This window comes from Salmo salar, chromosome ssa16 (genome assembly GCF_905237065.1).
Source record: "Salmo salar chromosome ssa16, Ssal_v3.1, whole genome shotgun sequence".
Lineage (NCBI taxonomy): Eukaryota > Metazoa > Chordata > Actinopteri > Salmoniformes > Salmonidae > Salmo > Salmo salar.
In genome coordinates, this window is record NC_059457.1 from 37,244,272 (window position 1) to 37,370,505 (window position 126,234).

The following is a 126,234-nucleotide window of genomic DNA, read 5'->3' on the forward strand; positions in this document are numbered from 1 at the left end:
TAAGAATTTGTTCTTAACTGACTTGCCTAGTTAAATAAAGGTAAAATAAATAAATATATTATATTTGAGGTTCTTTAAAGTAGCCACCCTTTGCCTTGATGACAGCTTTGCACACTCTTGGCATTCTTTGAACCGGCTTCATGAGGTGACCTAGAATGCATTTAAATGAACAGATGTGTGATGTGTCTTGTTAAAAGTTAATTTGTGGAATTTCTTTCCTTCTTAATGCATTTGAGCCAATCAGTTGGGTTGTGACAAGGTAGGGCTGGTATACAGAAGATAGCCCTACTTGGTAAAAGACCAAGTCCATATTATGGCAAGAACAGCTCAAATAAGCAAAGAAAAACGACAGTCCATCATTACTTTAAGACATGAAGGTCAGTCAATACTGAACATTTCAAGAACTTTGAAAGTTTCTGCAAGTGCAGTTGCAAAAACCATCAAGCGCTATGATGAAACTGGCTCTCATGAGGACCGCCACAGGAAAGGAAGACCCAGAGTTCATTAGAGTTACCACCCTCAGAAATTGCAGCCCAAATAAATTCTTCACAGAGTTCAAGTAACAGACACATCTCAACATCAACTGTTCAGAGGAGACTGCATGAATCAAGCCTTCATGGTCGAATTGCTGCAAAGAAACCACTACTAAAGGACACCAATAAGAAGAAGAGACTTGCTTGGGCCAAGAAACATAAGTAATGGTAAATCTGGTGAAAATCTGTCCTTTGGTCTGATGAGTCCAAATTTGAGATTTTTGGTTCCAACTGCCGTGTCTTTGTGAGACGCAGAGTAGGTGAACGGATGATCTCCGCGTGTGTGGTTCCCACCGTAAAGCATGGAGGAAGAGGTGTGATGTTGTGGGGGTGCTTTGCTGGTGACACTGTCAGAGAATTATTTTGAATACAAAGCCAGCATGGCTACCACAGCATTCTGCAGTGATTCACTGATAAGTTGTTTTTTAAGTTGTTTTAAAGAAGAAAAAAAAAAGTTTACTTTTATTTAAGTCAGTTAAGAACAAATTCTTATTTACAATGACAGCCTACCCCGGCCAACTCCGGCCAACGCTGGGCCAATTGTGCGTTGGGACTCCTGATCACGGCCGGGTCTGTAGCGATGCAGTGCCTTAGACCGCCATCCCATCTGTTTTGCGCTTAGTTGGACTATCATTTGTTTTTCAACAGGACAATGACCCAACACACCTCAAGGGTGTGTAATGCTATTTGAACAAGAAAGAGAGTAATAGAGTTCTGCATTAGATGACCTGGCCTCCACAATCACCCTACCTCAACCCAATTGAGATGGGGTTTTTTTTTTTTTTGAATATTTTATTTTTGCATTTTCCAATTAAGAACATTCAAAACAAAAGTGAAAATATGTTAGACAACAAAGGACAAAGTGACGGTAACAGACGAGCGTAATAAAAAATAAAAATTATATATACGGGCATACATAATACATAAAAAACATACATGATACATAAATCATAATAAAATAAATATTAATAATAATAATGAGACATTGATTCATATGGTCACCTGCTGTAAGCTACATATTATACATTACGTGTGAAACATTATATAAGAATTATATAGAGATTCAATCAATGTGGTGTGGGGGGAGATTCTCCATATAGTCAATAAAAGGTTGCCAAATTCTGTAAAATGTCTTTAACTTATTCCTCAAGCAGTAAGTGATTTTCTCCAGTGGGATACAACTATTAACTTCCGATAGCCACATTGCCACTGGTAGGGGGGAATCCGATTTCCATTTCAAGGCAATACATTTCTTGGCAATCGCTAGCAATATTTCTGTTAGCTTTATAGTATGACTTTGCCTAAGATTGGTGTTAGTATAGTTACCCAGTAGGCAGACCTCGGGGTCTAAAGGGAATGCAACCCCGTGGATTGAGGATATGGTATCGCATACCCCCTGCCAGAAACCATGTAGTTTTGAACACTGCCAAGTGGAATGGAGGAATGTTCCTTCATCTGAGCCACATCTAAAACATAGGGAGGAGATATCAGGATTGAACTTGTGCAGTCTAGATGGGGTGATATAGAGCTGATGGAGGAAATTAAACTGGATCAATCTGTATCTGGAGTTCAATGTGGATGTAACACCATCCCTGCATAGGTCACTCCATAGGCCCTCATCAAGATCAATACCCAGATCTTTTTCCCATCTAAGTCGGGGTTTATCTAGCTCAGGCAGTGTTAGTACTGACATTAGAGCATCGTAAACACGGGAAATGGTCTTGAGTAGTGGTTGGTCTGCATGGCAGAATTGTTCAATAGGTGACATCTTAGGTAGGTTCCATTGTCCCTTGAGAGTCACCCTAGTAAAGTCTCGTAGTTGTAGGTAGCTAAAGAAGTCCCTGTTAGACAAGTGGTATTTCTGTTTCAGCTGTTCAAAAGACATAAGAACTCCCTCCTCATAACAGTGTTCCAGAAGAGTGATCCCCTTATCAGACCATGGTCTAAAGTTACTATTCTGGAAAAACATAGGGATCAATCTATTGTTCCATAAAGGGGTTTTAGGGGAGAGAAATCCCCCTCGTCCGAACAGCTCATGCAGTTTACACCATGCCAGGACAGAATGTATGATTAAAGGGTTGTCTGTGATGGTTTTTATAGATTTTCTGTCCCATTTGTAAAACAATTCTGCCCCCGTGTCATCATTCATCTCAAGCTTTTCAATGTTCAACCATGAGGGGGAGGGACCATTGTCAAACCTCTGAGCCAGAAACCTAGACTGAGCAGCCCAGTAGTACATTCTAAAATTGGGGAGGTTTAAGCCCCCTTGAACGTAATCCAGGGTCAGTTTGTCCAGGCTAACCCTCGGGGTTTTGCCATGCCAGATAAACCGTCTGGTCAGCTTGTCAAGAGAGGAAAAGAATGCTCCGGGCACAGGGATAGGGAGAGATTGAAACAAATATAGAAATCTGGGCAGGATATTCATTTTAATCACATTGATTCTACCCAGTAGGGTGAGAGGCAAGTCCATCCACCTACACAGGTCACCCTCCACCTTCTGCAACAAGCCGGCCAGATTGAGTTTATAGAGGTTGTTCAGGTTACCATCCACCATTATGCCCAAATATGTGAAGCCCAGAGGCGACCATCGAAAAGGAAACTTGTGCTTGATGGTATGATGGTCAAAGACAGACAGCGGTAAGATTTCGCTTTTATCGAAGTTAACCTTATATCCAGAGAAAGAGCTATAACACTGTAGTAGGATCTGCAAGTGAGAGAGGGAGTGTTCTAGGTTTGTTAGAAATAAGATAAGGTCGTCCGCAAAGAGTGATAGTTTATGGGTATGGGGGCCCACCTCAAAGCCATGTATGTCAGGGCACGATCTAATAGCCTCAGCCAACGGTTCGATGGCGAGGGCAAAGAGGTGGGGGCTAATTGGGCAACCTTGTCTGTTCCCCCTATAGAGAGGGAAAGAGGAGGAAGTAATCCCATTGGTAGCAATCCTAGCTTTAGGAGATTTGTAGAGTGATTTTATCAAATTTACAAAAACGGTACCTAAACCAAACTTTTCCAAGACGCGAAAGAGGTATGGCCATTCAACCCTATCAAAGGCCTTTTCAGCGTCGAGGGAGACTGCGACACTAGGTATTTTGTTTTTGTTAGCAAGGTGAATTATATCAAAGAACCTTCTGAGATTATTGGAGGACAGTCTATTAATTATGAAGCCAGTCTGATCTGGGTTGACCAACAGGGGAAGACATGACTTCAGTCTCTTAGATAGCATCTTGGTGACCAGTTTACAATGTGTGTTAAGGAGAGAGATTGGTCTATAGGAGGCGCACTTTAGCGGGTTTTTCCCTTTCTTGTGGATTACAGTAATCACTGCTTGAGAGAAAGACTCTGGAAAGCAGTTGTCTTCCCCGGCTTTTTTAAGTACCTCCATGAGGTAGGGGACCAACAGCTCCCTAAATTCTTTATAGAACTCTGGAGGGAAGCCATCCTCCCCAGGAGATTTATTAGAAGGTAAGGATTTAATGGCTTCCACCAATTCAGGAACAGAGAAGTTTTCACTCAGGCGCTCTCTGTCTTCCTCTGACAGGCATGGGAGGTTGAGAGAGGAGAGAAAGGAGTCGATCTCCGACAGATCATCGCTTGATTGGGAAGTGTAGAGGTCTTCATAGTATTTCTTAAAGGTATTATTAATTTCGGTAGGGTCGAAAGATATCTCATTAGTAAGGGTTTCTATAGCATTAATTGTCCTCTTACTTGCCTCTGCTTTCAGTTGCCATGCCAGTACTTTGTGAGCTTTCTCTCCAAGCTCGTAATAACGCTGTTTTGATTTAGTGATGGCCCTCTCAGCTTGATATGTGTTCAGAATATTATATTTCAGTTTTTTATTTACCAAAAGCCTATATAGATCTTTAGTCGGGCCTCTTTGGTAGGTTTTCTCCAGCTCAGAGATTTCAGATTCAAGGACATTCAGTTCCGCACCGTATTTTCTCTTCAACCCTTTAGTATAGGAAATGATCTGTCCCCTCAGATAGGCTTTCAATGTGTCCCAAAGAATGAAACTGTCAGGAGCGGAGGGTTTGTTTGTCAAAGTAAAAATATTGATCTGCTCTTTGATAAATGCACAAAATTCTGGTTGCTTTAGGAGTGTAGGATTTAGTCTCCATCTATATGCTCCGTTTACCTTGTTAGGAATGGAGATTGATAATACCAGAGGAGAATGGTCGCTAAGCAATCTGGGGAGATACTCGATATCTAACACTCTATGAAACAGTTGGGTCGATAGTAAAAAGTTATCTATGCGTGTGTGTGTCTTGTGTGGGTGTGAATAAAAAGAGTAGTCCCTATCCTGTGGGTGCAACTGTCTCCAGATGTCTAGTAAATTAAGATCTTTCATGAATGACATGGTGAGCTTGGCGGCTTTGGTAAGAAGGGAGGGTTTATCCGAGGACCTATCAAGGACTGTATCTAATCAAAAATTTAGATCTCCTCCAACCAGTAGCCATCCTGGTGGTGCTTGAGCGACCTGAAGGAAGACATTCTGTATAAACATATGGTCATCGAAGTTAGGAGCATAAATATTCAGCAGGGTCCAAGACTCTGAAAACATATGCCCCTGCACCAAAACAAACCTGCCCGAGGGATCAGAGATAGTGTTGTTGACGCAGAAGGGGATGTGTCTACTTATCAAAATTGCAGTTCCTCTTGCTTTGGAGTTAAAAGAGGACGCAAAAACTTGTCCTACCCATTCCCTCTTCAATTTCTTGTGTTCGCTGGCTGTAAGATGTGTTTCTTGTAGAAACACAATATCGGCCTTTAATTTCTTAAGGTATGTATAGACTCTTTTCCTTTTAATCGGGCTGTTAAGGCCTTTTACGTTGAATGTGACATATTTTAGTGTATTAAGCATAGGTTGGGTTTGAAATATGTAACCGAATGGAAATCTCTCATATGTAAATAGTCAGGAAATGTTTCAACTTTGGTTTGAACACAGAAGTGACCTATGTGCCTCTTTAGGAAGGAAACAACAATAAACATGGAAAAAAGGGGGAAAAAAACCCACCCACCCCGATTGTCAGACTAAAACAACAATCCCAACAATCAAACATGAATACACTTGTAGAGATACGTTGCTGCTCGCTTTCCACCTTACTCTTACTTGCTAAACCTTGGCGTAAACTAAAACCTGCGAGCTCTCTAAATTGAAAACAAACGTTGTGAATAGGCATTTATGGCTGAATAATTACTGCCCACGGTAAGGGCTGCTTGAGTCTCTTTTCGGGAGAGGAGAAACATAAATGGGGAGGAAGCGGTGGGCCTAAACCCACTTATTGCTTCGTCCAGTGGATATTGACTAAACCAAAATATAGTCTCCTGTAAATGTAATAGAACTCACCCCGGGGAAAAACAGTTAGTTGAAAATGTACAAATCAATTATAGCGACCGGATAGCGGGGTAGACGGCTCCGATATCAGCAGATCAGTCCAGATAAGAGAAAACAAACAGATTGGATCTTATCCCCCAGAGAGACCGTTTTTCAGTCGCGGTTCGGTTCTTTGAGAAAAGTGAATACTTCTCCCGGTGTGTTGAAGATATGGCATCGGCCTTTGTACTGAACTTTCATCCGCGCAGGGTGGATGAGGTAGCCGGTGATGTTCTTCTCCTTCAGTGCTTTGGCGGCAGGTCTGAACTGCTTGCGACGTCTGGCGAGATCGGCACTCATATCCGGGAAAAGGCTGACCCTCTTGCCATCGAAGGTGATGTCCCCTTTGGCTCTTGCGAGTTGCAGTATCTTCTCTCTGTCTTGGAAACGGAGGAACCTGACCAGAACGGCACGTGGGGGCTCCTCTGGCCGGGGTTTCGGCGCTGATGTTCTGTGGGCGCGTTCGATTTCCAGCGGCTTGGTGAAGTTGATTATGCCTAGGACATCCGGGATCCATTGAGTGAAGAAGCGGACCGGGTCACGGCCCTCGCTGTCCTCTTTCAATCCCACCACACGGATATTACTGCGTCTGCTCTGGTTCTCCATCTGGTCTACTTTGTTTTTGAGGTAGGCATTATCCTTCTGCAGTTCTATCAGAACCTGGTCATGTCGAGCGACGGTGTCCTCAACTGTGCTAATGCGCATCTCGGCCTCAGTCGTTCTCAGAAGGAGATCATTCATGGAGGATTTCAGGTCGTCGATGGAAGAATGGAGTTCAGCCGATTTCTTGTCAATTTTCATAGAAAGACCTTTGTTACCATCCTGAATTTCCCGGAGGAGAGTAGCCAGGATGTCTTGCGAGGCTGCCGAGAGCAATAGTCTGGAACCGTCGTCTGAGATATGAGGGCTAATGCTAAACTTGCTAGCTGTGGCATTATCGTTGTCTTGGGATTCAACGACGTTTTGGTCGTCCTTCTTGCCTCTCGGTCGGAGGTCCATGGCTCTTTGGGAAGGTAAGTATTTGACAATTTATCAGCCGATGTTAGAATATTGTTTCAACGTTGTTATTTAGGTAATAATAGGATACATTTCAAGAGCTCGGTTTGTCAACGTCTGTTCAGCTCCGCGGCATCACGTGTCTCCCCCAATTGAGATGGTTTGGATGAGTTGGACCGCAGAGTGAAGGAAAAGCAGCTAACAAGTTCTCAGCCTATGTGGGAACTCCTTCAAGACTGTTGGAAAAGCATTCTAGGTGAAGTTGGTTGAGAGAAAGCCAAGCGTGTGCAAAGCTGTCATCAAGGCAAAGGGTGGGTACTTTGAGGAATCTAAAATCTAAAATATATTTTGATTTGATTAACACTTTTTTGTTACTACATGATTGGTTACTACATGATTCCATATGTGTTATTTCATTGTTTTGATGTCTTCACTATTATTCTACAATGTATAAAATAGTACAAATTTAGAAAAACCCTTGAATGAGTAGGTGTTCTAAAACTTTTGACTGGTACTGTATATTCTAATTTTGTATTTTTTTTTTGCTAAACAGGTGGGGCTCAAAACAGATGGGCCTCTGCCCCTCCTTCCCTGAATGATGCATCGCCACTGCATATTCTTGACCTTCAACAGATGCACAGCCTTTGGCAGGGGAAAAAATGCTCTGCTGTGAGAGTAAAAGTCTCCCACTCAATGGTGTTCTGTTTCAAAGATGTATGAACGCCACCACTGGGAAGACGGACAAACAAACTAAAGCCAAAGACAAATATGCTGTTAAAATTAACAAGAATGCAGTAAGTTCAAAGACAGATCACTGTAATTTATACCATACACGTGTACAACAATTTAATTTTAATAATATTGAAGAACTAACTAACAATGGAATGTTCCTCAATAAATTGGAAGATTACGGGACTTTAAACAGGTGTCCCAACTCTGTGGCCACAAAGGATCCCATGGGGTGGTGCTTATATTTGTCCTGTTTTCAACTGCATGTGTATATCATCAAACTATTCCTATCATGTAATACTGTGTATAAAAGTACCATTGTATGTAAAGTGTATGAATAATGCATATGTAACAAAATATATGTAAAAAAAATAATTGTAAGTTACTTTTGTCCTCTGAAGAGGGGGGTGGATGGGCCAATAAAATAAATAAAAATAAAGAGGATGTAAGTGGGTGGTGAGTTTCACACTGTAAAGAACTTTAGGTGTCTAGAAAAGTGCCATGTAAGTCCAATGTATTATTATTAAATGTTTTGCTATCTTCTATAGCTTGAAGACCATGTCTTTGTACAGAGATGGAAACTGGTACAAAATACCAAAAAGGTGGACTGCAAGACTATGTTAAGTTGTTTAAAAAAAATATATATATACTGCTCAAAAAAATAAAGGGAACACTTAAACAACACATCCTAGATCTGAATGAAAGAAATAATCTTATTAAATACTTTTTTCTTTACATAGTTCAAAGTGCTGACAACAAAATCACACAAAAATAATCAGTGGAAATCCAATTTATCAACCCATGCAGGTCTGGATTTGGAGTCACACTCAAAATTAAAGTGGAAAACCACACTACAGGCTGATCCAACTTTGATGTAATGTCATTAAAACAAGTCAAGTGTGTGTGGCCTCCACGTGCCTGTATGACCTCCCTACAACGCCTGGGCATGCTCCTGATGAGGTGGCGGATGGTCTCCTGAGGAATCTCCTCCCAGACCTGCACTAAAGCATCCGCCAACTCCTGGACAGTCTGTGGTGCAACGTGGCGTTGGTGGATGGAGTGAGACATGATGTCCCAGATGTGCTCAATTGGACTCAGGTCTGGGGAACGGACGGGCCAGTCCATAGCATCAATGCCTTCCTCTTGCAGGAACTGCTGACACACTCCAGCCACATGAGGTCTAGCATTGTCTTGCATTAGGAGGAACCCAGGGCCAACCGCACCAGCATATGGTCTCACAAGGGGTCTGAGGATCTCATCTCGGTACCTAATGGCAGTCAGGCTACCTCTGGCGAGCACATGGAGGGCTGTGCGGCCCCCCAAAGAAATGCCACCCCACACCATGACTGACCCACCGCCAAACCGGTCATGCTGGAGGATGTTGCAGGCAGCAGAATGTTCTCCACGGCGTCTCCAGACTCTGTCACGTCTGTCACATGCTCAGTGTGAACCTGCTTTCATCTGTGAAGAGCACAGGGCGCCAGTGGCGAATTTGCCAATCTTGGTGTTCTCTGGCAAATGCCAAACGTCCTGCACGGTGTTGGGCTGTAAGCACAACCCCCACCTGTGGACGTCGGGCCCTCATACCACCCTCATGGAGTCTGTTTCTGACCGTTTGAGCAGACACATGCACATTTGTGGCCTGCTGGAGGTAATTTTGCAGGGCTCTGGCAGTGCTTCTCCTGCTCCTCCTTGCACAAAGGCGGAGGTAGCGGTCCTGCTGCTGGGTTGTTGCCCTCCTACGGCCTCCTCCACGTCTCCTGATGTACTGGCCTGTCTCCTGGTAGCGCCTCCATGCTCTGGACACTACGCTGACAGACACAGCAAACCTTCTTGCCACAGCTCGCATTGATGTGCCATCCTGGATGAGCTGCACTACCTGAGCCTAGAGTTGTAGATTCCGTCTCATACTACCACTAGAGTGAAAGCACCGCCAGCATTCAAAAGTGACCAAAACATCAGCCAGGAAGCATAGGAACTGAGAAGTGGTCTGTGGTCCCCACTTGCAGAACCACTCCTTTATTGGGGGTGTCTTGCTAATTGCCTATAATTTCCACCTGTTGTCTATTCCATTTGCACAACAGCATGTGAAATTTATTGTCAATCAGTGTTGCTTCCTAAGTGGACAGTTTGATTTCACAGAAGTGTGATTGACTTGGAGTTACATTGTGTTGTTTAAGTGTTCCCTTTATTTTTTTGAGCAGTGTATATATATATATATATATAACCTTTATTTGAGTCAGTTAAGAACAAATTGTTATTTACAATGACATCCTACCCCGGCCAAATCCGGACGAAGCTGGGCCAATTGTGCTCTGACCTATGGGACTCCTTATTATGGCCGGATGTAATAAAGCCTGGAATCAAACCAGGGACTGTAGTGATGCCGCTTGCACTGAGATGCAGTGCCTTAGACCGCTGCACCACTCGGGAGCAAATAAATAAATAGACTATACTAAGTGCCTAGGTGCCAAATAAATTCACAAAATTGAAGTTTTCATCTTAAATCAACCAAAAAATCTACCAATATCAAATATTTTAATTTCTTTTAAACTGTGTACGCTTTACTTGTGGATTTTGAAAATAAAATCTACACTTAAGCTGTGTCAATTTGTTTGTCTTACATGCCATTTAAAAACTATGCAGATATTGGAGTAAACCAACAGTATTTTGAGTTAAGACAAGTAACTATGAGTAAGGCCAACATGATAAGCTTGCAAGCTGAGTTTGAATAAGACATCTGATTAACACTTTGCATTTATAATGGTTGGTTTTTCTATATCTAATAAATAATCAAATTATTGACGGATCAATAGATCAAATAAATACGTCTCTCACCTGTCCCTGCAAGCCGGTCGGCATACGCGTCATCACACCTCGTCATCTGATTGGCTGTTTACAACGAACCGTAAACTGGCATACGCGTCATCACACTCCCTCATATGATTGGTCGAGTAGGCGGGCCTTCTGACTTTGTGATTGTGGTAACTAGTGATGACGACCCTTATGTAGTTGTTAGCTTAGCCAGCTAGCTACTTCAGTTAGCTTCACGTGTTGGAAAGTGGGATGTTTTTCTGATGTTGGTTGATATGAGATGACACCTCTTTGGTTTGTCTATAGACTGTCAACTGCTATGGTGTTGTCTAGCTACAAGAACAGAGACATAAGTTGACTGAAGGTGTGTATTGTTAGCCTCCTGCCTGGGTGAGTTGCATTTGGTGTTCAACTAACGTTAGCTATCTATCCAGCTAGGCGGCTAGCTAGTTAGCCGTCTCCCCTACCTAGCTACTACCAAATAATATTGAAGTGGGTATTGACTGTTGAGTGTCATTTGGTGCCAGAGATATTGGCTTATTTCTCTACAGTCTCTGTTTGGTACTACTAACAACTTGCTTGGATATACCTGTGCTGTGGTGGATGTGGTAGTAACTAGCGAAGTGAAAAACTAACTGTTGTCCAATTGGCTAATAAAGTAACTAGCTAACTAACGTTAACAATCTAGTGATGAACCTGCATTGCAACGCAGTGTTGGCTATTAGTTAGCGGCTAGCCAAATTACTGGGCTAGGGAGTGGTAAGTTCAAGTTCCTGTGTTAAAAAATAAAGATATCTATCTCGTGGAGTTGAATAAACTCAGCTAGGGAGAGGTCTGAAGACGGATGCTTGTATGTTTAGGAAAAAGTAATGCAGGTTTAGCTGTATTGACAAGCACCTGCGACGGTATGTGGTTAAAACCTTAGTGCCAAATGAATTCACAGTGGGTTAAACGTGTGTAATAAATAACTAACCAGAAGGCTCTGATGTTTTTCATACACATACTCTGTAAACTGGTCGTTTGTCCAGTTGTGGAGTGAAATGGAGCAAATCCATTGTTGAGCCCATCACATGATCTCCACGTTGGCATACATGTACAGTAGTGAACTGTGACAATTTGCTCAGCCCAATGCTGATTTATATTTAAGGTAGAGCCAACAGGAGTTCTGAAAAAGTGTTCTTGAGTTTGCCTTTTGTAAACTTGAGCATTGTCTACAAACAGTGAGTTTCCAAAAGAATGAACAGGACTCTGGAATTCAAAAATTGCTTTGAGGCCTACTCAGTTGAATATCTGACCTGTATACGTGGGATATTTATTGTATCACAATTATAGTGCCTCAACATAAAACCTGTACCTGAAGGCCAGAATAGTTAACAATAGTTGGTATTGCCCTGTACAATATCATCTTTTGTGCCTGGCTGCAAGCTTAACTTGCTCTCTGGTCTTCAGGCTAGCTAGATCTTAAAACTGTAACCTCATGTATAATTTGTGTAATAGTCCATACAATGATAATATATTGGACATACTACGGAAACCAATTGCGTGAGATTTTAGTTCCTCATTACCCGAGATTAATAAATTACGAAAGTCCCACCTTGCAGTTTCAGTGCAATCCATCTAGATGGTGCTCATGAGTCAAACTTTGACTCTAAACTGCTCAGGTCCCGTTACTCAGGGCACACGCCTACAACAAAACATCGACTACGTTTTATTTTGCTCGACAGAAGTAAAAATGTACAAATTATTTTTATTCAAATGCGTCTTGAATAAACTGGAATTTACATGGTTATAATTCCAACTGCTGCTCTATTGAAAAAATACAATGAAATGCAAGTAAAAAAAAAAAAAAAGTCAAGTAGCCCTATATGAATTTTAAATAAGACTGTGTTCCATATCTGTGTCCTGTAGATGTTAGAGCTGTGATGGTGGTGTGTCCCCTGCCTTCATTGTGACTCCTGTCCACCACCTCCGTCTCCCTGCCCAGTGTGTGTGCCACCATTTCACCATGACCCTGCATCTTCTCCTGGTCCTGGGGCTCTTTTTGCTGCCTTGTCTGTCATCCCATGATATCAGCGTGTCTGGCGTTATAGCCTGCCAGAAAATGACAAATCAAACCCAATGCTTGGAAGCATGTAAGTTTTGAGTCAGTCTATAAATCAGGTGTTACTGCCATATTGCAGTGGGTTGTCACACTGAAAACGCACATAAAACTCAAATGATTTGACTGTGAATGTATAAAATAGCTTGTTGTACAATGTTGCCTACATACACCCTGTTTACAGAAGTTAATTAAGTAATTTTTGATACGTTGTCTTTCTACTTCTTGTGGAAATGGTAGTCGCTCATAAGGTGTCTAAAAGCTCATTTAGAAGATAAGCTAAGCTGTATGCTACCTAGAGTTGCATCCAAATATATTGGCACCCATGCAGTTTTCATAAATTATTCCCCATATATTTTAAAATAGACAATGTTTTTAATACATTGCTCACCATACCCTGTTATTGGATTTTCAGCATTGCGGAACCAATTTTATATTTGTAAACGTAAGTTAATTTAGAAAATAACGACAAATGGCATGAAAAATATTATTGGCACCCCGGAGCTAGTACTTGGTTGCATAGCTTTTGGCTAAGAACTGCCAACAAATTATTTTTGTAGCCATTAATGGTAACGTTTACATGCACACTAATAATTTGATTTTAAACTGATTGTCATTTTTGCAAGGTTACGAAGATGGGGGGGGGGGAGCTGTTCTTGAAATATTCTTGATTTGTTCAAGAGAGAGATCAGGGTCCAGTGTAACGCGGAGTTCCTTCAGTTTTATTTTAGACAACTGTACAAGCATCAAGATTCACTTTCAGATCTGACAGAAGATCACTTTGTTTCTTGGGACCTAGAACTAGCATCTCTGTTTTGTCCAAGTTGAAAAGTAAAACATTTGCTGCCATCCACTTCCTTATGTCTGAAACACAGGCTTCCAAGGTAGGCAATTTTGGGGCTTCACCATGTTTCATCGAAATGTACAGCTTTCTGTCGTCCACATAGCAGTGAAAGTTGTTATTGTGTTTGAATGACATCACCAAGAGGTAGAATATATAGTGAAAACAATAGTCCTAAAACGGAACCTTGAGGAACAGTGAAACTTGTCAGAGGACAAACCATCCGCAGAGACAAACTGATATCTTTCTGATAGATAAGATCCTAACCAGGCAAGAACTTGTCCGTGTAGACCAATTAGGGTTTTTAATCTCTCCAAAAGAATGTGGTGATCGATGGTGTCAAAAGCAGCACTAAGGTCTAGGAGCACGAGGACCAATGCAGAGCCTTGGTCTGACGCCATTAAAAGGTAATTTACCAGCTTCATGAGTGCAGTCTCAGCGCTATAATAAAAAAACATACTGAATCATTTCGTATACATTATTTGTCTTCAGGAATGCAGTGAGTTGCTGCGCAACAGCATACTCAAGACAACTGAGCTTTGGAGAAATACGCAGATTCAAAGTGGAGTCCGTAATTTGCTTTCTAATAATCATGATCTTTTCATCGAAGTTCATGAATTTATCATTGCTATGAAAGCTAACCTCTTGTTGAATGTTTTTTAGTTAGCTTTGTGACAGTATCAAAAATAAATGTTGAATTGTTCTTATTCTCCTCAATTAAGTTGAGAAAATAGGATGATTGAGCAGCAGTCAGGGCTCTTTGATATTGCACAGTACTGTCTTTCCAAGCTAGTCAGAAGACTTCCAGTTTGGTGGAGCACCATTTCTGTTCCAATTTTCTGGAAGCTTGCTTCAGGGCTCGGGTATTTTCTGTATGCCAGGGAGCTAGTTTCTTGTGACAAATGTTTTTTTGTTTGCATCTAGGGTATTACGCAAGGTTAAATTAAGATCCTCAGGTAGGTGGTTAACCGATTTTTGTACTCCGACATCCCTGGGTAGGTGGAGGGGGTCTGGAAGGGCATCTAGGAATCTTTGGGTTGTCCAATTAATTTATAGCACAGCTTTTGATCCTTGGTTGGGGTCAGAGCAGATTATTTCTTGCGATTGCAAATGTGGTGGTCCGATAATCTAGGATTATGAGGAAAAACGTTTAGATCCACAATATTTATTCCACGGGACAAAACTAGATCCAGGGTATGACTCTGGCAATGAGTAAGTCCGGAGACATGTTGGACAAAACCCACTTAGGCGATGGTGACTCCGAAAGCCTTTTGGAGTGGGTCTGTGGACTTTTCCATGTGAATATTAGAGTCACCAAAAATGTGAATACTACCTGACATAACTACAAGGTCTGAAAGGAATTTGGGGAACTCTGCGAGGAATGCTGTCTACTGCCCAGGAGGCCTGTAAACAGTAGCTATAAAAAGTGATTGTCGGCTGCATAGATTTCATGACTAGAAGCTCAAAAGACAAACGCGGTCAATTTTTGTATTTGTTTTTAATTTAAATTTGCTGGCATAAATGTTAGCAACACCTCTGCCTTTGCGGGATGTTTGGGGGATATGGTCACTAGTGTAACCAGGAGGAGAGGCCTCATTTAACACAGTAAATTCATCAGGCTTGAGCCATGTTTCAGTCAGGCCAATCATATCAATATTATGATCAGTGATTAGTTAATTGACTATAACTGCCTTGGAAGTGAGGGATCTAAAATTAAGTAACCCTATTTTGAGATGTGAAATATCACAATCTCTTTCTATAATGACAGGAATGGATGATGTTTTTAGTCCAGTGAGATTGCTAAAGCGAACACCGCCATGTTTTGTTTTGCTCAGACACGGTCTCAATGGGGATAGCTGAGCTGACTACACTGACTGTGCTAGTGGCTGGCTCCACTAACCTGGCAGGCTGACTATCTCATTGGGGAGTTAGAGCCCTGTCTCTAAAGTATGTTCATAGATAAGATGAGAGCACCCCTCCAGAGAGGATGGAGTCCGTCACTCCTCAGCAGGCCAGGCTTGCTCCTGTTTGTAGGTGAGTCCCAGAAAGAGGACCAATTATCTACAAATTCTTATCTTTTGGGAGTGGAAGAAAAAAATGTTTCAACCAGCGATTGAGTTGTGAGACTCTGCTGTAGAGCCCATCACTCCCCCTAACTGGGAGGGGGCCAGAGACAATTACTTGATGCAACACATCTAAAAATGCATGCATTGTCTAACATAATGTCCTAGGAGTGTCATCTGATGGAGATTGTAAAAGGTTAGTGCATCATTTTAGCTGGTTTTATGGTTTTGGTGACCCTGTCTTTGAATTGACAAAACATTACACACAACTCTTGTAAATGTACTGTCCTAACATACTCTAAATTTATGCTTTCGCCGTAAAACCTTTTTGAAATCGTAAAACGTGGTTAGATTAAGGAGATGTTTATCTTTCAAAGGGTGTAAAATAGTTGTATGTTTGAAAAATTTGAATTTTGACATTTATTTGGATTCAAATTTGCCGCTCTTGAAATGCACCTGCTGTTGATGGAGTGCACCACGGGTGGGACGCTTGCGTCCCACCTAGCCCATAGAGGTTAAGCGAGGAAAGGAAAAAAAAGACGTTGATAAATGTATTTAAAAGTAAAAAAACGAAAAGTTCGGAAGATAGCATTTTGGTACATCCAGGTTGTATCACAACCGGCCGTGATTGGGAGTCCCATAGGGTAGCGCACAATTGGCCCAGTTTTGGCCGGTGTAGGCCGTCATTGTAAATAAGAATTTGTACTTAACTGACTTGCCTAGTTAAAAAAAAAATTATAAAACATCAGAAGCACATTCATTTCCAGTGGACTGGTGCGTTTGCCTTGCAGTATTGCGTTCTGTGTGGTGCGTATGTTGGCTTTATGAAACGTATGCATCAAATTCAATGCATGGACAACTTGACAGAAATGGCAGCAGAAGGTAAATGTTCAACTTTTTTGTTGCACACATATCCAGATAATGCTGCGGTCCATTTTGCGCGAAGACACTGCAGGTGTGATCGAGGCATTATGTGCGAGTGAAGTCGGCTACGCATGCCTCTACCTAATGTCAATATGCCTTGTCTGTTGCTGTTTTGGTTAGTGATTATTGCCTTATTTCACTGTAGAGCCTCTAGCCCTGCTCAATACGCCTTAGCTAACCCTTTAGTTCCACCTCCCACACATGCGGTGACCTCACTTGGTTTAAATGATGTTTCTAGAGACTATCTCTCTCATCGTTACTCAATGCGTAGGTTTACCTCCACTGTATTCACATCCTACCATACCTTTTATCTGTACATTATACCTTGAATCTGTTCTACCATGCCCAGAAACCTGCTCCTTTTACTCTGTTCCGAACGTACTAGACGACCAGTTCTTATAGCCTTTAGCCATACTCTTACCCTGCTCCTTCTATGTTCCTTTGGTGATGTAGAGATTAATCCAGGCCCTGCAGTGCCTAGCTCCACTCCCATTCCCCAGGTGCTCTCATTTGTTGACTTCTGTAACCGTAAAAGCCTTGGTTTCATGCATGTTAACATTAGAAGCCTCCTCCCTAAGTTTGTTTTATTCACTGCTTTAGCACAGTCTACCAACCCGGATGTCCAAGCCGTGTCTGAATCCTGGCTTACGAAGACCACCAAAAAAACTGAAATTTCCATCCCTAACTATAACATTTTCAGACAAGATAGAACTCCCAAAGGGGCTGGAATTGCAGTCTACTGCAGAGATGGCCTGCAGAGTTCTCTCTTACTATCCAGGTCTGTGCCCAAACAATTTGAGCTTCTACTTTTAAAAATCCACCTTCCCAGAAACAGGTCTCTCACCTTTGCCGCTTGCTATAGACCACTTTGTGCCCTGGACACCATATGTGAATTGATTGCCGCCCCATCTATCTTCAGAGCTCTGTTAAGTGACCTAAACTGGGACATGCTTAACACCCTGGCCATCCTACAATCTAAGCTTGATGTCTTCAATCTCACACAAATTATCAATTAACCTACCAGGTACAACCCCAAATCCATAATCACAGGCACCCTCAAAGCTTTCAACCTGCCCTCTAAATACCAACCTGCCCTCTAAATACACCTCTGCTGTCTTCAACCAGGATCTCAGCGATCACTGCCTCATTGCCTGTATCCATAATGGGTCTGCGGTCAAACGACCACCCCTCATCACTGTCAAACGCTCCCTAAAACACTTCAGCGAGCAGGCCTTTCTAATTGACCTGGCCCGGGTATCCTGGAAGGAAATTGACCTCATTCCGTCAGTAGAGGATTCCTGGTTATTCTTTAAAAGTGCTTTCCTCACCATCTTAAACAAGCAGGTCCCATTCAAAAAATGTTGAACCAGGAACAGATATAGCCCTTGGTTCACTCCAGACCTGATAGCCCTTGACCAGCACAAAAACGTCCTGTGGCGTATTGCGTTAGCATCGAATAGCCCCCGCGATATGCAACTTTTCAGGGAAGTTAGGAACCAATATACACAGGCAGTTAGGAAAGCAAAGGCTTGCTTTTTCAAACAGAAATTTGGCCTCCTGTAGCACAAACTCCAAAAAGTTCTGGGACACTGTAATGTCCATGGAGTTTAAGAGCACCTCCTCCCAACTGCACTGAGGCTAGGAAACACTGTCACCACCAATAAATCCACGATAATTCAGAATGTTAATAAGCATTTTTCTACGGCTGGCCATGCTTTCCACCTGGCTACCCCTACCCCGGTCAACAGCCCTGCACCCCCTACAGCAACTTGCCCTAGCCTCCCCCATTTCTCCTTCACCCAAATCCAGATAGCTGATGTTCTGAAAGAGCTGCAAAATCTGGACCCCTACAAATCAGCCGGGCTAGACAATCTGGACCCTCTCTTTCTAAAATTATCCGCCTGAAATTGTTGCAGCCCCTAATACTAGCCTGTTCAACCTCTTTCGTATCGTCTGAGATCCCCAAAGATCGGAAAGCTGCCGCGGTCATCCCCCTCTTCAAAGGGGTGACACTCTAGACCCAAACTGCTACAGACCTATATCTATCCTATCCTACCCTGCCTTTCTAAGGTCTTCGAAAGCCAAGTTAACAAACAGATCACCGACCATTTCGAATCCCACCGTACCTTCTCCGCTATGCAATCTGGTTTCCGCGCTGGTCATGGGTGCAACTCAGCCACGCTCAAGGTCCTAAATGATACCATAACCGCCATCGATAAGAGACAATACTGTGCAGCTGTATTCATCGACCTGGCCAAGGCTTTTGACTCTGTCAATCACCACATTCTTATCGGCAGACTCAACATCCTTGGTTTCTCAAATGACTGCCTCGCCTACCTCTGGCAGTCTCTATGGGGGTGCCACAGGGTTCAATTCTCGGGTTGACTCTCTTCTCTGTATACATCAATGATGTCGCTCTTGCTGTTGGTGATTCTCTGATCCACCTCTACGCAGATGACACCGTTCTTTATACCTCTGGCCCTTCTTTGGACACTTAACTAACCTCCAGACGTGCTTCAATGCCATACAACTCTCCTTCCGTGGCCTCCAGCTGCTCTTAAATGCTAGCAAAACGAAATGCATGCTCTTCAACCGATCGCTGCCCACACCTGCCCGCCCTTCCAGCATCACTACTCTGGACGATTCTGACTTAGAATATGTGGACAACTACAAATACCTAGGTGTCTGGTTAGACTGTAAACTCTCCTTCCAGACTCACATTAAGCATCTCCAATCCAAAATAAAATCTAGAATCAGATTCCTATTTCACAACAAGGCAACCTTCACTCATGCTGTCAAACATACCCTCGTAAAACTGACTATCCTACCGATCCTTGACTTCGGCGATGTCATTTAGAATATAGCCTCCAATACTCTACTCAGCAAATTGGATGTAGTCTATCACAGTGCCAACTGTTTTGTCACCAAAGCCTTATATACTACCCACCACTGCGACCTGTATGCTCTCGCTGGCTGGCCCTCGCTTCATATTCGTCGCCAAACACACTGGCTCCAGGTCATCTTTAAGTCTTTGCTAGGTAAAGCCCCACCTTATCTCAGCTCACTGGTCACCATAGCAGCACCCACCCTTAGCATGCGCTCCAGCAGGTATATTTCACTGGTCACACCCAAAGCCAATTCCTTCCAGTTCTCTGCTGCCAATGACTGGAACGAACTGCAAAAATCACTGAAGCTGGAGACTCATATCTCCCTTACTAACATTAAGCGTCAGCTGTTAGAGCAGCTCACAGATCACTGCTCCTGTACATAGCCCATCTGTAAATAGCCCATCCAACTACCTCATCCCTGGACTGTTATTTATTTTGCTCCTTTGCACCCCAGTATCTCTACTTGCACATTAATCTTCTGCACATGTCACTCCAGTGTTTAATTGCTATATTGTAATTATTTCGCCACTATGGCCTATTTATTGCCTTACCTCCCTTATCCTACCTCATTTGCACACACTGTATATATACTTTTTCTACTGTATTATTGACTATGTTTGTTTATGTTCGCAGTTGTAAAAAAAAAATAAAAAATCACAGCGTCATTGCGCAAAATGGTACGCAGCATCATTTGGATAAGTGTACAACTAAAGTTAAACATTCACCTTATACTACCAATTCTGTCAAGCCGTGTGCGTATACAGTTTGATGCATACTTTCGATAAATCCGACGTATGCACAACACAGAACGTACTGCAACTGCCTCTGCAACACAAACGCAGCAGTCCATTGGAAATGAATGTACTTCTGATGTACGAAAATGACACTGTCGGTGTGATCAAGGCATAAATTCAGGAAAAACTGAAAGTATGCATCTTAGAAATAGTTTTCACATTCTAACTTTGTCGGAACTCAGAATAAAATAGTCTTCGCAAAAATAACATGGTCACTGTGGTAGATTGTATTGTGATAGGTGATTTTCTGCATTTATCAAAAGTCCCATCAAGTAGCCTGATTTCAAATGTGACTGTGTAAACAGGATTATTAGGGGTTATAATACATTTGTGCCAGTAATTTTGTCCATGCCATTTGTCTTCATTTTCTCAATTTAAACTTAAGGTTACTAAAATAACATTTGTTATGCAATGTTGAAAATCCTATTTTTATTTTTTTTTAAATTTAAAACTTATTCTAGAAAAAAATAGGGAATTGTTTGTTCAATAAAAGTGCAGGGTGCCAATGTATTTGGCCGCAACTGTACCTACCTACCTCTAAAAGCTTACCTCTTGGATGAAGTAGGAACACGACTGATATGGGAATAGTCTGTGGAATATCGTCTTTGTTAAAAGCAAAGCCATGTTTTTTTTTTTTTTTCAAATCACATCTCTGCTGAAGGACATATAATTTCAAAGAAGCCATGTGTTTCAGATTTAAGATGAAAGGGATGCTTAGGCCTTGCTGTGTTTATGTGCCTGGCCCTGCTTTGGTGAGTCTTTGTCATGACATGTTCTTTAATTAAATCTTACAATACTTTTGCCGCACACGCTGCACCACCTGAGTGGTCGGATGCATGCAGCAAGTACATAGATATACCCCAGGCAGTTTTTATCTTCTTGGGAGGAGTTAGTTGTAAATGGCCCAGCCCTCTTCCAGTTCCACCACATGATCCACTCTAAACAAGCGACAGCTTTTCTGAGAGGCATACGATGCAATGTGGGTTGAGAGTAGTAGGGCATGAAAACAAGGTTGCTATTACCATCTGGAAGCATGTAATGTGTGGTATGACAGAGAGCTATAAATACATAATCATTCAGCATTCCAGCTTAGACCTGTATGTTTGGTACACGTCAAGCCCCTAGCATAGGGTGACCCCTAGTAATTTAAGAGGGAGGGGAGTGAGGGGCCCTCTGCAACTTTGATTTTCAAACCCACTGATCCTGCTTTCCCCCAACTCCCAAACCTCCACTCTTTTCCCGTCCCGTTTGGAACAGCTGCAGAATAATTTAAAACACAGTGTCTGGCCTTCCAATTAGTTTGCCATCACTGACCAGGAATGGCTCTCTAGGCCATTTCACCTGAAGTTTTTAACCACAAAGGACTTATGATACCTCAGTGCCTAGTAGCAGCTCTAAAATAAGGCAGGGAGGAGAGTGACTTGAGGTCACACAACTAGCTCTGCTATCTCTCACACTGACTCCCTAACGGGGCTAGCTCCTCTCCTTCGGTACAGGCCCAAGGCTGCCTCTGGTCTGAAGATTTCCCCCACCTGTTGTCCTCATCAGTAGGTCTGCGCTGCAGTGGGAAAAAAGCCACCAGGTGGGCACTGCCAGATGTTAAGGCTGAGGTGTACTGGAGCTACCTCTTCAGTCACACACAAAGTTTGGCAGGGATCAAAGGAGGCGTAAACAGGCCTGTTTTTCTCCCATCTGTTTCTGTAATGGATCCCAGGTCTCCTGAAAAAGCCCTGACACTGGTTGCTGAGAGGAATTAAATAAAATAAGAGTTGCACAAAAAAATAGAGTAAAAATAACCATAGTCCTGTGGTGAAAATTTAAGCAATTCCTAGGGCTTTTTTTTATGAGGATGGAAGATGTTTGGATAAGTCGTTGACAGCTATATTTTTGTATTAAATTTTTTTTTGAATAATTTAACATTTTATTTAACTAGGCAAGTCAGTTAAGAACAAATTCTTATTTACAATGACGGCCAAACCCGGACGACGCTAGGCCAATTGTGCGCTGCCCTACGGGACTCCCAATCACAGCCGGTTGTGATACAGCCTGGAAAAGAACCAGGGTGTCTGTAGTGACGCCTCAAGCACTGATATGCAGTGCCTTAGACCGCTGCGCCACTCTGGAGCCCAAAGGTGATGAGGTAACATATTGATGTTGCCTGCATAACAAATGCTTTTGGTTCATGCTGTTTTTCAGTCTGAATTGATTTGATATATGCCAGGACAATTTACTGAATTCATTTCAGACATACAGAATGTCATGGTGCCAGGAATCTTGCTCACAATGAAGCATAGAGGGGTACAATTTATTTTGAGCAATTACTTATTTGGCGATGGTTTAATATAAGATTTTGACTGCATGCAAGAGTTTCTTTTCATTTGTTGTGTTCATTCCACAGGCTTACAGTATGCGACCTGTGATCATCCTGTCTTTTGGAAAGAGAACTACACCTGCTTTTTCTTGAAGTGTCCCAATGGCACCAACTGCAATGATATCTCCGTCGATGACCTGATAAGGTTACAAGGTATACAAATGCTGCAATATATAAACACAGTTGGTGAAGAATGTTTAAATATGATGCATGTGTACTCATTGTTAGAAATGTTCAGAATATAACTTCTTATTACCATCAATATAAATATTATTACACTGAACAAAAATATAAATGCAACATGTAAAGTACTGGATTCATGAGCTGAAATAAAAGATCCCAGAAAAGTTCCATATGCACAAAAAGCTTTCTCTCATTTTGTGCACAAATTTGTTTCATCCCTGTTAGTGAGCATTTCTCCTTTACCAAGATAATCCATCAACCTGACAGGTATGGCATATCAAGAAGCTGATTAAACGGCATGATCATTACACAGGTGCACCTTGTGCTGGGGACAATAAAAGGCCACTCTAAAATGTGCAGTTTTGTCACACAACACACTGCCACAGATGTCTCGAGTTTTGAGGGATCGTGCAATTGGCATGCTGACTGTAGGAATGTCCACCAGAGCTGTTGCCAGAGAACTGAATGTTAATTTCTCTACCATAAATCGTTTGAGATTTTGGCAGTATGTCCAACCGGCCTCACAACCACAGACCAAGTGTAACCATGCCAGCCCAGGACCTCCACATCCGGATTCTTCACCTGCGGGATCGCCTGAGACCAGCCACCCAGACAACTGATGAAACTGGGTTTGCACAACCAAAGAATTTCTGCACTAATTGTCAAAAACCATATCGGGTAAGCTCATCTGCGTGCTCGTCGTCCTCACCAGGGTCTTGACCTGATTGCAGTTCGGAATCGTAGCCGACTTTAGTGGGCAAATGCTCACTTTCGATGGCCACTGGCATGCTGGAGAAGTGTGCACTTCACGGATGAATCCCGGCTTCAACTGTACCAGGCAAGTGTTTTTGTTTTTTTTCAGATTTTTTGTTCTTTTTTTTCTGGATTTTAGTGATGGAAATTTGTATGCACAGAGACACTGTGAATGAGATACTGAGGCCCATTGTCGTGCCATTCATCCGCCGCCATAACCTCATGTTTCAGCATGATAATGCACGGCCCCATGTCGCAATGAACTGTACACAATTCCTGGAAGCTGAAAATGTCCCAGTTCTTCCATGGCCTTCATACTCACCAGACATGTAACCCATTGAGCATGTTTGGGATGTTCTAGATCGACGTGTACGACAGTGTTCCAGTTCACGCCAATATCCAGCAACTTAACACAGCCATTGAAGAGGAGTGGGATAACATTCCACAGGCTACAATCAACAGCCTGATCAACTCTGCCCATGAGACAAATGGTGGTCACACCAGATGCTGACTGGTTTTCTGATCCATGCCCCTGCCATTTTTAAGGTCTCTGTGACCAACAGATGCATATCTCTATTCCCAGTCATGTGAAATCCATAGATTATGGCCTAAATTAATTTATTTCAATTGACCGATTTCCTTTTATGAACTTTAACTCTGTAAAATCTTAAATTGTTGCGTGTTATTTTTGTTCAGTGTAATTGATAAATCTAGTAACGTTATCTTTTGGTTTGTAAATTAACAATACATTTTGTGATTGTAATGCGTATCATTTACATTTGTCAGACTTTAAAATCAGTTTTTCCCCCCAGATAAAAACATCAGTGGTCTTAAATGTGACGCTGGACCTACCACTGAGTCTTCAAGTTCCAGTTCCATAACTTCATCAGAAATCTATCTCAACCCCACTGCTCCTGAATTGACAGCCAGCAATAATGCCAATCAAATTACAGACACCTCTACCCTCAATGAAACTGACTCTACCTTGTATTTTCGTAAGGATGATGGGCAGGCCCCCATCTCCACTGCATTTATGACCATGACTGCAGCACCCATGCCAGCCACTAAGAATGACACCTTCATTCTCAGTAAAACTGTTAGCAATGCCTCCAGAGGAACTACAATACCTGACATACCCCATAAGTCAACCGTTCAAACCTCAGAGACAACCACTTCAGTAAAGCAGGAACCTAGAACTACAACGACGCCCTCAGCCCTGACCTCTCCACCAGCCAATCCACAGATGTCGACAACAGCATTATCAACAACAAATACCACTATCACCACTGTAGTACCAATAACAGCAATGCTGTTAACTATCGCCACCACAACACACCCAACTACCACCACAACACACCCAACTACCACCACAACAATACCACCACCAACTATTCCAAACATAACCAGCCCTACCACCATAGACTCATCTACAGTTGAGAAGAATCCATCACCAACCAGTCCGGAGGTCCCCAGCTCTCAAGCTACCTCCAGAAACGCCATAGTCCCTTCGACCTTCACTGTTGAGGTCAGCACCAAAAGGCTTGACGGAGATACCAACAGAGCCATTATAGACGTTGTTGCCGGGGGGCCTCTGACACGCCAGTTGGTGGACACAAGTACCCTATTGGCTGTCCTGTTGTTTGGCCTCGTCTTCTTCCTGGTTACGGTTGTCCTCTTCCTCACACAGGCCTATGAGAGCTACAGGACGAAAGACTACACCCAGGTGGACTATCTCATCAATGGAATGTATTCTGATTCAGGGGTTTGAAAGTGACAGTTGAGTGTTTGTTTTTCTAATTTCTTTATTGGAACAGGATTAATAACTTGTGAGTTAACAGATTGCCAATTTTGCACCAGCCTTTGCTGTAGTATTGTATAACTTTTCTGTCTTAATGGTACTCCAGCCAATTTCATAGATTTTTTTTTCAACTACTGTATGTATAAATTGCTCCAGGCCTGCTGTGGTTTTATTTAGGCCTTAACCTCTTACGAAGGGCCAAGAAATGCACCTCTTGCTCATCAGGCCAAGGGCCAAAGTATCGCAACAGTGGTTTGTTATATCCTATATTTCTATGTCTTACATTTCTACAGAGATGCTTCCAGCCCCAACCCATAGGACTAAAGACCATAGATGGTTAAGTACTGTTTTTTTGTCATTTGGATTGCTGTGGGAAAGCGGGTGAAAAAGTTTATTTGTCCGGTGTTTATTATTTCGTTTGTATCCATTGCTTTGTGTATGTATGTCATTTTCATGCCTTTTTTTTCTTCATGACTAGCTTATTTCCTTTGTTTACCATTCCTCTTCTTGGATTAAGATTGAATGCCAAATTGATCGCTGTAGCACTGAAGCACATTAACATTGAAGCCAAGGGAATTGTCTAGCCATTATGAAGGAGGAGGAACAGTTTGTATGATGACCAAAAGAGACTTTCAAAGGCAGAGGAACTTCTGTCAAGGGTGGAAATGGGTATGAAGGCCTGTTATGTGCCAATTTTTTAAAATCTTACTAATGCATTGTTAAATATGGTATTTGCAATAAAGGGGGAAAAAGTAAGAATAAAATACATTTTCCTTTCATATTTCACAAAATAAAGTTTGAAAAAATGGCAGTAGGGGTAAATCAGCACTTTAGCAAGATGCATTAGTAGTCTGCTAGTCTTTCAACTGTTGTAAGACTTAACATTTCTGCAGGCCTGTGAATAGTATATGCTGTGTTTCCCAGGCAGGGAGAGATATTGATGTTGTTTATTACAAGGGCATAGCAATCAGTCTGGGTGTAATCAAGGTGGTCCACATAAATATCCCACATCTGTAGCCCAGTAATTGCTTCCTGGGAATGTGATGCACATGTCATGTCTGTTGAGAAGGTTTGAAGGTGTGGACTAGGAATTAATTGACAGAAGGAAATAATGAGAGCAGGGAGGTGGTCCGACACCTTAACAATGCACTCACCAGTGAAGCATTTATTTTTTGGGGGGAAACGAAAACTAAAATGGAAAAACATGGATTCCAATAGTAACATTTGGGAGAAAACAACTTTTGGTACCTCGAGGCAGGTTTTAAAGGGTTTTTCTCTGCTGAGTTTCTGCTTTGCTCTCTTCATTCCAGTGCTTTCTAAAAGTCCTTGTTCAGACATCTATTACCTTGGACTTTATCCCTGTTCCACACGCAGTTCTCTTGGGAACTTCCTGGTCCACACAGGCTCTAGTTTCCCATTTCCTGGAATAGTTAGCAATAAAATAACATTTTTTGCCCCTTGCCAAAGAACATTGCATTTAGTAAAAAAATAACTAACAATTGGTTGCTACAGTATTTGTCATTGACAATTTATCACCCCTCTGCAATTCCCCAATATATTGCTGCCAAGACCTGATATTCATTTTTTTTCTACAATGTTACAGAATGTTGTATTTGCTCTGGTTGTGTGTGTGTTTGCTCCCATTATTGAGCTCTAACTGTCAGATCAGAGACAGCAGGAAATCACAGCCTCCAGGACATGTAATTTCAATATTATCTGCAATATGAATATCTGGTGAGAAGCAGATAGCAAGGGGGTTAGTGATAAGCTCACTGACATGATGCCTGTATAAGCCTTTTGTTTTGAGAGGGCCTGTTCCACATGGACTTTGTTACACTGTAGTGTGGATATTACTGAGAAAAACAATATTTATAAGCAACAAAGACCAATGATTTTTATTTTTTTGTGGATAAGGCCCAGTGGATCAAAGGGAATGCCGACGGCTATATGGTGCAGGTGACTATAAAGGCAGGTTTCATTATGGCATATTTATCTGGGCTGGGAATGGTTGCCTGCCTCACTCATACACGGAGGGACATCTGCTTCTACTTTTCCCCGTTTCGAGTTCATGCCAGTTGGAGAACCTTCGCATTCAACCCGAGGAGTGCTTTTTCTGCCAGGACCTATGGCTTAATCCTCAGTGTTTACAATGCCTGGTGTCTTGTGAAAGAATGAAGGGCAAATTGTATATCATAAAAGTACCTTTTCTGTTATTGTTATTGTATATTATAGAGAACATGAGAACATTGTTTAAAATGGCTTTTCTTTTTCCTTTTTTTTATACATCCTGCTGCTTCAGACACATTATCAAATCAGTAAATAGTCCGGGTGGCCATTTGACTAATTGTTCAGCAATCTTATGGCTTGGGGTTAGAAGCTGTTAAGGAGCCTTTTGGTCCTAAACTTGGTGCTCTGGTACCGCTTGTTGTGCAGTAGCATTTTTTGGGGTCTTCCTCTGACACGCCTAGTATATAGGTCCTGGATGTCAGGAAGCTTGGCCCCATTGATGTATTGGGCCATATGCGCTACCCTCTGTAGCGCCTTACGGTCAGATGCCGAGCAGTTGCCATTCCAGGCGGTGATGCAACCAGTCCGGATGCTCTCGATGGTGCAGCTGTATAACTTTTTGTGGATCTGGGGACCCATGCCAAATCTTTTCAGTCTCCTGAGGGGGAAAAGGTGTGGTCGTGCCCTCTTCACGACTGTCTTGGTGTGTTTGGACCATGATAGTTTGTTGGTGATGTGGACACCAAAGAGTTTAACTCTCGACCTGCTCCACTTCAGCCCCGTTGATGTTAATGGGGGCCTGTTTGGCCCTCCTTTTCCTATAGTCCACGATCAGCTCCTTTGTCTTGCTCACATTGAGGGAGAGGTTGTTGTCCTGGCAACACACTGCCAGATCTCTGACCTCCCTATAGTCGGTCTCATTGTTGTCGGTGATCTGGCCTACCACTGTTGTGTCGTCAGCAAACTTAATGATGGTGTTGGAGTTGTGTTTGGCCACGTAGTCGTTGGTGAACAGGGAGTACAGGAGAGGACTAGGCACGCACCCCTTGAGGGGCCCCAGTGTTGAGGATCAGCGTGGCAGATGTGTTGTTGCCTACCCTTACCACTTGGGGGCGGCCCATCAGGAAGTCCAGGATCCAGGTGCAGAGGGAGGTGTTTAGTCCCAGGGTCCTTAGCTTAGTGATGAGCATTGTGGGCACTATGGTGTTGAATGCGGAGCTGTAGTCATTTAACAGCATTCTCACACAGGTGTTCCTTTTGTCCAGGTGGGAATGGGCAATGTGGAGTGCGATTGCGTGATCTGTTGGGGCAGTATGCGAATTGGAGTGGGTCTAGGGTTTCCGGCATGATGGTGTTGTGAGCCATGACCATCCTTTCAAAGCACTTCATGGCTACCGACGTGAATGCTACGGGTCAATAATCAATTAGGCAGGTTACCTTCGATTTCTTGGGCACAGAGACGATGGTGGTCTGTTTGAAACATGTTTATAGACTCGGTCAGGGAGAGATTGAAAATGTCAGTGAAGACATTATGGGCTAAGTGTAGTGTCAGCTAGGCAAATCAAAGTGCAACACTCATTTGGAGACTGATACTGTTAGGTATTATTTTTATTTATTTTATTTCACCTTTATTTAACCAGGTAGCCTAGGTGAGAACAAGCTCTCATTTACAACTGCGACCTGGCCAAGACAAAGCAAAGCAGTACAACACAGAGTTACACATGGAATAAACATACAGTCAATAACACAATAGAAAAAGTCTATATACAGTGTGTGCAAAAGAGGTAAGATAAGGGGGGTAAGGCAATAAATAGGCCATAGTGGTGAAATAATTACAATTTAGCAATTAAACACTGGAGTGATAGATGTGCAGAATAGGTGATGCTAAAAAATAAAGGGTTATGCATGCCAAATATCCTCTGGGTAGATGGAGTAAAGCCTACATGGCCATTTGTTGTAAGGAAGTGTACACCCCTATAGCCTACCCTTATTGAGAAGCGGATGTTAGTCTTCCGATAAATCATCCTGCACTGGACCAAAAAGGACTCAATGTGTCGCTTTGTTTTCACATCCTCTGTAGCCTACACAATAAATGTAAAGTCAAAATGATTCTCACTTTAAGTTTTGTGCTTTTAGGTTAAGAAGAAATCATTTCAATATTTACTACTTTATATAAATCAATATTTGACAGTATATCAATCTAGTTTGTGACAGAAGTATGTGGACACTTGCTCATCTAACATCTCATTCCAAGATCATGGGCATTATTATGGAGTTGGTCCCCCCCTTTGCTGCTATAACAGCCTCCACTCTTCTGGGAAGACTTTCCACTAGATGTTGGAATATTGCTGCTGGGAGTTGCTTCCATTCAGCCACAAGATCATTGGTGAGGTCAGGCATTGATGTTGGGCGATTAGGCCTGGCACGCAGGCGGCATTCTAATTCATCCCAAAGGTGCTCGTTGGAGTTGAGGTCAGGGCTCTGTGCAGTCAAGTTCTTCCACATTGATCTCAACAAATCATGTCTTTATGGACCTCACTTTGAGTACAGTGGAATTGTCATGCTGAAACAGGAAAGGGCCTTCCCACAAAGTTGGAAGCACAGAATCGTATAGAATGTCATTGTATGCTGTAGTGTTTATTTCCCTTCACTGGAACTAAGGGGCCTAGCCCAAACCATGAAAAACAGACCAACCCCAGACCATTATTCCTCCACCAAACTTGACAGTTGACACTATGCATTCGGGCCGGCAGCGTTCTCCTGGTATCCACCAAACCCAGATTTGTCCGTCGGACTACCAGATGAAGCATGATTCATCACTCCAGAGAACATGTTTCCACTGCTCCAGAGTCGGCTGCTCGTCCATGGAAACCCATTTCATGAAGCTCCCGGCGAACAGTTATTGTGCTGACATTGCTTCCACAGGCAGTTTGGAACTTGGAAGTGAGTGTTGCAACCAGACGATTTTTAAGCGCTGTGCGCTTCAGCACTCAGTCGTTTGTGTGGCTTACCACTTTGTGGCTGAGCCGTTGTTGCTCCTAGAGGTTTCCACTTCACAATAACAGCATTTACACTTGATCGGGGCAGCTATTGCAGGGCATACATTTGAAGAACCGACTTGTTCTAAAGGTGGCATTCTATGAAGGTGCTATGTTAAGTCACTGAGCTCTTCAGTAAGGCCATTTTACTGCCAATGTTTGTCTATGGCGATTGCATTGCTGTGTGCTCGATTTTATATACCTGTCAGCAACAGGTGTGGCTGAAATAGTCAAATCCACTAATTTGAAGGGGGGGGCACATACTTTTTTTAATATATATACACTGCTCAAAAAAATAAAGGGAACACTTAAACAACACAATGTAACTCCAAGTCAATCACACTTCTGTGAAATCAAACTGTCCACTTAGGAAGCAACACTGATTGACAATACATTTCACATGCTGTTGTGCAAATGGAATAGACAACAGGTGGAAATTATAGGCAATTAGCAAGACACCCCCAATAAAGGAGTGGTTCTGCAAGTGGGGACCACAGACCACTTCTCAGTTCCTATGCTTCCTGGCTGATGTTTTGGTCACTTTTGAATGCTGGCGGTGCTTTCACTCTAGTGGTAGCATGAGACGGAGTCTACAACCCACACAAGTGGCTCAGGTAGTGCAGCTCATCCAGGATGGCACATCAATGCGAGCTGTGGCAAGAAGGTTTGCTGTGTCTGTCAGCGTAGTGTCCAGAGCATGGAGACACTACCAGGAGACAGGCCAGTACATCAGGAGACGTGGAGGAGGCCGTAGGAGGGCAACAACCCAGCAGCAGGACCGCTACCTCCGCCTTTGTGCGAGGAGGAGCAGGAGAAGCACTGCCAGAGCCCTGCAAAATGACCTCCAGCAGGCCACAAATGTGCATGTGTCTGCTCAAACGGTCAGAAACAGACTCCATGAGGGTGGTATGAGGGCCCGACGTCCACTGGGGGGGTTGTGCTTTACAGCCCAACACCGTGCAGGACGTTTGGCATTTGCCAGAGAACACCAAGATTGGCAAATTCGCCACTGGCGCCCTGTACTCTTCACAGATGAAAGCAGGTTCACACTGAGCACGTGATCGACGTGACAGAGTCTGGAGACGCTGTGGAGAATGTTCTGCTGCCTGCAACATCCTCCAGCATGACCGGTTTGGCGGTGGGTCAGTTATGGTGTGAGGTGGCATTTCTTTGGGGGGCCGCACATGTGCTCGCCAGAGGTAGCGTGACTGCCATTAGGTACCGAGATGAGATCCTCAGACCCCTTGTGAGACCATATGCTGGTGCGGTTGGCCCTGGGTTCCTCCTAATGCAAGACAATGCTAGACCTCATGTGGCTGGAGTGTGTCAGCAGTTCCTGCGAGAGGAAGGCATTGATGCTATGGACTGGCCCGCCCGTTCCCCAGACCTCAATCCAATTGAGCACATCATGTCTCGCTCCATCCACCAATGCCACGTTGCACCACAGACTGTCCAGGAGTTGGCGGATGCTTTAGTCCAGGTCTGGGAGGAGATCCCTCAGGAGACCATCCGCCACCTCATCAGGAGCATGCCCAGGCGTTGTAGGGAGGTCATACAGGCACGTGGAGGCCACACACACTACTGAGCCTCATTTTGACTTGTTTTAATGACATTACATCAAAGTTGGATCAGCCTGTAGTGTGGTTTTCCACTTTCATTTTGAGTGTGACTCCAAATCCAGGCCTCCATGGGTTGATAAATTGGATTTCCATTGATTATTTTTGTGATTTTGTTGTCAGCACATTCAACTATGTAAAGATAAAAGTATTTAATAAGATTATTTCTTTCATTCAGATCTAGGATGTGTTGTTTAAGTGTTCCCTTTATTTTTTGAGCAGTATATATTTTATATTTATTGTACCTGTGAGATTTTTTTAATTTAACCTTTTATTTAACTAGGCAAGTCAGTTAAGAACAAATTCTTATTTACAATGATGGCCTACCCTGGTCCAACCCTAGCCCAGACGACGCCTGGCCAATTGTGAGCCGCCCTACGGGACTCCCAATCACGGCCGGTTTTGATACAGCCCGGAATCGAGCCAGGGTCTGTAGTGACGCTTCTAGCACTCGGGACCCTTATAGCCTTAAGGTATCCATTTTTTCTTAAAAAATATTTAGATGTAGCAATGCTTTGGAATTCAATGATTGTAAATGAATTTGTGACATTAGATATGTGCTTTATTTTAAAAGGTGCAACTATAATTTAAAAACTATAAAGTGAAACACCGCGGGCATGAAATAACCGTATGTCTAGTGACGTCGTCCTTTTTCTGCTGTCATTCCCGTATGTGCCTCCACGATGAGTGCAGGCAAGCGGGAGTAGAGTTCCAACAAAAGTGTCGACCAAGACAGTCGCTCGGATTTTAACTTTATTTTGCACAAATAACCAGAAGAATGGAGTCGGAGTTATGGAATTAAAGCTACGAGCAATTGAAATGGACGTTTTTCTCGTGGAATTACTGTTTTATAGTAGCTTGCTCTCCGTAGGTAATGGTAAGTAGTGACTTTTATTGTTCGGACTTTGCTCCGAGATTAAAGTTTAAATTTTTTTTAGAAAACACTGGGAAGCAATGTGGCTTTAGTTACGTGAATGTGTCTCGCTAGTGGTCTGTAGTTATAATAGCCATAATTCAGTTATCCATTTGTGTTTTACAGTTAAATTGGCATGTATTTTCATATACTTTATTTAAATATACGTTTGAGCCTTTTCTTTACAAGTTGGATACTCACTCCGTGGCAAGGCTATCGCAGGAGTTCACTCAAGTCTAAACTTTCACGCGTTTTCAATTGATCAGAAGAGTGAAACTTTTCAAAATATGAAATTTGACTTTATTTAGCCCAACTTTACTTCATTCTTTCGGGGTACAGCAAAAGTTCATTTTAGAGCCTATACTCCGAGGCCTCAATGCACCGCAATTGATCGCCGGTGTCGGGTGTCATAAGGGCACCCTTTCTGCTTGAAAGTGTGCAAGGTTTGTGGAAAGGAACGACGTTATTTCTCTGATTCTTTCCACACACTTTGTTTTGGAGTAGCAAAATATAGGCCCACAGAATGTCCCAATGAGATAGGTGAGACAGTCTTAATGTGCATGAATAGGCATACAAATGTACATTCTAGTTATTTTGTAAGATGTAAACCACTAACAAAATGCTTAACAAACCTTTCACCAGTTACATTCCATATCTAATACAAGTCTACAAGTGGGACTAGGTCTATAGAGTTCCTGGTTATTTTGGTGCATCTTTTGTCTATTACACTGTTATAGGTCCCATACAAATATTGTATGCGCTAGTAGACAGCTGCTTCCAATAGGTTGACTATGGATGAGTTTACACTAGAGATGAATGGACTGTATGGATACAATTAGTTAATCTTTGATCAAATACCTAGGCTGGCTATGTCTAGGAATAAATAAAAAAAGTATTTCTGTATGCAGTGTACTTGCATGATTAGGCCTGCATATCAAGTGCAGTAGACAACAATTTCCAGAAGTTGAAATAGACAATCTTTTTCGGTTTTATGGCCATTCTTCTTTCAAGTTGAAAATGGCAGATTAGGACATCTCTTTAAAGCCCACAATGAATTTGTTGATCCATTTTCCTGGCATTGATTTGGGTGAATTATCATATCGAATGTGTTATCATGAAATACTCTCTTTCGCCAACTCTGAATGAACTGTTTATTTAGTTTATTTAGTTACACCCATGTGTCACTGCTACGGTATAAGCCGTATGTATCAACCGGAGAGAAAATCTGTGTGTGTGACTTCGACAGAATTTAGGGAGGGGGTGAGCGGATGTAATGCACACTAACAGGCCAAAACACAAAACAAGTGTCATTAAACGCCAGTCAAGCCAAACACCCAGTGCTGTGTGTAGAGAGATGCTCTATATTGCCCTGTATAAATCACTGTTTATAAAAAAATAAGGCCATATATTTTATGTATGATTTAGAAAAGTTTTAAACACTCACATCTCACATTACACATCCCAGGTAAGATTCAGCCCTTAGATCACTTGAGTGTTCAACATTTTAAAAATAAGTTTCACCATGCTATGTACTTGTGTTGCTTTCTTGCGACTGCATATCATCATTAATCAATCCTTTCATACCTACGCTATTTATCCAATAGATCTGAGTTTTGGGTACTTTTAATATAAAGCATTGCACTGTATGGAAAAATGTGCTTGCCTTGAGCTGTTGATGTTATTAAATTCCATGGGTGAAGAATGTATGCCTATGGATTAAATATTTTTCCTGTTTTTTTTTCACTTTTGAAATACAATTATCTTGGGATTTAGCGAGGAAGTTTAGTGGGAGTCTACTCAGTAGTAGGCTGTCTTGATTTCCCCTGGTTCTCCCGCACTCCTTTCCACAACACCTTGGCCTACTCTTCCTCTGTCCTCAACCCCACACACCCAGACACTGCACAGCACTGATAAGGCTTTAGAGTCAGGGAACTGTTGGTCTTCCTTCCAACCAGAACAAAACAATACAAGAAAAGAAGAGTTAGGGAATCACTTCTCAAGCTGTGCACAGTGCTAGAGCAATGGAGGCTTTCTGCCTTTCCTTTCAGGACGCTCCTGAATACATCAATGATGTTGCTCTTGCTGCTGGTGATTCTCTTATCAATCCCAGAACAACAGCAAATGACCCTGTGAAGATGCTGGAGGAAACGGATACAAAAGTATCTATATCCACAGTAAAACGAGTCCTATATCAACATAACCGCTCAGCAAGAAAGAAGCCACTGCTCCAAAACCGCCATAAAAAAGCCAGACTGCGGTTTGCAAATAGGGACAAAGATAGTACTTTTTGGAGAAATGTTCTCTGGTCTGATGAAACAAATATAGAACTATTTGGCCATAAGGACCATCGTTATGTTTGGAGGAAAAATGGGGAGGCTTGCAAGCCCGAAGAACACCATCCCAACCATGAAGCATGGGGTGGCAGCATCATGTTGTGGGGGTGCTTTGCTGCAGGAGGGACTGGTGCGCTTCACAAAATAGATGGCATCATGAGGGAGGGAAATTATGTGGATATATTGAAGCAACATCTCAAGACATCAGTCAGGAAGTTAAAGCTTGGTCGCAAATGGGTCTTCCAAATGGACAATGACTCCAAGCATACATCCAAAGTTGTGGCAAAATGGCTTAAGGACAACAAAGTCAAGGTATTGGAGTGGCCATCACAAAGCCCTGACCTCAATCCCATAGAAAATGTGTGAGCAGAACTGAAAAAGTGTCTGTGAGCAAGGAGGCCTACAAACCTGACTCAGTTACACCAGCTCTGTCTGGAGGAATGGGCTAAAATTCACCCAACTTATTGTGGGAAGCTTGTGGAAGGCTACCTGAAACGTTTGACCCAAGTTAAACAATTTAAAGGCAATCCTACCAAATACTAATTGAGTGTATGTAAATTTATGACCCACTGGGAATGTGATGAAAGAAATAAAAGCTGAAATAAATCATTCTCTCGACTATTATTCTGACTAACTGACCTAAAACAGGGAATTTTTACTCAGATTAAATGTCAGGAATTGTGAAAAACTGAGTTTAAATGTATTTGGCTAAGGTGTATGTAAACTTATGACTTCAACTGTATATGTTTGGGCTTCTTGCAGTCAATTTGCAGTCTACAAATTATTTGTAGTTATGTTCCGGCCCCCCCGACCATCCGCTCAAGGAAAAAAAAAGTCCCTGGCTGAATCTATTTGATGATCCCTGTTCTAGTGTATATAGAGTTGATGATTCCCTCACCGGTTAGACCTAGATGTTAGTGCTGAGTTAAGCTACAGCCTTATTAGCTACAACACCAAATTAAAATGTGGCTCATAGGCTGTTTGTTTCCATGTATATATTAGCTGGATAATCCTGCTGGTGGAGCCACTTGAACATGATGATGGTAAAATAAGGAACCACATTCTTCTGAGTGAATGATCGTGCCCAGAGGCCAGTCATGGATGTTTAGGGAAGAGCTGGCATTGTTTTTTGTAGTGAGACTGGCTTCTCCCTGGCCCTACCTCTTGGGTTGTGGCAGAGACAGAGTGCGACTGCTTTGTAGAATGTGGAGTGGACAGGCCTGGCTGCTGCCTCTGCTCTGTTCTCATAAAAAGATCAGCTGTTGTTGAGAGATTGATTTTTGTAATCCCTGCTGTTATGTATCCACTGGGGGCTGAGGTGTCAAGAATCTTCACTGATGGCTTTCGTTGGTCTCCCTGGGCCTCCACATTCTGCTGTCTTTTTAGGAATGCCTTTGGATTACCAGTGCTGCATATTTATTTTCAACACGCCAATACACACAACCACTTAGGACTTCTTCTACACTACATCCTTGAGATCTCATAAGAAGTATGTAGGCTACTTGTTGTATGCCAAGTGTTGACTATTCCTATTTTCTAAAGGCAGCGTTTCTGTGATTGTGGCATTTCTAGGGCATAGGCCTAGTTCTCCTGTACCTTTTTAGGGAGGGATACTGTGTTCATTGTGTTCTTATGTTCCTCTGTAGCTCTCACTTATCCTCTTTCAGTTTTGACGTATGAACCTGTGATTCAGGGAAGAAAGGAAAGAGGCACACATGGCCTTATGGTTGAATTAGGCTATGACTTGTGGCTTACATCTAACATCAAATTGTATTGGTCACATACACATGGTTAGCAGATGTTATTGCAAGTGTAGCGAAATGCTTGTGCTTCTAGTTCAGACAGTGCAGCAATATTGAACATGTAATCTAACAATTCCACAACTACCTAATACACACAAATCTAAGTAAAGGAATGGAATAAGAATATATACATATGAATATATGGATGAGCAATGACAGAGCGTCATAGGAAAGATGCAATAGATGGTATGAAAATACAGTATATACATGAGATGAGTAATGCAAGATATGTAAACATTATTAAAGTGACTAGTGATCCGTTTGTGAAAGTGGCCAATGATTTCAAATCTGTATTTAGGCAACAGTGTTAGTGATGTGTTAGTGATGTCTGTGTTAGTGATGGCTGTTTAACAGTCAGATGGCCTTGTTATAGAAGCTGTTTTTCAATCTCTCGGTCCCAGCTTTGATGCACCTGTACTGACCTCATCTTCTGGATGTTAGCGGGGTGACCAGGCAGTGGCTCGGGTGGTTGTTGTCCTTGATCTTTTTGGCCTTCCTGTGACATTGGGTGCAGTAGGTGACCTGGAGGGCATGTAGTTTGCCACCGGTGATGCGTTGTGCAGACAGCACCACCCTCTGGAGAGCCTTGCGGTTGTGAGCGGTGCAGTTGCTGTACCAGGCGGTGATACAGCCCGACAGGATGCTCTCGATTGTGCATCTGTAAAAGTTTGAGGGTTTTTAAGGCAAATTTCTTCAGCCTCCTAAGGTTGAAGAGGCACTGTTGTGCCTTCACCACACTGTCTGTGTGAGTGGACCATTTCAGTTTGTCTGTGATGTGTATGCCGAGGAACTTAAAACTTTCCACCTTCTCCACTGCTGTCCTGTCGATGTAGATAGGGGGGTGTTCCCTCTGCTGACCAGACCTCTCGCGCCATTTCGCGCATGTTGATTTTGTCCACCCACACCAGACGCGATCAGGACACGCAGGTTGAAATATCAAAACGAACTCTGAAATAATTATATTAATTTGGGGACAGGTCGAAAAGCATTAAACATGTCAATTTAGCTAGCTAGCTTGCTGTTGCTAGTTAATTTGTCCTGGGATATTAACATTGGGTTGTTATTTTACCTGAAATGCACAAGGTCCTCTACTCCGACAATTAATCCATAGATGAAAAGGTAAAAGTTTGTTTCTAGTAATCTCTCCTCCTCCAGGCTTCTTCTTTGGACTTTATATGGAGGTTGGCAACCAACTTGAAGGTGCACTACCAATTGGACTTGAGTGTGAACCTCAGTTCATCTTTCAATTACCCATGTGGGTATATGCTCCTAAAAAGCAATGTGGAGATGGGAGAAGAGGGACTTGCAGCGATTGTATAACATTTATTTAGCAACACTTGTGCATGTGACACGAGCGGTGTGGTCAGCATGTCAAGCTTCTTCTCCCTCGTTCTTCACAAGTACCTGTATGATAGCAGTCTTCTCAGTCTCTCTCTCACTGTCTAGCAGGTGCACCCCACTACAAAGACATATGGTATGTGTTTGTGGAATCCAGATTTTATGCCGCAATAAAGTCATGGTCTAAACAAGGTTATGTTGGACATTGAAGCCTATGTATGGGGAGGGTAGAAACTAAAGTTTGACGTTTAAAATGTGTAGCTCATTTGTTCATTTGCCTCCCAACCCTTTTGTAGTCAATAATGAGGAGTCGTGTTCTGAGAATGTGTAGATAGACGGGCAGTACATTGTGATTAGTCCGGGTTTTTACCCTGTTCAGAGGAAGTCCTTATAAGCAGCAACAAGCAGCAGACTGTCTGGCTGGCTCCACCATGTTAAAATCTGATGTCTGTGCCAGCTTCACAAATCCAACATGGCCTATGATTAGAAGGTCACAGGTATGGACCTAAGGGGATTGAAGCAAGTGGTTATGCCCCAGAGAAAGTTAGAGCATTTATTTGGGCACCTTTTTATGTAAAACGCAAACATTGCTGACTAGGCTAATTGTTTGCTTATGGGCAATTCCACAGTAACGTAATTATGCTTATACTCAGATTTTTGTATGCCAAGCAAAAAACATTGGTTTCAAAGTTTAACAAACCATACAACTCTATGCACAAGGGCTACTTTGATCAATTTACAAAGACAATTTCACAAAACATTTACTGGAAGAACTGTGCAGATGCAAAGTTTGATAACATAATCACGGTAAAATCTCCCTCAGTTTTTTTTTTATGCGACCACGTCTAAAAACTCTTAAAAATATCTGCTCTGAATTAAGATTCAGTGATGTCTGCAGAAAGAATGGGCTGTCAGCTATGACATGACACCTTGAGTTTTAAAACATCTATTTTGGTTACAGTAGGTGAAGTGTATTTACATCCAGTAACGGAAATACGGTAATGGAATTACATCATGGGTCCCTGATCTGTGCTGTACATAAATGCATAATTTATGAATATCATTCTCTTCATGGTGATGTATCCTGAATAGGTACACAAAGGTTGAAATGTGCAATATCCTACTTTTGTATATTTGGGTATTATTCTACACACTGGCTATTGTAATCCGCTCCGCCCCCAAACAAGATATGTACAGTACATTATACTGTACTCTGACCACCAGATGACAAAATAACTTGTGAGTTGAACATAACTGTATGGCAGTGGAAGGGAGGACAGTAGGAGGTGACTCAACTGGTTTGTGACTACAATGATTTCCCAATTGCATTAATTCCATTACCGATTTTGTTAACAGCATTACGTTTTAATCACTTAATAATTCATAAACAAACTTGATATCATTAACACTAACTAATTGGTAGGTCTACCCTTGTTACTTCTGTGAACTTTTGTAATCCTCCCTCTTCATTAGTAAGAGAAATTAGAAAATATCTTAAGGATATGTGGGTTTTTGGTAACACAATTACAAGGCAATGTTTCTTAAACTTACAGAAGGCAATTTCCAAAACAAAAAATGTGTTATTAGTTGGCAGGGGTCTTTACTTCATTGTGTTTTGATATATTTCTTCTGCATTTTAACACTTTTTTTTTTCTGGTGGATTTATTTACCAGAAATCAGACTTTGCTTATTCCTATTTTTTGGGGGATGGAAATGGTAAAAAAAAAAAGTGTGCCTTTAAAATAAAATTTACTCTCTTAGTTTTCATTTGACACCTACATTGCTACTGTCAGGGTTTCCGCTAGGAAAATGTGGCGCTATGACCAGAAAGATAAAACATTTACCGGCCATTTGAGAAATTTACCGGATCCATATGCATTGCTCAGAATGACAGAAATCCCATTTAGATTGTGGTAATGCTTCTTAACAGAACGTGCAACTCCTGTTCCGAATGTGACCGAGATGAAAATCTCTGTTATACATTTTGAAAGAGGTGGAATCTAAAGATGCAACAACTAGGATGGGTTGCTAATATGACTAGGATTGTGTCTTTGGCTTCTGCACAACAAAAGAAAGTTGATATGAAAACCAACAAAACAGGAGAGAAATTTCATAACGGTGGATCCAATAGGGAAGTAAATGGAAATACATTTTCCCAAATGATATAATTAGTCCTGTCTATATAGAAATAAAGATAAGCATTCAAAATGCATGACTTAGCCACAGAGGAATCAAGGATCATTAGCTTCTTTAAAAAAATTGCTGTGGGTTGTTTCGACTCACAAGCTCGTAGGTCTATGCCTATTTCTTTGGCTGCATGGTATATGAATGTGTCCATATGGCAGAGGCTGGTGATCTCGCATTAGTTGACTTTTAACTTTAAGATTTTTATCATTTTAATTCCGATTTTTATGATTAACCATGTGACAATGATTTTGAGAAACAAAAACACACGCTGATAGCCTTTTGCCTTCACTTCAATGTTGAATGGAATGCGGGCTTCAATTACCAGTTAAAAAAATAAATACAATTGTAGCTATTTTTAATCATGCACCAAAAAGCTTTTTAACACACGATTGCATTTAGAATTGTCGTGCAATGAATTGGCTTATAAAAGCACGTTTTACTACAGCAGGAGAAATCCCACTCAAAATAGGCTCTGTATGCTGTTCGTGTGTGACGGAAACCCTGGCCAACGGAGACCCTGGCTACTATGAACTTCACATGTTGGCGCTCATGGTTCCTTTTAGATGGAAATACTTTTTTTCAACTCTATTAGGCCAAGTACAGATCTTTATGCTCTTTAACAAAAGTCTATTCACGTTGCAGAGAGTTGACACCATAAGTTTTCTATTACTATGCCACTCAGTCTTACTCATATATTAAACTGATGTCGAATAGCATTGGAGTAACTGTCCCAGTGAGGCGCTGTGCTGTGGTGGAAACCAATGATGGCTCTTGTCTGGTGTCTTGGTGCTTAGTTACCTGGCATGCTGGTAAACCACAGCGTGGCACACCAACCCACAGCCCTCTCTCCTCTTTTCTCTGCAGGCATTGTGTCAGCACTGTCTGCATGTGATGACATCAGTCTGTGTGCATGCATCCAATGCCCCCATCCCGCTCAACAGTCACTGAGGCACCACTTACTTACTGGGTGGCACATTATGCAATCCAGCCTTTGGCTATTGGCTTTCACTCTCGTTGCGGAATATCTAACTCGATTCTAAATGTAACTAACGTGAACTGTCATGGAATTCTCTGTGTTAGTTCTCTTAGAATTCTCTTAGTTACTTTTCAACCTTGGTAGGTAGCTGTACTAAATGAGAATAGGGTGTATGGCTGTGTACCTTTTCTTTAATGTAATGTATTTCTTCTCATTTTCCTCAGGATCCCCCTTGCTGCTGTTTGCCAACCGGCGGGATGTGAGACTGGTGGATGTGGAGATGGGAAGGCCAGAATCAGCAGTGGTGGTCAGTGATCTGGAGGATGCTGCTGCTGTGGACTTCCTCTACTCTGAAGGACTCATCTTCTGGACCGATGTCAGCGAGGAGGCCATCAAGCAGACCTACTACAATCAGTCCACCGACTGTAAGCTTCACACTGCTACATCCAAGGACTATTCTTATGTTGTTGTCTTACATTTTGTAAGTGTGTTAAATATTTAGTTGTTTTTAAGTTTGGTGCAAATATAATCGAAAAACAATTTATTCTGCAAAACAGAAAAACTTGAAGAAAGGTCCAACACCTATGGATACATCTAGAAAATAACAGCAGAATGTCACTATCAATGGAGGGATATTGATATTGAAGTTTAGACCTAAGTGTTCCTACTGAAATGTTGGGCTTTTGTTTTCAGCTCTGAAAGAGGCCTTGGGGACAAGGCAAACGGTTGTTGTGTCGGGCCTCGACTCCCCTGACGGACTAGCTTGTGATTGGCTGGGCCGTAAACTATACTGGACCGACTCGGAGACCAATCGCATTGAGGTAGCCAACCTGGATGGCACCTCTCGCAAGGTGCTATTCTGGTTGGACCTGGACCAGCCCAGGGCCATCGCCCTGAACCCAGCCCACCGGTGAGTCTCTGGCCTGGCCTCTCTCTCTCCCCTGACTGGGACATTGGTGATGTATCCACAGCAGCAGCCCCTTCCATCCATGTGTATTTATGGTTCATATATGCATCTGTTGGTTGAGTGAGATGGTGGAAAACCTGCTTTTCAGCTGGGTCTGTTTCCTGTTGTTGTGTTGCGTAGATCCTCTGGAGTTGACTGCTCTTTTCTCATAGGGCACTGTTTGAAATTATATGTTGGAGACTAAGGATGTGTATCCATTGTTAGCATTATTGAGTCAGTCTAATTTCACTCTAGTCAGTGGAAAGTACTGCAGGAATACCTTTTTATTTCATGGATTTGGTGCTATTTTTGAACATGTATGGTTTTGTGAAAGAAACTTCAAACCTCGAGCCTGAGTTTTGCAATTTATTAACATGGGATTATAAAACGAAACAAAGGTTAAAAGGGTGAAGAGTGTAAAACGATGATCCATTCTTCCCCAAATCTACATTTTTGATTTTAATGGAGGTGCAGAAGAGGTAGATTTGGCACATGCGCACTTGGTCAAAAACAATACTTACATTCTTTCCAGACAAGGCATTTTTTTCGGTTGCATGTAACTTCTTATTTAGACCTTTTATGGAAGTACATTCCGGCCTTAATGGCAGTAATGACGATAGTTGCTCTGCGAAACTCCATTATTTGGTAGGTACCGATCATACTTTGACATTATTAAGCTTGAAAGCTGGTGAAAGGCCAGTTGAATGGCTGCTTCCTGGACTTGAAGGAGAATCACCATATTCAACATCTCCTGTAAGACCAGATTCTGGTTCAGTGTACACCTAGATCAGCATGTGTGTGCAACGGTATATTTTAAATCGGAAGAATATTCAAAGCATTAATATTTTAGAAGCATCAGATGATAGGATTAGCTTTAATGTTCCAAGGGAAAACTTGTCTTAGACACACAGCTACACACAAGCTACATAAAGTAAGATAACATGTAATGTAACATCTAATTAGCGTCCACTGGGAAACACTGACCAACACTTTGGTTCCAGCCCTGTCACAATAACTCCTCCCTGGCTTTTTCATTCATTGTCATGTCAAACAGCATTGAATTCAAAGTGCCCACGATATCCCAAGTTTTGGTTGAAGTTTGTTTCGAAGCTTTCGATCAAACACAAAGGAGAAATCCCCAATTAAAACACTTAGAATGTACTGTATATGTTGCCACCCTAGGGTCATGCACAACTCATAAAGCATATTTAGAACTTTTATTATAAAAAACCTAAAATACCTTCAAATATGTCATACTGTCAAAAATGTGAAAAATATTGTGATATTTTGGCCATATCGCCCAGTCCTACCAACACCTTCTCTAGCCATTTTGTGTACCACAGACCAGGGCAATTGGGAAACCAGGAGGCAGCTCATATGTTTTGTGTCTGGTTAGGTTATTTTAGAACCGCTTTTCAGTTCTTAGACCATTTTGATTCTGTCTATTTAACCGAACCTAGGGCCCACACCTAGATCTGTTATATTTGCTGGTGGGCTTCCCCGCCCATCCACCTCCATAGCTGTCTATGAATAGAAATGTAGCATGCCTAATTAAGCCTGCTTTCAATGTAGTGCACATTGAAGCGACTGCAGCTATTCTCGACACAACATGCAGACAGTTTGGAGATCTGCCAAATTTTAAGATGTATATCAGGCGTTGTCAGAGCACCTGTAGGCACGTGAATTTGTGTGTGTTTGTGCATGCGTATGTGCGCGAGCATCTGTAGTTTTAAAATGAGGATAAGTAGAAGAAAAAAAATCATCTTTCAAGCCCTTTGTAGAGCACCACTGATAAGACTCACTCTGTGTTTTGCTGGGTGTTTTGTCTAGTTTGTTTCCAGTAGAGGTCGACCGATTATGATTTTTCAGCGCCGATACCGATTATTGGAGGACCAAAAACCGCCGATAACGATTAATCGGCCGATTTTAAAAATATATTTTTCCCCTTTAATTTTATTTATTTTAATTTTTTTATTGTATTATTACAACAAAAAAAACATTTATTTGTAATAATGACAATTACAACAATACTGAATGAACACTTATTTTAACTTAATATAATACATCAATACTATCAAGTTAGCCTCAAATAAATAATGAAACATGTTCAATTTGGTTTAAATAATGCAAAAACAAAGTGTTGGAGAAGAAAGTATAAGTGCAATATGTGCCATGTAAAAAAAGCTAACGTTTAAGTTCCTTGCTCAGAACATGAGAACATATGAAAGCTGGTGGTTCCTTTTAACATGAGTCTTCAATATTCCCAGGTAAGAAGTTGTAGTTATTATAGGAATTATAGGACTATTTCTCTCTATACGATTTGTATTTCATATACCTTTGACTATTGGATGTTCTTATAGGCACTTTAGTATTGCCAGTGTAACAGTATAGCTTCCGTCCCTCTCCTCGCTCCTACCTGGGCTCGAACCAGGAACACATCGACAACAGCCACCCTCGAAGCAGCGTTACCCATGTAGAGCAAGGGGAACAACCACTCCCAAGTCTCAGAGCGAGTGACGTTTGAAACGCTATTAGCGCGCACCCTGCTAACTAGCTAGCCATTTCACATCGGCTACACCAGCCTAATCTTGGGGGTTGAAGTCATAAACAGCGCAATGCTTGAAGAATTGCGAAGAGCTGCTGGCAAACGCACGAAGGTGCTGTTTGAATGAACGCTTACGAGCCTGCTGCTGCCTACCATCGCTCAGTCAGACTGCTCTATCAAATATCAAATCATAGACTTAATTATAACATAATAACACACAGAAATACGAGCCTTTGGTCATTAATATGGTCGAATCCGGAAACGATCATTTCGAGAAACGAAACGTTTATTATTTCAGTGAAATACGGAACCGTTCCATATTTTATCTAACGGGTGGCATCCCTAAGTCTAAATATTCCTGTTACATTGCACAACCTTCAATGTTATGTCATAATTATGTACAATTCTGGCAAATTAATTACGGCCTTTTGTTAGGAATAAATGGACTTCACACAGTTCGCAATGAGCCAGGCGGCCCAAACTGCTGTATATACCCTGACTGCTTGCACGGAACGCAAGAGAAGTAACACAACGTCACATCCCTAGTTATAAGAAATTCATGTTAGAAGGCAAAATTAACTAAATATGCAGGTTTAAAATATATATTTGTATATTGATTTTAAAGAAAGGCATTGATGTTTATGGTTAGGTACATTGGTGCAACGACAGTGCTTTTTTCGCAAATGCGCTTGTTAAATCATCACTCATTTGTCGAAGTAGGCTGTGATTCGATGAGAAATTAACAGGCACCGCATCGATTATATGCAACGCAGGACACGTTAGATAACTACACATGGTTGATGATATTACTAGTTTAACTGGTGATTATGTTAAGATTGATCGTTTTTTATAAGTTTAATGCTAGCTAGCAACTTGCCTTGGCTTCTTGCTGCCCTCGCGTAACAGGTAGTCAGCCTGCCACGCAGGCTCCTCGTGGAGTGCAATGTAAGGCAGGTTGGAAAAACGAAGGTTGGAAAAACGAATCCCCGAGGTGACAAGGTAAACATCTGTTGTTCTGCCCCTGAACAAGGCAGTTAACCTCTCTGGGCTAGGCGGGACGAATTCGTCCCACCTACGCAACAGCCAGTTGAATCCCGTGGCGCGATTTTCAAATACCTTAGAAATACCATTACTTCAATTTCTCAAACATATGACTATTTTACAGCATTTTAAAGACAAGACTCTCGTTAATCTAACCACACTGTCCGATTTCAAAAAGGCTTTACAACGAAAGAAAAACATTACATTATGTCAGCAGAGTACCCAGCCAGAAATAATCAGACACCCATTTTTCAAGCTAGCATATAATGTCACAAAAACCCAAACCACAGCTAAATGCAGCACTAACCTTTGATGATCTTCATCAGATGACAACCCTAGGACATTATGTTATACAATACATGCATGTTTTGTTCAATCAAGTTCATATTTATATCAAAAACCAGCTTTTTACATTAGCATGTGACGTTCAGAACTAGCAACCCCCGCAAACTTCCGGGGAATTTACTAACAATTTACTAAATTACTCACGATAAACGTTCACAAAAAGCACAACAATTATTTTAAGAATTATAGATACAGAACTCCTCTATGCACTCGATATGTCCGATTTTAAAATAGCTTTTTGGTGAAAGCACATTTTGCAATTTTCTAAGTACATAGCCCAGCCATCACGGGCTAGCTATTTAGACACCCAGCAAGTTTAGCCTTCACCAAAATCAGATTTACTATTACAAAAGTTTGATTACCTTTGTTGTCTTCGTCAGAATGCACTCCCAGGACTGCTACTTCAATAACAAATGTTGGTTTGGTCCAAAATAATCCATCGTTATATCCAAATAGCGGCGTTTTGTTCGTGCGTTCAAGACACTATCCGAAATGGTAAATCAGGGTCGCGAGCATGGCGCAATTAGTGACAAAAAAAATCTAAATATTCCATTACCGTACTTCGAAGCATGTCAACCGCTGTTTAAAATCCATTTTTATGCCATTTTTCTCGTAAAAAAAGCGATAATATCCCGACCGGGAATCTCCGTTTAGGTAAACAGAGGAAAGAAAACAAAGCATTCGGTCGACGCGGGCACGAGCCTGAGTCTCACAGTACTGTAACCAGCCACTACCCAAACACGCTACTTTGTTTCAGCCAGAGCCTGCAAAGCCACGATTCAGCTTTTTGCCGCCTTCTGAGAGCCCATGTGAGCCGTAGGAAGTGTCACGTAACAGCAGAGATCCTTTGTAATGGATAGAGATAATCAAGAAGGGGAAGAAATGGTCAGACAGGGTACTTCCTGTACAGAATCTTCTCAGGTTTTGACCTGCCATTTGAGTTCTGTTATACTCACAGACACCATTCAAACAGTTTTAGAAACTTTGGAGTGTTTTCTATCCAAAGCCAATAATTATATGCATATTCTAGGCACTGGGCAGGAGTAGTAACCAGATTAAATCGGGTACGTTTTTATCCTGCCGTGTCAATACTGCCCCCTAGCCCTAACAGGTTAACCCCCGTTCCTAGGCCGTCATTGAAAATAAGAATGTGTTTTTAATCTGACTTGCCTAGTTAAATAAAGGTCAAAAAAAAAATCGGTGTCCAAAAATACAGATTGTTATAAAAACTTGAAATCGGCCCTAATTAATCGCCCATTCCGATTAATCGGTCGACCTCTAGTTTCCAGCTTCATTTGGCACCAACAACAAGACTCACCTGGTGAAAATAAAAACCTACCATTTGTTAGGACTTTTCTTTCATAGTTATCAGATGTGGTTATGTGGGTGGGTTTGTTGGCCTGATCAGATTGGTTGTGATTTTGACACAATTATTTTCCATCTCAGCTATATGTACTGGACAGACTGGGGGGAGGAGCCTCGCATCGAGAGGGCAGGGATGGACGGAAGCAACAGGAAGATCATCGTGGAGGTGGACATCTATTGGCCCAATGGCCTCACCGTTGACCTGGACGAGCAGAAACTGTACTGGGCAGACGCCAAGCTGAGCTTCATACACAGAGCCAACCTGGACGGCTCCTCACGGTTAGTTGGTCTTCTCTCTCTCTCTCTCTCACATTTTCTCCCTCTCTCCCTGTTCTTCTCATTATTGTTTTTTACACCCTTAGTGGAAAAACAGCCAGGGATCCCAGACTGAACTATGGCACTGGGCTCAACTTAATTTCAGAGGATGGTATGGATGAAACCTCCAATCCAAACACATTTGACTCTGGAGCCCCAATCCAAATATTTGCTCTGCACGTAGGCCCAGTTGTGACCCCTCCCTCCGTGTGGTTCTCTAAACTGGAAATTACCTCTCCGCCATACTGTTGTAACCCTATCTGACTTGGCATTATGGTTGTGATTGGGGCCCTCGGGGCAAGGGTTGACTTTTCTTTGTGTAATTGAGGTTTAACGGCAATATTAATAAAGAGAGGTATGGCATGTTTACCTTTTCTTGTTTAGACAATAGACCACTTTCTACAGGATGTAGAATGAGAGAGCCTGTTTTCTCAAGACCAATGCAGTTGTATTGCCCTTAGAGTTTGTGTATAAGTTGCTCAGGAAAAGTTGTCCCAATTTGAGATTGAGGATACGAATAAGATGCACCATGGTAGAATTTTCCAATTGGAAAGAGACAGTTGAATTGCATAACTGACCTCCAGTAATGGTACTCCATTGTTGAAGTTGGTCGGAATTATAATAAGCACTTTTACGGAGAAATGTAAACTTCATCCCAGAAGTAGTTTCTGTTAGCATTTACCTATTCTCTGTGTTAAAGCGAGAGGTTTTGCTTTTCATGTGAACATTCTTGAGACGTCTGATTAATGGAGCAGTTTGCAGTATGTTTTTAATGGCTTCAAACACGCACATGTCCAACTTCCAAGTACGTCAAATGTGAAATAGCTGTGAAATCTGGATGTAATACATTTCTTCTCTCCCAACCAAGTTCTTCCCACACCAATAACGTTTTGGGGAGAACATGCTGTCACCCTCTATCCCTCTGGAAATGGATCCCTTACCAACCAACCCTCCAAAGATTTGATGAGGTCCTAAACAGAATTCTGCTGTATCAGGATTCTTAACACTTGTGCAGTGACATGCCATGCTTTGATCCTGAATGTATTTACAGTTGAAGTCGGAAGTTTACATACACCTTAGCCAAATACATTTAAAGTCAGTTTTTCACAATTCCTGACATTTAATCCTAGTAAAAATTCCCTGTCTTAGGTCAGTTAGGATCACCACTTCATTTTAAGAATGTGAAATGTCAGAATAATAGTAGAGAGAATGATTTATTTCAGCTCTTATTTCTTACATCACATTCCCAGTGGGTAAGAAGTGTACATACACTCAATTAGTATTTGGTAGCATTGCCTTTAAATTGTTTAACTTGGGTCAAACGTTTTGGGTAGCCTTCCACAAGCTTCCTACAATAAGTTGGTTGAATGTTGGCCCATTCCTCCAGACAGAGCTGGTGTAACTGAGTCAGGTTTTTAGGCCTCCTTGCTCGCACACACTTTTTCAGTTCTGCCCACAAATGTTCTATGGGATTGAGGTCAGGGCTTTGTGATGGCCACTCCAATACCTTGACTTTGTTGTCCTTAAGCCATTTTTCCACAACTTTGGAAGTATGCTTGGGGTCCAAGCTTTAACTTCCTGACTGATGTCTTGAGATGTTGCTTCAATATATCCACGTAATTTTCCTCCCTCGTGATGCCATCTATTTTGTGAAGTGCACCAGTCCCTCCTGCAGCAAAGCACCCCCACAACATGATGCTGCCACCCCCATGCTTCACAGTTCGGATGGTTTTCTTCCGCTTGCAAGCCTCCCCCTTTTTCCTCCAAACATAACAATGGTCATTATGGCCAAATAGTTCTATATTTGTTTCATCAGACCAGAGGACTTTTCTCCAAAAAGTACGATCTTTGTCCCTATGTGCAGTTGCAAACCGTAGTCTGGCTTTTTTATGGCGGTTTTGGAGCAGTGGCTTCTTCCTTCCTGAGCGACCTTTCAGGTTACGTTGATATAGGACTTGTTTTACTGTGGATATAGATACTTTTGTACCTGTTTCCTCCAGCATCTTCACAAGGTCCTTTGCTGCTGTTCTGGGATTGATTTGCACTTTTCGCACCAAAGTACGTTCTTCTCTAGGAGACAGAACGCATCTCCTTCCTGAGTGGTATGATGGCCACATGGTCCCATGGTGTTTATACTTGCATACTATTGTTTGTACAGATGAACGTGGTACCTTCAGGCGTTTGGAAATTGCTCCCAAGGATGGGAGCAATTTTTTTCTGAGGTCTTGGCTGATTTCTTTTGATTTTCCCATGATGTCAAGCATAGAGACACTGAGTTTGAAGGTAGGCCTTGAAATACATCCACAGGTACACCTCCAATTGACTCAAATTATGTCAATTAGCCTATCAGAAGCTTCTAAAGCCATGACATCATTTTCTGGAATTTTCCCAGCTGTTTAAAGGCACAGTCAATTTAGTGTATGTAAACTTCTGACCCACTGCAATTGTGATACAGTGAATTATAAGTGAAATAATCTGTCTGTAAACAATTGTTGGAAAAATTACTTGTGTCATGCACAAAGTAGATGTCTAATCGACTTGCCAAAACTATAGTTTGTTAACAAGACATTTGTTGAGTGGTTGAAAAACGAGTTTTAATGACTCCAACCTAAGTGTATGTAAACTTCCGACTTCAACTGTATGTCGTCACTGGCCTGACTGTGTTGTCTGGTGGAGCAGAAGGGAGCAGAGTGCTGTACTAGTTGATGGGGCCGCACTTTGTGCTGTTCTGCTCTGACTTACTTCCCCACTGAATCAGGACAGCTGTACCATTAGTGCAACCGTTCCCCTTCTAAAGAGTGTACCAGATGCTCCATTAAAGTCTGACAACCTGATTTGTTTTATTACCTCCTGGAAAAGGCTTGAAGCGGCTCCTGAACGCTACGTGTTCTAACAGATCCGCTTTTGGGTCTCACAGAGATCCCAACTAAGGGGCTCTCGGTTGTTTTTGGGTGGTTAGTTTTGAACTGTCATGCATTAATGATAAAAACGTTATTCTGATCTGCAAACATATGTTGAATTCACAGGGAGACTGTGGTGGAGGGCACCCTCACCCACCCGTTTGCCCTCACCCTGTCAGATGAGACTCTCTACTGGACAGACTGGCAGACCCGCTCCATCCACGCCTGCAACAAACACACTGGAGACAAGAGGAGGGAGATACTTAGTGGAATCTACTCCCCCATGGACATCCAAGTGCTGGGTTCAGATAGACAGCCAGATAGTAAGTACTGCTGGGTCCAGATAGACATCCCAGACAGTAACTGCTGCTGGGTCCAGATAGACAGCCCAGACAGTAACTGCTGCTGGGTCCAGATTTACTGTCTGGGCTGTCTCTGCTGATGGGTCCAGATAGACAGCCCAGACAGTAACTATTGCTGGGTCCAGCTAGAGAGTCAGACAGTAACTAATGCTGGGTACAGATAGACAGCCAGTTATTAACTGATGCTGGGTCCAGCTAGACAGCCACACACTAACTACTGCTGGGTCCAGCTAGACAGCCAGACAGTATCTACAGCTGGGTCCAGATTAGAGGTCGGCCGATTATGATTTTTCAATGGATACCGATTATTGGAGGACCAAAAAAAGCCGATACCGATTAATCGGCTGATTTGAAGAAGAAGAAAAAATGTATTTGTAATAATGACAATTACAACAATACTGAATGAACACATTTTAACTTAATATAATACATCAATAAAATAAATGTAGCCTCAAATAAATAATGAAACATGTTCAATTTGGTTTAAATAATGTAAAAACAAAGTGTTGGAGAAGAAAGTAAAAGTGCAATAAGTGCCATGTAAAAAAGCTAGCGTTTAAGTTCCTTGCTCAGAACATGAGAACAAATGAAAGCTGGTGGTTCTTTTTAACATGAGTCTTCAATATTCCCAGGTAAGAAGTTTTAGGTTGTAGTTATTATAGGAATTATAGGACTATTTCTCTCTATACGATTTGTATTTCATATACCTTTGACTTTTGGATGTTCTTATAGGCACTTTAGTATTGTCGGTGTAACAGTATAGCTTCCGTCCCTCTCCTCGCCCCTACCTGGGCTCGAACCAGGAGCACATCGACAACAGCCACCCTCGAAGCATCGTTACCCATCGCTCCACAAAAGCCGTGGCCCTTGCAGAGCAAGGGGAACAACTACTCCAAGTCTCAGAGCGAGTGACGTTTGAAACGCTATTAGCGCACGCACGAAAGTGCTGTTTGAATGAATGCTTACGAGCCTGCTGCTACCATTGCGCAATCAGACTGCTCTATCAAATATCAAATCATAGACTTAATTATAACATAATAACACACAGAAATACGAGCCTTTTGTCATTAATATGGTCGAATCCGGAAACTATCATTTCGAAAACAAAACGTTTATTCTTTCAGTGAAATACGGAACCGTTCTGTATTTTATCTAACGGATGGCATCCCTAAGTCTAAATATTGCTGTTACATTGTACAACCTTCAATGTTATGTCATAATTATGTACAATTCTGGCAAATTAATTACGGTCTTTGTTAGAAATAAATAGACTTCACACAGTTCGCAATGAGCCAGGTGGCCCAGACTGCTTGCACGGAAAGCAAGAGAAGTGACACAATTTCCCTAGTTGTAAGAAATTCATATTAGCAGGCAATATTAACTAAATATGCAGGTTTAAAAATATATACTTGTGTATTGATTTTAAAGAAAGGCATTGATAGTTATGGTTAGGTACACATTGGTGCAACGACAGTGCTTTTTTCGCGAATGCGCTTGTTAAATCATCACCGTTTGGCAAAGTAGGCTGTGATTCGATGAGAAATTAACAGGCACCGCATCGATTATATGCAACGCAGGACACGCTAGATAAACTAGTAATATCATCAACCGTGTGTAGTTAACTAGTGATTGTTAAGATTGATTGTTTTTTTTATAAGATACGTTTAATGCTAGCTAGCAACTTACCTTGGCTTCTTGCTGCCCTCGCGTAACAGGTAGTCAGCCTGCCACGCAGGCTCCTCATGGAGTGCAATGTAAGGCAGGTGGTTAGAGCGTTGGACTAGTAACCGGAAGGTTACAAAAACGAATCCCCGAGCAGACAAGGTAAAAATCTGTCGTTCTGCCCCTGAACATGGCAGTTAACCCAGCGTTCCTAGGCCGTCATTGAAAATAAGAATGTGTTCTTAACTGACTTGCCTAGTTAAATAAAGGTGTAAAAAAAAACAATCGGTGTCCAAAAATACCGATTACCGATTGTTATGAAAACTTGAAATCGGCCCTAATTAATCGGCCATTCCGATTAATCGGTCGACCTCTAGTCCAGATAGTCTGACAGCCAGACAGTAACTAGTGCTGGGTCCAGACAGTAACTAATGTTGGGTCCAGATAGATAGACAGTCACACAGTAACTCATGCTGGGTCCAGATAGATAGACAGCCACACAGTAACTCATGCTGGGTCCAGATAGATAGACAGCCCGACAGTAACTAGTGCTGGGTCCAGATAGACAGGCAGACAATAACTTGTGCTGGGTCCAGACAGCCTGACAGTAACTAATGCTGGGTCCAGATAGATAGACAGCCCGACAGTAACTAATGCTCGGTGCAGATAGATAGACAGCCACACAGTAACTAATGTTGCGTCCAGACAGACAGCCAGACAGTAACTAATGCTCAGTCCAGACAGACAGCATGACAGTAACTAATTCAGGGTCCAGACAGACAGCAACTCATGCTTGGTCCAGACAGCCAGACAGTACCTAATGCTGGGTCCAGATAGACCGACAGCCAGACAATAACTAATGCTGCGTCCAGACAGCCTGACAACTAGTGCTGGGTCCAGACAGACAGCCAGACGGTAACTAATGCTGGGTCCAGATAGTTACTGTGTGACTGTCTAATGCTGGGTCCAGATAGCCAGCAAGACAGTAACTAATGCTGGGTCCAGATAGACAGCCATTTTTTTTACATGTTACTCATTTAGCAGACGCTCTTATCCAGAGCGACTTACAGTAGCGAATGCATACATTTCATACATTTTTTTCTCCGTACTGGTCCCCTGTGGGAATCGAACCCACAACTCTGGCGTTGCAAACACCATGCTCTACCAACTGAGCCAACTGAGCCACACAGACAGTATCTAATGCTGGGTCCAGACAGACAGCAAGACAGTAACTAATGCTTGGTCCAGACAGCTAGCCAGACAATATCTGATGCAGGGTCCAGATTGACTGACAGCCAGATAGTAACTTGTTCTGGGTCCAGATAGACAGCCAGCCAGACAGTCACTAGTGTTGGGACCAGATAGACTGACAGCCAGACAGTAACTAGTGTTGGGACCAGATAGACTGACAGCCAGACAGTAACTAATGCTGGGTCCAGATAGACTGACAGCCAGACAGTAACTAATGCTGGGTCCAGATAGACTGACAGCCAGACAGTAACTAATGCTGGGTCCAGATAGACTGACAGCCAGACAGTAACTAATGCTGGGTCCAGATAGACGGACAGCCACACAGTAACTAATGTTGGGTCCAGACAGACAGCCAGACAGTAACTAATGCTCGGTCCAGACAGACACAGCCAGACAGTAACTAATGCTGGGTCCAGACAGACAGCAAGACAGTAACTCATGCTTGGTCCAGACAGCCAGCAAGACAGTAACTCATGCTTGGTCCAGACAGCCAGACAGTAACTAATGCTGGGTCCAGACAGACAGTAACTAATGCTGGGTCCAGATAGACCGACAGTCAGACAATAACTAGTGCTGGGTCCAGACAGCCAGACAGTAACTAGTGCTGGGTCCAGATAGACAAACAGCCTGACAGTAACTAGTGCTGGGTCCAGACAGACAGCCAGACGGTAACTAATGCTGGGTCCAGATAGTACAGCCTTTTTTTACATGTTACTCATTTAGCAGACGCTCTATCCAGAGCGCAGTACGGCCATTCTACATTTCGCTGGGTCCTAGATAGACAAACAGCCTGACAGTAACTAATGCTGGGTCCTGACCAGACAGCCAGACAGTAACTAATGCTGGGTCCAGACAGACAGCCAGACAGTAACTAATGCTTGGTCCAGACAGCCAGCCAGACAATATCTAATGCTGGGTCCAGATTCAGCCAGCCAGACAGTAACTAATGTCTGGGTCCAGATCAGCCAGCCAGACAGTAACTAATGCTGGGTCCAGACAGACGACAGCCAGACAGTAACTAATGCTGGGTCCTGACAGACGACAGCCAGACAGTAACTAATGCTGGGTCCAGACAGACGAAGCCAGACAGTAACTAATGCTGGGTCCAGACAGACGAGCCAGACAGTAACTAATGCTGGGTCCTGATAGACAAACAGCCAGACAGTAACTAATGCTGGGTCCAGACAGACGGCCAGACAGTAACTAATGCTGGGTCCAGACAGACGGCCAGACAGTAACTAATGCTGGGTCCAGACAGCCAGCCAGACAATAACTAATGCTGGGTCCTGACAGACAGCCAGACAGTAACTAATGCTGGGTCCAGACAGCCAGCCAGACAGTAACTAATGCTGGGTCCAGACAGCCAGCCAGACAATAACTAATGCTGGGTCCAGACAGCCAGCCAGACAGTAACTAATGCTGGGTCCAGACAGCCAGCCAGACAGTAACTAATGCTGGGTCCAGACAGACGGCCAGACAGTAACTAATGCTGGGTCCTGATAGACAGCCAGACAGTAACTAATGCTGGGTCCAGATAGACAGCCAGCCAGACAGTAACTAATGCTGGGTCCAGACAGCCAGCCAGACAGTAACTAATGCTGGGTCCAGACAGACGGCCAGACAGTAACTAATGCTGGGTCCTGATAGACAGCCAGACAGTAACTAATGCTGGGTCCAGACAGACGGCCAGACAGTAACTAATGCTGGGTCCTGATAGACAGCCAGACAGTAACTAATGCTGGGTCCAGATAGACAGCCAGCCAGACAGTAACTAATGCTGGGTCCTGATATACAGCCAGCCAGACAGTAACTAGTGCTGGGACCAGATAGACTGACAGCCAGACAGTAACTAGTGTTGGGACTAGATAGACTGACAGCCAGACAGTAACTAATGCTGGGACCAGATAGACTGACAGCCAGACAGTAACTAATGCTGGGTCCAGATAGAAAGCCAGCAAGACAGTAGCTAATCCTGGGTCCAGACAGACAGCCAGACAGTACTAATGCTGGGTCCAGATAGTTACTGTGTGGCTGTCTAATGCTGGTTCCAGTTTGACAGTCACACAGTAACTAATGCTGGGTCCAGATATAGAGCCAGACTGTAACTAATGTTGGGTCCAGATATAGAGCCAGACTGTAACTAATGCTGGGTCCAGATATAGAGCCAGACTGTAACTAATGCTGGGTCCAGATATAGAGCCAGACTGTAACTAATGCTGGGTCCAGATATAGAGCCAGACTGTAACTAATGCTGGGTCCAGATATAGAGCCAGACTGTAACTAATGCTGGGTCCAGATATAGAGCCAGACTGTAACTAATGCTGGGTCCAGATATAGAGCCAGACTGTAACTAATGCTGGGTCCAGATATAGAGCCAGACTGTAACTAATGCTGGGTCCAGATATAGAGCCAGACTGTAACTAATGCTGGGTCCAGATATAGAGCCAGACTGTAACTAATGCTGGGTCCAGATATAGAGCCAGCGTAACTAATGCTGGGTCCAGACATAGAGCCAGACTGTAACTAATGTTGGGTCCAGATATAGAGCCAGACTGTAACTAATGCTGGGTCCAGACATAGAGCCAGACTGTAACTAATGCTGGGTCCAGATATAGAGCCAGACTGTAACTAATGCTGGGTCCAGATATAGAGCCAGACTGTAACTAATGTTGGGTCCAGATATAGAGCCAGACTGTAACTAATGTTGGGTCCAGATATAGAGCCAGACTGTAACTAATGTTGGGTCCAGATATAGAGCCAGACTGTAACTAATGTTGGGTCCAGATATAGAGCCAGACTGTAACTAATGCTGGGTCCAGATATAGAGCCAGACTGTAACTTGTGCTGGGTCCAGACAGCCAGCAAGACAGTAACCTGTGCTGGGTCTAGACAGTAACAAGTTTTGGGTCCAGAATGACAGCCAGACAGACAGTAACTAGTGCTGGGTCCAGATAGACAGCCAGCCAGACAGTAACTAGTGCTGGGTCCAGATAGACAGCCAGCCAGACAGTAACTAGTGCTGGGTCCAGATAGACAGCCAGCCAGACAGTAACTAGTGCTGGGTCCAGATAGACAGCCAGCCAGACAGTAACTAGTGCTGGGTCCAGATAGACAGCCAGACAGACTTTAACTAATGATGTGTCCTATTAGACTGCCTACATGAATGTATGTGTGTTCATGTATGATCATCTAGTTTGGATAAAGCAAATCATGTTTAATAAGCCCATGTGGGCTGGGCATTGTAAAGATGCATGACACAACAATCAGACAACCAGACGACAGTATGTAGTGCCTTTTCAGTTCAATCTGTGCAACATGTTAATGTTAAGTACACATGAATGTCCCCCCAGTACTCTTAGTGTTCCTATGCACAACATAACAGATTGCCTTTGTTTTGTAAGGATATTTTTTAGACTGACCTGATGGACAGTTAGTGTCCATACACAGTAAAATGCGGTCATGGTGTACAATTCATCTGTCAAGAAATGAACATTTTCAAATGTCTGACATTCCTGGCTGGACAAATAAATGTCTGTGCTGTGCAGAAACAGAGACGTTCCAGCGCGCTATGATTCCCATCTCCGTGGCATGTGTCTATGCGTGCGTGGGTGTGTGTTGAGACTGGGAGTGACAAACTGATTACTTTGGCAGTGTGTAAACATTGGTGCGCCAGTCATTGTGCGTGTTTGTTTGGGGAGTGAGTGATAAAGAGCTCCACTATTATGGTAGTTTGCTTCTCTCCAGGAGTTTGGGGAGGGCAGGGATGTAGAGAAAGGAGGGTTAGATTTTTTGAGTAAATGACATGGACATTGAGGAGGTAGCCTAGTGGTTAGAGTGTTGGGCCAGTAACCAAAAGGTTGCTGGATCGAGTCCCCGAGCTGACAAGGTAAAAATCTGTAGTTCTGCCCCTGAACAAGGCAGTTAACCTGCTATTCCCTGGTAGGTCATCATTGTGAATAAGAATTTGTTCTTAACTGACTTGCCTAGTTAAATAAAGTTTAAATAAAATGATAAACATTGGCCAATAAATAATCACCTTACCTGTATATTAAGCCTCCATAAATCAAATCCAAAAATGTATTGGCTTTTTTTTAGACTGTGTGTGAGAGGAGTTTGAGTAGTTTCTTTTGACTGTGGCCTTGTTGTAATCAGCCTGTAGTGCTGTCTGAAGGGGAGAGGGTTGGTGTTTGCTGCTCTGCTGTGCCAGCCGCTGGGCTCTGTAGCTCTGCAGTGCCATGCTGAGAGTAGACAAGGAAAATCACACCACATGATATCAAACTTTATGGCACAGCTATTGTCCAAGCAGGGATTTTATTGTGGATGGAAATATCAATGTTGGTCTTGTTTGAAAATGTTTTTCTTTGGTTTTATTTTTAGTCTTCCCAAGTTTTCCATCAATTGTTATGTTGTGAAAATGGTTCTCTGAATATACACCAATGCATATGACTAGAAAAGTCCCTCCAGGATTATGCGATTCTGTGATAGAATTGTTTGTGTTGACTCATCAATTTCCTGCATATTATGCGTGAGCTTGCAAATTTGACCAATCACTGCAATATTTCCGCATAAAACATTCTAGCCTTCCCTGTAGCTCAGTTGGTAGAGCATGGTGTTTGCAACGCATGGTGTTTGCAACGCCAGGGTTGTGGGTTTGATTCCCACGGGGGGCCAGCACAGAAAGAAAAAAAAATGTATGAAATGTACGCATTCACTACTGTAAGTCGCTCTGGATAAGAGCGTCTGTTAAATGACTAAAATGTAAATGTAATTCAAATCATTGCAATATTATCGCCTAAAACTGACCCATCATCGCAGTACAAAAAGAGGGCTTGCAATTTTATCCAATCGCATGTTTCAATCAAGCTACACATCATCAAACTTTCCCTAGTCAGTGGATTTTTGTGAGAATTTGGACAAAATCATTTGAAAATGTCAAAATTGATGCAGCAAACTCAATAACTTTTCCTGCAAATATCACAACAAAATTCTGGAGGGACTGATGGGTGTTTGCAGTGTGGATTTCAGTCTTAGTCAGTGAAACTGAAAGGACCCCATCTGTGTTATCTCTTCTGACATTGCTCATTGCGCCCACAGTCCATACCCCATGCAGCGACAGCAATGGAGGCTGCTCCCACCTGTGCCTGCTGTCGCCCATGCAACCCTTTTACAGCTGTGCATGCCCCACTGGAGTCAAGCTCAAGGAGGATGGGAAGACCTGTCGCCCAGGTAAGAGACTAGCCACTGTGACCATCTAGAACATCATCTGGTGTGGGTTACTAGCTACTCAGTCTTTTATAGGGGACACTATGCGTCCCAAATGGCACCCTATTCCCTATACAGTGCACTACTTTTGAACAGAGCTCTATGGGCCCTGAATGGTCAAAAGTAGTGCATTATATAGAGAATAGGGTGCCATTTGCGACTCGGTTAATACAATGCCCCCTCAGTGATAACTCCCTTTGCTTATGCTACTGTACGTGTTGTGGTTTCACAGACATTCCCATCTGGTGTATGGGACATTATTGACATTCCTGAGGTGATTTTAGTTTTGGACTGTCTTGAATTAGGCCTATTGAACTGCAAGAGCTGCTCTTAATAATTTCATGTCATTGTGTCAAATGTCATTTTGTCCCATTTTCTTTAACTAGATTAGGAAATAAGACAAAGCTCTACTTTTAATTTCATAACTATGTAATTAAGCATAACATTTTGTGGGGGGAAAAAATGTATACAGTCGTTTAATTGAGATATTTGTCTTGGGTGCATTGGCATCCTGTTCCTCGTCAAAACATTAGCATGCCTAACCAGAGAGCCATGACAGAGACCTAATCTCTGACAGATGGCAAGCTTCTGAATGCACAATTTACCCTGCCGTTTGCTCTTAATTTCTATTTCCCCCACATACAGAGGGCTACATTTAGGCTAGAAGCATACCACTCCACCCGTCCTCTTCTGCACATTCCCTACTTTCCAGAGTTTACCAAAGACCACATATGAGACTGACTGAGATTCAGGAAGGTTGAACCTCTTCTTTTTATGCATTGTTGTGTTTCTACTGCTGTCATTCCCCTTGCTCTGCTACTCCAATCTCATTGCCTTGATTCTGGGCAGAGAGACATTACATAGGTAGCCAGGCCTAATCAGGTCACTGCTCCGTTTGTGTGTGTAGTAGTTACGGCCCAGGCTCATGAAACCTGTTTATTTGACTTGCGCCAGGGTGTGTTTAACATTCCCTCTGCTATGGTCTCGCTCTCTCTCTGGAAGGTCTGATCTCTTAACCCCTCCTGCCCATGACTAAAGGCGTCCGCATGCTTCCCATCCGAACAGTTCGTTCATACACTATATATACAAAAGTATGTGGACACCCCTTCAAAATTTGTGGATTCTGCTATATCAGCCAACCCGTTGCTGCCGGTGTATAAAATCGTGCACAGCCATGCAATCTCCATAGACAAACATTGGCAGTAGAATGGCCTCACTGAAAGAGCTCAGTGCCTTTCAACGTGGCACCGTTATAGGATGCCAGCTTTTCAACAAGTCAGTTGGTCAAATTTCTGCCCTGCTAGATCTGCCCCGGTAAAGTAAGTTCTGTTATTGTGAAGTGGAAACGTCTAGGAGCAGGAATGGCTCAGCCGCGAAATGGTAGGTCACACAAGCTCACAGAATGGGACCGCCGAGTGCTGAAGCCCGTAGCGTCTGTCCTCGGTTGCAACACTCACTACCGAGTTACAAACTGCCTCTGGAAGCAACGTCAGCACAATAACTGTTCGTCGGGAGCTTCATGAAATGGGTTTCCATGGCCGAGCAATACCAAGCGTCGGTTGGAGTGGTGTAAAGCCATTGGACTCTGGATCAGTGGAAACGCGTTCTCTGGAATGATGAATCACGCTTCACCATCTGGCAGTCTAATGGACAAGTCTGGGTTTGGCGGATGCCAGGAGGACGCTACCTGCCCGAATGCATAGTGCCAACTTTAAAGTTTGGTGGAGGAGGAATAATGCTCTGGTTTTTCTTTCATGGTTCGGGCTAGACCCCTTAGTTCCAGTGAAGGGAAATCTTAAATGCAACAGCATACAATTACATTCTAGAAAATTCTGTGCTTCCAACTTTGTAGCAACAGTTTGGGGAAGGCCCTTTCCTGTTTCAGCATGATATTGCCCTCGTGCACAAAGCAAGGTCCATACAGAAAATATTAGTTGAGATCGGTGTGGAAGAACTTGATTGGCCTGCACAGAGCCCTGACCTCAATCCCATCAAACACCTTTAGGATGAAATGGAACGCCGACAACAAGCCAGGCCTCATCGCTCAACATCAGTGCCCGACCTCACTAATGCTTTTGTGGCTCAATGAAAGTAAGTCCCCGCAGCAATGTTCCAACATATAGTGGAAAGCCTTCCCAGAAGAGTGGAGCAAAATGGGAAACCAACTCCATATTAATGCCCATGATTTTAGAATGAGATGTTCGACAAGCAGGTGTCTGCTTACTTTTGGTCTTGTAGTGTATATTATGACTCTATTTTGTGAGGCAAGCCCAAGTCTACACCCCTTTACAGTAGTGTTTTTTTTGTCATTCAACAATGGATTAAATCAAATTTTATTAGTCACATGCGCCGAATGCAGCAGGTGTAGACCTTACAGTGAAATGCTTACTTACGAGCCCCTAACCAACAATGCTGTTTAAAAAAAAGGATAATAATAAGAAATAAAAGTAACAAGTAATTAAAGAGCAGCAGTAAAATAACAATAGCGAGACTATATACAGGGGGGTACCGGTACAGAGTCAATGTGCGGGGGCACTGGTTAGTTGAGGTAATATGTACAGTTGAAGTCGGAAGTTTACATACACCTTAGCCAAATACATTTAAACTCAGTTTTTCACAATTACTGACATTTAATCCTAGTAAAAATGCAATGTCTTAGGTCAGTTAGGATCACCACTTTATTTTAAGAATGTGAAATGTCAGAATAATAGTAGAGAATGATTTATTTCAGCTTTTATTTCTTTCATCACATTCCCAGTGGATCAGAAGTTTACATTCACTCAATTAGTATTTGGTAGCATTTCCTTTAAATTGTTTAACTTGGGTCAAACATTTCGGGTAACCTTCCACAAGCTTCCCACAATAAGTTGGGTGAATTTTGGCCCATTCCTCCAGACAGAACGAGTGGTGTTTAAACTTGCATACTATTGTATGTACAGGTGAACGTGGTACCTTCAGGCGTTTGGAAATTGCTCCCAAGGATTAACCAGACTTGTGGAGGTCAACAATTTTTTTCTGAGATCTTGGCATGTTTCTTTTGATTTTTCCATGATGTCAAGCAAAGAGGTACAGAGTTTGAAGGTAGGCCTTGAAATACATCTAATTGTGATACAGTAAATTATAAGTGAAATAATCTGTCTGTAAAAAATTGTTGGAAAAATGACTTGTGTCAAGCACAAAGTAGATGTCCTAACTGACTTGCCAAAACTATAGTTTGTTAACAACAAATTTGTGGAGTGGTTGAAAAACGAGTTTTAATGACTCCAACCTAAATGTATGTAAACTTCCGACTTCAACTGTACGTACGGTCACTGTGGGGACGACTACATTGATGCACTTATTGATGAAGCCAATGACTGATGTGGTGTACTCCTCAATGCCATCGGAGGAATCCTGGAACATATTCCAGTCTGTGCTAGGAAACAGTCCTGTAGCTTAGCATCTGCTTCATCAGACCACTTTTTTATTGATCTAGTCCCTGGTGCTTCCTGCTTTAATTTTTTTCTTGTCAGCAGGAATCAGGAAGATAGAATTATGGTCAGATTTGCCAAATGGTAGGGAGAGCTTTGTGTGCGTCTCTGTTAGAGGTCGACCGATTATGATTTTTCACCGCCGGTACCGATTATTGGAGGACCAAAAAAAGCCGATACCGATCAATCGGCCGATTTGTTTTATTAATTTATAATAATTTATAATAATGACAATTACAACAATACTGAATGAACACTTATTTTATCTTAATATAATACATTAATAAAATCAATTTAGCCTCAAATAAATAATGAAACATGTTCAATTTTGTTTAAATAATGCAAAAACAAAGTGTTGGAGAAGAAAGTAAAAGTGCAATATGTGCCATGTAAGAAAGCTAACGTTTAAGTTCCTTGCTCAGAACATGAGAACATATGAAAGCTGGTGGTTCCTTTTAACATGAGTCTTCAATATTCCCAGGTAAGCAGTTTTAGGTTGTAGTTATTATAGGAATTATAGGACTATTTCTCTCTATACGATTTGTATTTCATATACCTTTGACTATTGGATGTTCTTATTGGCACTTTAGTATTTAGTATTCCTCTCCTCGCTCCTACCTGGGCTCGAACCAGGAACACATCGACAACAGCCACCCTCGAAGCAGCATTACCCATGTAGAGCAAGGGGAAAAACTACTCCAAGTCTCAGAGCGAGTGACGTTTGAAACGCTATTAGCGCGCACCCAGCTAACTAGCTAGCCATTTCACATCGGTTACACCAGCCTAATCTTGGGAGTTGACAGGCTTGAAGTCATAAACAGCGTAATGCATTTGCGAAGGGCTGCTGGCAAACGCACGAAATTGCTGTTTCAATGAACGCTTACGAGCCTGCTGCTGCTTACCATCGCTCAGTCAGACTGCTCTATCAAATCATAGACTTAATTATAACATAATAACACGCAGAAATACGAGCCTTAGGTCATTAATATGGTCGAATCCGGAAACTATCATCTCGAAAACAAAACGTTTTTCCTGTCAGTGAAATACGGAACCGCACCCTATCTTATCTAACGGTGGCATCCCTAAGTCTAAATACTCCTGTTACATTGCACAACCTTCAATGTTATGTCATAATTACGTAAAATTCTGGCAAATTAGTTTGCAACGAGCCAGGCTGCCCAAACTGTTGCATATACCCTGACTGCGTGCAATGAATGCAAAATGACACAATTTCACCTGGTTAATTTTGCCTGCTAACCTGGATTTCTTTTAGCTAAATATGCAGGTTTAAAAATATATACTACTGTGTATTGATTTTAAGAAAGGCATTGATGTTTATGGTTAGGTACAGTCGTGCAACGATTGTGCTTTTTTCTGAAATGCACTTTTGTTAAAGCTGTCTTTGTTAGGAAGAAATAGTCTTCACAGTTCGCAACGAGCCAGGCGGCCCAAACTGCTGCATATACCCTGACTCTGTTTGCAAGAGAAGTGACACATTTTCCCTAGTTAAAAGAACTTCATGTTAGCAGGCAATATTAACTAAATATGCATGTTCAAAAATATATACTTGTGTATTGATTTTAAGAAAGGCATTGATGTTTATGGTTGGAGCAACGTGTACCTAAGCGATTATATGCAACGCAGGACAGGCTAGATAAACTAGTAATATCATCAACCATGTGTAGTTAACTAGTGATTATGATTGATTGATTGATTGATTGATTGTTTTTCATAAGATAAGTTAAATGCTAGCTAGCAACTTAACTTGGCTTCTTACTGCATTCGTATAACAGGCAGGCTCCTCGTGGAGTGCAATGTAAAGCAGGTGGTTAGAGCGTTGGACTAGTTAACCGTAAGGTTGCAAGATTGAATCCCCGAGCTGACAAGGTAAAAATCTGTCGTTCTGCCCCTGAACAAGGCAGTTAACCCACCGTTCCTAGGCCGTCATTGAAAATAAGAATGTGTTCTTAACTGACTTGCCTAGTTAAATAAAGGTCTAAAAAAATATTATTATAATAAATCGGTTTCCAAAAATACAGATTTCCGATTGTTATGAAAACTTCAAATCGGCCCTAATTAATCGGCCATTCCGATTAATCGGTCGACCTCTAGTCTCTGTGTGTGGAGTAAAGGTGGTCCAGAGTTTTCTTCCCCTCTGGTTGCACATCTAACATGCTGATAGAAATTTTGTAAACGGATTTAAGTTTCCCTGCATTAAAGTCACCGGCTACTAGGAGCGCCACCTCTGGGTGAGCATTTTCTTGTTGGCTTATGGCAAAATAGCTCAAAAAGCTCATTCAATGCTGTCTTAGTGCCAGCCTCAGTCTGTTGTTGTGAGATGACTCGTTTTAATGTGCATTTTTCACTTGAGAAATACTGTACCAAACATCTTAGTTAGATGTAAAAGATGTCCTCGGCAAAAGAGATTAGTTCTGACAATTGTGAGGAAGTGTATACTGGCTACGGCGTCTCAAGATGGACAAACACTACTTTTTCCGCTTATTTCTCGTTTTTCAAGCAATGGGTGTATGCGAGCACACTAGTTCGGATCGAACCGAACCAGCTGAACCGAAGCATGCAGATAGATGCCTTAAGGAGAGACCCCACCCACAACCCTCCTCGTGTGTGTATAAAGGTGACAGAAAAAAACGGAGTTGTTGCGGATTTCTTGGTCAACCCTTGTTTAAGGAGTGACAGCCCTGATTGGAGGCTGTTTTACCTGGGATACTGCCCTGTTTTTTTTTTTAGCTTATCTTTAACTCTGCATTTTTTTTTTAAGGATCCGTAAGTAAGCATTTTACTGTTTGTCTACACCTGTTGTTTACGACGCATGTGACCAAATAAAATGTTATTTTATTTGTTGGGACGAACCAGTTAAACGTCAAGCCAAGGTTGTCCTAATTCTGAAACCCAGGTTCAGGCTGTCATAGTCCTGGTTCCCATCCCTCTCTGCAGGGGACAGAAAACACTATTGTCTATGTGCACCAGTCCTGTTAACGACAGCCCATTCATTACCCCAAAAGGACTCTCCTCTCCCAGGCCAGGGATGCAGCCGAGCCTCTCTATTTGAATTTATAACTCTTCCAAATTGAGGCGGTGTATTCCCAGGCCAGAAAACAATGAGTCTTATTCTTCTAGTCTTCATTCCAGAGGTGCAAGTAAAACATAGAGAGCGCCTGTGTGTGTGTGTGTGTGTGTGTGTGTGTGTGTGTGTGTGTGTGTGTGTGTGTGTGTGTGTGTGTGTGTGTGTGTGTGTGTGTGTGTTAGGGTAGCGGAGGGTTAGTTATCCCAGCCTGATAGAACATATATGTATTCAGTGACTACAGGATTAAACAGACCTCCAGCAGTGTTGACAGCTAAACAGAATGTAAGACAATACTACATTGTATCAGCTCTGATTAGGTGGAAAGCAGTGGGATTGTGTGTGTGTGGGGGGGCTGGCTGTGTGAAGTTTAAAAAGAGCAAGCATACACGCTCCTCATTTGTTTAACTTGGGTGGCTAAATGGAGGGCATTTGTTGTGGATTTAGGGGACTTCTTGTCACTTTGTCAAATGTGAAACAGACCGAGGAGCGAATTTAAATCAAAGACGTGGCGTTGTTCTCTTCTTGGTGGAAAACGAAGGGCTGTTTTTTCACTGTCATTACTGATTGGTGTCACCCCTGATGGATGACCCTTCTGATTGGGTGTCAGTAGTCTGCAGCTGGTTTTAAGGGTACTGGAGCGTAAATGGCTAAAACAGGAGATTGGGCAAGGAAAAGTTGGACCTAATTGCCTCTGCAGAGTGTGGCCCCAGTGACCAAATGCAGCTGCTATTTCAGCCATTCTACGATTCCCCTAACGAAAACATCTTTATACGCTTTTAGATAAAGGCTAAACTTAAAGACATTTGAAATGGATATTTAGATCTGGTCTTTTGACTTTGTTTCAAAATCTTGTCAAAAGCCTCTTCTCACTTTTTTTTATTGAAAAAGTGCTAACATTTCTTATTTTCATAAGCTAAACAAATAAAATCAAGATTTTAAAGTTACACTATAAATTGCCCTCTGAAATGTTATCTTTACTAAAACATATTAATTTATGCTTGTCAGGTAGGACCTCAGATAAATCCCCAATAAGCTGTTATTTCACATGCCAGTTGAATGTCATGCTCTCTCCCCACTCATTCCCAATTATGTCCACTTCTCTACCCTAGGTGCGGAGCAGGTTCTACTGCTAGCCAGGCGGACTGACTTGAGGAGGATTTCTCTGGACCTCCCAGACTTCACCGACATCGTTCTGCAGGTGGACGACATCCGCCATGCCATCGCCATCGACTATGACCCTGTGGATGGATATGTGTACTGGACAGACGACGAGGTTAAAGCCATCCGCCGCTCCCGCATTGACGGCACCGAGGCCCAGACCCTGGTCACCACGGAGATCAACCACCCAGATGGCATTGCGGTGGATTGGGTGGCCCGGAACCTTTACTGGACGGATACGGGCACTGACCGTATTGAGGTTACAAGGCTGAACGGAACCTCGCGCCGCATTCTGATCTCAGAGAACCTGGATGAACCAAGGGCCATTGTGCTGGACCCTGTCAATGGGTACGTGTGTCCATTTTAGAACTGTGGCTTTTTTCTTACTTCATCACAGTAATCAATTTAACTAATTTCAGCAAAACATTTGAATTCAGTAACTTTTTTACAGCATTCCTTTTGATTTCAACAAAACCTTCCATACATTTTTGCCCATTGAAGAAGTGATCAGAAAAGTGACTTTGGACCTGAATGCCAAAACATTCAGGAGATAAAGATGCTCAAAGATGCTCACCATACCATGAGACAACCATGTCTGCTTTACTGGAAAAGATTAACAGTTGAGTTTGATATCATTTAAAAGCTTACAAACGGTGTCAAACTATTTTATTATTTCTCCCACTCAAGGACATTCAGAGTCTTGTCCCGAAGCCACTCCTGCGTTGTCTTGGCTGTGTGCTTAGGGTCGTTTTCCTGTTCGAAGGTGAACCTTCGCCCCAGTCTGAGGTCCTGAGTGCTCTGGAGCAGGTTTTCATCAATGATCTCTCTGTACTTTGCTCCATTCATCTTTGCCTCGATCCTGACTAGTCTCTCATTCCCTGCCACTGAAAAACATCCCCACAGCTTGATGCTGCAACCACCATACTTCAACGTAGGGATGGTGCCAGGTTTCCTCCAGACGTGACGCTTGGCATTCAGACCAAAGAGTTTAATATTGGTTTCAACAGACCAGAGAATCTAATTTCTCATGGTTTAAGATTATTTTTGGCAAACTCCAAGCGGGGGTGTCGTGCCTTTTACTGAGGAATGGCTTCTGTCTGGCCACTCTACCATAAAGGCCTGATTTGGTGGAGTGCTGCAAAGATGGTTGTCCTTCTGGAAGGTTCTCCCATCTCCAAAGAGGAACTCTGGAGCTCTGTTTGAGTGACCACCAGGTTCTTGGTTACCTCCCTGACCAAGGACCCAGACTGCTCAGTTTGGATGGGCGGCCAGCTCTAGGAAGAGTCTTGATGGTTCCAAACGTATTCAATTTAAGAATGATAGAGGCCACAGTGTTCTTAGGGACTTTCAATGCTGCAGAATGGTTTTGGTACCCTTCCCCAGATCTGTGCCTCGAAACAATCCTGTCTCGGAGCTCTACGGACAATTCCTTCGACCTCATGGCTTGCTTTTTGCACTGATATGCACTGCCAACTGTGGGACCTTATATAGACAGGTGTGTGCCTTTCCAAATCATGTCCAGTCAATTGAATTTACCACAGGTGGACTCCAATCAAGTTGTAGAAACATCTCAAGGATGATCAATGGAAACCGGATGCACCTGAGCTCAATTTCGAGTTTCATAGCAAAGGGTCTGAAAACTTATGTAAATATGGTATTTCTGTTTTTCAAAAATGTCTAAAAACCTGTCTTCACTTTGTTATTATGGGGTATTGTGTGTAGGTTGCTGAGAAGAAAAAAAAAAAAAATCCATTTTAGATCCATTTACATTCAAATGGATTTTCCGTATGTACTAACCCAAACCTGTTGAATAATTTCAGTTCCATTCTCACTTAAAGCATTTTTGTTTGGTTTTAATTTTGTGCTGGCCTCTCTCCACAGTTACATGTACTGGACAGACTGGGGTGAGAAGCCTAAGATAGAGCGTGCTAACCTGGATGGAATGGAACGTCTCGTGCTGCTCAATACCTCGCTAGGTTGGCCCAACGGTTTAGCCATTGACTATGAAGCAGGAAAACTGTACTGGGGCGATGCCAAGACGGACAAAATTGAAGTAAGTAAAAAATACAAAAAAAGGTGTTTCTTATGCATCAAATAGTTGTGTATGGTGCAACTATACTATTACCATCATGGTTTGATGCTGTTGATTGTGGAAGCAGTTGAGTTTAGATCTCCCTAGGACTTGTTGTTCTCTCATTCATTCTCCTCATTTGAGGTTGTCTGGTGTGTTTGTGTTGCCTGTGGAGGTTGAGAAGTGCTTCAGGAGCACATTCTTAGATGAGGTGAGGCAGCCGTGGCCTGATATTTATCTGACCATTGATCCCATGTGAGCGACAGAGGAATGTCAGAGAGAGAGCTCTTATGTAATACCGGGAAAGGCAACACTAGATTTCCTGTCAGACACGCACTGCAGTTTTATCGTTGTTTGTATTCTTACAGCTAGGACTTTATACTGTACATATTTCCTGACTGGGGGGGGGGGGGGGCATGTGAAGGACTGAATTATTTGAAGAGGATAGAAACTGTTCTAGGCCCCTCCTATGTGAGTGCACGGTGGGTTATCATATCTTTAGAGGAATAGCTGTGTGTGCCTTCAAGGTTTCTGACTGTATTGTATGATTTATCATCTACCTGCATGTACAGGTCCCTGGGTGTTGAATACCATGGTGGCCATTTTTCTCCAGTCACACGCTCCATATAATATGTAAATACAGGAAGAGCCGGAGCCTCCTCCCAGATGAGGTTTAACACAGGGCTTGATGGAAATAAGTTTGTTTTCCTTTTCTTTCTTGTGTGTGTGTGTGTGTGTGTGTGTGTGTGTGTGTGTGTGTGTGTGTGTGTGTGTGTGTGTGTGTGTGTGTGTGTGTGTGTGTGTGTGTGTGTGTGTGTGTGTGTCCGTCCTGTTGGTTGAATATTCCCCTCATCGCAACTATGCTTTTACCAGTGGCTAGTGAACTCCCTTTAGTTTCTGCTTGTTTAGGAGCAGTATGTCTGGCTAACCCCATCAGTCTTTGGAAATTAACCCAGGGAATAGTTTTCCTAGCTCGCCTCAGTCACCTAGCACCCTGCAGGAGCATTGTTCACAGTATCTGAAAGCATACTGCTCCTAGCCCCAGAGTTGGAAGGGCAGCAGGGGAAAGGGGTGGCTAGGGAGAAGACATTCCATTTACAGATTCACTCAAACTCTTGGTTGAACTGTACATCATTTTGACCTGCCTAGCTAGAATGCTCTGAAGCTGTTGATTTTCATTAAGGGGGTCAGACGTGCAGGCTGAGATGAATGAGCAGGGATTAGGGAGCTCCCGCTGAGATATTGAGCTCACTGAGAGGCCATAGACTTGTCCACATGTCATGATACCAGAATTTTTACTTCGGTACCAGGTTTAGTATCATGACGCTCGATGCCATCACAATAGCAAAACAATACCACGTTGGTAATCAGTTTATAATAGCAATCAGGCACCTCTGGGGTTTGTGGTATATGGCCAATATACCACGGCTAAGGGCTGTATCTAGGCACTCCTCATATATAAAAAATATAATTTCTGGATTACATGTATTGTTTGTTTTTTAAAGTTTTATTGCAAGGTATTACTGCATGGTTGCAGCTACAAACACAAGCATTTTGCTGCACCTGTGATAACATCTGAAATCTGCTTATGCGACCAATAAACTTTGACTTGATTTATGATGGTAAAATGCATCCCACCAATGCACGATAGAAAGAAAAAAAAAACGTTGTGCCGGTATTGGGTCACATCTTTTGAACGGTATTGGCTAGAATCAAGCAGTTTTTTCTGGGGAAAAGAGGGCGTCCTGGCTACGGAACCTGGCTATGAAATGCAGTGGGGAAAGTGGGAGGGTACAAATTGAAGTACAGACTACCTTTCTATACTCAAGGGGGGAGAAAAACATAGCTGGACTGTTTTACTATTAAACTCAGTGCTCTATTGTTTTTAATTTCGTAAAGCAGCTTGTGTTTCTTAACCAGGCAAGGGTAGCAAACTATAAGGCTGGTGGTGACTGGTTAGCTATGGGGAAGCAAGGGTCTCCTGCGCGATTTGTATAATCTATGCTGCGAATCTGTACTGTTAATATCAATTGAAGTTATCGCTGAAAAGCTCTCAATCGTCTCCAAAAAGTATTGTCCAGTCCACTTAGTAGTCAGATTTTAGTCACAGAGATAATTTAGTCTGGTTTTAGTCAACTAAATGAAAAATACCATTTGTTTAGTTATAGTTTTTTTCTGGGTCAGTTATAGTGTCGTCAATTGAAACTCAAAAATAGGTATTTGACAAATATTTTAGGGTGTTTTCACACTTTGTCCTTTCCAGACAATTTTCGGTTTACTGAATTTCGCTGAATTCAAGAGTCCCCCGAAGCGAACCAAACTGAGACCATCTTTTTTAGGGCAATGTGAACACAAAGCTCCCCAGGTTTGCTTGTCATTATTCCCGCACCACACACTAGACTACTGCAACACCGTTTCCCCTGCCATAAACCTTCTCCCATTGGAAAAAATGTGTTCTGTTTCTGGATAGGCCTATTGATTAGCGATTGTCAAGGATGCACAGAAATTCCAAAATACAGTTGAAGTCGGAAGTTTACATACACCTAAGCCAAATACATTTAAACTCAGTTTTTCACAATTTCTGACATTTAATCCTAGTAAAAATTCCCTGTCTTGGGTCAGTTAGGATCACCACTTTATTTTAAGAATGTGAAATGTCAGAATAATAGTAGAGATGATTTATTTGAGCTTTTATTTCTTTCATCACATTCCCAGTGGATCAGAAGTTTACATTCACTCAATTAGTATTTGGTAGCATTTCCTTTAAATTGTTTAACTTGGGTCAAACATTTCGGGTAGCCTTCCACAAGCTTCCCACAATAAGTTGGGTGAATTTTGGCCCATTCCTCCTGACAGAGCTGGTGTAACTGAGTCAGGTTTTTAGGCCTCCTTGTGCGCACACGCTTTTTCAGTTCTGCCCACACATTTTCTATAGGATTGAGGTCAGGGCTTTGTGATGGCCACTCTAAGCCATTTTGCCACAACTTTGGAAGTATGCTTGGGGTCATTGTCCATTTGGAAGACCCATTTGCGACCAAGCTTTAACTTCCTGACTGATGTCTTGAGATGTTGCTTCAATATATCCACATCATTTTCCTACCCTATGATGCCATCTATTTTGTGAAGTGCACCAGTCCCTCTTGCAGCAAAGCACCCCCACAACATGATTGCTGCCACCCCCGTGCTTCACGGTTGGGATGGTGTTCTTCGACTTGCAAGCCTCCCCCTTTTTCCTCCAAACATAACGATGGTCATTATGGCCAAACAGTTCTATTTTTGTTTAATCAGACCAGAGGACGATCTTTGTCCCCATGTGCAGTTGCAAACTGTAGTCAGGCTTTTTTATGGCGGTTTTGGAGCAGTGGCTTCTTCCTTGCTGGGCAGTCTTTCAGGTTATGTCATTTACATTTACGTCATTTAGCAGACGCTCTTATCCAGAGCGACTTACAAATTGGTGCATTCACCATATGATATCCAGTGGAACAACCACTTTACAATAGTACATCGATATAGGACTTGTTTTACAGTGGCTATAGATACCTTTGCACCAATTTCCTCCAGCATCTTCACAAGGTCCTTTGCTGTTGTTCTGGGATTGATTTGCACTTTTCGCACCAAAGTACATTCATCTCTAGGAGACAGAATGCATCTCCTTCCTGAGCAGTATGACGGCTGCGTGGTCCCATGGTGTTTATACTTGCGTACTATTGTTTGTACAGATGAACGTGGTACCTTCAGGCATTTGGAAATTGCTCCCAATGATGAACCAGACTTGTGGAGATCTACAATTTTTTTTTCTGAGGTCTTGGCTGATTTTCTTTAGATTTTTCTCATAATGTCAAGCAAAGGAGGGACTAAATTTGAAGGTAGGCCCTGAAATACATCCACGGGTACACCTCCAATTGACTCAAATGATGTCAATTAGCCTATCAGAAGCTTCTAAAGCCATGACATACTTTTCTGGAATTTTTCAAGCTGTTTAAAGGCACAGTCAACTTAGTGTATGTAAACGTCTGACCCACTGGAATTGTAATACAGTGAATTATAAGTGAAATAATCTGTCTGTAAACGATTGTTGGAAAAATGACTTGTGTCATGCACAAAGTAGATGTCCTAACTGACTTGCCAAAACTATAGTTTGTTAACAAGAAATTTGTGGAGTGGTTAAAAAACAAGTTTTAATGACTCCAACCCAAGTTTATGTAAACTTCTGACTTCAAATGTATGTGTGGCTTTTTTAGTTCAGGTTATTTGTTTGCAATATGTGATCTATAGGCTAAGAGAGCTTCATAAACTGTTTAGTCGATTGTGGGGTTTGAATAGTGTGAAACCACCAACGTACAGTATTTGGTGAGATCACAACACAGGGTAGAAAATCTATTCTAGCTCTTAAAGGGGCAGTAGACTACATTGGATGTACAATTTTCAATTACAGCATTAATTAGTCTGCAGTTATTCTTCTGATACTATTAACATGTAAATATTAGAATAATAATATTGTCTGATTACAATTGTCAATTTGTTTTACTAAATGCAATCTATTAGCTTCCAAAATGTAAATAGGTATATCTTGCTGTCCGATAACACGATCTGATGGAATGGCTTGTCCTGCGCTTTGTGAAAACCCAGAGTGCATTGAGTGAATGTTGGAAAAAGATCTTGGTTCCTTTCTAGCAATGTGAATGCAAAGAGGATTTGGACCACAAAATAGGTGAAGTGAACTGGCAAAATAGTTGAGTCCTCATCCAAATACAAGGGCAGTGTGAATGCAAAGGGAACATAGTTATTTCGCTTTTTTTTACCCCAGAGTTCACTTTAAAGAGGACTGACATATGTTATTTTAAAGAGCACTATATGTGAAAACACCCTTGGTCACTATTTTTGTTGACGGAATTTACACTGGTTGGAACAGAGTAGTCGTATCCCAACAACAGAATGGTGTGTGCGTATACTGGGCATTACAAATATTCATGTGAGTAGACTGCTGATTGGCCAGCTCATCCTCCTCAGGAGTATGACATCATACTCTGAGGAAATAGCTAGTTTTTTTTTAAACTGTCTGTCTGAGTTCACTCTTTTATTTCTCCCACTTTATGCTTTGGTCAAAAATATGAGAATAGGGCGAGTCCACTACATTATTTGGGTATAAGTTAACAGAATGCAAACTTTTAAAAGTGAAATTTTCACTGGACAGTTACTTTAAATCGAAGTAATAACCTGTTTAATTTAAGTGCCACATTTCTATAAGCATCACACACTAGTGTTGCCAGAAGTCTTACATTCCTTAACTTTCTGGCTGGTGAAGAGTTGTTTTCTTCGTCTGTAGTCTGGACCCTGCAGCCCAGAGCCCCCCTGCTTGACTCTCTCTGTCTGTGTAGAGCAGATGGAGGAGAAACAGAAACCGAGCAGGACTGGTGGTGGAGCGCTTCAGAGAGGAGGGGGTTGGGCAGCACTGCCTCTCCTCTCACAACACAGCACACCTAACCAATGTGCTTACTGACAAGGGAAGCCCCTCGCCCATGTGCTGTACCGTGACCCCTGCGCTGGACCTCACAATGGCAGCATAGAATGGTGGCGGGGCCGGCCCTTAGTCTTCCTCAGCAGCCCCCACCCCTGAACCAGATGCACACTTTGGTGGCAGCCCTGCTTACTGAGGCTCCCAGCAGCTGACAAGTGTGTCTTGTTCTGCTCTTTTCACAAGGTTTTTTCAGCTTCACCTAATGGAGGCCCGGGCCATTCTCCCACAGACCCACTTAGCTGCTGAAAGGGACAGTAGTGCTTGAAGTGCTAATGGGGAGAAATCCACATGCAGCTCAGACATCAGCAATTTCTCATTAAAGTTTTTTTATAGAATGCAACACTTTTGTTTTGAATTCCCCTTTGTGTTTTTGTAATGGCTGTCCAAGACTATTTTTTCCTTAAAGAAGTGTTAATTTAGTTGTTACTGTTTTCTTTTTAACCTTTTTCTTTTTAGATGAAAACAACATTAGGCATTGAATGAACAGTTTTTAAAAGTGCCTTCTGGCATTTGGAATGTGGCAGTTCACTGGCTGAATGGTCTGGAGGCTTTTTAGCCCTCCTCCCAGCCTCTCTTTCAATCCCCCTTTTTCTATTTTTCTGTGCTGTTGAAGGAGCCTGTCTGAGAATATATTTCTTTCTTCCTTTCTGTTGCAAAGTGAATTGCCTTTGGGTCCAAAGACATTTCCATTATAAATGTTTCATGTGTGAGGGGTTAGGTCTTCATTAAATGTTTTTCATCTTCACACATAGCATAGCTTTCATGCACTGGCATGTGTGGCTCTGACCCAATTTACATTATCATCCGATGTGGCATCTCTCAGGGGATGTTTCGTATTAATACCACTTTTACTCTAGTTTTTAATGATAATTATGGCTTACAATTCACCATTTCCATCTCCAGAGGTAGCAACCTTTCATAGTATGCTGGAAGAGGCACGTTTCAGTCAAAATGTATAATTTGTTTAGATGGCATTTTCCATTGCTTGCTTGTTGTTGAGTAAAAAGTCTAGAGTAAGTCAGACACTTTCAATTAAGTACATTTTGTAAATATCATTTGTTTTTCTTTGTCCATATTAATACATTTTCTGAAGTGAAGTTACAATACTATTAAAGGACCCATCTTCTGTAATGTAATTGAATGATCAAGGATGAATAGAGAGTATTGGAGTTTTAAACTAGAGGCTAGGGCTGTGGCTGTCACGGAATTTCGTCAGCCGGTGATTGTCAAGCAAATAACTGTCAGTCAGGCGGGAATTGACCATTAATTAACAAACACATTTAGCATCTCCAGGCTTCCACGCATAGCCTACAAGCCACTGATGCAGACCTTTGGAACATCTACATTTTAAAAAGTCAAATAAATCCATTTAATATAGCCTACACCTTCACAATGAATCCATTATTTATTTTAGACAGCTCTAAAGAAGCATGATATTGTAATAACGGAGCTGTGAGTCGGGAAGCAGGTGAAACGTTTAATAAAACAAAAAAATCAGGAACGAGACAAATCCATGTGGCTAAACGCCGGTACACAAGGATAACTGGTGAGAAAACATAAGAGAGTGACACATAAAGGGGAGGAAATGATGAAGCTAATGAAGTACAGGTGTGAATAATGATGAATCCCAGGACCGGTGATTAGTATTCTGGCGACGTCGTACGCCAGAGGGGAGGAGCAGGAGAAGATGTGACAGATATGAAGAAAATGTATATTTCAGAAGAACAGAATAACATACTCGGAGTTGTACTTGTGTTAGGTCCTGATCTGGTTATGCCATATGGCTGTGGGCTACACTAGTTAATTTAGCAGACAAGATTTGCTTAGAATTCCATAGCATTATTTTATAGTATGAATAATAGAATTGAACAAAGCTGAATAAAATAGAAAATATATTTTCTACAAACGATTTGAGGGAGTGCACACACGTGGCTATTCTGTGTTGAGTGGTTAACAAAGAAATGGGTACTCCTATATGTTTAATTTAGAGTTATTAATGTAACTTTAGTTGTTCTACAAACATTGGAAGTAATGTTTTGATTTTTAATACATTGTAAGGCTGATGATGCGACTAATGAGGGTTTGAAAAAAGTTGCTTGAAAGGCATTGTTTGAAAGGCATATTTGTGCAGGTTGTCTCTCATTCACAATTTGACAAGCACTTGATAATGCCTCGAATTTCACGGCGGAATCCCCTTTGTGAATCCATAATGCACCCTAAAAAAAAAAATCTATGCCTTTTGCAGCCAGTGGCCGTGGTGCCCCTGGCCCAGAGTGCTGGGTTGTGCCCCTGGCCCAGAGTGCAGCGTGCTCCGAAGCACCTCTCACTCCCATGGCTCTCCATCAGGTGATCGAGTCTTACTCACAGGCTACAACTGAAGAAAGACACATCAGGGATGCAACTGCGCGTGTCCATATCCAATTCTGAGGTGCATATTAAAGATATTGGAAGAACTGCCCACATTTACTTTTCGCCAGCCAACAAGATGAGTAGGCCTAACGAACAGCAAAAGCACGAGCCTTTATCAATCTACTATCCCCCATAGTAGAAAAGTTGACCTATTCTGTGCAAGAGGTAAATATTCCAAAGATAGTCTGGGACAGTTGTGGGATGCGATAGTTCCCAAATTAAATCAACCACTTGCGTCAACAAACCTTTTTTATGCAATGTGGCTGATGCAACAGATCAGAACGTTTAGCTTAAAATGTTGATAAACTATTAGGCTATTTCTTAACATTATAAGCGCAGCAATGCGCAAATGGCAGTAGGCTATCAAGGCAAGACCCAAATGCAGACACAGGAGGCAAATGGTTGGAGTCTTACAATGTTTATGAATCTGAAGGGATAGGCAAGAGAATGGTCGTGGACAGGCAAAAGGTCAAAACCAGATCAGAGTCTAGGAGCTACAGAGTGGCAGACAGTCTCGTGGTCAAGGCAGGCAGAATGGTCAGGCAGGCGGGTACAAAGTCCAGAAACAGGCAAGGGACAAAACCGGGATGACTAGAAAAAGGAGAATGCAAAAAGCAGGAGAACGGGAAAACCACTGGTTGACTTGGAAACATACAAGATAAACTGGCACAGAGAGACAGGAAACACAGGGATAAATACACTGGGGAAAATAAGCAACACCTGGAGGGGGTGGAGACAATCACAGGGACAGGTGAAACAGATCAGGGCGTGACAGTAGGCTATAAGGGCGAATGTTCCATTAGTGGGAAAACACTTATCAAAAGTGACCGCAAATGTGATTGTGCATGTAATGCTTTTATAAAGGTGCATTTTTATGGTGAACATTTTATTCCCCAAATTGAAACTCACGCGCTGCTTAGTTATGCCAGTTAGGCTCTACACCCCTTGTAAAGTGGATTAATATGCTTAATTTTAAGATGGTATTTGGCCACTTTAGTTGTGATACAAACCTTATCAAAAGATATAGGCCAGGCTACATGAGGTGTGCGACTAGGATTTGAAAAAGTCGCAAAAAATAAGGCGGCATTGTTTCTTGCCTTATGCTGGGCATCATTCACAAGTGATGATATATAATTCACAAGTGATAGGCTAATATTGTCACCCATCAGACTATTCTTGATTTAATCTTGTCTTTACATATACTAAATACTGTGTGAAATTTGTTTTGATTTAGAATGGACCATTATCATGCACCTGTATTGAAACATGTCAGCCAGGTAGGTAATACTCCTGTGGTAAAGATAAGCAATGTGCCTAATATTAGGAAAGTTGAGAAATAAATATAGTAGGCCTAGCCTATAGAAAACTAATGGGATCCTCCTCTCCTCTGTTTTCTCGCACAATTGCAAAGCCTATAGAAATGTTGCTCATGAAGTGTTTGATTAGATTTTCTATGACATTTACATTGATGTCAGAGTGATTAGAGGGACAATATAGTGCTGAGTACCAGGCAGTTGGCAAGTTTGGTAGGCTACTAACAACCATCAGCAGCATCACAACCTCGAGAAGCCTAATTACCATAACTAAACGGTCACATGGAATTTGACTGCCTTCATGACTAGTGACCGCTAGTGTGGCGGTAATACGGTTACCACAACAGCCTTACTAGAGGCTAGCTAACCTATTCCCTGCACGAATAAAGCTAGCTAGCCAGGTAGCTACCGGTAACTATAGCAACTGTAGATAATTGTTTCCAATGTTGTTTCAATCATAGGAATACCTGTCACTATGCTAGCTAGCTACCATTCTACTGTTTTTCATTATCCGAAGAGTAATGGTTAGGTAGCTACTAACTACTGTACTCAATGTAGTTAGCTTACTAAACAACAGCTGGAATGACCTAGCTGTAATGTTTACATTTTACATTTTAGTCATTTAGCAGACGCTCTTATCCAGAGCGACTTACAAATTGGTGCATTCACCTATAATATCCAGTGGAACAACCACTTTACAATAGTGCATCTAAATCTTTTAAGGGGGGGGTTAGAAGGATTCCTTTATCCTATCCCAGGTATTCCTTGAAGAGGTGGGGTTTCAGGTGTCTCCGGAAGGTGGTGATTGACTCCGCTGTCCTGGCGTCGTGAGGGAGCTTGTTCCACCATTGGGGTGCCAGAGCAGCGAACAGTTTTGACTGGGCTGAGCGGGAACTGTGCTTCCTCAGAGGTAGGGAGGCGAGCAGGCCAGAGGTGGATGAACGGAGTGCCCTTGTTTGGGTGTAGGGCCTGATCAGAGTCTGAAGGTACGGAGGTGCCGTTCCCCTCACAGCTCCGTAGGCAATCACCATGGTCTTGTAGCGGATGCGAGCTTCGACTGGAAGCCAGTGGAGAGAGCGGAGGAGCGGGGTGACGTGAGAGAACTTGGGAAGGTTGAACACCAGACGGGCTGCGGCGTTCTGGATGAGTTGTAGGGGTTTAATGGCACAGGCAGGGAGCCCAGCCAACAGCGAGTTGCAGTAATCCAGACGGGAGATGACAAGTGCCTGGATTAGGACCTGCGCCGCTTCCTGTGTGAGGCAGGGTCGTACTCTGCGAATGTTGTAGAGCATGAACCTACAGGATCGGGTCACCGCCTTGATGTTGGTGGAGAACGACAGGGTGTTGTCCAGGGTCACGCCAAGGCTCTTAGCACTCTGGGAGGAGGACACAAGGGAGTTGTCAACCGTGATGGCGAGATCATGGAACGGGCAGTCCTTCCCCGGGAGGAAGAGCAGCTCCGTCTTGCCGAGGTTCAGCTTGAGGTGGTGATCCGTCATCCACACTGATATGTCTGCCAGACATGCAGAGATGCGATTCGCCACCTGGTTGTCAGAAGGGGGAAAGGAGAAGATTAATTGTGTGTCATCTGCATAGCAAGTATCCCCACTAGCTGGTTATTAGACGACCAATATAACAGTTGGCCCTAAATCTTTTTGTAGTGCGCTAAGGAAAGCAACTCTTGCCTGTATGTATCAGTAATGGACAGTAGCTAGATTGTGTAACGTTAACAATACTATTACAAATAGGCCACTATCAACACAGTAGGCCAACTTCTTGCACATTGTTGTGATGAGCCGGTGCCATTAGAATAAGGTTGTCACTTGGTCAAATATTAATTCATATTCTTTACAAATACATTGCATATCAATAAACATCATACAATGTATGCATACATGTATTCTACTGTATGTTCCTTTTGTATTAGCAAACTTCATCCAGATATTACACTGTTGATGTGTATGTAGTAGTGCTGCAGCTCTCTGCCCCCCATATTTTTAACCTGATGATTATATCTGGTACTATCCCCAAGGTTTGGAAGGCGGCCCATGTACTCCCCTTCAAAAAAGTGGTGACCCTTGTGAACTAAATAATTATCGCCCTATTTCTAAACTTTCTTGCCTAGCTAAAATATTAGAATCCTTTATTAATTCTCAGCTAAGATCGTTCTTATTTTTGAAATGTATTCTAAATGTTCATCAGTTGGGTTTTAGACCAGGTCATAACACTCTCTGCTGCATCCCTAGTTATAAATAATGTGGTTACCTGCATGGATAAAAGGCAACATTGTGCTGCCCTCTTCATTGACCTGTCAAAGGCTTCCAATAATGTTGCTCACACACTGCTTATTCAGAGGCTTTCCTCAATTGGCCTAGACCAGGCTGCATGTAACTGGTTTAAAAATTACTTGACAGATAGAACTCAATGTGTTAATGGTGTTAAATCAGGTTTCCTGGATATTACGAAAGGTGTTCCGCAGGGGTACATTTTGGGTCCACACATTTTGGGTACATTTTGGGTCAACAGAGCTTTTCTTTGCTGACGGGCTACCAAGTAGGCCTATTCCTTTTCCCATGATACAATGGAGTTTGAAATGGTGATTGGCATAGAGTCCACTGCCTCCTTTTCTTTTAAACGTGCTGCTGAAAGCCTGGTTTTGAATACGGTCCAAGAACGTCCCCTTTCATCTTGGGACTCGCACGTCTGAAAGAAGGCTAAATTATTTGCACTACGGATTAGCAGGTTTTTCCTTAAACAGTAAGGGAATTGTGGTCTTTTATTTGTCTCTCTTTGTGTTTTTGCCTCTTTTTGAGGAATCTGACTCCCTCTGCAACCACGCCACCCCCACCTCCCGGTGAAAGCCTCTGATGTTGCCGCACACCCCCTCTTTCACCCCATCACTGGTGAGATCCTGAGGATAACTCATTTGACTGATGCGCTAGTCCTCTATACAGAAACTCCTGCTTTGTTGTACAATTATGCAGATTCTCCTTCCGTGGAGCATTTAGTCACCCTTCATTGCCGTGTGTGTGCAGTGGGGTTCCATATGGTACATTAGAGGGAAATAACAAGGGACGGTGATGGAATTTCCTCCTGTAAAATATGAGAGGACTGAAAAATATATTCAGGAACTGGGTGTTAGTTCTCAGAAGTGGTCTGAACCTCAAAGACCTCCTGTGATCTCAGCAGCTAGGCCTATAACCATCTCAACGTGCTGGTGAGAAAAGAGTAGAGGCAACTTTGAACCCATGTGTGAAAATAACACTTTTCCTTCTATGGCACTCTGCTGAGCCATGAATCTCATTAAAATAACTAAGATTAGGGCCTCCCGAGTGGCACAGTGGTCTAAGTGCTAGCTGTGTCCCTGGAGATCCTGGTTTGAGTCCCCCCCCCAAAAAATAACTACGATTAAATGAACAAAAATAGATTCTGAATTGCCTGTTTTTATGACAAATAAATCATTATGTGAAGTGGTCTATTATTTCTATTAAAAAAAGTGGAGAAAGTGCACGAACAACAATGAGTAATTGAGTGCATTTGATTACTTGAGTTGTTTTCTGTGCTTCACAGTCAAAGTAGTGGCATCCAGGCCTTTTTCACCACCACAATGAAAAGCCTCGCTCTGAAAGGAAGTCTTTATTTAGGCCTGAGAGCTAAGTCTGACCAGCTGAAGGCCCTGGTGCTGATGGATGCTGGCTGAAACCCCTCTCGTCTGAAAGGATCAATAATGTTTTCTTTAAAGTTCCTCCGAAGCGTCGCTCAGGTGGCCTCACCACATTGTTGTGTCTTGAGCCGTGAAACTTAATTTGTGGAGGATTTTCCAACAAGGGGCCTCTCTCTAAAACATTGGCCATGCTAATGACAGCTTTAGTCTCAGTGTAAGTGGCCCGTCCAAGCCTCTTCACATTCAGGACGGTGGGGGGGACAGCAGCTGAGTAAGCCATAGAGCACTCAGCCACTCAACACGTACACAGCCCTCTGATCGGTCAGTCTCAACTGCTCATCAACAGGTGAGTTGAGTCACGCAGACTCACTCTGCTAATGCCTGTCCGACCACTCCCACAGTCAGTAAACTCAAACCACCAACTTCTAGGAATAAAGTTCAAAAACTCCTTAAATTCCCATTCCCCAATGGATTCCTTTGCCTATCATTGTCAATTCTGCGTTTTCGTTCAGTAAGACTTTTGAGGGATTATTAAGTCTGACCCAGCATCAGCTGGGATGTTCCCCTCTTCCTTCAGGCTATCCAAAGGCTTACTATGGAAATCTGTGGCTTTTATTAAGAGGGAAAGGGGGTGATGGCATGTGTATCTCATGTTCAGAGGTGTCCAATAAGACATCTTTGTACAAGCTTGTTGTGCTGGCCTTGTTTGCTTGTTTTGTTTGCACTGCTACGTTTTATAGCTCACTTGTCACCGCATCTGGAGTCGAATAGTTTGGCTTCCATTGCCCTTTGCTTTAAATTATGCAAAAATAAATTACCGGCCTTTCTCCCTGAAAGGGTCTGCTCCCATTTAACAGTGCCTTGATAAATTATACTTTTTTTTGTGGAGACTTCAGTCAAAACCCAGATTTCTTTAAAAAGCCCCTTGTCCGAGAAGCCAAGAAGTGAATTGCCTGGTAACGGATTGTTGCTGTTTTTTGCCTTATACGGTGAGGTCTTAAAACATTGATGTGCCAAGCTCTGAGGAAGGATGCAATGTTTGAGAAGAATAAAAGACACCTGACTTTTGTAATATTTTCCACCCCCATCGGCCCATCTGCTCACTCACTTCGCCATACATCATGGACAAGGCTATTTTAGAAAACTCATCTGTAGGTATCTGAAAGACTCATTAGTAGCAAGTGCAGCTCTTTGAGTGCGTTCATCAAGGTTAGTGTTTTAAAGATAGCTGCCCAGACTAATGGTTAAGAGCTGGCTTAAACCTATTAAACTCCAAACTCCATAATTAGGCTAAATGAATGGAGGTGTTCCAATACATTTTTTACAGGAAGAGAACTATTAGCTATTACCCGTTTCAGGTGCCTTGCTACAATTTTCCAAGGTACCTCGCCGGTAAACGCTCATCATCATCATCTTGGTGGCTCATAGCGGTGCACCTTTGTAAATAACAAATAAAAACTAAAGATGGTTTGGAGAGTAGGCTCTTGAATCAACAAGAATGTATTTTTTCTTTTTGACGTTACAGCCCTGCTATATGGGAGGACGTGATCGGCTTCTTCAAAGGTTAATACCTGTACAGAGTGCTATCTGGCTCTTCTCCCTAGCTCCAGCTTTGAGCCTGCCTGGTCTCGTAGTGTTCAGCCAGAGAGGCAGTACCAGCTCCGTGCTGCACGACAATCTGTCTAATTTCCGTAGGGATGTGCATTATTCCACATCTGTCAGCAGGCGGGGGGCCTGTGAGTTCCTCTGCTCCTGTTCTGGCTATGTTTGTGGCTTAACATGATTGTGCTGTGGCTACCCCTCGTTCCATAGCAGTGTTGTGATGAGGAGTTGCCAGCAGCTGTCGACTTGTCTCTTCACAATGCAGCCCATATGTATCCCAAATACCACATTGTGTTGGTATTTACAGGCAAATAGGCCTGAGTGGCATTTAAAGAAGTTGCTGAGACATCCAGCCTGTTTAGACCGTTCTTTGAAAACCCAGTTGAGAAGAAAGGAATGAACTGTGATAGTTCCTAGCTACATTAACATTAAGGCTACATTTTCCTTGAATATGGTGCTTGGAGGGTTGATTTCCCCATCACTTTTGCCTCAGTTATGTGTGTGTGCAGGTGGGCTCAACGATTGACTGACATTGTAAATATAGGCTAAATAATGTTTCGTATACTGGTTCTGTATACTGTTGACAGTACTCTTTGCTGTAATGATTCTGAATGAACAGCCTAAATGAGCCCCAAAGCTCTTCTTACCCAAGTTATGCATTTACTCATGCCTCCTGGATCAGCAGGATTGTCTGAGTGTGAAAGCTGCAACACACTGTAAATGTAATAGTTTTTTGGCTATGCTGGACATACTGTTGGCAGGCCTGGTAGGAGAATACATGGATGTTTATAGACTGGTGCATGAGATTGACTGTGAGTGATCCTCTTCAGACACTATATCCATATCTCCCGGGAAGGTGTATGGATCAGGAGAAGATGGAGTTCCATGGATCAATAATTATTATGTTCAGCTACAGGTAGACCAGTGTTTCCCAAACTCGGTCCTCGGGAACCCCAAGGGGTGCACGTTTAGTTTTTTGCCCTAGCATTACACAGCTGATTTAGATCATTAAAGCTTAATTAGTTGACTATTTGAATCAGCTGTGAAGTCCTAGGGCAAAAATCAAAACATGCACCCCCTGGGGTCCCGAGGACTGAGTTTGGGAAACACTGAGCTAGACCCTCTCTAATATGTCTCCTTCAGCCAGGAAATAACTCAACCATCTACCATTTGAAGGTATGCCTTTATAACCAAATGATTTTATTTTATATATAGTTTTCTCTAGCAATAAGCTAATCCTGTTACTGTACTATGTGAGGAATAGCTGTTTGCCCAGGCTCTGAGGGGGGAGTTCGGCATCATATTAGGCTCATGTTGAGTTCCAGAGGAGGGCTACGATTATGATAATATAAATGTGTATTGCAGTAGGATGTTGATATTTTGTAAACAGGATACAGGAGCTCATGAGATCCACCATTTATTTTTAAAGATTGGTCTGTGAAGACTAACATCAACATGTAGGAGCAAGCCAGTAAAACATATTCTAGAAGAATTTGATCATACAACCAATAGTCTAGTCTTTAAACCCGATTTTTGTTAAAGGATTCAAACAGTAGAAACATTTATATTGGGTGATATAGTTTGAATGTTATTTGAGAATATAGTGTTTTTCCTCTTTTCCTGTGGAGGTGGTCGACCCTCAGAAGGGAGGGAGAGAAAGAAAAGAGAGAGGGAGGCTTGCAAAGGGACTGAAGGGAGTTGGGGGGAAGTGCATGGAACATTGAGATGGATTGGGAGGATAATGGAGGATTGGAGGGGAAAAGAAAAGCAGTATGGACATTCTGTTTGACTTAAGGCAGCGCTCTTCTCGGTAGATAAAAATATTATATAATTTGTTGCCGAGTCGGGCCCTTGGAAGAACTGGCCAAACCCTATAACATTTCAAAGCCAATTGTGAATTGGGAGGTCTGTTTCGTGTGAAGCGGCCTTGGGGGGGGGGTGCTCATGTGGAGATTTCATTTGTGCGCTTCTCCTGAGCTACTTCAGGTAATGCAGTCCACCAGGTTGTTATGTGCATCTTCATGGTGATCCCCAAACTGAGCCAACAGGCCATATGCTGGGTTTGTGTTCCTACCTGCCCAATGATATGATGGGCAGATAGGAAAACAAACCCAGGAAAATACCCAGATCCCACAACTACAAATATCTAACTTTTTCAGGACACTGACTTTATAACCTAAATTATTTTTAATTCAGATGAAATAGGATAAACTTGTGCTTGACATTTTAAAAGGCATTTGGAATTAGGATCTGTAATTTTGAGACAGTGGTAAAAAATACATGTTTTTTTATGTCATCAATGCGGTGTGTGCCATTCCTCTGTCGTCTGTGTGGAGCGTTGGTCAGTCCTCAGTCATTTTCCTCAGAGAAGCTATAAAGTGGAACTGACAGCTTTTTAGCAAAAAGGAAATCTTGATAAAATGTTTTTTATATTTTCTGACAAGCGAGCATAGTCATTTTCATACTTCGATAGAATGTTTGGGAATGGCGTAGAGTAAGGCATTTTTTAAAATACAGCCATGCATTTGGACAATTAATAGACACTGCAGTAGATAAAACCTAATAAAAACGTGCCAGTTTTGTTCAGGCCCAGACTACACAGACCGGTGCGCCATAACCAATCAGAGCTCGTGTAGGCATATATGTAAATAAGCCATTTACCACATGGGCCTGCCATCATACACTTTGAACTGCACTGTGTGTTTACAGACTGTAGCATTAGCTCAACTTTAGATCATTAGAAAGTGTTTGCCAAAAACCACAAAATACCCCTGAATGGGTTTCTGCTAAAATGTCAATAAATACTATGGAAATCCTCTTATATTTGGGAACTTAACAGTCCTATTGATCAAACAACCCTGAACAGGTAGGCTCTCTCTCTCTCTCTCAGTTGCCTATAAGGCAGGGCTCTCCAACCCTGTTCCTGGTGAGCTACCTTCCTGTAGGTTTTCACTCCAACCCGAATCTAGCACACCTGTTCTAATAATTAGCTAGTTGATAAGCTGAACCAGGTTAGTTACAATTGGGGTTGGAGTGAATTTTGATAAAAAAATACATGTTTCTTTTTCTTTATGCTCTGTTTTTCCAGCGATTTGTATTTTGAAATATTGCAATAGGCCTAGGTCTATTATAGATGCTTTTCACTTACAACCACAAATCAACAATCAGCTATTTCATATGCTGCTCGCGCTGCCCAAATAGCACGCTTCCTGACTGTTGGTTATGCCCTTGCCTTGTAATTAAAGGCTCTCCTACCCTGTTTCTGGTGAGCAACCTTCCTGTAGGTTTTCACTCCAACCCGAATCTAGCACACCTGATTCTAATAATTAGCTAGTTGATAAGCTGAACCAGGTTAGTTACAACTGGGGTGGGAGCGAAAACCTACAGGAGTGTAGCTGTCAAGGAACAAGTTGGGAGACACCTGCTATAAGGGCTCTGACACACTGGTAGGATTGTCAAACGTTTGCCTCACGACAGTACTTGGCACCTCTGAACCGAGTGTCGGCGGACAATCTCTTTAGTGTTCACACACACCAAAGACTTTGGAAGTCGTCAGCCTCCCAGCCTTGTTAAAATACTTCAAACCAGACGGTGGCAGAGTAGCATTGTTTGGCAATGCATATCCGTGCATACTGCTTATGATCAAGATTCCAAGCTTTCTACGTAATGTTTCAACTTTATTTAGAAGAAAGCCCTTGTTGATACTAGCCAGATGGCCATGGCTAGATAACTACCTACAGTTGAAGTCGGAAGTTTACATACACTTAGGTTGGAGTCATTAAAACTCGTTTTTCAACCACTCCACAAACTTCTTGTCGGTTAGGACATCTACTTTGTGCATGACACAAGTCATTTTTCCAACAATTGTTTACAGACAGATTATTTCACTTATAATTCACTGTATCACAATTCCAGTGGGTCAGAAGTTTACATATACTAAGTTGACTGTGCCTTTAAACAGCTAGGAAAATTCCAGAAAATGATCATGGCTTTAGAAGCTTCTGATAGGCTAATTGACATCATTGAGTCCATTGGAGGTGCAGCTGTGGATGTATTTCAAGGCCTACCTTCAAACTCAGTGCCTTTTTCCTTGAATTCATGGGAAAATCAAAAGAAATCCGCCAAACAATAGTACGCAAGTATAAACACCATGGGACCACGCAGCCGTCATACCCCTCAGGAAGGAGACGCGTTCTGTGTCCTGGAGATGAACGTACTTTGGTGCAAAAAGTGCAAACCAATCCCAGAACAACAGCAAAGGACCTTGTGAAGATGCTGGAGGAAACGGGTACAAAAGTATCTATATCCACATAACTTGAAAGGCCACTCAGCAAGGAAGAAGCCACTGCTCCAAAACTGCCATAAAAAAGCCAGACTGCACATGGGGACAAAGATCGTACTTTTTGGAGAAATGTCCTCTGGTCTGATGAAACAAAAATAGAACTGTTAGGCCATAATGACCATCGTTATGTTTGGAGGAAAAAGGGGGAGGCTTGCAAGCCCGAATAACACCATCCCAACCGTGAAGCACGGGGGTGGAAGCATCATGTTGTGGGGGTTCTTTGCTGAAGGAGGGACTGGTGCACTTCACAAATAAATGCCATCATGAGGTAGTACAATTATGTGGATATATTGAAGAAACATCTCAAGACATCAGTCAGGAAGTTAAAGCTTGGTCGCAAATGGTCTTCCAAATGAACAATGACTCCAAGCATACTTCCAAAGTTGTCGCAAAATAACTTAACCTGTTAGGGCTAGGGGGCAGTATTTACACGGCCGGATAAAAAACGTACCCGATTTAATCTGGTTATTACTACTGCCCAGAAACTAGAATATGCATATAATTATTGGCTTTGGATAGAAAACACCCTAAAGTTTCTAAAACTGTTTGAATGGTGTCTGTGAGTATAACAGAACTCATATGGCAGGCAAAAACCTGAGAAGATTCTGTACAGGAAGTGCCCTCTCTGACCATTCCTTGAGCTTCTTGACTCTTTTTATTGAAAACTTAGGATCTTTGCTATAACGTGACACTTCCTACGGCTCCCATAGGCTCTCAGAACCCGGGAAAAAGCTGAATGATGTCGAGGCAGCCCCTGGCTGAAAAACATTAGCGCGTTTGGATAGTGGTCGGTCAGAGTACTATGAGACTGAGGCGCGTGCACGAGGCGACCCCATGTTTTTATTTTCTCTCTTTGTACTAAAACACAGATTCCCGGTCAGAATATTATCGCTTTTTTACGAGAAAAATTGCATAAAAATTGATTTTAAACAGCGGTTGACATGCTTCGAAGTACGGTAATGGAATATTTAGAATTTTCTTGTCACGAAACGCGTCGGGCGCGTCACCCTTCTTTACCCTTTCGGATAGTGTCTTGAACGCACGAACAAAACGCCGCTATTTGGATATATCTATGGATTATTTTTAACCAAACCAACATTTGTTATTGAAGTAGAAGTCCTGGGAGTGCATTCTGACGAAGAACAGCAAAGGTAATAACATTTTTCTTATAGTAAATCTGACTTTGGTGAGGGCTAAACTTGGTGGGTGTCTAAATAGCTAGCCCTGTGATGCCGGGCTATCTACTTAGAATATTGCAAAATGTGCTTTCACCGAAAAGCTATTTTAAAATCGGACATAGCGAGTGCATAGAGGACTTCTGTATCTATAATTCTTAAAATAATTGTTATGCTTTTTGTGAACGTTTATCGTGAGTAATTTAGTAAATTCACCGGAAGTTTGCGGGGGTATGCTAGTTCTGAACGTCACATGCTAATGTAAAAGCTGTTTTTTGATATAAATATGAACTTGATTGAACAAAACATGCATGTATTGTATAACATAATGTCCTAGGGTTGTCATCTGATGAAGATCATCAAAGGTTAGTGCTGCATTTAGCTGTGGTTTGGGTTTATGTGACATTCTATGCTAGCTTGAAAAATGGGTGTCTGATTATTTCTGGCTGGGTACTCTGCTGACATAATCTAATGTTTTGCTTTCGTTGTAAAGCCTTTTTGAAATCGGACAGTGTGGTTAGATTAACGAGAGTCTTGTCTTTAAAATGGCTGTAAAATAGTCATATGTTTGAGAAATTGAAGTAATAGCATTTCTAAGGTATTTGAATAACGCGCCACGGGATTCCACTGGCTGTTACGTAGGTGGGACGAAATCGTCCCACTGGCCCTAGAGAAGTTAACCTGTTGAGGTGTAGGGGGCAGTATTTTCACAGCCGGACTAAAAACGTACCCAAATTAAACTGGTTACTACTCTGGCCCAGAAACTAGAATATGCATATTATCAGTATATTTGGATAGAAAACACTCTGAAGTTTCTAAAACGGTTTTAATGGTGTCTGTGAGTATAACAGAACTCATATGGCAGGCAAAAACCTGAGAAAAATCCAACTAGGAAGTGGTAAGTCTGAGAATTGTAGTTCTTTTGATTCTCTATCGAAACTACAGTTTCTGTGGGGTCACGTTGCACTTCCTAAGGCTTCCATTGGCTGTCAACAGCCTTCAGAAAGTTCTTTCAGCATTCTCCTGTCACTGGGCAGATAATAGGAGCTCAGTCACTGAGTGGACTGCCTGGAGACAAAGGGATTGGATATGCGCGATCCCGCGAGCGCGCCGTTCCTTCTTTTTCTTCTTGAATGAATATGCTATTGTCCGGTTGGAATATTATCGCAATTTTACATTAAAAATACCATAAAGATTGATTTTAAACAGCGTTTGACATGCTTCTAAGTACGGTAATGGAACATTTTGACCTTTCGTCTCGGGTACCGCGCTCGCGCGTTATGCCTTTGGATAGTGCTCTGAACGCACGAACAAAACGGAGGTATTTGGACATAAATATGGATTATTTCGAACAAAAACAACATTTCTTGTGGAAGTAGCAGTCCTGGGAGTGCATTCTGACGAATATCAGCAAAGGTAAGAGAATATTTATAATACTAATTCTGAGTTTAGGTGACCCCGAACTTGGCGGGTGTCCCTATAGCTTGCTGTGATGGCGAGCTATGTACTCAGAATATTGAAAAATGTGCTTTCTCCGTAAAGCTATTTTAAAATCTGACACAGCGGTTGCATCCAGGAGTAGTCTATCTATCATTTTTTAAATAATTGTTATATATTTTGTCAACGTTTATGATGAGTATTTTTGTAAATTGATGTGCACATTCACCGGCGGTTTTGGTGGGAATACATTTTCTGAACATCGCGCCAATGTAAAATGCTGTTTTTGGATATAAATATGAACTTTATCGAACAAAACATACATGTATTGTGTAACATAATGTTCTAGCAGTGTCATCTGATGAAGTTCGTCAAAGGTTAGTGCTTCATTTAGCTGTGTTTTGGGTTTTATTGACACATGTCCTTGCTTGGAAAATGGCTGTGTGATTATTTTTGTCTATGTACTCTCCTAACATAATCTAATGTTTTGCTTTCGCTGTAAAGCCTTTTTGAAATCGGACAATGTGGTTACATCAAGGAGAAGTGTATCTTTAAAATTGTGTAAAATAGTTGTAAGTTTGAGAAAGTTCAATTATGACATTGTGTTGTTTTGAATTTGCCGCCCTGATATTTCACTGGCTGTGTCCCACAGGTGGGACGCTAGCGTCCCATGTAGCCCATAGAAGTTAAACAATGTAAAGGCAATGCTACCAAATACTAATTGACTGTATGTAAACTTCTGACCCACTGGGAATGTGATGAAAGAAATAAAAGCTGAAAGAAATAATTCTCTCAACTATTATTCTGACATTTCATGTTCTTAAAATAAAGTGGTGATCCAAACTGACCTAAGACGGGGAATTTTTACTAGGATTAAATCAGGAATTGTGGAATTGTGAAAAACTGAGTTTAAATGTATTTGGCTGAGGTGTATGTAAACATCCGACTTCAACTGTAGCAAGATGATGAAGAAACAATTTAATACACTCATCCCATACTGCCAGTGTCAGCCCATAGCCAAATGTTTAGCTAGCTAGCCAGCAAGCTCGGCAGCTAACACAGGCAGCTCTTTCATGGAAACTAGCTGATCCATTGTGATTCAATACTAGCTACAATGGTTAACTAGATTGGAGGAAGTATTTTTAGTGTTGTCTGCATTGCATCTTTGCACTTAGCTAGCTACCATCCCATAGCCTACGTTGCACATATGAAGTGTGACTGGCTCATCCGTGGATGTAAGGAAACAATACAGCTTTTTTTCCTTTTGTTGGCTCCCCCACTTGGGGGTTCATGCTTTCTGATTGGCTCAAAGTTAAGTTGTTGTCCTCTGACAAGCGTTGCGATTCTACAAGTAGAATCAGTAGATTTGTCGGCACGCAGCAGGAATCGATTTTGTTCTAGCAAGAGAAGGAACGGCCACCCACTGTGAAAAGTATCTATCCGCAGTCAATCGGTAGTGAGATTCTCATTGTGTTTCATGCTTAAGATCAACAACTAATTTTAGCCAGAGCAAGTTGAGCTAAAATCTAAATTGGGAACTGTAGATAAATCCTCTCAAACTTTTTCAGCTTGTAGTTGGCTGTCAAAATTGTGCTGATAAACGCTGGGGAAGAGCAGCCTGCTCGCCCTTCTGCAGCTTGCCTGCTAACGCATGCTTCTGTCCCAACCCATGTTTTGACAACAATGGGAACTTGCCTGCCTTCCCATTTGATCAATGCCAAATATATTTGATTGACAACTAAGAGATGGTAACTGTGGATAACAGTCATTCAAGTTCAGCATAGCTGTACTTGGGGAAAGCAAAACAAAATATATTTTTTAAATCACCTTAATTATAAAGTATTGCTGCATCTGTCATCACCTTTGCAGACTAATGTAAGATAGCCAACTATTCCTAATATGATGTAGATTGGATAGTCATAAGTTAGGCTAATAATATATGGATTTTTATTTAACTAAGCAAGTCAGTTAAGAACATTCTTATTTACAATGATGGCCTACCCCGACCAAACCCGGATGACGCTGGGCAAATTTTGCGCTGCCCTATGGGACTGCCAATCACGTCCGGTTGTGATACAGCCTGGAATCGAACCAGGGTCTGTAGTGATGCCTCTAGCACTGAGATGCAGTGCCTTAGACAGCTGCGCCACTTGGGAGCCCAATATAACTGACTCACTGTCCACAAAAAATACTTCTGCTTTTCTTCGCCTTTCTTTGCACACATCCAGAGCTCTGCCCCAGCTAGAGTGAAATTTTTTAGGTAGATCCGAGAAAAATCGGTAACTGTTTTGCCTTTTTATAAACTTTTTTTTAATTCAATTCTACGACTCTTTACCTTCACGACTGGGGACACTAGTAGAGTCTTTAAAACCCCAAAATTACAGTGTAGGCTACTCGGCTGACACTGACAAACTGAGATAAATGAAAACGACCTCGTCTTGGAGGAAATTATTGTTAAAAAAAAAACTGGCCAGGAGCACGGACACACCCAATGATAAAGACAGTGAATATGCGCACTCACCGGGATATGGCCGATGCTCTTCGCTATCAATAAGATGAGCTACTGTTCACTCAATAAACTATTGCGAGTTGAGAATTTTGATAGCGTAGCAAAAGACATGTTTGTTTTTTTCTTTATCCTCACGTTTTTCCAGCGACTTGTATTTTGAAATATTGCGTTAGGCCTAGGTCCATTATAGATGCTTTTCACTTACAACCAGCTATTTCATATTCTGCTCACACTGCCCAAATAGCACGCTTCCCGACTGTTGGTTATGCCCTGACCTTATGATTTTTAAAACAATCCAAAGCAACAAAGAAAATAATAAGCTAATGATCCTCTGTGGCCAAATCATTTTATCTGATGTAGGGTTTTGAAGGATTGTATTTATTTTTGTGTAGACCGGAGAAATTATATAACTTTGTCAAGTTCAATTTACTTTAGGGGAAGTGATTCACATTTCTTGCTAGCTTACCAAATGACATCTGCATCTCTAGCTGTAGCCACCAAAAAATGATATGGGAGGAAAGTTTCCCACTCAACCACTCGTCCATCCAATGACATGACATCCTTCCAGCAGCTAGCTAGGCTCTGTGGTTTTAGCTTGCCAAACAAATAGCTACATATTCTCTTCGCACCATGGAAAAATGTGTGGAATTGCAGGAAATTAACTTTAAAATGTTTTGCTCGCAAAGGGGGAGTGGTATGGATGTGGGTACGCAAACCCACGAGCCACTGCGGCCCCTCATGATGAGTTGTTTTTTGTGTGGCCCACATCCCAATAAAAGTTTCCCATCCCAGCTCTACATTGACATTTTTTGTCAAATATAACCTCTTTTGTAAAACCTCTTATGAAGTTGGTTTTGAAGCATAAACTGTCAATTTTATATTTTTGACTGATATTATCATTGTCTGTTTCATATTTACAAAGTAGTTAAAACACTGTCAGTTCCACTATAAGCTGCTAGCTAGTAGAAACTAAGACTGGGCTTCAGGGCCATGCAGCCTTCCGTCACACTGCCCCGGCCTGCAGATTCAATTTGTAAGGCATCTCAATGACACTGAGGCGCAAAGAGGACGTTTACAATTGGCTGGCATTGAAGCCTGCCGAGGATTGACTTTTCCCTGAATTACTGATGAGACTTTTGTGTTTTCTGTTTTGTTTGTTTTCCCTCGGTCAAGAAAAGGGTTCTCACACTATAAAAAAAACTCTCTCAGTGCATAATTGTCTCTGAAAAAGAGCAGGGAGAAACAAATGCTGCAACCATCTTTCAGTGGCGAGGGCCATGTCTAATTGTCTCAGTATAAAATGAATAGAACGTCTGTAAGGGAGGGGAATAGACTCCTGCTGATAGGATGGCCATCAAAGTGCTGTTTTTTTGTTTTCTCGGTTGGTCCTACATTTTGAGTCCATTTTGTGTTTTGTTTGCAGGATTTTCCTTTTTGGTAGAAGGGGAGGTAAATTCCGTCAACACTTATTTTTATTTTTTTCCCCCCCCTGTGGCATTATATGTTTTAATGACCTCAGAGGCCTGCTTAGGTTTGTTCTGGACTAATTAGCCTAGGCAGCTGGCGCGTTCTTAACAGCACAGAGGGTCCAGTGTGTGCTGGCAGCCATGCGTTTACCCGTGCCTGCAGTCTAGGGCCTCCCCTCCCCACTTCCCTCCATCCTCCACTCCACTCGCAGGCTAGCCCCAGAAAGAGTTAACCTGGAGAAAGTGTGGCCGCACCGTGGCTGGAATCCAGGGCCAAAAATCAACCAGCTGCACACTTAGTCCTTTGATGCGCTGCGCTGCGCTGCAAGGCGAGCGGTGTATGTGGAATTGTCAGGATGGGGAGGAACATGACTCCATAGCAAGAGCAGTAATCTTACCTGGATTAGACTGAGAAAGAAATGGAGAGGGAAGGAATGCCAGAGTTGGAGATTTTCTCCATTGCTGGTAAAAATAGCTGGGGTTTTTGGTGGTTACTCGGGTGAGCAGTCAAACAATGTCCTATAGTCCACTGAAAGCATAAAGGCAAGGGGAAACAGATGTTTGAAAGGTATGCCATCCAATAAAAAGGTCTAATTACACCAGTGGAAAGAATTCATGCCTCACTCCTACGTAACCATGAGACTAGAAAGATCAACTCCAGCCCTTCCTATGTTCAACTACGCTCCCAAGATTGTGTTATAATAATATTAAAGTGAAAGTCTGCTTCCAAAGCACACCTGGTCATCCATATTTTAATTGGGTCACAGATAACACTCTAATTAGGCCTAACTGCAAACTAACACATTTGCATTCCAAGGGCAGGAAAAGTGTTTAAAATTATCAATTTCCCCAAAACAGGGAATCATAACATTCATGGCATACCACACAAGTTGTGTGAAGCTTCCAGGAAAGTCCAGTTGAGGTATTATATCTCTGCTAGCTGGGGCTGCTATAGAAACTATGGCTGCTGTTTTGTTGAGCATCATGACCTACCCTCTCCCCCTCAGTGTGTTACTGCAAACCTTTCTGAATATCTTACCAGTTCCCATTTAAGACTTTCCACTGAGTTTTATTGGCTGGCTTGAGTTGTGCTTAGCCCTCTTAGTCAGTGCTATATGCTTTCTCCTAATGTCTTTATCCTAACAGCCACACAGGTATAATGTTCCATAAAGAATGCTCGGGGGGAACCCAGTCCACCCCTCTAGTCTCTCTCTCTCAGCCATGTGGTCAGAGCAGTTTAGTGAGCCGGATTATCCTCCATCTCACCTTCTCCTCAAAAGCGACACCATTTCTCTGTGGTGTCAAATTCTCCCTGTCCCCCTCATATTGTGCTGTCTGCAGTGTTTGTGAAGAGAAGAAGTATTTCGCCCAACAATGTGCCAATTATTTATATATTTTTCAAATTGGGAGAGCGGGAGGAAGTCAGTGAGTCGCTCCACCAGCTGTAGGAAGCGAGGGACTGAATTACAGAAATGAATCAAGTGGACACCCCTCCAGGGTAGGCAGCCCTTGGAAGCAGCCTCAGCCCCATCTTCGTCTGCACACTACAAGCTCCCTGGCCACACAGGAAGAGCTCGAGATGGGAACCAAACCGTACAGAAAGTCTTTGTTTTAAGAGCTTCTCGGCAAAACAATATGCCACACTAATATGGCCGTCACTGGCAGAGCTGTCTGTGAATACGTAGGTTGTATTTAGACATCAGCCGATATCTGTTGAAAGGGCCTGAGTTTGTATTCACTAGAGCGATCCAAAGTCCTCTGTAAGACCACCAGATCTTATAAGTTCAAGTTGCCATTGTTAAATACCTGCTGTGAACAGGATATGCAAGTGTACTGGTGCCTTTGTCCTCAGTTCCTATAGAGTTTTGTAAAGTGCTTGTGGACGACGTCGTTTTCATCCAGAGAAGTCTTTTCTTAACTTTTCATTATCATTTTTGTGTCCGAGCCACTTCGGCTTGTCTCCCACCAAAATAAAGACCTAGGGTTGGTTGGTTGTATGGAGTGATTAACACCCACGTGAACCCACTGATACCTCCATGCAAACCGAAATGGGAGAAGCACACAGTGCTGATCTGTGTAGTGCTCAGTTTCTCCTAGAGTAGAATATGCTCACCATGTCACGTAGGAGTGGCCATTATAAGATGCCACACTCCAGAATTTTCAGTCGGACTGAAATATTTCCTGGAGCTTACACCAGTTTGCTAAAATAAAAAACACAGGTCTATTTTCAGTGGCACAGTTTTGTGTAATAGTAATGCCGGGTTGGCTAGGATTTGTGTCGAGTGTAATTGCAGCCTTTTCAGAAATAAGCAGTTAAGTTCCCAGTAAGGAACACTCAGTTTCAGCTCTCTCTTTCTGCTCCTCATAAGACAGAGGCATGCTTTGGCACCACTCCCTATATCCGTTTACTTCATTTTCTAATGCAACCCTTGTGACTGGAATCCTATACTGTCACATTTATTCATTTAAATATGATATACTCTGCGTGAATAAGGATTATTTGTCTGGTCTCCCACTTAGCAGAAATTGGGTTTTTCCCCAGATATTGACGGTCATGCTCCACAGTTAATGGTGATCTTTGAATATAAATAGCTTGTCAGTTTGCAGTTAGTTACATAGAGTTTTATTGATTTTAAATGTCTCCATGATCTGGCTTTGAAACAGTCTTGAAATTACTGCTCTCTACAACTCTATGAAATACAATGACAATACTGTCATTGTTAGTGCATTCTATCCAGTGTCAGTAACCTGCTCTGACCTGTTTGTGTGTTTTAAAATGTACCCCAGCTTACCCCAGGTTATCAAGAATTAGATGTCATAACTCATATTGACGCCTACAGCATCTATGGTAGGGATCATCAACTAGATTCAGGCGCAATTTTTCTTTTCTTGAGCGGATGGTCGTGGGGGGGTGGAACATAATTCCAAATAATTTGTAGACTGCAAATTGACTGCAAGAAGCCCAAACAGATATATTTGACTAAAACATAATAATTTCAAACCTTCCTAACTTCTGTATACAATATTATGCTTGGGAATACTGTGGAACATTTCTAAAATTAAATCACTTGATTTGCTGTTGTCAGTTGTCAACTTTGGCAGCCAAATAAAATCCCCACCAGTTTCTTTCCGCCAATTGGGGAATCCTGATCTATGGGTGTGGGTAGATGCTTGTGTGTTACAGAACAAGAGCCTGAGGACAAACTCTTTTGCTTGGACAATTGCTTATGCCTATCAGACAAATGCCTATCAGTTGCTGTTTCCTACCACTGTGCCCTTGAGCAAAGCACCCAACTGCTCCATGGGTGCTGAAATAACAAACTTTTTTGCTCATACTTGGCAAAAGCTACTGCTTGGGTTGCCCATCAATATTAAACCCCCCTCCTCTCTGTAAACCCAGGTGATTGATGTGGACGGCTCCAACAGGATGACCCTGCTGGAGGACAAGTTACCCCACATCTTTGGCTTCACGCTGCTGGGCGACTACATCTACTGGACGGATTGGCAGAGGAGGAGCATCGAGAGGGTCCACAAGACCAACGCCATCCGAGAGATCATCATTGACCAGCTGCCTGATCTCATGGGACTCAAGGCCACCAGAGTCACTGAGGTCTCCGGTACGAGAAAGAGGAAATTATGGGGTTTTATTGTTATTTGGATGTATACAGCTGTAGTAGTGTAAGAAGTGTTTCATTTATAAACTCAGCAAAAAAATAAACGTCCTCTCACTGTCAACTACGTTTATTTTCAGCAAACTTAATGTGTAAATATTTATGAACATAAGATTCAACAACTGAGACATAAATTGAACAAGTTCCACAGATATGTGACTAACAGAAATTGAATAATGTGTCCCTGAACAAAGAGGGGGTCAAAAGTAACAGTCAGTATTTGGTGTGGCCACCAGCTGCATTAAGTACTGCAGTGCATCTCCTCCTCATGGACTGCACCAGATTTGCCAGTTCTTGCTGTGAGATGTTACCCCACTCTTCCACCAAGGCACCTGCAAGTTCCCGGACATTTCTGGGGGTGAATGGCCCTAGCACTCACCCTCCGATCCAACAGGTCCCAGACGTGCTCAATGGGATTGAGATCTGGGCTCTTCGCTTTCGCTGGCCATGGCAGAACACTGACATTCCTGTCTTGCAGGAAATCACGCACAGAACGAGCAGTATGGCTGGTGGCATTGTCATGCTGGAGGGTCATGTCAGGGTGAGCCTGCAGGAAGGGTACCACATGAGGGAGGAGGATGTCTTCCATGTAACGCACAGCATTGAGATTGCCTGCAATGACAACAAGCTCAGTCCGATGATGCTGTGACCCTCCACCACCGAGTACAGGCCTCGGTGTAACACTCATTCCTTCAACGATAAACGCAAATCCGACCATCACCCCTGGTGCGACAAAACCACGACTCGTCAGTGAAGAGCACTTTTTCCCAGTCCTGTCTGGTCTAGCGACGGTAGGTTTGTGCTCATAGGCGACGTTGTTGCTGGTGATGTCTGGTGAGGACCTGCCTTACAACAGGCCTACAAGCCCTCAATCCAGCCTCTCTCAGCCTATTACGGACAGTCTGAGCACTGATGGAGGGATTGTGGGTTTCTGGTGTAACTCGGGCAGTTGTTGTTGCCATCCTGCCCCTGATGTTCGGATGTACCGATCCTGTGCAGGTATTGTTACACGTGGTCTGCCACTGTGAGGATGATCAGCTGTCCGTCCTGTCTCCCTGTAGTGCTGTGTTCGGCGTCTCACAGTACAGACATTGCAATTTATCGCCCTGGCCACATCTGCAGTCCTCATGCCTCTATGCAGCATGCCTAAGGCACGTTCACGCAGATGAGTAGGGACCCTGGGCATTTTTCTTTTGGTTGTTTTTCAGAGTCAGTAGAAAGGCCTCTTTAGTGTCCTAAGTGTTTCATAACTGTGACCTTAATTGCCTACCGTCTGTAATCTGTTACTGTCTTAACGACCGTTCCACAGGTGCATGTTCATTAATTGTTTATGGTTCAAGCATGGAAAACTGTTTAAACCCTTTATAATGAAGATCTGTGAAGTTATTTGGATTTTTACGAATTATCTTTAAAAGACAGGGTCCTGAAAAAGACGTTTCTTTTTTTACAGAGTTTAGGTAGTGACAGAGGGCGGCGCATAATTGGCCCAACGTTGTCCGTGTTAGGGTTTGGCCGGGGTAGGAAGTCATTGTAAATAAGAATTTGTTCTTAAATGTTCTTAACTGACTTGCCTAGTTAAATAAAGGTTACATTTATTTTATTTTTTTATTCTACAATATTAAGTATTTAATAATTCTGAGTACTACTAGGGTAAATGTTTTCTTATGTATGATGTATTATCACAACTGACAGCTGTAAACAGTCCTTAGAGATTACAGTACCAGAGCTCCCGGTCTGCTGCAGATAAACTGACCATGTCTCTCTCTTTCCCTCTCTCCCTCATAAAGGCACAAACGGCTGTGTGGAGGATAATGGCGGTTGCAGCCACCTGTGTTTCCACCGGCCCCAGGGCCTGCGCTGTGACTGTCCCATGGGCCTGGAGCTCCTTAATGACATGAGGACGTGCGTGGTGCCCGAGGCTTTCCTGCTCTTCACCAACCGGGCTGACATCCGCTCCATCTCCCTCGGGACCAACTCCAACGACGTGGCCATCCCCCTCACCGGGGTCAAGGAGGCCTCCGCCCTCGACTTTGACGTCTCTGAGAACAGGATCTACTGGACTGACGTCAGCACCAAGGTGAGAACGACTCCTTTTCTCTGTAAATCTATTCTAGTCATTCTTTTTAGGGTTTCCATTCAAATTTTTGGGGTTTGTTTTCTGTCATCTGGGTTAATTTAGCTATCGGGATGTTTTATTTATTTAAGCGCCAGGATTTTTTGGTTCATATTGAGCTAAGTGTCTGACTCTACTCCACTGTCCTCCCTCCCTCAGACCATCAGCAGGGCCTTCATGAACGGCAGCTCTGTTGAGCATGTGATCGAGTTTGGGCTGGATTACCCAGAAGGCATGGCAGTAGACTGGATGGGCAGGAACGTGTACTGGGCCGACACAGGGACCAACCGCATCGAGGTGGCCCGGCTGGATGGACAATACCGACAGGTCCTGGTGTGTAAGGACCTGGACAACCCTCGCTCCCTGGCCCTTAACCCTGCCAATGGGTAAGACTGACTGGGATCCAGCTCATCTGCATGACACAACTCACAGACATGTCTGACTGACATGAGCCTGGTCCCAGATCGGTTTGAGCTGTCTTGCCAGCTTTGAACGTGTGACAATGACCATAGGAGTTGGAATGGCAAGGCGGTACAAACGGATCTGAAACCAGGCTAGGCTGACGTCATCTGTTTACCAGTACCCATAGAGATAACTGTCTGTCTGGGTGAATCCCCTCGCATGATTCGTTCCCTCTGACTTTCTCAGGCAGGGAGTGTAGTGAGGTTGCATCAGAGGCACAGCACTGCGGCTTTCAAGTTTTTGTCACCTGCACAAGTACAGTGAAATGTCTTTCTTGCAAGCTCTTTCCCAACAATGCAGTAATATCAGTAGTACTATAAAATATAGTCGAACAAAAACACGAGAAATAGAAATAAGATGAACACAAGAAAGTAAGTAAGCTATATACAGGGTCAGTTCATGGTCAGTGCCAATACCATAGTTACAATGAGCAGGAATACAGTGTGGTAGAGGTAGATATGTATTGGGGTAAGGTGACTAGGCATCAGGATATGATAAAGGATATCAGGATAAGATAAACAGAGTAGTAGCAGCAGTGTGTATGCGTGATGCACGTGTGTAGAGTCAGTATGAATGTGTGCATGGTGTGTGTGAACACATTTAAGTGTGTGAGTGTATAGTCCTGTGAGTGGGCACAGAGTCAGTGCAAAAATAAAAAGAAGGGTCAATGCAGATAGTCTGTGTAGCCATTTTGTTAGCTATTTAGCAGTCTTATGACTTAGAAATAGAAGCTGTTTAGGAGCCTGTTGGTGTCAGACTTGTTGCTCTGGTACCACTTGCCGTGCGTAAGCAGAGAACAGTCTATGGCTTGGGTGGCTGGTGTCTTTAGCAATTTTCCGGGCCTTCCTTTCACACCACCTGATTTGGTGGTCCTGGATGGCAGGGAGCTGGGCCCCAGTGATGTTACTGGGCTGTCCGTACCACCCTCTGTAGCGCCATGTGATCGAGGGCGGTGAAGTTGCCAAACCAAGCAGTGATGCAGCCAGTCAAGATGCTCTCAATGGTGCAGTTGTAGACCTTTTTGAGGATCTGAGGGTCCATGCCAAATCTTTTCAACCTCTTTAGGGGGATGAGGCACTGTTGCGCCTTCTTCACGACTGTGTGCATGTGTGTGGACCATTTTAAGTACTTTAGTGATTTGGACACTGTAGTCCACGATCAGCTCTTTGGTCATACTGACATTGAGGGAGAGGTTGTTGTCCTGGCAACACATTGCCAAGTCACTAACCTCCTTTCTGTAGGCGCCTCATTGCCGCCGGTGAAAAGGCCTACCACCGTCGTGTCGTCAGCTAACTTGATGATCATGTTGGAGTAGTGCATGACTATGTAGTCGTGGGTGAACAGTAGGGGACTGAGCACACATCCCTGTGGAGCCCCCATGTTGAGGGTCAGCATGGCGAATGTGATGTTGCCTACCCTCCCCACCTGGGGTGGCCCGCCACCTCGGCCCGTCAGGAAGTCCAGGATCCAGTTACAGATGGAGACTTCTCCTCCATGTGAGGAGTTGTTAGTCGATACATGTGTGCCAACATGTCACAGCTTTTACATGTCACTCTGCAGGATGAAGTCATGTCCTGGAGCTGTCAAGAGTCATGCTTGTGGCTTCTGATGCATTTTTTACCACCTAGCTTTAACCCTCGGCATTTTTTCCTTTCTCAGATACTGAACTGGCTTGAGTTCTACAGGTATTATCCCCATTGCTGGGGCCGTTGCCATTTACCAGTCCATATTGAATTAGTTTGGGAATGCAGACATAGTCTTGGCTGGCATCAAGTGTTTGGGGGTATATGGGCTAGAGGTCGACTGATTATGACTAACACCGATACCGATTATTGGAGGACCCAAAAAAAACGATACCGACTAAATCGGCCAATACAAATATATATATATATTTGTAATAATGACAATTACAAAACACTTTTATTTTAACTTAATATAATGCATCAAAATCTATTTCGTCTCAAATAAATAATAAAACATGTTCAATTAATGCAAAAACAAAGTGTTGGAGAAGAAAGTAAAAGTGCAATATTTGCCATTTAAAAAAGCTAACGTTTAAGTTCCTTGCTCAGAACATATGAAAGCTGGTGGTTCCTTTTAACATGAGTCTTCAATATTCCCAGTTAACAAGTTGTAGGTTGTAGTTATTATAGGACTATTTATCTCATATAAGACCATTTGTATTTCATATACCTTTGACTATTGGATATTCTTATAGGCACTTTAGTATTGCCAGCCTAATATCGGGAGTTGATAGGCTTGAAGTCATAAACAGCGCAATGCTTGAAGAGCTGCTGGCAAATGCAGGAAAGTGCTGTTTGAATGAATGCTTACAAGCCTGCTGCTGCCTACCACCGCTCAGTCAGACTGCTCTATCAAACTCATAGATTTAATTATAATAACACACAGAAATACGAGCCTTAGGTCATTAATGTGGTCAAATCCGGAAACTATCATTTCGAAAACAAAACGTTTATTCTTTCAGTGAAATACGGAACCGTTCCGTATTTTGTCTAACAGGTGGCATCCCTAAGTCTAAATATTGCTGTTACGTGGCACAACCTTCAATGTTATGTCATAATTATGTACAATTCTGGCAAATTAATTACCGTATTTGTTAGAAAGAAATGGTCTTCACACAGTTCGCAACAAGCCAGGCAGCCTAAACTGCTGCACATACCCTGACTCTGCTTGCACAGAACGCAAGAGAAATGACACAATTTCCCTAGTTAAAAGAAATTCATGTTAGCAGGCAATATTAACTAAATATGCAGGTTTAAAAATATATACTTGTGTATTGATTTTAAGAAAGGCATTGATGTTATGGTTAGGTACACAATTGGTGCAACGACAGTCCTTTTTTCGCCAATGCGCTTATTAAATCATCACCCGTTTTGGCGAAGTAGGCTGTGATTCGATGAGAAATTAGGAGGCATCGCATCGATTATATGCAACGCAGGACAAGCTAGATAAACTAGTAATATCAACCATGTGTAGTTATTTAGTGATTATGTTAAGATTGATTGATTGTTTTTTAATAAGATAAGATTAATACTAGCTAGCAACTTACCTTGGCTCCTTGCTGCACTCGCGTAACAGGTAGTCAGCCTGCCACGCAGTCTCCTTGTGGAGTGCAATGTAATTGGCCATAATCGGTGTCCAAAAATGCCGATTACCGATTATGAAAAATTGAAAACAGCCCTAATTAATCGGTCGACCTCTAATATGGGCTTGTTCTACTATGTTAAAAGCAGCTATGTGTGTCTCCTCAGCTACATGTATTGGACAGAGTGGGGAGGCAAGCCCAGGATCGCCAGGGCCCACATGGACGGCAGCAACATAATGACCCTAGTGGACAAAGTGGGCAGAGCCAACGGCCTCACCATCGACTACATCGACCAGAGACTCTACTGGACCGACCTGGACACCTGTATGATAGAGTCAACCAACATGCAAGGTAAACGCATACACTAGTCAACCTCTTCTCCAACCCCTCTGTTGTTTATGATTGATGATACATGATGAGCATAGAACTCTGTAATATCGCTGTGGTTGACAGCAATCTTCATTCATGTCCATTCTCCTTTTTCCCCCCAATATTACTGTACAAATATATCATATTGCTGTGGTTAACATCAATATCCTCAGATCTTCAATAATCCATATATTGACAATCATATTTCACCCAGGTCTACAGAGGGAGATAGTGGCTGACGACCTCCCTCATCCGTTCGGTCTGACCCAGTACCGGGACTACATCTACTGGACAGACTGGAACCTGCGCAGCATCGAGCGGGCCGACAAGCGCTCTGGGCTGAACCGCACCATGGTCCAGGGACACCTGGAGTACGTTATGGACATCCTGGTCTTCCACTCCTCTCGCCAGGACGGTGCCAATGACTGTTCCCAGAACAACGGCAACTGTGCCCACCTGTGCCTGGCGTCGCCCGCCGGCTCCCAGTGCCGCTGTGCCTCCCACTACATACTGGACTCAAACAGCAGGAACTGCAGCTGTGAGTAGAGAAACGACCAGGGCCGGCATTGACAGGGGGTTGTTGAGTTTATGTTTTTGGTTTGATTCAGTGTTGTATTTAGTGTGTTGGTACAGTCATAGTTTATTCTGTTTTGAGGCATATGCACAAATCTCCTGTGGACATTTTACTGTAAGTTGGAAATTGAATCTCTCTGTTAAGAGTAGGTGAGTCAGTGTATTTTACAACGTCTTTGCTCTAGAAGGATGTATTGTCTTAATGAAATCCAGGTGTGTCTACAGCCCTTGGCCATGCAAACCTCATAACACGTGTCTGTCTGAATCATACCATGAGCTGACCTCAGACTTTCACTGAGGCCTGATGTGGACAAGTGTTAGAAAGTAGGTTGCTGTGCACATATCACAGACTGAGCATTCCTCTGGTCTTGGCATGGGATGAAGGCCCTGTGTTTCTACATGTCTTTTTCTTTCTTACTGCTGCATACTTCCCTGGCCTCTGGGGACCACTGATTACTGCATTCTAGTAAGCTGATTACAACATCCTGAGTCATGGAAAGGTTGGTAGGAGAGAGGGAGGAAGAGATATAGAGGGAGGGGACAGAGAGAGTGAGCGAGAAGGGGAGATGGAGAGATTCAAATGTTTGGATTGGGCCTGTTGACCTCTGACCCCTCCCTCCCTCCAGCCCCCTCTAGCTTCCTCCTGTTCAGCCAGAAGGCCTCAATCAGCCGCATGGTTCTGGGTGAGCAGAGCCCCGACATCATCCTTCCCATCCATGTCCTTCGCAACGTCCGGGCCATCAGCTACGACCCCCTAGACCACCTGGTCTACTGGGTGGACGGGCGGCAGAACATCAGGAGGGCCCGCGACGATGGCACACAGGCGAGTCATGCTGATAGAGAAGACCACATATTTACTTGCTTTTACATACACAGTTAAGATGCATATAGTGTATTGTTTTTCAATTACATTTTAGTTTACATGCATATAAAGTTGAGGGAGTTATAGAACTTCATTTAATTGTCAGTACAGCCATTTGTTTGAACACTCGCATATCTTTTGTCGACAGTGTGAAATCTTTCACAATTATAGGCCCTTTCTCTGATTTAATCTCCTTCATCCTCTTCCAGTCGTCAGTGGTGGTGTCCACCACTTCCACCCACCAGCAGCAGCCTGACAAACAGCCCCACGACCTAAGCCTGGACACCTACAGCCGTACTGTCTACTGGACTTGTGAGGCCACCAATACCATCAACCTCCAGCGCCTGGACGGAGACGCCGTGGGCGTGGTGCTGCGAGATGAACATGACAAACCCAGAGCCATTGTAGTCAACGCCGAAAAAGGGTGAGGAGGGAAGGGGGAGTGTTGTATCATAGAGGTGACTGGAAAACAAAGTGCTGCCTGGTTCATACTGTTGCAGCTCGAGGCAACTGTTTTTTGTGCAGATAGAGGCAAACTGACTCAATAACTGCATTTAGGGATGGCAACATTTCTATTTCAAATCTCCCAGGCTCGGTTTTCAAGTCTACCCCGAATGTGGTGGACTTGGGAATGAAAAACCGAGGGAACTCAATCACTTGAAAGCTTTTGAAAATATACAGGACTTCCAAAATAGTTCAGTGTCCCCTTATGAAATATTTTCAAGTGAGCGATGCCACTTGTATGTGTGTAAATATAGCAGTTGGCTGGCGGGCAGATCAGGGACTGGGTGTGGCACTCCTCCAAGCAGCAGAGTAATTAGTGGGTGATCAGGTGTTTAGTGATGTGGTGTTGACAATTTGACATAGGAGACTCTGTGGAACGGTGTTTATTTTCCTTCGATAGGGCAGGGAAGGAACCACAGCCCCAAGTAAGTACGAGACTGAATGTCAGGCCATGTGTGCAGCAGATGGTTGTGTTTACTGTTCTGCCTGCACTACTTTCTCCTCTCCAGTGGTGCAGTAGTATGGTCAGGGCCATAGGTCAGGGCCTGGCAGGCTGCACTGTAATTGTGATGCTCATTGTTGATGCGGCCGTTCTCCATGTTACGTTCTATTTGGGGCTCTCCTATATGGTTTGGCTTGGATGTGGCGGAGGTGACTTCTCTCATAGGAGTGACCCGGAGTAAACTAATCAACATGAGACGTTGTTTAATCGAAACATCTAAAACTGAATATTGATAGCAATCAGCTTGACAATTTGATATGGTCTTATAGTTGTTTTTATCCGATTTGAAAGTTTCATTCAGTTGCTTCTCTCTTCATGGGCCTGGAAAGCACTAGATAGACATTGAAGATATTTGGCCGAGCTCAGTACAGACAGTCTCAAAAGGTTATAGGCAGGTTGAAGAGCTGTCAGGGTTAATTTGTTCTCTCCCACGTTCCCTTGAGAAGTGACGGCTTCTACATTTACTCAAAGCATTATGTTATTACATTAATACTTCAACTGATTACACTCAGACTGATATAAAAAAAAATAATCCCTTTTGACTTGACGAGGCAGAACCAAACTGAAGAAGCAGAACCAAATTACAAACAGACGAGCGTTTGCGCAATTGCATTTCTTCCTTCAAGTCTTCTCTGTCTAAACAGGTGTTAAGGGAGGTTCTTATCAGAGCTGATAGAAGCTGGTGTGAGACGTAACAAACCGGGAAGGCCTCTACTCCTCCAGGCTCTGAGAGGGGGGCCAACTGAACAGCCCTGCGCTCTTGTCTACACCCAGCACAGTACAATACAGGCTGCCCTGCCCACCCATCAAAACACATACCTCAACTGTTATTTATCTCCCATCTAGCAGTAAATCTCTCTGGCTGATTTCCATGTTGTAGTGTGATTAATATATCTGTCAATGTTGACTGTCTAAAATCCTGTACACAGTTGGTGGTTTGGGCAGCAACTGTTCAAATGTCTGTCAGTATGCTTTTTGTTGTTTTTTTCTTACTGCCTCCATCTCTCCTGTAGGTATATGTATTTCACGACCATGCAGGATCGCTCTGCTAAGATCGAGGGAGCGTCTCTGGATGGGACGGAGCGGGAGTCTTTGTTCACCACGGGCCTGATCCGGCCTGTAGCCCTGGCCCTGGACAACAAGCTGGGGAAACTCTTCTGGGTGGACGCTGACTTGAAACGCATTGAGAGCAGTGACCTCACTGGTGAGTCCCAATGCTAAAGAAGTGTGGACAGCCATTCTAGATCCAGAGCATCAGCACTCAAACACTGCTGATCATCTGAAAAGCTGTTGCTATGGTTTATCAGTTTTGACAGCATTTATTTACATCTCTCATTCTCAGTAGTACACAGAACTACCATGGAAAATGACAATGTTCCTCGAGTCCAAACACAGTTTGTGGTCTAAAATAAAATCCTAATACGTCTGAAAGCCTACATCTTCAAAGAGGATCTTCACACCAGAAAAGCCTGGCCTCTTTGGACCCCCCCATCAGGCCAATGAGGAGTCATTTGGACTCAACATTCTAATGAATACAATCGGGAAAATAATACTTTGGTTGTGTTTATGAAGAACACAATAGCATTTTCATTAGTTTGTTGCTGTGGAGTGGATGGAATTGTGATATTTTGAAATTCAGAGCTATTTGGCAATGGTAAGTGTTTTAAAAAAACATCAGAATCTGCTTTTTCTGATACTATATAGAAATCAAGTCTTGCCTTCCTGTGACACTACGATGATATGAAAAGGTAACTTTTTTGTGCAAAACAACTGTTTTTAACAATTATGTTTGATATCAAAATTCAAAACATCAGGAACACGTTCTCTTTCCATGACAGACTGACCAGGTGAATGCTATGATCCCTTATTGATGTCACTTGTTAAATCCACTGGTAGTAGGTAGTAGGTGCCAGGCGCACCGGTTTGAGTGTCAACTGCAACGCGGCTGGGTTTTTCACGCTCAACAGTTTCCTGTGTGTATCTAGAATTGTCCACCACCCAAAGGACATCCAACCAACTTGACACAACAGTGGGAAGCATTGGAGTCAACGTGGGCCAGCAACTCAATATTAGGAAGGCGTTCCTAATGTTTTGTACACTGTATGTGTGTAAAATAGACTTATTTTAGGAGAAGTCCAGAGGGGGGCATGACTTTAAAATGGCAGAGAAATTTCCATTTCAATTCATATTGGGTCAAAATGATCCCCTTGGCCTTTCTAGTGTTAAATGAATCCCCCTGCCTCTGAAGTCTGGACTGGATAGGAACAAGACAGCATCCAGACTGATTTCTCCAGGCCATTTACGCACCATCAGACTGTAGAGTTATACAAGGCAGACCATGTTTGGCAATAGTTATTGAATATTAGTCAAACTGGTTTTAGTGATGGTGTCTAAAGTTATTACCTATATTTTCTATGATAAGGTTTAGAACTTATTAAGGAAGACCTAAGGGTCTGAAAATAAATGCATTTGGGAGGATACACTGTCTTTGATGTGAGATATAGGATATCTATTGTTTGGTGTATACTACCCTTGTTCTGAGGTCATTCCTCTTCCTTCTCCCAGGAGCCAATCGGATCGTCCTCCAGGACTCTAACATCCTGCAGCCCATGGGTCTGACAGTGCTGGGGGAGCACCTGTACTGGATCGACAGACAGCAGCAGATGATCGAGAGGGTGGACAAGCTGATTGGGGAGAAGAGGACCCGTATCCAGGGCCGCATTGCCTACCTCACCAGCATTCACGCTGTGGAAGACATGGACCCTACAGAGTTTGGTAAGGCACCTGGAGGAGCCTGTGTTTAGCCACTTCCTATTGCGTCAGCTAATACCAATCCTTTTGGAAAACATCAATGTGTGATGCAGTGCTTTACTACAACAGAGTTCCATTACTCTCCAGGGGCAAAAACTCACTGTCCACATCTTCTCCTCCACAGCTTCTCATCCCTGTTCCCGTGACAACGGAGGCTGCTCACACATCTGCATCGCTAAAGGAGACGGGACACCTCGCTGCTCCTGTCCCATGCACCTGGTCCTGCTGCCCAACCTGCTCATCTGTGGAGGTACAGCTGCTGCTGTAACATTCAATAATGATGTGCGATACACAATAAGTCAAGTATAACACCAGGCATTGGCTCTGAATCTAAACTCCTCCCCCCTCCCACTTCAGACCCACCCACCTGTTCCACAGAGCAGTTCACCTGTGCCACGGGCGACATTGACTGCATCCCCATGGCATGGCGCTGTGACGGCGTCGCTGAGTGTGATGACAACAGTGACGAGGAGAACTGCCCCATGTGTTCTGCAATCCAGTTCCAGTGTGATAAGGGCCAGTGTGTGGATGCTCAGCTACGCTGCAACGGAGAGCCAGACTGCGCAGACAACTCCGATGAACAGGACTGTGACAGTACGTTCACTCAACTGACTTTATGCACAATATTGACACATACAAACTTCCAAGATGGCGCAGCAGTAAGATGTTTTAGTCTCATGTAAATATTGTCTTTAGTTTTTTATATACATTTCACTCTTTTTTCCATTTTCAAATTAAATATACCTTCCTGCAACCCGCCTCACCCAATATGATACGGAGCTGCAATTTTTTTTACCTTATAACTGGAACCTCCATCAGCAGCTAGCCAGCTAATTAGCTACTAGCCATTTAGTCATTGTTAGCCACTGCTAGCGGTCTTTACCTTTAGCTCGGACTCCAGACACTTTAGCCCGGATAATACCTGCCAGTCTGCACAGCTCAATATCAGCCCAGAGCATATCAGACTGCTTTTTTCCCCCCACTATATCACCGGATTCCTGCCGCAAGCTCTGGACCATTACACCGGATCTTCGCAGCTAGCTAGTTGCTACTGAGTGGCTATTGTAGCTAACGCCCTTGTCCAGAAGCATGCACCAGTTAGCCTCGAGCTAGGCCCATCTCCCGGCTAGAAAACGAAGTACACCAACTACAATAGCTCTTGCCAATTGGCCTGATGTAGAACTAAGAACAGATATAGCCCTTGGTTCACTTCAGACTTGAACAGCACAAAAACACCCTGTGGCGAAGTGCACTAGCTTCAAATAGTCCCCGCGATATGCAACTTCTCAGGGAAGTCAGGAACCAATACACACAGTCAGTTAGGAAAGCAAAGGCTAGCTTTTTCAAACAGACATTTGCATCCTGCAGCACCAATTCCAAAAAGTTTTGGGACACTAAAGTCCATGGAGAATAAGAGTACCTCCTCATAGCTGCTCATTGCACTGAGAATAGGAAACACTGATGAATCCATGGTAATCGAGAATTTCTATAGGCAGTTCTCTACGACTGGCCATGCTTTCCACCTGGTTACCCCGGCCAACAGCTCTGCACCCCCCCCCGAGTCTGAAAATAAATTAACCCAACAGCAACTGGCCCAAGCCCCCCCACCCAAATGTTTTGAAAGAGCTGCAAAATCTGGATCCCTACAAATCAGCTGGGCTAGACAATCTGGACCCTCTCTTCCTAAAATTATCCACTGCCATTGTTGCTAGTCTGTTCAACCTATCTTTTGTATCGTCTGAGATTCGACCTATATCCCTCTTGCCCTGTCTTTCTAAAGCCATGTGAACAAACAGATCACCGACCATTTCGAATCCCACCGTACCTTCTCCGCTATGCAATCTGGATTCAGAGCTGGTCACGGGTGCACCTGAGCCACACTCAAGGTCCTAAACGATATCACCGCCATCGATAAAAGACAGTACTGTGCAGCCGTCTTCATCGACCTGGCCAAGGCTTTCGACTCTGTCAATCACCGTATTCTTATCGGCAGACTCAACAGCCTTGGTTTCTGTAATGACTGCCTCGCCTGGTTCACTAACTACTTCTCAGATAGAGTTCAGTGTGTCAAATCGGAGGGCCTGTTGTCCGGACTTCTGGCAGTCTATGGGGTTGCCACAGGGTTTAATTCTCGGGCCGACTCTTTTCTTTGTATATATCAATGATGTCGCTCTTGCTGCGGGTGATTCTTTGATCCACCTCTACGCAGACGACACCATTCTGTATACATCTAGCCCTTCTTTGGACACTGTTAACAAACCTCCAAACGAGCTTCAATGCCATACAACACCCCTTCCGTGGCCTCCAACTGCTCTTAAATGCTAGTAAAACTAAATGCATGCTCTTCAACCGATCGATGCCCGCACCCGCCCGACTAGCATCACTACTCTGGATGGTTCTGACTTAGAATATGTGGACAACTATAAATACCTAAGTGTCTGGCTAGACTGTAAACTCTTCTTCCAGACTCATATTAAGCATCTCCAATCCAAAATTAAATCTAGAGTTGCCTTCCTATTTCACAACAAAGCCTCCTTCACACATGCTGCCAAACATACCCTCGTAAAACTGACTATCCTACCGATCCTTGACTTCGGCGATGTAATTTACAAAATAGCCTCCAACACTCTACTCAGCAAATTGGATGCAGTACCATCTGTTTTGTCACCAAAGCCCCATATACTACCCACCACTGCAACCTGTATGCTCTCGTTGGCTGGTCCTCGCTACATATTCGTTGCCAAACCCACTGGCTCCAGGTCATCTATAAGTCTTTGCTAGGTGAAGCTCCGCCTTATCTCAGCTCACTGGTCACCATAGCAACACCCACCCATAGCACGCGCTCCAGCAGGGTTATTTCACTGGTCATCCCCAAAGCCAACACTTGTTTGGCCACCTTTCCTTCCAGTTCTCTGCTGCCAATGACTGGAACAAATTGCAAAAAAATAAAATACAATTCTGAAGTTGGAGATATAGATAGATATATAGATATCGCCATCTCTCACTATCTATCTAACTTTAAGCGTCAGCTGTCAGAGCAGTTTACCGATCGCTGCAGCTGTACACAGCCCATCTGTAAATGGCCCATCCAACCACCTACAAGATTTGTTTTTCTGCTCTTTTGTACACCAGTATTTCTACTTGCACATCCATCACTCCAGTGTTAATTGCTAAATGTTAATTACTTTGCCACTGGCCTATTTATTGCCTTACCGCCTTCATTTGCACACACTGTATACAGATTTGTCTATTGTGTTATTGACTGTACGTTTGTTTATCCCATGTAACTGTTTTTGTCGCATTTGAAAATGACAACTTGTTCTCAACTGGCCTACCTGGTTAAATAAAGGTGAAATAAAAACACTTCCAGTTCAGTAAACATACACCAATGTCGTAGGGATTAAAGGGCGACTGCACTTCCTGATTTGACCTCGTTTTGAAGATTACTCATGGCCGCTAGCATTTCTTAATGAGCAAAGCCAAATGAGCGTTATCTTGGATGTGGGCGTTATGTTCCCATATCGTACCCTTGCAGGTACTGTTGTTTGTCCCTCCCGAGTCACCGTAGCAACAACAGCCATTTCCTCAAAATAAGATTAATCTAAGAAATCTGTAATTAATTTAGACATTTTAGCTTTGTCGCGCAATTTTATATCTAGCTAAGGTATTTGTTCCAGTGTTTCTCAAGTTAAAAAATGTGCATGGAAAACTAGTCAGTGGGTTTTGGAATATTGACAAGTTGCAGTTGGGATACAAATGCGCTTTGATCGTCTCAATTCTCATTTTGCCCCAATTGGTGGCAGGCGTTAGTGATTGACACTGTCAAACACATCAGCATGTGGCCACTTCATAAATGGCTTAGGGCCAAGAGTTATTTCAACATAACATTGGCAACGTGTTGTCTTATGTAAACAAGTCAGAGGCGCTGTGTAATGGGCAGGTCTGTCTCGCTGTCTGGAAGTTCTGGCTGCTATAGTTGGAGAGAGTGCACAGCTGCTTCTCTCATGTTAGTGGGCACTGGGCATGATCGTAATCATACCCAACCCTCCAGTAAGTCGTGACAAATCAGTTTTGGACAAGACGGACTGACAAATGATTCTATTTACACTTTGTGGTTAATTTTTACACTAGAATAAATGTTTCTGCTTCAAAGATGCCACATAGAAACAACTTCTCTGAATTTAAACAGCCTAAAGAGCAGTTGACCTTTAATACTGGGAGATTGTACTATCACCACCAACAGCAACCTTGTTGTTTGTATTGATTTGATGATATGCTATGCCAAGTCTTGTAACGTGGACTTTGCTCTGCTCTGCTCTCCTCCCCTCAGCCATATGCCTGCCCAACCAGTTCCGCTGCAACAACAAGCAGTGCATCCTGAAGAAACAGCAGTGTGACTCCTACAATGACTGTGCTGACAACTCTGACGAGCTCTTCTGTGGTGTGTTTAACTTCACTCAGTCACTTGAGAAAATCAAGGGAGTTCAGAATTTACACTATTGTGTCATTTATTTTCCAGTAAGGAGAAACCAGTCAATCCATCTATAATATCACATTGATTTAACTGACTATTCATACTTGGCAGCAGTCCATTAAATCTGTTGTAATGTCTTTGCCCGTCTTGTAGAATTCCTCACCCCCCCGTCAAGCGATGTTCAATCACCATCTCACACCAGCACCATCGGCCCAGTCATTGGCATCATCCTGTCAGTGTTTGTGATGGGAGGGATGTACTTTGTGTGTCAGCGGGTGGTGTGCCGCCGTTACAAAGGTCCCAACGGAGCCTTCCCGCACGATTACATCAGTGGCACCTCACACGTACCCCTCAACTTCATCTCCCCCAGCAGCTCACAGCACGGAACCTTCACAGGTAAAGGTTGGCTATTACACAACACTGAAAACTGCAGATCAAATGGATGAGTGTATAGATATGGCCTGTACTGTGAAAGGATAGTATTTACATGCTGAAGCAGGTAGTTCTCACTGTATTTGACCGTTTTGTTGTTTCTTAGGCATCTCGTGTGGGAAGTCTATGATGAGTTCTGTCAGTCTGATGGGGAGCAGCTGTAGTGGGGCGCCACTCTATGACAGGAACCATGTGACAGGGGCCTCCTCCAGCAGCTCCTCCAGCACTAAGGGAGCCTTTTATCCACAGGTATGTACCCAACTTCTCTGCCCTCTCTTTGACCTACACGTAGGAACCCAACACCTGTCCTCCCAGGTGTATCTCATACATTATTTCTAAACTGGGGGGAAATGTACATTTTCTCCTGTTTGAACTTTACTGGACACTGGATGATCTCAAAACTTAAGTTTGTAATTGAAGGGGTAAGGGTTCGCATTTTTTTTCCTGTATTTGCAGATGCTCAACCCGCCTCCCTCTCCAGCCACGGATCGCTCCCTGTATAATGCAGAGATCTTCTACTCCTCTAACAGTCCCTCCACCACCAGGTCTTACAGGTAAGAGATGAGGCACACTTGATCAGTTTCTCTCTTTGTATTATGCAACAGTCAGCTTGATGTAAATTGGCACCTCTTTGCTGTTGTGAAATAAAACAATGTTGTCTTTTCTCTCCTCCATGCTTGCTCCTGAAAGGCCTTATCTAATGCGCGGTGTGGCACCCCCCACCACCCCATGCAGCACTGACGTCTGTGACAGCGACTACGCCACAAGTCGTTGGAAGAGCAACAAGTACTACATGGACCTAAACTCAGACTCTGACCCCTACCCTCCCCCCCCCACTCCCCGGAGCCAGTACCTATCAGCAGAGGAGAGCTGCCCCCCTTCTCCATCCACAGAGCGCAGTTACTTTCACCTCTGTCCCCCACCCCCGTCACCCTGCACTGACTCTTCATGACACCTGGGGAAATAGCCATGTCTGTAAATAATTTTAAATAAACAAATTAGAATTATATTTTATTCATTTCCACTGATTGCCATGGGTTAAAGTGGAGGTGGAATAGGGCCAGATCAAGTGTGAAGTTGTTGTACAGTGAATTCTATCACTTGTCTTTATTTTTCATGTTTCCTACCTTCGTTTCAGATGGAGTATCCTCCTAATTAGAAGACTTTCAATTTGACTATTCTATTGGCCTTTGACAATTCTTAGATTTTTCAGCAAAGTACTTTAGAACTTCATTCAAACGTACCAATTTACAGTGAAATTTGAACAAGAAGTCACCAATATTGGTTTGAGAAATTACTCCATTCAAATGTTACATGTGGCCAGCCACATTACAAATACCAAAAGAATTTAACAAAACAAATTGTAAATATTTGTAATTAAGTAAATAAGAAATGTTTCACAACAGCCATGAAATGCTCTTATTAATTGAAATGGTCCTGAGCATGTCTTTGTTTTGTTTCGGAGTTTACCAAAAATGTGTTTGCTGCTACTGTACATATATACTTTACTCTGAATTATGAGAACACCCAACAAAACAATTACAATTTGACAATAGATCATTAAGCTGTTTTAACTGTTTCAATTAGTAACATCGTAAAAAAATTGTGTGTAGAACAGTATATATACACACGTTAATTGTTTTGAAGGACTCCTTATGAAAAAAAAACTCATAAGAGCAGCTTCATCTTTGATGCAGTTATCAACCAGAAATGACAAGGTTTTGCACAACCTTTTAACTCTATCATGAATCGCTTATGCAATGTCCATGTGATACTAGACTGACTATTCACATTTATTGAAACAACAATACTGTTGGTATTTCAGCTTTTGTCAATTAGACAAATGTCTGTAGTTTAGTAAAAGCTATTCCATATTTTCTAAACAATGTTTGAAAAACTGTAGATTCAATTGTAGTGAAACCCTCACCATCTTCACATACCTTTCAACTTAAATAGATTGAATTTCATCAGTGGTGAATATTATGCACCTGTAAAATCGTGGCTCTATTATATTGTCTTGCTTTGAAGATTGACAATGTTGCCAAACTGAGCACTTCCTTAAATGAACTATTCAACCAGTTAAGAAATGTGAACAGTGAATGTAAAATTACATAGAGGGAAATGTATATTGAATTCATACCTCTTGTTCTTGTTTTCTGGGCTTTTTCTCTGCCATTTGTATATTTGTGTATAGGCAATTAACCATGGTGCTGACAAGTGAAATTAAATAATTTTCTATATTAAATGGTATGATCAAAAGTGTCCGGCTTCCATCTGTATGTTGAACACCTCTGGCTTCTAGCGGAGCGGTTATACAGGTTCCTCAGACCTCCACAACACAACCTGCTGCCCTGCCCATTTCAAGCCATGTCCTTACTGGATAGGGACAACTCCAGCTGTACTTCATTGTGCCAGTATGTAGATGCTCCCCAAACAAACCTGTGTTTCAATGCCTTGTGTACACTTGTGACAATTTTTGTATCAAAAGCATTTTTATATAATAAAGATTCTATTTTAAGGAATACTTGTGTGCCTAACTTTTGTCAAAGGCACTTTGAAGAATTTAAAATATTTTTGATTTAACACTTTTTTGGTTACTACATGATTCCATGTTTTATTTCCTAGTTTTGATGTCTTAACTATTATTGTACAATGTAGAAAATTGTAAAAATAAAAGCCCTTGAATGAGTAGGTGTGTCCAAACTTTTGACTGGTACTGTATATATAGAAATATTCATTTGTTGCATGGAAAAGGTTTTTGGTGATCCAAATAGGGCTCACATTTTCTATTGCAATACTATTAACTGCACTGGTTACGTGAGTGAATCATAGCTAAATGCTGCCACCACGTGTAGAAAAGTTGGAACGTCATCCTTATCCATTTTTCACATATACATAGAAATGCTCAATTTTTTGGGTCTCTTTTTTACTTTTCACAAGTGGACATCCATGTCCAAAAATCATCTACCCAAGTAAAGTCTAGTTATGGCCAGAATATTTTGGAGTGAGGACTGAAAGGCAGCAGGTGTGTTGTATGGGCTGTCCTAAAGACATCCCGAGAGCAATTGCTGCAGCTAACAAACTTCTCCAGCATAGCGCATCCGTCTGCAGTTCAAATAAGAAGATATGTAAATATCTGTGATCCACTAATGCTGAGCCAGTGTGGTATGTCAACCTCAAACAATAACAACTTGTGTAAAAGCTGCTGTTGATGTGACCCCTATTAGGAAGGATTACAGACTGGACATGGAAAACTCCTTGAAACTCTCAAGCCTTGGGTATGTAAAACCAAAGGAAACTACATATGAGGAAACATAGCTGTTCCTTTTTTGGTGTACAGTATATTGCAGAAATAGTTGTGCATGCGTGAAAGGTTTCTGTGAAACTTTTGAGCAGGTTGATTAAGGAGAACAAACAACGATATAAGAGTATTGCATTTGGTGGCTGGCATTAGAGATTACTAACAGTGAATGGAGAGCAGTTTAGAGGACCGCTATACTCTTCAGGTGGAGTTACTCAAGTGCAGGCCTGTAATGACAGGCCTTAACTGGAAAACCCCTCACATCACGTTGTTTGTTTTGCTCATTTCGTTTGGGTGTCTTCCATCTCCGACAAAGTTCTACTTTCACTTGCTACAATCCCTAATGTTAACAATATGGTTGAACACTGGCAGATTATTTTTGCTTCATGCCAAGAGATAGTTGGGTTTCTCAACTCCACGATATGTACATCTCCGCAGTGGTGGCTGGTGGCACTTTAAAATGGGGAGGATGAGCTCATAGTAATGGCTAGAACAGAATAAATGGAATTGTCTCACACACCTGGTTTCCATGTGTTTGATATCATTCCATTTACTCCATTCCATTCATTATTATGAGCCAGCCTCGGATTGAGTTGGGTTGCGACGACTGTGGACAGAGTGTACCTCCGACTACATCGAGTCGCTGTCATTCGATACGAGGAAACAGTTGGTGGTTGTATTTGACTAGTTTAATTAAAAAGTGGGGATTTCAGCAAACATAGAAAGGCACGCAGCTGCAGAAGAAAAACTTACATTCACCCTAAGCGTTTAAGAATTCAAAATTGCACAAGTATCGACTGATAGTGACTCGATGTAGTCTGAGGTTCAGTCCGCCCAGTCGTCTCCGCTCAACTCCATTGATGTGAGGTACATCTTGGAGTTGAGAAAAAACTTGGCTAGCCAAGACATTAAACTTTGATCAGTTGCACTGGCTCTAAATCTTCGAGATGCAGATAAGCAACTCTCCTGGCACTGGGTTTAACCCATCAATCTCATCACACAGAAATTATATGTAGTTAAATGTAGGATACTTTTGGAAATACACCTCAGATTATCAGGTGTCATTTCTTAGCCTGACAACTCACACTATATTCTTCCGTTGCACTGTCGTTCACTACATACTTCAAATACTGAAGTCGTTTGTGGTGATAAGGGACACGAAGGGCATTGTACAAAACAAAGTCATCGTCGACTGGATCATCTCTAACCAGTCAGTGTATCAAACCCAATGACATTTTCAAACCGCCTCTTTACTAGAGGTCAAATGATTATTCAACGCCGATACCGATTATTGGAGGACCAAAAAAGGCCGATACCGATTATTGGAGGACCAAAAAAGTATATATATCGATTAAAAACAGACGATTTTTTAATATATTTGTAATAATGACAATTACAACAATACTGAATGAACACTTATTTTAAACTTAATATAATACATATAGTCTCAAATAAATAATGAAACGTTAAAATTTGGTTTAAATAATGCAAAAACAGTGTTGGGGAAGAAAGTAAAAGTGCAATATGTGCCATGTAAAAAAAGCTAACGTTTAAATTCCTTGCTCAGAACATGAAAGCTGGTGGTTCCTTTTAACATGAGTCTTCAATATTCCCAGTTAAGAAGTTTTAGGTTGTAGTTATTATAGGAATTATAGGACTATTTCTCGCTATACCATTTGTATTTCATATACCTTTGACTATTGGATGTTCTTATAGGCACTTTAGTATTGCCAGCCTAATCTCAGGAATTGATAGGCTTGAAGTCATAAACAGCGCTGTGCTTAACCTCACCAGGGTAGGGGGCACTATTTTCACCTCCGGATGAAAAGCGTGCCCAAAGTAAACTGCCTGTTACTCAGGACTAGGATATGCATATAATTGGTAGATTTTGATAGAAAACACTATAAAGTTTCCAAAACTGTTAAAATAATGTCTGTGAGTATAACAGAACTGATATGGCAGGCGAAAACCTGAGAAAAATCCATACAGGAAGTGGGATTCTTTTATGTTTGTAGTTTTATATTGAAAGCCTATACAGTACCCCATGACCTAGGACTCAAATTGCACTTCCTATGGTTTCCACTAGATGTCAAGTCTTTAGAAATTGTTTCAGGCTTGTATTCTGAAAAATTAGGGAGTAAGACCACTGAGTGGATAGAGGAAAGTCCCCAGACCGGTTTTCTGCGCACGACCGAGAGCGCACCTTTCTTGTTTTTCTTTTATATTGACATAGCTATTGTCCGGTTGAAATATTGATTATGACTAAAAACAACCTGAAGATTGATTATAAACATCGTTTGACATGTTTCTATGAACTTTACTGATACTATTTGGATTTTTCGTCTGCCTGTTGTGACTGCCTTTGAGCCATTGGATTACTGAACAAAACGCGCCAACAAAACTGAGGTTTTTGGATATAAAGAGGGACTTTATCGAACAAAACTAACATTTATTGTGAAACTGGGAGTCTTGTGAGTGCAACCAACCATATGAAGATCAAAGGTAAGTGATAAATTTTATCGCTATTTCTGACTTTTGTTACTCCTCTACTTGGCTGGTTACTGTTTGTAATGTCTGCTGGGCGCTGTTCTCAGATAATCGCATGGTTTGCTTTCGCCGTAAAGCTTTTTTGAAATCTGACACCGCGGTTGGATTAACAAGAAGTTAATCTTTAAGCCGATGTATAACACTTGTATGTTTTATGAATTTTTAATGAGTATTTCTGTTTTTGAATTTGGCGCTCTGCAATTTCACCGGATGATGGCCAGGTCCAACATACCCATCAGAATTTAAAGCATTGCGAATAGATGCGGGGAAACACAGGACAGTGCCATTTGAATGAATGTTTACGAACCTGCTGCTGCCTACCACCGCTCAGTCAGACTGCTCTATCAAATCATAGACTTAATTATAATAAACACACAGAAATACGAGCCGTAGGTCATTAATATGGTCAAACCTGGAAACTATCATTTCGAAAACATAATGTTTAATCTTTCAGTGAAATACAGAACCGTTCTGTATTTTATTGAACGGGTGGCATACATAAGTCTAAATATTGCTGTTACATTGAAGGTTGTGCAATGTGATGTCATAATTATATACAATTTTGGCAAATTAATTACGGTCTTTGTTAGAACGAAATGGTCTTCACACAGTTCGCAACGAGCCAGGCGACCCAAACTGCTGCACATACCCTGACTCTGCTTGCACAAAACGAGAAGTGACACAATTTCCTTAGTTAATATTGCCCGCTTGCATGAATTTATTTTAATGAAATACGCAGGTTTAAAAAAATATATACTTGTGTATTGATTTTAAAGAAAGGCATTGATGTTTATGGTTAGGTACATTTGTGCAACGACAGTACTTTTCTCGCAAATGCGCTTGTTAAATCGTCACCCGTTTGGCGAAGTAGGCTGTGATTCGATGATAAATTAACAGGCACCGCATTGATTATCTGCAACGCAGGACAAGCTAGTAATATCATCAACCATGTGTAGTTAACTAGTGATTATGTTAAGATTGATTGTTTTTTATAAATAAGTTTAATGCTAGCTAGCAACTTACCTTGGCTCCTTGCTGCACTCGCGTAACAGGTAGTCAGCCTGCCACGCAGTCTCCTCGTGGAGTGCAATGTAATCGGACATCCAAAAATACCAATTACCGATTGTTAAGAAAACTTGAAGTCGGTCGTCCTCTACTCTTTACCCACATGTTCTGGCTCTGGCCCAACCCATCGGTTTCTGAACCAAATCAGACCCCCTGAATGTGTTCACATTCAGTGACAGGTTGGGGAGTTACTCAGATCCAGACTCACTGCCAGAGAAGAAACTAGTGTGTGGGCATGTAGTAGCATTTGGCCGGAGCAAGGAGTCTAAGTATCCTTTATGTTATCAATTCATAACGCTGAGTGGCAATCTTATGCTAGAGTGAATCACAGACCATACCCACAGGAGACACTTATAAGCAAGACCTCCTGCAACTTATAAAATTGTGTGTGTGTCCCGCTTAAAGCAAGGCCTACTGTGTGTTGGAAGAATGTTCCAACATAGGGGCGTGCTAAACAATAGTTTAGTTTAACGCAACGTTGTAGATCAGTTACCTAAACCAATCCATCTACTGTCTTTACCTCTGCAATGTGTTGAGAAGAAGTCGCGCTATTCCCTGCAGCTGCATCGATGCGCATTCCACAGAGAGATGGTTGTTCCACTCTCGCCAAAATCGGTTCAAATAAGACCAATGCATTTCTATGTTCTTAATTTGGACCTAAACTTGTTGCCTGCATTTCCGCCTTTGGGACGACTCCCATTGTTAAGGCGGAAACAAGCATCTCATCGTTATATACAGATCTCTGCTCTCCATAAAGCCAGCCAGCCACACAAACATCCTTCCCTCCTGCTCCCAGGCGTCCGCATCTTCTTCGGTGGAATTTCAGGCATCCGTATGGTCCTGAAGTCAGCCTCTATTAACCCTAAAATGCATTTGCTTTTTAATTTGAATGAAACTATTTTAGTAGCCTATTTTTAAATTGGTTGAGCTAGTAGCTACCATACCCAATTGACCCCCCTAAAGGAATCATGGTGCATAGTTGTATTTTTTTATTTCACCTTTATTTAGCCAGGTAGGCTAGTTGAAAACAAGTTTTCATTTGCAACTGCGACCTGACCAAGATAAAGCATAGCAATTCGACACATACAACAGAGTTACACATGGAATAAAGAAAACATACAGTCAATAATACAGTAGAACAAAAGAAAACAAAAAGTCTATATACAGTGAGTGCAAATGAGGTAAGTTAAGGCAATAAATAGGCCATGGTGGCGAAGTAATTACAATATAGCAATTAAAACACTGGAATGGTAGATGTGCAGAAGATGAATGTGCAAGTAGAGATACTGGGGTGCAAAGGAGCAAGACAAATAAATAAATACAGTATGGGGATGAGGTAGGTAGGTAGATCGATAGATGGGCTGTTTACAGATGGGCTATGTACAGGTGCAGTGATCTGTGAGCTGCTCTGACAGCTGGTGCTTAAAGCTAGTGAGGGAGATATGAGACTCCAGCTTCAGAGATTTTTGCAGTTCATTCCAGTCATTGGCAGCAGAGAACTGGAAGGAAAGACGACCAAAGGAGGAATTGGCTTTGGGGGTGACCAGTGAGATATACCTGCTGGAGCGCGTGCTACCAGTGGGTGCTGCTATGGTGACCAGTGATCTGAGATAAGGCGGGGCTTTACCTAGCAGAGACTTGTAGATGACCTGGAGCCAGTGGGTTTGGCGACAAGTATGAAGAGAGGGTCAACCAACGAGAGCATACAGGTCGCAATGGTGGGTAGTGTACAGGGCTTTGGTGACAAAACGGATGGCACTGTGATAGACTGCATCCAGTTTATTGAGTAGAGTTTTGGAGGCTATTTTATAGATGACATCACCGAAGTCGAGGATCGGTAGGACGGTCAGTTTTACGAGGGTATGTTTGGCAGCATGAGTGAAGGATGCTTTGTTGCGATATAGGAAGCCGATTCTAGATGTAATTTTGGATTGGAGATGCTTAATGTGAGTCTGGAAGGAGAGTTTACAGTCTAACCAGACACCCAGGTATTTGTAGTTGTCCACGTATTCTAAGTCAGAGCCGTCCAGAGTAGTGATGCTGGACGGGCGAGCAGGTGCGGGGAGTGATCGATTGAATAGCATGCATTTAGTTTTACTTGCGTTTAAGAGCGGTTGAAGGCCACGGAAGGAGAGTTGTATGGCATTGAAGCTCATATGGAGGTTAGTTAACACAGTGTCCAAAGAGGGGCCAGAAGTATACAGAATGGTGTCGTCTGCGTAGAGGTGGATCAGAGAATCACCCGCAGCAAGAGCAACATCATTGATGTATACAGAGAAAAGAGTCAACCCAAGAATTGAACCCTGTGGCACACCCATAGAGACTGCCAGAGGTCCGGACAACAGGCCCTCCACAATAAGAATGTGGTGATTGACAGAGTCAAAAGCCTTGACAGAGTCAAAAGCCTTGGCCAGGTCGATGAAGACGGCTGCACAGTACTGTCTCTTATCGATGGCGGTTATGATGTTGTTTAGGACCTTGAGCGTGGCTGAGGTGCACCCATGACCAGCTCTGAAACCAGATTCCATAGCGGAGAAGGTACGGTGGGATTGGAAATGGCCGGTAATCTGTATGTTAACTTGACTTTCGAAGACCTTAGAAAGACAGGGTAGGATAGATATAGGTCTGTAGCAGTTTGGGTCTAGAGTGTCACCCCCTTTGAAGAGGGGGATGACCGCGGCAGCTTTCCAATCTTTGGGAATCTCAGACGATACGATAGAGAGGTTGAACAGGCTAGTAATAGGGGTTGCAACAATTTCGGCAGATAATTTTAGCGGGTTGCTGTGGAGGGTGCCGGGCAGTTGACCGGGGTAGGGGTAGCCAGGTGGAAAGCATGGCCAGCCGTCGAGAAATGCTTATTGAAATTCTCAATTATAGTGGATTTATCGGTGGTAACAGTGTTTCCTAGCTTGGAGGAGGTGCTCTTATTATTCTCCATGGACTTTACAGTGTCCCAGAACTTTTTTGAGTTAGTACTACAGGATGCAAATTTCTGTTTGAAAAAGCTAGCCTTAGCTTTTCTAACTGCCTGTGTATATTTGTTCCTAACTTCCCTGAAAAGTTGCATATCACGGGGGCTATTCGATGCTAATGCAAAATGCCACAGGATGTTTTTGTGCTGGTCAAAGGCAGACAGGTCTGGAGTGAACCAAGGACTATACCTATTCCTAGTTCTACATTTTTGAGTGGGGCGTGCTTATTTAAGATGGTGAGGAAGGCACTTTTAAAGAATAGCCAGGCATCATCTACTGACGGGATGAGGTCAATGTCATTCCAGGATAGCCGGGCCAGGTCGATTAGAAAGGCCTGCTCGCAGAAGTGTTTTAGGGAGCGTGACAGTGATGAGGGGTGGTCGTTTGGTCGCAGACCCATTACGGATGCAGGCAATGAGGCAGCGATCGCTGAGATCTTGATTGAAAACAGCAGAGGTGTATTTGGAGGGCAAGTTAGTTAGGATGACATCTATGAGGGTGCCCGTGTTTACAGATTTGGGGTTGTCCCTGTTAGGTTCATTGATAATTTGTGTGAGATTGAGGGAATCAAGCTTAGATTGTAGGATGGCTGGAGTGTTAAGCATGTCCCAGTTTAGGTCACCTAGTAGCACAAGCTCAGGCGGGCAATCAATTCACATATGGTATCGAGGGCACAGCTGGGGGCAGAGGGAGGTCTATAGTTCAGAAACATAAAATATATTTAACTTAAAATATATGTTAAAAATGTCTGACTATTTTCATTGGGAAGGCAGATAAAAACATTTTATTAAAAGCTATCACTTTTCCATGTGAAAACAGAATCCTACTCATTACTCCAAGTCAACCTACACCACTTTTGTTTTAATGCGACTTTGCCATCGGCCAAAGCGGGGCACCTGTCTCACGTCCGGGAGGCAGTCCCAGGAATGCAAACTGGTGAGGGCCCAAGACGGTGACACTTTTTTTTGCACTGATAAATTAAGTAGAAAAAATCCCTGCTTGGGGGAAATGCAGGTTTTAAACCAGGCCCAGCTACACTTGATCCCTGAATCCACTTGTTTAACAAGCAACGCCAAATTTTCACCTAATTCTCTCATTCTGAATTAACCACATACTGTAGAGGGAAAACATTAGTTCACAGAGAGTAGTTAGTTTGTTAGCTAGTTTGTTAGTTACCATTTCAAACAGATTGCCAGGGTCCAGTAAGCAACTAAGGCACAACTTGAAGAACAGCAAGGAGTCGTATACCAGTTAACGTTAATACTATAGCGAATTGGTTAGGTTACTAACGTTAGCTCATCTGATGTTGTGCTGTCTGACTATTAGCCAGCAAATTTTCTAATGTTGCTTAACATTTCTCTGGCTAGCTAACGGATAATTCGATCCAGCAAGCAAGATACTTAACAATACTAACAATACTTGTTCCACCACACTTTCTCCCTCAGCTCAAACTTTCCAAATGCCTGTTGTTTTTCGGGTACAGCTCATGAAGTACGCTTCTTCACCTTCTCACCCCTGTCTCCGTGGTCAGGCTTCTCACCTACCTCTTCGTTATCGTTCAGGGGCCTGTAGCTGGCAAACTAACGGCTTTCCACTCTCCGCTGTCTTTCCAGAGCGCACACTGATACTGTAACTAGCAAATTGGCTGTCTCTTATCTCTTCGTGCTGCATTCTGTTGTTATGTGAACGATTGGCTGAGCGAACGCGCATCACTCGTTCGCTTACAGCCAGTAGTGATCCAAAGCCTCCCCTCCAAACTTTTCTCATCGGATCTACACGAATCACATAGGTCACCGAATTTTGGATTAAAAACTGCAAATTTCGCCGAAAGGTGACTAGTTTGCATCCCTGCAGTCCAGCTCCAAAACGTTTGCAATCACTTTTCACCCGG

At 42.6% G+C, this 126,234-nt stretch overlaps 2 protein-coding genes across 3 annotated transcripts; both read left to right on the forward strand.

Moving 5' to 3' along the window:
* Positions 1-10,577: 10,577 nt before the first annotated feature.
* LOC106573621 (uncharacterized protein C11orf24 homolog) lies at positions 10,578-25,965 on the forward strand. Of its 2 annotated transcripts, none has more exons than XM_014148834.2 (4): positions 10,578-10,833; positions 12,352-12,575; positions 22,450-22,575; positions 24,171-25,965. In XM_014148834.2, the coding sequence occupies exons 2-4, from the start codon at positions 12,449-12,451 to the stop codon at positions 25,124-25,126; spliced, it is 1,209 nt and encodes a 402-aa protein (XP_014004309.1). In that variant the 5' UTR covers positions 10,578-10,833; positions 12,352-12,448; the 3' UTR covers positions 25,127-25,965. The 2 variants fall into 2 exon arrangements, with proteins under 2 accessions (XP_014004309.1, XP_014004310.1); XM_014148835.2 differs by having other exon boundaries at positions 10,594-10,807.
* Positions 25,966-32,462: 6,497 nt separating this feature from the next.
* Positions 32,463-116,980, forward strand: LOC106573620 (low-density lipoprotein receptor-related protein 5). The gene is made up of 24 exons (XM_014148833.2): positions 32,463-32,694; positions 41,591-41,791; positions 42,060-42,276; positions 47,690-47,887; positions 50,950-51,146; positions 59,193-59,324; positions 67,025-67,421; positions 68,955-69,126; positions 97,980-98,196; positions 100,038-100,327; positions 100,523-100,749; positions 104,098-104,282; positions 104,515-104,838; positions 105,500-105,696; positions 105,945-106,159; positions 107,755-107,945; positions 109,307-109,516; positions 109,677-109,802; positions 109,910-110,146; positions 113,883-113,993; positions 114,180-114,422; positions 114,565-114,707; positions 114,915-115,012; positions 115,149-116,980. Exons 1-24 carry the CDS (start codon positions 32,610-32,612, stop codon positions 115,408-115,410), a joined length of 4,875 nt encoding a protein of 1,624 aa, XP_014004308.2. The 5' UTR covers positions 32,463-32,609; the 3' UTR covers positions 115,411-116,980.
* Positions 116,981-126,234: the final 9,254 nt, after the last annotated feature.

What these genes read in the sequence shown, in the direction of transcription:
- LOC106573621 (XM_014148834.2), top strand. Translation starts at nt 12,449, where the DNA reads ATGACCCTGCATCTTCTCCTGGTCCTGGGGCTCTTTTTGCTGCCTTGT. An exon ending in AACCCAATGCTTGGAAGCAT is followed by an intron (nt 12,576 to 22,449) that starts GTAAGTTTTGAG and finishes TTCATTCCACAG; the next exon opens with GCTTACAGTATGCGACCTGT. An exon ending in TGACCTGATAAGGTTACAAG is followed by an intron (nt 22,576 to 24,170) that starts GTATACAAATGC and finishes TTTTCCCCCCAG; the next exon opens with ATAAAAACATCAGTGGTCTT.
- LOC106573620 (XM_014148833.2), top strand. Translation starts at nt 32,610, where the DNA reads ATGGAATTAAAGCTACGAGCAATTGAAATGGACGTTTTTCTCGTGGAA. An exon ending in AACCTGGACGGCTCCTCACG is followed by an intron (nt 47,888 to 50,949) that starts GTTAGTTGGTCT and finishes TTGAATTCACAG; the next exon opens with GGAGACTGTGGTGGAGGGCA. An exon ending in TGGGAAGACCTGTCGCCCAG is followed by an intron (nt 59,325 to 67,024) that starts GTAAGAGACTAG and finishes TCTCTACCCTAG; the next exon opens with GTGCGGAGCAGGTTCTACTG.